General features: G+C 39.0%; 5 protein-coding genes and 1 non-coding gene across 10 annotated transcripts; 5 read left to right on the plus strand and 1 right to left on the minus strand.

Moving 5' to 3' along the window:
• Positions 1–20,196: 20,196 nt before the first annotated feature.
• Positions 20,197–87,759, plus strand: LOC141618758 (uncharacterized). Of its 3 annotated transcripts, XM_074435839.1 has the most exons (8): positions 20,197–20,239; positions 82,553–82,601; positions 82,746–82,844; positions 83,916–84,065; positions 84,797–85,666; positions 85,885–85,969; positions 86,089–86,159; positions 86,841–87,759. In XM_074435839.1, the coding sequence occupies exons 2-8, from the start codon at positions 82,563–82,565 to the stop codon at positions 87,483–87,485; spliced, it is 1,959 nt and encodes a 652-aa protein (XP_074291940.1). In that variant the 5' UTR covers positions 20,197–20,239; positions 82,553–82,562; the 3' UTR covers positions 87,486–87,759. The 3 variants fall into 3 exon arrangements, with proteins under 3 accessions (XP_074291940.1, XP_074291942.1, XP_074291941.1); XM_074435841.1 differs by lacking the exon at positions 20,197–20,239 and having other exon boundaries at positions 82,464–82,601; positions 84,797–85,657; XM_074435840.1 differs by lacking the exon at positions 20,197–20,239 and having other exon boundaries at positions 82,466–82,601; positions 82,746–82,839; positions 83,914–84,065.
• On the plus strand, positions 41,855–41,961 carry LOC141625721 (small nucleolar RNA R71). Its single transcript, XR_012535486.1, has one exon. It is a non-coding gene; the product is annotated as a small nucleolar RNA R71 (small nucleolar RNA).
• An 8,117-nt stretch (positions 87,760–95,876) lies between the features above and the next one.
• Positions 95,877–100,412, plus strand: LOC141620885 (uncharacterized). The gene is made up of 5 exons (XM_074437638.1): positions 95,877–95,996; positions 96,069–96,171; positions 96,390–96,473; positions 99,370–99,564; positions 99,678–100,412. Exons 1-5 carry the CDS (start codon positions 95,877–95,879, stop codon positions 100,322–100,324), a joined length of 1,149 nt encoding a protein of 382 aa, XP_074293739.1. The 3' UTR covers positions 100,325–100,412.
• A 2,855-nt stretch (positions 100,413–103,267) lies between these two features.
• LOC141620886 (serpin-Z2B-like) lies at positions 103,268–103,732 on the minus strand. The gene has a single exon (XM_074437639.1). It carries the CDS (start codon positions 103,730–103,732, stop codon positions 103,268–103,270), a length of 465 nt encoding a protein of 154 aa, XP_074293740.1.
• Positions 103,733–120,516: 16,784 nt separating this feature from the next.
• On the plus strand, positions 120,517–123,269 carry LOC141618760 (uncharacterized). Of its 2 annotated transcripts, none has more exons than XM_074435843.1 (4): positions 120,517–120,621; positions 120,761–120,859; positions 121,756–121,842; positions 122,637–123,269. In XM_074435843.1, exons 1-4 carry the CDS (start codon positions 120,583–120,585, stop codon positions 122,718–122,720), a joined length of 309 nt encoding a protein of 102 aa, XP_074291944.1. In that variant the 5' UTR covers positions 120,517–120,582; the 3' UTR covers positions 122,721–123,269. The 2 variants fall into 2 exon arrangements, with proteins under 2 accessions (XP_074291944.1, XP_074291943.1); XM_074435842.1 differs by having other exon boundaries at positions 121,756–121,905; positions 122,637–123,262.
• A 7,383-nt stretch (positions 123,270–130,652) lies between these two features.
• LOC141622292 (uncharacterized) lies at positions 130,653–132,279 on the plus strand. Of its 2 annotated transcripts, none has more exons than XM_074438340.1 (4): positions 130,653–130,990; positions 131,116–131,199; positions 131,351–131,464; positions 131,816–132,279. In XM_074438340.1, the coding sequence occupies exons 1-4, from the start codon at positions 130,777–130,779 to the stop codon at positions 131,920–131,922; spliced, it is 519 nt and encodes a 172-aa protein (XP_074294441.1). In that variant the 5' UTR covers positions 130,653–130,776; the 3' UTR covers positions 131,923–132,279. The 2 variants fall into 2 exon arrangements, with proteins under 2 accessions (XP_074294441.1, XP_074294442.1); XM_074438341.1 differs by having other exon boundaries at positions 130,658–130,990; positions 131,386–131,464.
• The last annotated feature ends 10,582 nt before the right edge of the window (positions 132,280–142,861 follow it).

The following is a 142,861-nucleotide window of genomic DNA, read 5'->3' on the forward strand; positions in this document are numbered from 1 at the left end:
CCACCTCAAATTGAGAACTGAAGTCTGGTAAGGCAAGAACTGGAGCTGTTATCATGGCTTGCTTCAAGGATTCAAAAGCCATTTCTGCTTCATGGTTCCATATGTATGCATTTTTTCTGACTAAATTAGTTAGGGGTTTGCTGATGATCCCATAATTCCTAATGAACTTTCTGTAACAGCCAGTTAAACCCAAAAATCCCCTGAGTTCTTTAACTGATTTAGGAGGTGGCCATTTCAGCATTGCTTGTATTTTGGTAGGGTCAGTAGCTACCCCTGCAGCAGACACTATATGTCCCAGATATTCCACATGATCAACCCCAAAGCTACACTTACTCATCTTAGCAAACAACTGGTGTTGTCTTAGAATTTCCAATGTGGCCCTCAAATGAATAGTATGGGATGCAATGTCAGGGCTATAAACCAATATGTCATCAAAAAACGCCAATATAAACTTTCTTAAATGCTCACTGAAAATAGAGTTCATCAAACTCTGAAATGTTGAAGGGGCATTAGTAAGGCCAAAAGGCATTACTACAAACTCATAATGCCCTACATGAGTTCTAAAAGCAGTCTTCTGTATATCTTCAGGATGCATTCTAATTTGCCAATAACCAGACCTCAAATCAATTTTTGAAAATATACAAGAACCTTGTAATTCGTCCAGCAGTTCATCAATAACTGGAATAGGGAATTTATCCTTAACAGTACTCTTGTTTAACTCCCTATAATCCACACAAAACCTCCATGTGCCATCTTTTTTCTTAACCATGACAACAGGAGAGGAAAATGGACTTTGACTGGGCTGAACAACACCAGCTTCCAACATTTCTTTAGTGATTGTTTCAATAGCATTCTTTTGCACCACAGGATATCTATATGGTCTAACATTTATGGGTGATACTCCAGGATTAAGATGAATCCTATGGTCATGATTCCTATAGGGTGGTAATACTTTTGGTTCAAGAAATATGTCCTCAAATTCATGTAAAACTTTTTGAATTTCAGCAGGCAGAGGAGATACCTACCTGATCTTGTGCTGATACTGGTGGTGCTGCTGATGACTTTGGTTTCACTTGAATAGCAAAGAACTGACCACTGTCATGTCCTTCCCTTTTACTCATTTCAGCAGTCAACTTCCTCCCAGATATCCATTTCAGACTTCCATTTGTGATGTCCCTAAGGATCACCCTCCTCCCTTGATACATGAATTCCATCCTCAATTGATCAAAATCCCATATCACTGGCCCCAAAGATGAGAGCCATTGGACTCCTAACACCATTTCACACCCACCTAAAGGCACAATTATCACATCAGTTGTAAATTCAACCCCATGTAGCTGCCACCTGAACCCTTTGCATACCTTTGTAGTAACAATCTTTTCTCCATTCGCAACAGAAACTTCTAGTGGATATGAGGATGTGATCTTACATCCAAGCTTCTGTGCAATATTTTCATCACAGAAGTTATGTGTGCTTCCTGAATCAATGAGAATATGGACAGCATTATGCTTGACTTTGCCCTGTACTCTCATAGTTTGGTAGGAAGTATGACCAGAGATCGCATTCAGGGATATCACGGGCCGTTCTTCCCCAAATTCTTCAATCACACCTTCATTTTTTTTCAGTGAATTCAGGGATATCCATATTATCATTTGTACTTCCTTCCTCGTCCTCTAAATCCATAGGAACTAACACCATATTATAGAGCCTACCCTTGCATTTGTGCCCTGGAAGATATGGCTCATCACATTGAAAACACAAATTCTTCTTCCTTTTATCATCCACTTCAGCAGGTGTTAATTTTTTGAAATTAGTGGGTCTTTGATTAGTTAAACCTTGGGTTGATCTTTGAAATGGTTGTGAAAATCTGGTATTAGTGTTATTCTGAAAACTGGTTGCAGGGTTCCTGCTAAAACCTTGGCTGGTAAGCCTATTAGGGTTTATCTCTGATTTGTTGCCCAGGGTTCTAGCTGCAGCCAAACTCTCCTCTTGACACCTTGCTAATTCCACTGCCTCTGCCATGGTTGTTGGTTTCAAAGCTCTCACAAAGGGCTTAACCATGGGTTTCAATCCTCCAATGAAACTATCCAAGAAATGACTTTCAGGCAACAATGCATTTCTTTGTAACATCAACCCTCTCAGATTTTCAAAGGCATCAAGATAATCCTCTAAAGACCCTTTTTGCTGCAATTTATTGAACTCTTCTACCACATTGCTACCCAAATTTTCCTTAAATCGAGCACACAGATCCATTACAAAATCATCCCATTCCACATTTGGTCTTATGGTCATATAACTGTGCACCCAAGATTCGGCCTTACCCACCATATACAAAGAAGCCATGCATACTTTCTGATTCTCCACCACTTTACACAATTCAAAGTATCTCTTGCATTTTTTTACCAAAATCCTAGGGTTACTACCATCAAAAACAGGAAATTCCAATTTAGGTACAAGATTGAAAGTTCTAGGATGATTACCATCATTGTTGTTTTCATGGTTTCTAGCTTCATGATTTCTTGGCGGAGTTGGCAAGATAGGAAGCCTGTTAATCAATTCCCGCAGCTGAATACCCAGTTCCACCATGTTTTGCTGTTGTTGTTGTTGGAGATCATGCTGCTGTTGTAATTGTTGCTCAATTGATCCCAACCTTTCATCCATTTGTGCAGATAATTGGAGAACAGTAAGCTTCGCCAGTGCAATAATGGTGACGCAAGTTTTTCAAAGCTTTGTTAATGGCGGCAATGAACAGAAAGAAAAAAGATATTCAGGACCCTAGATATAAGATATGAGATTGAGGGTTTTGAATGAATGTGTATTTACTGTTAAAGGAATACAAGTATTTATAGGGAGGTGTTAGCTAGGTTACAAAGATTACATACTTGGGGAATAAGCTAACTATATTTACATTGAATAATATCTAATATATTTACTATATCTAAATATTATTGTTAATACGCCCCCGCAAGATGCACGTCGGAGGAAGTAGACCAATCTTGTCTCGTAGAATAAGAAATTGTTGCTTGTGCAGGGGTTTGGTGAGAGCATCAGCTAGTTGATCGGTACTGGCAATGTGCTGAATTCGAATAGAGCCTTGATGAAGCTGCTCTCGAACAAAGTGAAAGGATAAGGCCATGTGCTTCATGCGAGAGTGAAAAACCGGATTCTTTGCGTACATGGTAGCTGACAGGTTGTCGCAGTAGATAGCAGGTGGTCGCGTGACTTGGAAGTGAAGTTCAGTGAGAAGATTTCGTAGCCAGAGTAATTCAGTTGTGACGGAAGCGACAGCTCGAAATTCGGCCTCAGTAGTTGAGAGAGAGAGACCACGTTGCTTTTTGGAGGACCATATTATAGGATTACGTCCGAGGTAGAGAATATAGCCGGTGGTTGAAATGTAGTTGTCTTTGTCTCCAGCAAAGTCAGCATCGCAGAAGGCGTGTAGACAGAGCGGGTTTTTGGAGTATAGTTGTATGCCATGGTGTTGAGTCCCTTGAAGGTAACGAAGGAGACGTTTGAGAGCAGACCAATGAGTATCGGTGGGATGATGAAGAAATTGAGCTAACCGATTGACAGTAAAGGCAATGTCAGGTCTGGTAAGAGAGAGATATTGTAAGCTCCCAACGATGGCGCGATAGTCGGGGTGATTTTGAATTGGTTTGTTGTCTTCCCTAGTGAGGTGCACGTCGGGTGTCATGGGGGTAGTGATTGGTTTCGCATTGTCCATGTGGTATTTTGTTAAGAGGTCATGGACATATTTGGACTGATTTAAGTGAAGACCGTCGGGGTTTGGTGTGACTGCAATGCCAAGGAAGTAGGAGAGTGGTCCAAGATCCTTGAGGGAAAATCGTTTTGAGAGGTCGGTAATAAGAGTTTGTAAATGAGTTTGGTTAGGGCCAGTAATAATAATATCATCTACATAGACTAGCATAAATATGCGAGTAGTTTTGGTTGTATAAATAAATAAAGATGAATCGGAAATTGATTGTTTAAAACCATAAGAAACTAGAAAGGTTTTGAGCTCCGTGTACCAGGCTCGAGGAGCTTGTTTTAGACCGTAAATGGCTTTGTTTAGTTGACATACAAAATCCGGTTTAGAGGTGTCAACAAAACCTTGTGGTTGACTCATAAAAACATTGTCGGTTAAAGTTCCTTGAAGGAATGCATTATTGACATCGAGTTGTCGTAGGGTCCATGAATTGCTAACAGCAAGGGATAAAATAAGACGGACGGTGGTGGGTTTGACTACAGGACTGAATGTTTCTGTGTAGTCAATGCCAGGTCGTTGATGAAATCCTTTTGCGACCAAGCGAGCTTTGTGTTGTTTTAGAGAACCATCGGGATTATACTTAATGCGATAGACCCATTTACAACCTATGACATTTTGAGATGGTTGACGCGGAACTAAAGTCCACGTTTTATTTTTCTCGAGGGCATTAAATTCTTCTTGCATCGCGTTTCGCCATGGAGGTATAATGAGAGCTTGTTTGACGGTTTTGGGAAGAGCGTTGGGTGATGCGGATGTATGAGCGAGATGGGCATATTTGGAGGTGTTTTGGATGTATTTGGGATTGGGTTTTCTAATGTTGTTGTCTAGGCGAGTGACAACAGTGCGTTTGGGAGGAGGTGGTGGTGGAGGTGGAGGAGGGGGCGGTGTGGTGGAGGCAGAGGTATGTTGGGTGACAGGGGTGGGTGTTACGGGTTGTGAGGTAGAGGTAGGGGTTTGTGGGATGGCAGGGGAGGGTGTGGTGGGTTCGGGTGTAGGGTGTGAGGGCTGGACAGGAGGAGGTCGACGGTGATAAACTTGGGTTATGGGAGGGCGTGGCCGAGGGTCAGGTGGAGGGGTGGTGTTTGTTACGGGTGGAGAGTGAGTAGGGATAATGGGTATGATGAGCGGACACCAATCGTTTGGATCGGTGTTGGTGTTATTGGGTGAGGCAGAGGTGAGTAATTGAGTGTAAGAGAAAGTATCTTCAACAAACTTGACATGTCTCGATGTATAGATGCGATTGGTTTTTGGTTCAAAACAATGGAACACACTTTGAGTAGAGGAATAGCCTACGAAAATACATGGAGTCGACCTATATTCGAGTTTGTGTCGTGTATATGGTCGAAGCCAGGGATAGCATAGGCATCCAAAATTATGTAGTTTTGTATAATTAGGAGGTTTATTATGTAGCTTGAAGTATGGAGTCTGACCTTGTAGTGTTCGGGTTGGAAGGCGATTAATGAGATAGGTAGCGGTGTTGAAAGCAAACGGCCATAGGGTGGTTGGCATTTTGGCGTGAGCGAGTAGGGCTAAGCCCGTTTCTACAATGTGACGGTGTCTCCGTTCAGCATAACCATTATGTTCGGGTGTATGCGGAGGAGAAGTAAAATGACTAATTCCATTATCGAGTAAATCATGGGTAAGTTTTTTGAATTCGCCTCCATTGTCGGAAAAGAATTGAATAATTGGTTTTTGAAAGTATTTCTCAACAAGTGCTTTAAATTGAAGGAATACTTTGGTTGTGTCGGATTTTCGTTTTAACGGAAAAAGCCAAGTATATTTGCTAAAGTGGTCAACGAATATCACATAATATTTGTAATGGTCGTATGAGAGAACGGGACTAGTCCAAAGGTCCGAGTAAATGAGTTCGAGTGGAGCGGTTGTTGCGAATGAATTTGTTGCAAATGGTAATTTGGTACTCTTGCTAATATTGCACGCATCACAGGAAGAAAAATTTGATAAACTAAATGGTAAACTTTTATTGATAGTTTTCATTACATCAAAAGTAGGATGGCCTAATTTATGATGCCATGAAATAGGAGATGAGCCTTTCTTAATTAAATTCGCGGTTGGAGACGATGGGCTCAACTCGTAGATTCCATCTCTAGCTTGGCCCTGGAGTATCGTCGATCCCGTCAATTTGTCCTTAACAACAAAAAAATTAGATGAGAAAATAACATCAACATTATTGTCTTTGCACAATTGGGATATTGAGATAATTTTTCTAGAAATCTTTGGAACATGTAAAACATTGTTGAATTGAAGGGTTGATAATTGAAACTTACCTATATTAGCGATGTCGAGACCCGTACCATCACCAATAATAAGGTCATCATTGCCGAAATAGGGAGAGTGGAAGGCCAATGTGTCGAGGTCGTTGGTGACATGGTTGGAGGCTCCACTGTCAAGAAGATACTGGTTGTTGGGTGGCGGTGCAGCAGCGGCAGTGGTGGCAGAATGAGCTTGTGGTTGTTGGTGTTGGCGGGTTGGAGGCTCGGGAAAGGTGATGGTGGGGAAGAGCTTGCGGAAGAGAGGGCAATCAGCGATTACATGGCCGACTTGACGGCACCATTGGCAGCGGCCCTTGAAGGGTCTCGGGTTCGGGTTTGAGGTGTATGGGGCAGCGGGTTGGCGGGTGAAATTGGTGTTGTTGTTGGGTTGATAACGGTTGTTATTGTAGTTGTTTTGACGTTGGTTGTTGTATTGGTTGGGACGATACGCGGCATTGGCCGTGGGATTGAAAATATCGGTGTCGGGTTGTTGTTGTTTGAGTAAAAGTTCATGTTGGAGTAATTTTTCATGGAGTGCTTCAAATGAAATTGGGTTGTCACGTGCTCTAACGGTGTCGATGACGGGTTTAAAGGTTTTATAGTCTAGGCCTTTAAGGACTTTGGAAATAATGTCTTCGGGGTCAATTATTTTACCCATCAATGCTAGTTGGCCGATACACGATTTCATGGTGTTCATGTATTCGGTTATGGATTGGTTAGAGGTTTTGACAATTGAGTCTAGACGGTCTTTTAATTGCATAATATGCGCACGCGAAGGGTTTGCGTAGGTTTGCGCTAAAATATCCCATGCTTCTTTAGAGGTTTTAGCACGGATTATGAGGGCTTGGACGGTTGATGATAGGGTACCCATAAGGGCTCCTAAAATCAACCCATCTTGTTTAAGCCATGAAAGATAGGAGGGGTTTGGTTTTTCGGTTTTGTCAGCACCAACGACGGTTGGCGATGGAGCGGGGTTGGTCCCATCGAGGAACCCGAGCAAACTGAAACCAAAGAAAATATTGGTGAGTTGGAAGAACCATGTGGTGTAGTTTGTGGGTGTCAATTTGACGCAATGAGTGAGGTTGGGCGAGACAAGTGGTTCGTTGGCATCGTGAGGGTTGCGGACGATGGTGTCTTGGTGAGTGTTTGTCATGGTCGAGGATGAGAGTTGGAAGAGGAGTGGTGTTTGGCGTTTAAAGGTGGGGCGGCTGCGGGTTTTGAGAAGATTTTTGGCGGATCGATTTGAGCTCGAAGATACCATATAAGATATGAGATTGAGGGTTTTGAATGAATGTGTATTTACTGTTAAAGGAATACAAGTATTTATAGGGAGGTGTTAGCTAGGTTACAAAGATTACATACTTGGGGAATAAGCTAACTATATTTACATTGAATAATATCTAATATATTTACTATATCTAAATATTATTGTTAATACTAGAGTCTCTTATACCAATTGTAACAGAATTCAGGATTTCATATTGAAATCGGAAATTCTATACACAAATTGGGGCAAATTAAAGGAGAAATTCTTGAACAAATTGTATTGATTAAAGAGGAAAATTGAGAGAGAATTACAGAGAGTTTGTAGAAGAGCAAGGAAATGATTTACAATCAATGAATGAATTTTCACAAAGAATACAGCTTGCTATTTATAGTAAAGAGTAGTAACAACTTTATTATTTCTAATAACCACTTGCAACTAACTTCTCAACAACTTGCTGACGTGTCTTGAATTAGTTAGCTGGTTTGTTGCAGTAATACTCGGTAGTGCATTATAAAATCGAAATTTATAAACATCAAATTGAAAAAAAAATGGTGAGACGGGGTGCAGCGTTTTCGTGTGGGTTGGGAACGACAATTTCGTGGTTGAACATGGTGGTGATGGGTCTAGTTGAGGGGTTGATGGAGCGTTTGAAAATGGTGCGACGATGTTGAATAAATTTTATCTCAAAATTTATTTATCGTAACTTTAAGATATGTCATAGAAAAATATATTAATGATAAATTTATAGGATATGCAACTTTAAGTAATTTTATTTAATGAAATCAAAATTTAATGATAAGTAGAGGTAGCCCGGGCGAAGCCGGGCAACAATACTTTAAGGCTAATAATAAATCTTCCTATATTTACAATGATAATGCAACTCTTAATTGCTTGATTTTAGGGACTAATTGATTGCCTTGTTGGTTGATTGATTTGGTCCATTATTTGCTGATATGGAGAAGATATTGTTAATACTCCCAACCTGGTCAATGAATTGAAGCTTAATTGTGTGATCAGTGATTCACTCGCCTTGCTCATTCTTTGATCGAAAGGCAAATTGTGTCAAACGAGTCTAGTCCTGAACTTATGAAGGTTGTTTGTGTTAGCGTGATCTCTAATAAAAGTTTTCAAGTTCAGAACCTTATAAATAAGCAAGGTAGATCATTTTTTACCAGCCTAGTTTGTAATAATCAATAGTAAAGTTCAGTGTACGACTGTGATAGCTAACCCCGCCTAACTTCGCAGCTGAATGAAGTTGTTTACTGACCAGTAATGAAGTCATATCAACCTACCTTTCGAGGGCCAAGCTAATTTGAAAAGTAGGACAATGGAACGTCTTTGTCAAGGATGACTTGCATCAGTTTGGGTCTTTGGAACTATTAGTAGAGGTCTTTCTCTCTTTAAGCATTGATACTTATCCTACCTTTCGAGGGCCAAGCTACCCAATTTTATTGTATCATGTTTTGATTTTTCAAAAGCCTTTAACCCAAATAAAACGTCAACAACTCTTAAGAGTAATGCTCCTTAGATATTTCGAGGAAATAGATGCTGATATGAAATTATGAAGTAGCAGTATAAGTAGATTAATAAGCGTAATCTTCATTGTGTATTTAAATTTTGATTATTTTGACCATCTTTATCCACAATGATACGCCATTCTCAAACCATCACAACACTCCCTGCTTGTTTCTTAATACTTTGTTGTCTTGTGATATCCTTGTTTGCGAGTTGCAGTGTCGGTAAAACCAATTATGTTTACCATAAAAACATTACCTACATCAATCAAGAACGAGATGCTTTGCTCAAATTCAAACACCACATTCAGTCCGATAATTGTGGGTTGATGTCTTCATGGGGAAATCCAAATAAACCAGACTGCTGCACATGGAAGGGCGTCTCCTGCAGCAATCAGTCGGGTCATGTCGTCGGGCTTCGTCTCAGTGGGGATACAGATGATAAAAAATGGGGTTGCTTGGATAGTCCGACTTTAAGTCCTTCCCTTGGTGAGCTCAAGCATCTTAAATACTTAGATCTTAGCTCAAATTATTTCAATGGCATGATTATACCAAGTTCCATTGGCTCCCTCATCAACCTAGTCTACCTTAACCTCGCTGACTCTGGCTTCAGTGGGAACATACCCCATCAACTTGCCAATCTTACCCGTCTAACATCTCTTGATCTCAGTAATAATAACGGGCTTTCTGCCAACAGTTTAAATTGGCTTTCACGGCTAACTTCATTGAGAGACTTTAACCTACGTGGTACCGATCTTAGCATGGTTAAAGATTGGTTTCGGATCATTGGCAGTCTCCCTTTGTTAGAGGTTCTCAAAATGGACGACTGTCAACTTTCTACACCGCCTCTATCATCATCATCATCATTTCTTCAATCTGCTAATCTTCGCGTCATTAGCCTTTCCGGAAACGGTTTTAATAGTTTCTCAAGTTTTCAGTGGTTGTTCAACACTAGTAATAACTCATTACTCAAACAGTCACTGAAATATCTCGATTTGTCGAACAATTTACTTAAAGGGCCTATTCCTGATGCAATTGAGAACTTGGAATACCTTACATACTATAAGATAATGAAATGTATTTATGAATTGCAAATTGTTAACTATGATTACAAGGTTTATATACTAATTACATAGCTAGAATTAGGATAACAAATAACATGAAAGTAGGAGAGAATAATGCTAACAATATATACAATTCCTAATATAAACAATTGACTAAATCAATTCCTTGATTCACGTTGGATTGATTGGAGGATCATTGACTAATGATTTGTTATGATTGACATTCCCCCTCAAGATGGACGGTCGGAGACGGAGACCAATCTTGGAAGACAAGGTGAGAAAACGAGGCTTATGCATGGGCTTGGTCAAGCAGTCTGCTAGCTGGTCATTACCGTTAATATGCTGTATACGAATGGAGCCCAGACGTATTTGTTCCTTGACAAAGTGAAATATAAGTGCTAGATGTTTCATTCTTGAGTGGAAGACGGGATTGGCAGAATAATGAGTCGCACTCAAGTTGTCGCAATAAATTGTAGGAGCTTTAGTAACCTTAACACCGAGTTCAGAGAGAAGGGAGGTTAGCCATAGAACTTCGGAGGTTGTGTTCGCAATACCACGAAATTCAGCTTCAGTGGAAGATTGAGATAGAGCGCATTGTTTGCGAGATGACCATGAAATAGGATTGCGACCTAAGTAAACAATGTAACCCGTTGTGGACACGTAGTCGGTTGGGTCACCACCCCAGTCAGCATCACAGAAGGCATGAAGGCATAATGGGGACGATTTGGTGAGCTGAATGCCGAGGTGAAGGGTGCCGTTAAGGTAGCGGAGGAGACGCTTAAGGGCAGCCCAATGAGTGGAAGTAGGGTGCGTTAAAAATTGGGCGAGCTTATTAACAGAATATGCAATGTCCGGTCTTGTGAGTGAAAGGTACTGTAAACTGCCAACAATTGAACGATAGTCACTTTCATTCTCGATGGGTGCATTTGGTTCTTTAAGGAGGGGAGGATGAGTTACCATGGGTGTTGTAGCGGGCCTGCATTCATGCATATTATATTTATGAAGAAGGTCCGATAGGTATTTGGTTTGGTTAAGATGGATACCGGTTTTTGTGGGAGTGACCTCTATGCCTAAGAAGTAGGATAGAGGTCCAAGGTCTTTGAGAGAAAATTTGTTGGAAATGTGGGTGATGAACTCAGTGATGTGAGTAGGATTCGGGCCTGTGACAATAATATCGTCTACGTATACGAGCACGTAGAGGGTTCGTTTTGGTGTGATGTGAAGAAACAGGGAGGGGTCCGAAATAGAATTTCGAAATTGGGAGTCTATGAGGTATTTTTTGAGTTCGGTGTGCCATGCCCTAGGAGCTTGTTTTAGCCCGTAGATGTCTTTGTTGAGACGGCATACATGATCGGGTTTGTCAGTGTCTATGAAACCAGGAGGCTGACTCATGAATACGGTGTCCGAGAGGGTACCTTGGAGGAACGCATTATTGACATCAATTTGGTGTAGGTGCCAATTGTTGGTGACTGCGAGAGATAGGATTAGACGGATGGTCGTTGGTTTGATAACTGGACTGAAGGTTTCAGAGTAATCAATACCGGGGCGTTGATGAAAGCCTTTCGCAACAAGACGAGCCTTGTGTTGTTTGAGACTTCCATCGGGATTATATTTAATGCGATAAACCCATTTGCATCCAATAACGTTTTGGGCAAGATGACGGGGAACTAAGGTCCATGTGTTATTACGGGTCAATGCTTGATGTTCATCGATCATTGCGGCACGCCAACGAGGATCAATTAGAGCTTGTTTAGTGGTATTTGGTGTGATATGGGTGTCGGTGGAGATGGCAGTCTTGGCATATTTTGGATTGGGTTTGACGATGTTATGGCTAAGGCGTGTGACAGCTCGAGAAGGAGGGGAGGTGGGGGTGGGGGTGTGGGAATGCTGGTGGTGGTGGATGGGGTAGATGGGGTTGGGTTGGTAGGAGGAGAGGATACAGGAGTAGAGGTGTGGGAGGGCGAGGTAGGAGTAGCGGGTTCGTTTGGAGTTGGAGAGGGTTCGGGTGTGGGTTCAGGGGCTGGTCCAGGAGTTGGTGTGGGGGCTGGCGAGTTGGGCTCGGGTGTGGGTTCAGCCGTGGGTTCAGGGTTCGGTGTGGGGCCAGGTGGGTTGGGTTCGTTTGTGGGTTTGGGTTGGATAATAGGAATAGCAAGTTCACACCATTGATCAGATGACGGGATAGAGGATATGGATTGTTTTGTAAGTGATTCATATGGGAATTCGGTTTCGACGAACCGAACATGTCGTGAAGTATAGGTTTTAAGTGTCAGTGGGTCAAAACAGAGGTAGGCACTTTGAGTTGTGGAGTACCCTATAAAAACACAGGGGGTCGATTTCGAGTTTAGTTTGTGAGCATTATAGGGACGAAGCCACGGGAAACATAAACATCCAAAGGGACGGAGTTTGAGATAATTGGGTGATTTGTGAAATAGTTTTTCATATGGGGATTTATTATGAAGAGTTGGTGTCGGAAGTCTATTGATGAGATAGACAGCCGTGGCAAATGCGTTTGGCCAGAACGAGATAGGCATACGGGCTTGGGTGAGGAGAGCAAGGCCAGTTTCGACAATGTGACGATGGCGACGCTCTGCAAAGCCGTTGTGCTCGGGGGTATGAGGAGGCGAGGTGAGGTGGGTTATGCCATTATCAAGGAGAATCGGGTTTAATTTTATGTACTCACCTCCATTATCCGAGTAAAAACATTTAATGGGTTTATTGAAAAAATTTTCAATAATGGCTTTGAAACGTGTGAAAAGAAGGTGCGTGTCGGATTTATTTTTCATCGGATATAACCATATGTAATGCGTAAAATGATCGACAAATATGACGTAGTATTTTAGGGCATCACAGGATAGAATGGGCGAGGTCCAGACATCCGAGAAAATAAGGTCGAGAGAGGCAGTCGATTGTAAAGACGAAACAGAAAAAGGAAGCTTATGGCTTTTATTCATTAAGCACGAATTACAATGAGAAAAATCGGAAATTCGAAAATTGCAGGTTGAATTTAAAAGCTTGAGGATGGCAGTGGAGGGGTGACCAAGTCGTTGGTGCCATAGGGTGGAGGAGAGCTTGGCCGAGTGTGCTTGGGGAGGTGGAGGTGGATGCCATTCATAAGTTCCATCATGGGAATGGCCTTGAAGAAGAATCTGGCCGGTCGAGATCGCCTTAAAACAAAAAGAATTTTGTGAGAATAAGGCAATAGCGGAATTATCTTTACAAAATTGAGAGACGGAAATTAAACGACGAGAAATATTAGGAACAACTAAAACATTGTGAAAATTAAGAGATTGAAAGGAAAAGGAGCCTGTATGTGTTATGGCTAGGGACGAACCATCTCCAATGACGAGGTCGTCCGGGCCATCATAAGCGGAGTGGAGGGAGAGAGTGTTGAGGTCGTTGGTGATATGGTGGGATGCACCACTGTCAATGAGATAGGATGAGGAAGAGGCAGTGTTCACATAGATATTTCTCGGAATTTACTCTCAAGAACTATTCCTTATGGAATAAGGGAATTGGACTATCTTACACACCTTGATCTTTCTTGGAACTCACTCTCAAGAACTATTCCCCATGCAATAGGGAACTTGGAATTCCTTAGATACCTTGATCTCTCGCAGAACTCACTCTCAGGCATTATTCCTCATGCGATATCAAATCTTGATCTCTTCGCACTTGGATCTCTCAAACAATTCACCATCAGGTATGCTCATCCTGTTAAAAGCTACTCCCTTGTCCATTTTCATTCTTCATATTTTTTTGTAAAACAATGTAAGAAGTTTATTATTAAGTGTATTTTCCTTTTAATGCTCTCAGGTCAAATTGCATCAACGATATACTTCTCTGGTTACTTAGGGACTATGCATTCCCTTTCATATCTCAATCTCTCCTATAACCGTCTTGACGGCTCCATTCCATCTTTGTTAGGAGGAGGAGCGTCTTCACTTTCACATCTCGATCTCTCTAATAATAAGCTCGAGGGTGCCATTCCCAGTTCAATAGCGAACCTCGAGTACCTTGGATACCTTGATTTGTCAAGGAACAACTTGATTTGGAGATATCCCCCGTAAACTTGAGATTACGAAGCCTCCGTATTTTCTTGATTTCTCCTACAATGATTTATCGGCTCAATTCCAAAACATTTGTCGTATCTTGGACCGGACTCTTTCAAAGGGAATACTAATTTTCGTACAGATGAGATCCAGGGCCTTTGTGACAAAGACGATGATAAAATCGATCGTGGATTGTATGTGAGCATTGTTCTTGGGTTTTACACCGGGTTTTGGGCATTTTGCGGCATATTGATTGTGAAAAGCTCTTGGAGACATGCCTATTTCCGGTTCTTTAATCACATTAAAGACAAGATTTATGAAATTGTGGTTGTAAACTTGATAGACCAGATTTATGTAATTGTTGTTGTAAGCTTGGCCAGATATCGGAGGAATTCTCAAGTGTACAGATGAGGTCCAACCGTCCAAGACCTTTGTACTTGGCCGTTTTCTAGTGCTATGTTCATTTTTCCAACACGACACATTATGTTTTTTTTTTTTTTGTTGTGTGTTTGTCTTATGACATTACTTGTCGCCCCTGCTAAACAATTCGTTTAACTGACACTAGCCATTCATATAACTTTTGTATTGGAATTTGGAAGGGTGTCTCCTGCAGCAAACCTCCTGGTCAGGTATAATAAAAATGGGATGAAGGGGTATTTTACCTCGAACCTGCCTATGGATGCAGCTTATATGTGTGGTCAGTGGTTTAGTCACGTTGCTCGTTCTTTGCTTGAACTGGCTTTCGCATCTAAGTTTGTTGAGAGACATTAACTTAAGTGGTACCGATCTTAGCGTAGCTACAGACTGGCCTCAGAGCATTGGCAGTCTCCCCATGTTAGAGGTCCTCAAAATGGACGGTTGTTAACTTTCTACACCACTTACAACCTCATCACTTACAACCTCATCTCTTTTATCTGCTAATCTTCGCATTGTTAGCCTTTTCGGAAATGGTTTTAGTAGTTCCTCAATTTTTCAGTGGCTGTCCAACAATAGTAATTACTCAACGGTCAAACAGTCACTGGAATATCTCGATCTGTCGTATAATTCATTTCAGAGGCCCATTCCGGAAGAAATAGGAAACTTGAAATTCCTTGCATACCTTAATCTTTCTCGGAACTCATTCTCAAGTACAATTCCCGATGAAATTGGAAATCTTCAAAGTCTTATGTACATGGATCTCTCTTACAATTCTCTGTCAGGTATGTATGTGCATCATAACCTTTGATCTCACATATTTCACTTTCAGTTTTAACAATTCCATACAACAGTCCATGTTGTTACGTCTTATGTTTTTACTGTCTCTAATTCTCTCAGGTTCAATTCCATCTACACTAGGATTTTCCGGTGCCTTAGGGACTATGCATTTCCTTTCATATCTCGATCTCTCCCATAATCGTCTTGAAGGTTTCGCTCCAGGTGACGTAGAGGATTCCCATTCAATATCACACATTAATTCGTCAAATCAACTTCAAGGTCCCATTCCAAGTTCCGTAGGAGGGTCATCTCCACTTTTACATCTCGATATCTCCTATAACCTTCTTCAAGGTTCCATTCCAAGTGCGATAGGGGATTTGCATTCCATAGTCCATATTAATTTGTCAAATAATTATCTTCAAGGTCCCATTCCAAGTTCCTTAGGGGAAGCGTCTTCAGTTTCATATCTCGATCTCTCTAATAATCAACTTGAGGGTACCATTCCTGGTTCCTTAGTGAACCTCGAGTACCTTGGATACCTTAATTTGTAAAGCAACTACTTGAGTGGAAATATCCCCTGTAAACTTAATATTAAGAAGCTTCCGTACTTTGCTAATTTCTCTAGCAATAATTTATCAGGCTCAATTCCAAAATATTTGTCAGATCTTTGGCCTGACTCTTTTCAAGGGAATCCTAGTTTTCGTACGAATAAGATCCAAGGCCGTTGTGATAAAATAAATGTTGGATTGTACGTGAGCATTGGGTTCGGATTCTACAACGGATTTTGGGCATTCTGCGGAACACTAATGGCGAAACCCTCTTGGAGAGATGCTTATTTCCGGTTTGTTGATCATATTTTAGACAACATGTATGTAACTGTTGCTATAAACTTGGCCAGATTACGAAGGAACTCTCAGATGTAATATCGAATATGTACTTCTATCATTTTCTAGTGCTATGTTTCAACACGATACATTGCTATCCTACATCAATACTTAGATATTACACCATATAGTTTAATGAGAACTGTCTTACCCAACCTAAAAACAATGAAACGGATTCAATGCAATAACTGTATTATTATTGATTGACATTTCACAAAGTGAGACAACACAAAGGATGAGATAGGTTGGTCCTACCCTAGAGGATTAACCTAGTTTTCTTACCTAATAAAAAAAAAAAAAAAAAAATTAGTTATTAATATTGTATCAATATACTCAACTATTACACCGTAGTTTTTTAATAAAGACTTACATAGCCTAAAAACAACGAAACAAATTTAATACAATCTCCCCTACTACTAAGAGAATAAAATTCTCTTAGTATTTCCCGCCAAGTGCTCCCTACTTTAATGGGCTTGCTTTATGGATTGAAAACACCACAATCACATTCAATGTTGAGCCCACTATTTAAAAATAATCTTTGACTTTTCTAATTAACAATCATATATGGAAACAAATTGATTTTCCATTGATTACCAGATCTATTACTAACATTCTAACGTATAACCAAAAAAATTATGATGTTGATAATTAACAATCATATATCGAAACAAATGGATTTCCCTTTGATTTGGCAGATCTCATTACTAACAATGCTAACGTTAGAAACAAATTGATTTCCCTTTGATTTTTAAATCGTCTCTTTAAACGCGTAGTATATTATTTCTACCATTTTTTTTATAATGATAATAGGTCTTTTTAATTATAATTTACATCTAACTTAATTTCATAAATTAGTTCCCCTTAATGATTTAACATTATAGTATTATTATTAATAGTTTGAACAAGACTAACTTAGTTTCAACTATACTTTTACAGTAATAAAATTTATTTTTTTCCTCCTTGCTAATATTATATCTACTATATTATAACATTAACTTAAAAGTATCATATATTTTATGCCAAAAACAATTTTATTGAATTCTCCTCTTTATAAACCTAATCTTAAAAATGCCGTGCTGTAGCACGGGTCCTATACTAGTAACCATATTATTATCGGTTAGCCTTTCTTAAAGTGAGGCACACTTTCGGCAATACTGTGTAGTTTAATAAAAACCGCCTTACACAATCCAATATACAGTAATAATCAGACTGTTATCGATTGGGTTCCACTAACTAAAGTGTCAAAAAACATAAAAATAAATAATGGGGCATTCCGAAAATCGAACTCGGGACCTCTCGCACCCAAAAAGAGAATCATACCACTAGACCAAATGCCCATTTGCTTGTTAAATTAAAAATAATATTAAAGATTCCCTACGACCATAAATAGTGCCAAAAAACAAGATTATTATCGATTGGGTTCCATAATTATGAATTCCAGTAATTGCGCACACTCAATAGTCGTACAACATATTTTTCCCTACCAACACCCTTGAATGATGCTAAGAATAATAGCTGCATCTTGAACAATTTAATTTGTAATTTTGGAGGGGAAGGCCAATTTGGCAAAGCATGGATTTGATCTTAGATTACCGGGCAAATAACTCGACTGTTTTTGAGGATCATCATCACCGCCCTTACTTGATGACAGGAGCACACAAATGAAAAAGTAAACGTATCTGAGAGAAATTTATACCTAATATGTACACCGATATGAGAAATTGGTGAGAATTTGAAAAATCCGGTGAGATTTTGACCGGAAAAATAAAAAGGGCTTGATTTCACTTTATAAAAAAAAAAAGGTTTATATACTCCAAATAAAACTTAAGGGGCTTAATCTCACGTAGTAGTAAACTTAAAGGGGTTGTTTACCACTTTCTTATTCTATGTATACTATAAAAAAATTGTTGTGCGAAACGTGAATATCACATGTTAGGCCTCTGTTGTATCTGTGTGTACTATTATATTTTGTAGACACTTATAAAGAAAGATGATCTTTCATCTTTAATCTACCGATGTGGGACATGAGTTTACAACTAACAAAAACGAATAACAAATACATTAAAATTGATCAACGTTTCCGGCTATATGCCACTCATTACTTTACCCTTTTAATGGCTATATGCCACTCATTTGTGACATGCAATATCCGTCACTTTGGAGTGACGGATACCATTTTACCTCACAAAGTACCCATTTTACCTCACAAAGTGACCAATTGTAAGCAAAGAGACTTATTGGATGGTAAATTGGTAATCATACTAGACTACTAGTCATTAGTAAGCACTAAGCAGTCCACACGCTAATACATTTGTCTTTCTTTACCACTAATACAAGGTCATATCAAATGGACGACCGAATATTTGTGTTGGAAGTATTGCTTCAAAAGAAGTTCTTATAATCCCACATTGGTGGAATAAACTTGGTCACATTAATTAGATGGATTTCACGTCTTGCAAAAGTTTTTTCTTGTGTTTGACGAATCTTGTTTAAGCCGGTCTTGATTTTAATTTTGTTGTCTTTTCATCAATCAACTCGAATTTTGACTCAAACTAAATAACTAGACTCAATGCTATGCTAGCCCGTCATTTAATCCGGATATTGATATTAGAAACCAACTCAACCAAAAGCTTAAGCTGATGTTGAGTCCCAAGATCGATTTTATACTGACAAATATCATCCAACATGTGTGCTTTTACTCTTCTCTATGCATTCTAACTAGGCTGAGACAAGTAAGTGCCTCGTGACAAGTATATAGATAATATGGTTTAAGCAAGTTCATTTTTAATTTTAATTTACACCACATATATTTGATTGTTTACAATGAATTTGTATTACCTAAAACTAATGTGATCAAAGAGAACGAGACAATTTGAGATGTTACCTCAGATACAATGATTTGTTAAACAAAAGATCGCTAAATTGTCTCGTTCTCTTTTATCACATTAGTTTTAGGTTAAAGCCCTTTTAAAAGCGATATTGAAGATTTGAGAGTTTAGACTACGCTTTCTAGATCTTCAAGCTTGTTATTCCCGTACAAAAAAGACGGTGTAAATGTAATAAAGAAAAGGTAACCCTGCGAGTTCCCTCACATTTAGGCTCATTTCATGACCGAATTTAGAACGGTTCATAGGAGAAATTAGATCCGGTAACTATATAATTTGGGTGATAAATCTTCGGTAAAACCGCTTTTTAATAAGAAAAGTCTAATAAAACACAATATAGTATACTATTTTATCTTTTTTTTTTTTGATAAAAACCTTTATAACTTGAAAATTGTATTTTGACAAATGACAATCAGATATGGAGTACTTTATAATAATAACCGACTTATTTAAATACTCCGTAAGTCAAAGTATCAATCATCATAATAAAAAATACTCTAGTTTAACAAAATAAAATTTAAAGTTCAATAATTTAAAACTTACTTTATTATTATTATTTAAAGAAGGACGATTCTACCGTGTCACCCTATTATACCTAATCTTATATCCTTTTACATACTTTACATAAGGTCCATCAAGTTAACAATCCGACATTTCAATTATAAATGGTTATGTCAAGACTCGGTATCACCTGACGGAAATAACTAGACCTGACAAGTCTAACTCAACCCGAGTGACTCGAATCGAACCCGAACGGACCCGATCAGATGGAACCCGATAATTTAGCAAACCGAAACCGACCCGATTGCGAATTGTAACCCGACATGGCTCGATGATCAGTGACTTGAACCCTACCTGACCCGATATTGATTCGATCTAAGCTTGACCCGATTAAAGTGATGACCTGAGAATTATTAAGCTTAATATTGATCAAATTAAAGTAATTGAGTGTTTAGATTGATACGTTTGACCTAATAATGAGATAATTAACCAAATAATAGTTAAAAATTGAATTAATGCGATAAAGTAATTCGAACCCAATAATGACCAACGCAAACCTAACCTGACCCGATACATCATTTGACCTGAAAAATGACCCTACTCGATAACGACTCAACCCGAACCAAGATCGGCCTGAAGTGTAGGTTGACCGGAACCCAATATGACCCGCCCCAACTACACCCGACCCAAACTCAACCCGACTAACCCGAATAATAACATTGTCCCCTAAAAGAGGCCCAAATGAGAAAGGCGGGAGAGGGAGGTTAAAGGCGTTGCGAATTGGCGCCAACTTGTTTCCCTCCATTAATCCCACCACTACTCTCACACTTCTCCATCTCCACCTACAATGGCGCTCCCCTTCCGTCCTCCTCAATTCTCCGACGTACTATTCTTAATTTCACTTTAATTACTACGCAATCCAATTTCCCCCAATTTTTGATGCTTAATTTCATGATTTTTAAATGCAATTTTGATTATGATTAATGTACAATTGACCTAATTTAAGTGCATGATTATTGATAGGATGTAGCATGGCTTCCTCCTTGGCTTCAACCTAATCATTCTCGATCCTCAACCAAACCGTTTCTATGCAAGGATGAGATAATTTTCCCCTTGCTACCAGGTGTTTCCGCCCCTGATTTTAGTAGAGTTGAGTCATTTTGTAATTTTTATGTCATTTTTCATATGAACTTGATACGTCGCTTTCTACAATTCCTCCGTCCCAATCATTTGTTTATCTTTGATTAAAATACTCTTCACAAAAAATAAAAAAAAGGCAAATAAATGATTGGGACGAACGGAGTATACGTACAACATTTCTTCCCCTAATATCAAATCTTAGGTCTGTGAACGGTCTTTGCAAGTAAAGAGACTTGTAGAGTCATACAACTATATAAGTCAGCAGTCAACACACACTGAAATTTCAACAAAATGACTCAAGTCTACTACCGTAACTACTAGTAAGAATGTTCATTATCTAAGGTTATATCATCATATAGTTTCATAATAAGCATCTTCATTAAATCAAAACATCCCCATTTTACTATTTGATCATCCTTGTCCAGAATGAATTTGCATCATCAAATCATCAAAACAACCCCTGCCCATCTCTTTCTACTTTCTTTGCTTGTCCTATCATTCTGTGCCACTTTTAATGTCGGCACAACCGTTGTTGCTCGTCGTAAAAACATTACTTGTATCGACCAAGAACGAGATGCTTTGCTCAAATTCAAACATGACATTCAATCTGATGTATGTGGGTTGCTGGATTCATGGGGAAATCCAAATACACCAGACTGCTGCAAATGGAAGGGTGTCTCGTGCAGCAGTCAGTCGGGTCATGTAATCGGGCTTAATCTTAGTGGGGCTTCATATGATTATGAAGGGGGTTGCTTGTATAGTCAAATTTTCAGTCCTTCCCTTAGTCAACTCAAGCATCTTAAATACTTAGATCTTAGCTCAAATTATTTCTATTACGTGGATATACCGAGTTGTATTGGCTCCCTCGTCAACCTAATCCACCTTAACCTCTCCTATTCCGGCTTCAGTGGTGATATACCCCGTCTACTGGGAAATCTTACCAGTCTAACGTCTCTTGATCTCAGTCGTGACGAGCTTTATGCCCCGGGGCTTTCTGCCCAGAGCTTGAACTGGCTTTCGCGGTTAACTCTGTTAAGAGACATTAACTTAAGTGGTACCAATCTTAGCGAAGCTACAGACTGGACTCAGAGCATTGGCAGTCTCCCCATGTTAGAGGTCCTTCAAATGGACGACTGCCAACTTTCTACGCCACTTACATCCTCATCATCTCTTTCATCTGCTAATCTTCGCATTCTTAGCCTTTCCGGAAATTATTATATTAGTTCCTCCATTTTTCAGTGGTTGTTCAACACTACTAGTAATTACTCATCAGGAGTACCGTCGCTGGAATATCTCGATCTGTCGTATAATATTATCCAAGGGCCTATTCATGATGCAATCGGAAATTTTCGGAGTCTTATGCACATGGATCTCTCTCACAATTTACTCTCAGGTATGTGTATCATTCATTACTAAAACTTAGATTAGTTTCTTATTGTGTATGTTATGTTATTAGAAACTCGTAACTTTGATATTGCTATGTTCCTTCGTTGTACTGACAAACAAAGTATAAACTTTTATAATGTTTATACATTAATTAACAATTCCATACAAAGATGCATCGCTATGTTTCATGTTTATAATGTCTCTCAGGTTCAATTCCATCCACACTTGGGGTTTCCGGTTCCTTAGGGGGACCATCTCCACTTTCATATCTCGATCTCTCAAATAATCAACTTGAGGGTACCATTCCCGCTTCAATAGCCAACCTCGAGTACCTTGGATACCTTGATTTGTCAAACAACAACTTGAGTGGAGATATCCCCTGTAAACTTGAAATGACGGAGCTTCCATACTATGCTAGTTTCGCTTACAATAATTTATCCGGGTCAATACCAAAACATTTATCATATCTTGGGCCTGGCCCTTTTCAAGGGAATCCTAATTTTCGCACAGATAAGATTCAAGGCTCTTGTGACAAATACGACAAATTCAAACTTGGATTGTATGTAAGCATTGGGCTTGGATTTTACACCGGATTTTGGGCATTTTGCGGCACATTGACTCTGAAAAACTCTTGGAGACATGCCTATTTCCAGTTCATTGATCACATTATAGACAATATTTATGTAATTGTTGTTGTAAACTTGGCCAGATTCCAGAGGAATTCTGAAGTGTAATACGTACTTTAATGGTATCTAGCTAGTGGTGTTGAAGTAATAATATAACTCCAGAGTAATAATCTCAGAATGTACCCGTAAACATATGAAATCTTATATGAAATGGTTGTATGTATATATAAAAGTCGATGAGAAAACTTTAAATCAAGAGACTAGCGGACAATATTATCGAGCTGAGATCAAGAAAAGTGCAGATTGTTTACTATCATGATCGTTTGGTGCGTGTACGTGTGCTGCATGATGTTCGTAAGGCCCTTAAAGCTGAGGTTGAGGTTAGGATGCCGAGTGGTGGGGTGGATAAATTTGCGGTGAAATATGAGAGACTGCCGTTATTCTGTTATGGGTGTGGGGTGTTGGGGCATGGGGTTAAGGATTGTGAGAATGGGCCGTATGAGGAGGATGAGTTGCAGTATGGGGATGGGATGAGAGCACCACCGAGAAAAGGTGGCTCGGTGGGTGTCGTAGAAAGGAGGAAAACGGCGCGAGATTTACATCCTGAGTTTGAGGAGTATAGGCGGGATGAGCAGGCGATGATTGAAAAACTACAAAAGTTTACGCTGTCGGGGGGTGGCAAGAAGAAGGATGGGTCAGGAGTAGCGGTGGTTCGTAGTGTCTTGGAAATTGTGGAGGATGACGGGTTTGGGGCGGGGCGTGCTGGGCAGGTAGATGGTGGGATTTCTGGTGGTGAACAAGAGGAGGGGGAGAGGAGTATGGCGGGTTTGCTGAAGGGGGATGGTAGGGTTGAAGTAGTTGGTGTTATCAGGGAGGAGGGGGTGAAGACTTTAGGGAAAGGCGATGGTGGGTGTGTGCCTAGGGAGAAGGAAGCTGGGGTTCAGTGTAATGTGGAGAGGCTGAAGAGTGGGGGTCGGGGTTGGACAAGAATTGAACGGGAGGTGAATGCAGGAAATAGTGCTCTTTTCTTATCGTGTGAGCAAAGTCTGGTCAATGAATTTAATAAGCGAGGGCGGGAGGAGGATAGTCAGGATGGCGGCATAAAGAGGGTAGCTTTACACAGGGATGTGTTGATATCTGAGGCGGAGGTTGATGGCAATCAACCCCGCCGGGCCCAATGAATTGGTTGAGCCTTAACTGCAGGGGGCTAGGCAACCCCGATGCAGTAGGCGGGCTTCGGAACCTTATCCGACGGGAGGCCCCGGCTATGATGTTTCTGTGTGAGACGAAATTGAGTAGTCGTGAAATGTGTAGGATTATTAGAAGAATTGAGGGGTATGATGGGGTGGCAGTAGATAGTGTGGGTCGTTCTGGCGGGCTTGCTTTTTTATGGAAAGGTGGGGTTTCGTGTGTAATGCGGGCGGCTTCGGTCCATTTCATGGACTTTGACGTCGAGTCTAATGGGGTGTCCTGCCGCGTGACTGGCTTTTATGGGTGGCCGGCTGTGCAAGACAGGCATCTTTCGTGGCAGCTGCTGAGAGTTTTGGCGGGGGAGGGGGATGGCCCTTGGTTGTGTATGGGGGATTTCAATGAAGTTCTGTATTCTACTGAGATGAAAGGGGGGTCGAGGGCGCAGTGGCAGATGAATAATTTTCGTGATGCTGTGGATGAGGCTGGTATTCGTGATATTCCTTTGGAAGGTTATGAGTTTACTTTTGACAATGGACAGGTCGGTGAGGATAATAAACAGTCTCGTATTGATAGAGCTATGGCCAATGAGGCATGGTTTGATCTGTTCCCATATGCTAGACTGTATCATCTTAGTAGAGAATGGTCGGATCATTCACCGATTAAAGTTGTGGGGGATGGCCGTATGGGGCAGGATGGAAGGAGGGAGAAGATTTTTCTTTTTGAGCACATATGGGTAGGAGAAGAGGGGTGTGAGGATGCAATTCGGCGTGGGTGGGGGAATGGGAATGGTGACCTGTTGGAGAATATTGCGAGGTGTACAAGGGAGTTAGTTGCTTGGAAGGGGGTTAGTATTGGCAAAATCCTTAAAACTCTAGTAAAAAAGAGGGAGAGGCTGAAGGTGCTTAATGAAGGTGATAGAAGTGTGGGAAGGGTTCGTGAGAGGAAGCAGGTGGTTGCGGAAATTGCAAATTTGTTGCGGCAAGAGGAGTTGTTTTGGAGGCAGAGGTCTCGAGCGATTTGGTTGCGAGATGGGGATAGGAATTCTAGTTTCTTTCATAAAATAGCTAATGGGCGGAAGCAGAAGAATTTTATTTCTAAGGTGTGTGATGAGCAGGGGAGGGTTTTTGAGGGGACGGAAGCTGTCTCGCGCTGTGTTGTCGCCTATTTTCGAGGTCTTTTTGAGTCGGAGTCTCCAGGGGGATATGATGATATACTAGGTGTAGTTGGAGGGCGGGTTACGGAGGAGATGAATGCGGGTTTGGCCGCGGCTTATACAGGGGAGGAGGTGCTCTTTGCGCTGAATCAGATGCATCCGTTGAAGGCGCCAGGTCCAGATGGAATGAACGGCCTTTTTTATCAGACATACTGGCACATTGTGGGTCATGCGGTGATCAGGTTAGTGTTAAATATTCTTAATGGTGCCTCTTTCCCGCCTGGCTTGAATGATACCACTATTGTCCTTATTCCGAAAAAGAAGGCTCCTGATAAAATGTCGGATTTTAGGCCAATTAGTCTATGTAATGTGCTTTATAAGTTGGTGTCGAAAGTACTAGCCAATAGGGTGAAGCAGTTTCTCGGTGATATTGTGTCGGAAAATCAAAGTGCTTTTACTCCTGGGAGGCTTATTAGTGATAATATCCTGGTCGCTTTTGAACTTTTTCATCATATGAAGAATACGAGGAGTAGTGGGGGACATTTGGCTTTGAAGCTTGATATGGCGAAGGCGTATGATCGGGTGGAGTGGGATTTTTTGGAGGCCGTGTTGCTTCGAATGGGTTTTCATGAAGGTTGGGTGGGCACGGTAATGTGGTGTGTTAGGTCGGTTAGGTACTCGGTGTTGGTTAATGGGCGGAGGACCGATCCTTTTTCGCCATCTAGGGGTCTCCGGCAAGGAGATCCGCTGTCACCATATTTGTTTATATTGTGTGCTGAGGTGTTGTCTGGTATGCTGAGAAGGGCGGCTGAGGTGGGTTTAATTCATGGAATTATGATCGCTTCACAGGCTCCGAGTGTGTCGCATTTATTCTTCGCAGATGATAGTATTATATTTGTCAAAGCTAAGGAGTCTGAAGCAAGAGAGGTTATGAGAATACTTGATAGGTATCAACAGGCTTCGGGGCAATTGGTGAGTCTGCCTAAGACTACCGTCTCTTTCAGTCGTGGGACTAGTGCTGCGAGGAGACAATTGATCAGTGGAGTGTTAGGGGTGCGGCAGGTGGTGTGTCAGGAGCGGTATCTGGGGTTGCCTACGGTTCTAGGGAGGTCCAAGAAAGGTCTTACGGACCTAATTCGCGATAAGCTAAGTAAGAAGTTGCAGGGTTGGAAGGGTTCGTTGCTCAGTAAAGCGGGTAAGGAGGTGCTTATAAAGGCTGTAGCCCAAGCTATACCTACTTATGCGATGAGTGTTTTTCGAATTCCGTCTAATTTCTGTGGTGAGATGAGGTCGCTTGTTTCGCGGTTCTGGTGGGGGACTGAGAACGGTAGGAGGAAGATTCCTTGGGTGGCTTGGAAGAAGCTTTGTTTGCCGAAGTGTAGAGGGGGATTGGGCTTTCGTGATTATGTGAAGTTTAATAGTGCAATGTTAGGGAAGCAGGCTTGGCGGTTACTCACGGATGAGAGTAGCTTGATGGCGCGGTTGCTTAAAGGCAAGTACTTTCCTTCTACTTCATTTTTAGAAGCAACGTTGGGCAATAACCCGAGTTATTCCTGGAGAAGTATTTATGAAGCTCGGTTGGTGTTAGGATTGGGGCTGCGGCGTAGGGTGGGGGATGGGGTGTCTACTATGGTATGGAGGGATCCGTGGGTGGCTGGCACACATTCGGGGAAGGTCATATCGCAGCGGGGAGGGGCTGATCCGGGGCTGCGAGTGGCGGATCTTCTGGTGGAGGGGAGTAGGGGATGGAACGCGGAGTTGATAGGGGAGTTGTTTCTCCCGTTTGAGGCTGAGCGTATTCTGAAAATGAGGGTGTGTGAGCAGTTGACTCCAGATGTGTGGTATTGGGGTGGAGAGCGCGATGGGAGTTACTCAGTCCGTTCGGCGTATAGGCTTATGGTCAAGCAAGAGGGGGAGTTGGAAAGAGCGTCGAGTCACTCTTCTGATGGGTGGCTTTGGAATAAAGTTTGGAAGGTTCCAGTCTTACCTAGGATCAAAGTGTTTTTTTGGCAGCTATGTAATGAGGCGATTGCTACTAGAGGCAATATTTCGTTGAGGATGGGGTCGGTTGCGGGGGAGTGTGTACGGTGTGGGGATTGTGTGGAGTCTTGCTTACATGTTGTTCGAGATTGTGGGTGGGTTGGGGGTGTATGGGATGCCCTGGATCTCGAACTGCCATCAAGTTCGGGTTTTGCAAGGGTTAGGGATTGGGTGGAGGTTGCTATGAGGGAGTTGGAGGTGGAAGAGCAGGTTGAGTTTATGACTGGTTGCTGGGCTATTTGGGAGAGGAGGAATAAGGCGATTTTCGAAGATGGAGAGCTGACTTGGTTGTAAGAAGGGTGAGGGACTTAATTTGTGAGATGGCGGATGGTGGAGAATTGGGGGAGGGGAGGGCTCGTGGTGCGGTGGAGGTCGGGGGAGGGTGGAAGAGGCCGATGGGTTAGGTGATGAAGGTGAATATTGACGCCGCTGTGATAGCTGGTGTGGGTGTCTGATTGGGTGTTGTGTGTCGGGATGGGAGGGGGGAGGTTGTTTGGTGTGCGGTTGAGCAGGGAATGGTTGAGATGGATCCGGCGGAAGCTGAAGCAGCTGTTATTCTGTATGGTCTGAAGGAGACAAGACGAAGTAATAATTCAAGAGTTATCTTGGAGGGCGATTGTTCGACAGTTATCCACGATCTTCAAAAGCAACGGAAGGGGCGTAGTAGTATTTATTTAATTTACACTGACATTTATGCTTTGTGTAATTTTTTCGATAGTATTTCGTTTAATTGGGTGCGTAGGGATTTTAATAAGGTCGCTCATGAGCTGGCTCATTTGAGGCCATGGACATTAGGTTCTCGTAGTTGGTTGGATTCCTTTCCGTTGGAGATTGCTGATGTAGTTGGCATTGATTCTATTAATAGTACTACTTAAATCTTCGGGTTTAATTCAAAAAAAAAAAAAGGTAACCCCCGCGAGTTCCCTCACATTTACGCTCATTTCATGACTTAGAATTTAGAACGGTTCATAGGATAAATTAGATCCAGTAACTATATAATTTGGGTGACAAATCTTCTGTAAAACCGCTTTGTGATAAGAAAAGACTAATAAAATACAATATAAGATACTGACTGTTTTATCTTTTGTAACAGACTTATTTAAATACTCTGTAAGTCAAAGTATCATAATAAAAAATACTCTGGTTTAACAAAATAAAATTAAAAGTCGTTCAATAATTTGAAGGTTTTATGTTTTTTTTTTTTATTAGGAAAGGGGAAAACTAGGTTGATCCTCTAGGGTAGGACCAACATATCTCATCCTTTCGAATGAGGGAGGTAAGTTGAAGTCACCGGCTATCAAACCACCTCGAAAGAGTTGGACATGAATGTCCAATAGAAGCCATGAAGTCAGCAACCTCGTTGGTTTCACGAAAGCAATGTTTAATTATCACTTCATCGAAAAAATGAAGGTATAATTTCACATCCTTGATAATATTAGAAATTTCCCAAGGAATTTGCCAAGTAACTCGAACTGAGTTAATAACACATAAATTATCACCTTCCACAATTAACTTTGGGATTCCTAAGTATTTAGCTGCTAAAATACCTTCTTTTAGAGCGAGAGCTTCTGCAACAAGGATACTATTGGATTCGCACTTTTTTGCTCCTAACATAATGAAGAGTTAAGAACGATAAACACCTAAGAGGGGGAGGGGGTGAATTAGGTGTACCTTTTAAAAATTTTATCCTTAACTTGGTTAATTAATTAACTTAAGTAAAGAATATTGAAGTACAAGACTTGAGAAACTTAATTGAATGTAAATTCACAAGAAGGTACAACAGTTCTATGTCACAGTATAGGTGACTGTGACACAGAACTTGATTAGGTACATGCGAGAAATAGCAAAGTGGAAGAACGTAAAAGTAAATGAACAAACAAACGACATTTTAAAAATTGGTTCAGCCTCTACTCCGATGCCTACGTCCAACCGTTATTTTATTGCTTGTTTAGAAATTTACTCAAACTTACTAAACCCCTTACAATGAAAACTAGTTTGATTGCCCGTGCGTTGCAACGGGGTAATTTTCTTATTTATAATGCAAAAAAAAAATGTTATAAGCGTTTAATGTTTACATTCTATGTCTAATGATTTGTTTACATATTATTAAAATATCTCTTTCAAAAAAAATAAAAGATTAATATATACGTGGATTAACTCTTATTTATAATCATATAATCACACCACCTTATACTAATCTTTCGATGTGGGACAATTCTACTATTTATAAGTAATATATTCACAAAAATTGGATTTTTTTCCTGATGTGGGACAATTCTAATATTTATACGTAATATATATTTATCAAACCTGCATTGTTTTTCAATGTGGGACAAATAACATACTCAGAATTACACCATCTTTTTTGCACTTAGTTCGACATCCAACCAGATCTCGAATACCGAATACGAACAATTGCTACTCATTATATCTAATAGTTATATTTAAATTTAATAATATGATAAAGTACTCTCCATTAATATTTGTACGTTGTTTTTCTTCAAAAAAAATTTAACATAATTGAGATACGGAAATTTCCCGTGGTACCCCTTAATTTTGTTAGATTTTCCATGTTACCCCTCCTTTTAAGAACCTGCCTATGGAACCCTTAAGGTTCCATTTTTTTGCCCATGGTACCCCCTAATGTAAAGGCTGTTAAATGGACGTTAAGTTTGATGGCGTGACAATAAAATAACAATTAAAAAATAATGCCTCCTTTATTGTTTTATTGGTACGGATATCTCTCTTTTAAATGCAAATTTAATTAACTATATTATTATAATATTGGAAATTTCTCATGGTAACCTTGAACTTTGATAGATTACACATGCTACCATGGACGTTTGTTTTCTATTTTTTTTATCATAATTAAAATATGTGCAAATGATAAGAACCTATACTCTAATGATAGAATATTTTTTAACACAATTCTAATTATATTATTTAAACATAGTATATTTACCACACCTACATTATTTTTCAATATGGGACATATAAAATCTATAGGTAGAAAATATAATGATATAAACTTTTAAGAGCTCTCCAAGACAATACTTAAGCGACTTAAAAGATTTTGGGTTGATGCCTAATTAAGTTCCAATGATGCTCATAGAATCACCCACCTTATGCTATATTTCGATGTGGGAAAATTTTATTTTTTATATGTAGTATATTTATCACACCTATATTATTTTTCAATGTGGGACATATAACATACTATGAAATACACCATCTTTAATATATGCAAATTATATGAAATCTATATATACTCTAATGATAGCATTTCTTACCATGAATTTAATAATATTATTTTCATAATTTTTTTTACCGACATTATTTTGTCAAATGAAATTTAAAAGTTTTTATATAAAAATTAGAAACAACACTTGAATATAAAATAAGAAATACATAGTATATATTATAATAACTAAAAGATTTTCCAAACATTAACTTAGGTTAGAAATCATTATTGTAGAGATAGTAATACAAACTCTTTTAAGAGTTATCTCTGACAATACTTAAGGGAATCAAAAGATTTTGGGTTATGACTTCTATTTATAATCATAAGATCACCATGCCTTATGGTAATCTTCCGATGTGGGACAATTCTAATATTTATATATAGTATATTCACCGCACTTACATTACTTTTCAATGTAGGACAAATAACATACTAAGTACACCATTTTTTTTTTGCACCTACTTTGCCATCAACCCGATTTAATAATGAGAAAATACAATACAATACAATCTACACTCTAATGATAGCATTTTTTTGTCACAATCTAATTATATAATTTTCATACGATACTTTTTTTCAAATAAAATATAAAGTTTTTATATCAAAATTATAAATATCACTTTAGTATAATATAGAAAATGTATATATATGGGACATTTCTATTATTTATACATAATATATTCACAACACCTACATTATTTTTCAATGTGGGACATATAACATACTAAAAGTCTATATCTTTTATATCAAAAAATTTTGGGTTAATACCTAAGTTTCAAGGATGCCTCCTATTTATATTTATAGAATCACCCTACCGTATACTATTATTTCAATGTGAGATACATAATTTAATTATTTAGACGTAGTATGTTCATAATGCCTACATTAGTTTTCAATGTGAAAGATATAACATACCAAGAAATACATGTCTCTTCTTAAAAAACCACTATTGTATACATATTATTTTTCTTTGAAGGTAAAACCACTTAGTCTCGATCATTAGATATGGATCTCTACATCGTACATATAACGACTCATTAACGCTCTATTACTGCATTCAGAAGACAACCATTAGTAAAATCTTTAGTTTTGTACTATGTCAGGAGACTACCATTAGTAAAACCTTTAGTTACTACCATTAGTAAAACCACCTTTAGTTACTACCATTAGTAAAACCTTTAGTTATTTTTTGATTTTCGGGTAGTTCCCAACGATTTCCACTTTATTTTTTATATCATATCGTAGATAATGATAGAAAATCTTAAGAGCTCTTTAAAACAATATTTATGAGACTCAGAAAATTTTGGGTGGATACATAAGTTCCAAATATGCATCCTATTTATAATCATAGGATCACATCACCTTATACTAATCTTTCGATGTGGGACAATTCTACTATTTATATGTAGTATATTCACCACACCTACTTATTTTCCAATGTGGGACAAAACTTACTAAAGTACACAATTTTACGTATTAAGAAGTACACCATCTTTAATATGTACAAATAATATGAAATTTATACTCTAATGATAGCATTTTTTAACACAAAGCTAATTATATTATTTTCATAATTTTTTTAACGATATTTTTTTGCGAAATGAAATGTAAAAGTTTGATATAAAAATTGGAAATATCACTTGAATATAATTTAGGAAATATACATATTATAATAATTAAAAGATTTTCCACTTTATTTTTTACATCAAAAATTATACTTTCCTAAATTGTTTTTTGATGATGTGGACGCTCTCAGATCGCTCGAAAAAACTCTCTTTTATATAGATATATAGATAACTCGCCAACCTACTCCGATTGCACTCAAACTTAAAGCTACTCCGCTCCAAGAGTTTATGGGTTCTATCTCAAGGTGTTACAGAATCTTGAATCTCAAGAGTTCACTAAATGAACATGGAGATCACAATTAAGATCTAACACGAGAATCATGGAACAAACTCATTATGTCACAGTACAGCGAACTGATACTTGAAGGTTTTACAGTTTTTTTTTTTCGAAAAAAATTTGAAGACTTTGAAAATCTGAAAGACGTTTTGCAAACACTTGAAAAACAAAGCTTTAATTGCACAAATGATTTGCAAAGTTTTACAATAAATGCTTTGGAAGTCTTAAGAAATAAATGTGACTAAGACATTTTATTTATAGTGGATTTAGTCTTAGGTAAGTACAACTTGAGAAAATTAAATCCAATATAAAAATAGTAGCCTTGAGTGATGGTAAGTGTTAGACTATAGGCTTGGGGCTTAAGAAATCAAAAAACTTAAGCTACTACACTCAACATGTGACCTTTTACCAAAATGGCAAAAAACTTGTCTTACTTTAGAAGTTTGACAAGTCTTCTTTACCATTTTAGTAAAAGGTGTTTGCACAAATCTAGAGACTTAGTCAAATGAATTTGTGACTCCAAAATTTCAGATTGTTTTCAAGCTTTTGAAAATTCAAATGGTTAAGGTTTGAAATCTGCAAAGTTTTAACACTTAAAACATTTTGTCGAAAGACACCCTCCATACGGTACCAGAAACCACAGTACAACGTATTGTTGCATGGTTTTGCCATAACTTGACTTAAATGAGAATGTTACACTTACTCTTACATTTTTCGACTAAGGCTTAGAAAATATCATTGTCTTGACTTTCTTGATTATCTTGATCATCTTGAATCATTGTTGAAAGTCCATTTGATTGCTTCAATCACTAATCATTCAACTAAAAGCAAACAATCAAATAACAAAGGGGACTTGGCATCATCAACTCAATGTGTTCTAACACATAACGACTTTACCATTGTGATCTCTTATAGAATATCTTAAAGCAGCTTTATTACCTTCTATTTTCGATCCGTCAAAGTTATTAAGCTTTAGAAAACCGATTCCAGGTTTTTCCCACCAAACTTCCTCCTTAGTAGAATTGTTTCTAGCTGACTCTTCTATCTCGGAATTGTTGATGTTTTAGCAGGATTTTCCCTGAAAGGATCCGGCTTGATTATAGAGTAATCAGGGTATCTAGTTCAATAGGTTTGGAATAATAATATGAATAAATAACAAGGAAGAACTATCGCTTGTATTATTTAGATAAGCTGAGTACAAACTCGTTTATATAATTGAATATTCAGGAAATAGTGAGAGATAAATTGTAAATAACTAATGAATGATGAATCCCTTTACCAATGCTAGATTATGCTATTTATAGTTCTACAAATATTAACGTTGTATTCAATCTCAACGTCCCTCTCAATTGTCGGAGCTGTTACCTGATTAATAGGGCACACTCTCTATTAATCCGGTTGACTCGTTCTTCTCTAAACAAACTTTAGCTTTTCTCCTTTTACACGTCTTGATTCATGGGAATGATGTAGTCTTGTAGTTAGACTTGGTCTTCCTTGAGAATAGGATGTGAGCATTTATCTTTATATAACCGTCTTGTTGCTCTTCAACTTGATCCAGCCTGCTTAAGTATCCTGCCAGGCTATTCTGCACTTACCATCAGGCTTTTCTTCTAGAATTTAGTAGCTTGCTTATCTTGTGGTACTCTTCATCTGCCAAATAGTAGTTAGATTTGTCCGGTTCCTGGTTGCCTCAATCAGCCTAGTAAGGTCAGGCCAAGTTAGATTCAGACCAGGCTAAATTGGGCCTAACAATTACCCCTTGACATTTTACCCGTGCTGGATCAGGCCAGGGGTGAGATGTCAATTTTACCGGGTTAAACAATAAAAAGAATTATGTTTGCTCAATGACTCTTAGACTCCTAGTTACCGTTAAACACTGCAACGGCTAACTGTATGATGTCATGCTGACAGTTTTGCGTTTTCTACGGTTTTTACACCGTTACTCCTCTTCTATAAATACGGTATTTGTGATGAGTTTATTTTTCACCAAATTTCTTCCACTTTCCTTGCTAAATCTTCTCTAAAATTCTTCCCTATTTCCCAGGAACTCCAGTTTGCTAACTTATAATTTCTCATTAAGTAAAATTTATCACGATAAACAAAACAATAAAGGATATGGGAGCCAAAAAGTGTCCTGCTTCCCAGAAAGCTGCTGCTGAGCCTGAACCCACAAACGTCCATGAGGAGGATGATAGCGGGGTTTGTCGCACTCCCCCGATCAAACAAATAACTCAACTAATGTAGTAGGGTAGTCGAGGTCGAACCACAAGGAGCATGGGTGATTATTAATTGTCTAAATTCTTATGCTTAGCTAAGTCGGCAATAATGAAGTAATGGTAATAATCTAACAACTAAACTAACAAATTAAAACGCAATTAAATAAGAGAAGTAACAACGAGCAAGGAAGGATTAAAGTTGTAAATCAAATGAATAAAAGGCCTAGAACTCGGTTCTCCCACAACAATTCGTAATTCCACATACTAATTCCCTAGGCTAATCGTTTAGGTGAACGGGCAAGGAGGAGATGGCTCTAATTTGCCTAGAACCTCCCTTCCGGGTTCGCAAAAGGACACTAGCTACTCCAACTAACCCCCCTCCCGGGTTCGAAAGTTGGTATTCCTAACTCAAAACCCAACAACCACGAAAACATGCATTTTTCCAAGGAGGTCAAGAATTTGGTCAAGATCATTAAGTACTCATCGTATTCCGGGTCATCCCACTCCTCCTTCCGGAGGTCGATTTCAAACGCTAGTCTAGAGGCACCCTCCCTCGGTTCTCCCTTCCGGTCTCAACCTTAGTTGGTGACAAGGTCAAATTTCGGGTATCCAATTTACAACCTAACCAACTCTCGTTGGTGGACAAGGGTCACAAGTCGACACTACCCAAAAGCCAAACCTTAAACATGCAAATTCCTCTAAACTACCCTCACCAATTTCCCTAAACAATTAGCCCATATGAAAATCAATTAGTGAAACTACTCATGTCGGGTCAAACCGAGTCCTAGTAGAAGACTACTCACTAACCATGTTCCTAATTGCAAGAGAAACAACAAAGATGGAAACTTTATGCATAATCATGATGGAAGTACAAATTCTATTACTAATCATGCAACAATCCAACTTAAATTATAAGGAAAGACAATTTAATTCAAGAGACAATGAAGATTAAACTAAAGGCACAAACTTTAACTCAATAAACTCAAAGACTCAATCTTTAACATGAGAAATTCAAAGATTCAATCTTGTAAACAACAATGGTGAATAGAGAAAACATGAACAAGAGAGAGAATAACAACAATCTAACATAAACAATTAAGATTAAACTTGAAAGAAAAACAAATGTAAACAAATGAAATTAAGAAGAGAAATTATACCAACTCAATAGCAAAGAAAGGAACTTGGATTGAAATATGGAAGGATTCTTCAATTCCCCAAATACAACCCAAAATTACTAATTGTAAACTAATGAAAAGAGAAGAACTTGAATGAACAAAAGAAGAATTAAACTAATAATTAAAGAAAGATAACAACTTTTTTATTGAATGAAAATAGAGAGGAAATATGAGGGTTTTACAATATTGAGAGAGAATAAGATGAACTAGTCTAATTTCTAAGGTAAAGTAATGTGTAAGGTGTTGTTGTCTAATGTAATGTCCCTTTTATAGTACTCTAATAATACCACTAATACAAATAATAATAATAATAATAATAATAATAATAATAATAATAATAATAATAATAATAATAATAATAATAATAATAATAATAATAATAATAATAATAATAATAATAATAATAATAATAATAATAATAATAATAATAATAATAATAATAATAATAATCCACCCAAAATTGTGTCACACGACCCACTTCTAATACCCAAAAACACAATCCCCTCCTACAAAAGCCAAGACACCCTTTGTCTTCTTCTACCCAAGACCACGTGACACAGGAAACAACTCCCTCAAAACTTGTACCCGACCGGGCAACATTGCACCCCCCTTAGGGTATAACTTCACCCGTAGGGCATAATTAACTCCTTCGGCTGCACGATTCACCCGGTAGAGTCAATTAAATTCTATACTTGATTTCTTCTTTCTTCTTCAATTCAACTCGGGTTTCGATTCCGAATCAAGGTGAGCAATTAAATTGAACTGGGTATGTTGCGATGGTGTTCGATTGTTTCTTTGAAGCTGGTGTTGCTCGGCGGAGTTGTTGGAGCCATGTTGGTCAAAAGGAAATTCACTGTAGTCGACAAACTGGGCTGCTACAAATTGAATGGCGGACTGGAGTCGGGTTGTCGTGGCCGATTGTCGGGTCAGGCCGTGGTTGGTCAATTTGATGATCGAAATGGGGACACGGTTTGTTGTGGGAGAATGAGCAGGAGCTTGATTATGATGCGGTCATGAGATGTCGATTCATAGCTAGCCGCAAATCAACCTGGGTTTCAAAAAAATGGTGATTGATTGGGGTTGCTCGTGGTGATGTCGGGTTTGATGGGTCGGGGTGGCACGATTTCTGGGCTCGCGATTGATCTGACGGAGACGGAGGACGAAATTGATGGTGATTCGTTGATGATGATATATGAGGTGGTGAATTTGGTGTGAAATGGTAGGGATGATGATGAAATGGTCATGGTGATGACTGATGAAAGAATGGAGAATGATGGTGATAGTGAGGTTTTGAATTAAATGGAGTTTTTGGTCAATCGTAAGGTAACAGGGGATTTGTGAATTGTGATTATGGTGGTCAAGTTGTTGGTCAACTTTTTGCTTTCTTTGATATGCTCGTCTTCAATTTGAGTCCGTCTTATTTACCCGCTCTCCTTTCCCGTTTCGCCTACACATTAAAATAATATAATAATAAATTAATATAATACTAAAATAATACTAATATTGTGTAAATCCGACTAATTATTAAATATAACTAATACGATTAATAATTATTATAAATTAGTAATTAAATGAGCTAATTAGACCATTAAGCACGCAAAATCGAGTCGTAATAAGATATAAATGCGGGGTAAAAAGTGACTAAAATACTATTTATCAAACCTCCCCACACTTAAATCTTACTCGTCCTCGAGTAAGCTCATTAAATAAACTACGACCCTTAATATAAAATGAGCAAATAGCAAATGCTTTATTATAAAATCCGAATCGGGTTTAGCTACACCCGTAGCCCTTTCAACTCACAATTTGACACTTATGAGGTGAAGTGCCCTATTGCAAGGCAAGTAAGGTCTTGCTACAAAAATTTGGTTCAAATAGGCACTCAACTACCAAATTATGCATAAAAATGAACCGATCAAAATGCACACACTTGCCTCAATCAAGCGGGGTTTTCAAAGCCGGACCAAGAGAATCTATAGTGGAGGATGTCATCTCCGGGTCTTACCAAGGTGTCAAATCCCTAATTCTAGCTCAAGTAACCAAAATAGACAACACGGAGTGCCTAAGAAACAAATTCTAGGCGGGAAAGAGGAAGTACTGCGCTATACTCCCAAGATTGACACGATACACGCAAGATTCGACCTAATATTAAACCCTTGACCAAAAGGAGACCAAAGACCGACTCTCACGGGTTTCACTAGTCACACAAATGAAAGAACGGGGTGATTTTTGTGACAAAAGTAGCCAAAATCACTCTCCTAACTCGACTTGCGAAGCATGCCTGCAATCTAATATGGTACTACATCCAATATCCGCAAGAGAAATGTCAAATGATGCACATACAAGAGAGACAACCGGGTTGTAATGGGGCTTGGGTTCGGTGAAAAGGGGTTGGTGCAAGCACCGTTTTAAGACATGTGAGGCTATCGGTTAAGTAGTCGTCACATCCAACCAATCCACTAAACTCTACCCATACAAATGAATTCTTCAACAAAATATGGCAAGATTGCCACTTCCAAAAATCATTCAATTCTCTTCAAAACAAACTCAATTTGCAAATTATCAACCCTTTATTTGAGACAAAAATATACATTCTTTTCTTTTTGTTTTTTCATTTCATTTTTCTCTTTTTCTATTTCTTTTCTTCTCAATTTTTTTTTCTTTTCTATTTGATTTTCTTTCTTGCATTTTTCACGACTTGTTCACCTCTTATTAGACAAAAGTAGCCAAAGTTGCATTTCACTCATGTGGCATTAAGATCATACACCTCAAGGTGAGTCAAAATTTCAACCCAAATATACTCTACAAAAGAACCACAATGACGAACTACTCAACCAAGGTGAGTTGTTTATGGGATGTAGTTATTTTGTTGGCAATAGAAATGATAAGGCTTAGGCTCAAAATGGGTTAACAAAAGGAAACAATTGACTCAAGGGTAGAACAAAAGCTTATATGGCTATTGTGAGGTTACTTTATTTGAACTAAATTGTCTCAATATGCACACCGACACTTCTACGGTAAGGAATGAGCACCATACTTATGCGTTTTGACATGACATACCACGTAAGGAGAACTACTCTCATAACCTAAACGGGACCGGTTTGAAGGACCGGCCATAAGGAGGCTCTATCCTCACATTTTAGTAGCTATATCGGACCAAGGTCAAGTCTCGGGCCTAATACGGTCTCACAAGGTGGTCGTTACTTGGTTGTTAAGCTAGACTTCCGGGTTTTTGCAAGCAAAAACCCTAACATGTGTCATCAAAAGGCACGAGCTATCAAGAGGGAAATGACACGGGCAAAACAATTATCATCATTGACGACATATACCCTCCACATTTAGACCATCTATGCAACTATTTACATACGAGATGCAACGTGTATGAAATGCAACTAAACATATGGACAAACTACGTGAATGCAAGAGTGAACACATATATTCATGTCTAATCTAAATGCATACAAGTTCTAGTCCTAACAACACATCAACAACACACGCATATCCAAAACGGTTCCCAAAAGGAACACCCACATGACATATCCCGTCCTCATCCATGCTTATATATACAAAAAGAAAAAGAAGGATAAAGGAGAAAGAATTGGAAGAATTTTACCAAGCGTCTTCTCCGATGATTCATGTGTTGCCTATCAAAATGGTTAGGACAAATGCAATATATATAATATAAACAATGCAATATTTTTGAAATTTTTGAATTTTTTCAATTTTTAGGCGTTTTTGTATTTTTCTCAAATTAACAAGCAAATATATATACAAATATATAAACAATATGCACAAAGTGGATATTTCCCTCCCCACACTTGAAACTTACATTGTCCTCAATGGAACAAAGCATAGGGAGATAATGGAAAATTAAATAACATATTTTTGTTGGTTTTTTTTTTCCCAAAATTAAAGAACATGTTTTTGATTTTTTTTTTTTTTTTTTTTTTGAATATTTGAAAATAAATAACATGTTTTTGGTATTTTTAAATTTTTCAAGTTTTTAAGATTTTTATGTAATGAATCCCCTCCCCACACTTAAAACATGAAATTGTCCTCAATGGAACAAATGTAGGGGGGAACAAAAATGCAAGGAAAGTATAAGTAAGGGAAGAGAATACATACAATTTAGTGGTTCTTGAGGGACTCCACCAAACCTCTCATGCAAAATTTTGTTGTTTGAACCTCCAAGTAGTATGGTCCATGTCACTCAAGGCACGTAGTAATCGATCAAAAGCCTTAGCAAAAGCCTCAAACAAGCACAAATAGTACCAAGCTAGAGCATACCACAACCAACATCTTTTCCAACACTTCTTATCATAGTTTCTCTTACCCTCCTTGGCTTCCTTTCTTGGGTCCTTTTGATAGTTAGAACCCTTAAACTTGGAATGGTAGTTAGGTGGTAGGAGGAACGGAATCTCATAAGTTTCACTTGTTGGGCAACTCTCTTCTTGGTCACCAAAGTAAGGAAATTGGTAGGGAATATTAGGTGGAGGAGTCAACTTCTCAACATTGAGGTTCATGATATTGTCATTTTTATCCCCATTTTCTTGACTCTCCTTTTGAACCGAACTATTTCCATTGAGAGCCGCCTCCAAGGCATCAATTTGAGCTTCCCAATCACTTGAAGAGTTCTCCAACCAAGGTGTACCTTCAAGAGAGCCTAGACCAAAAGAATCCGGAGAGCTCAAATATAATTCAATCTCATCATCAATTTGGTCTTCAAATTCATCTTTCCTTGAATCATATTCACCCAAAACTTCTTTCACATCAACTCTCAACATAAGATCACCTTCATTTCCCTTTTCATTTGTTGAGCAAGCTTCCAATGGGTCCAAAAATGAAGACTCTAAATTAGGTTCATCCAAGTTATCTTGCACCATATCCACCCTACAACAAGAGTTGCCCATAGGAGGAGACTTCATGGAATTGTTGAGTTCAAACTCAATCTTCTCATTACCTACTTGGAGTGAGAGTTTTCCACTCTTAACATCTATCATAGCACCTCCCGTGGCCAAGCAAGGCCTACCCAAAATGATTGGCACATGGCTATCTTCGGGCATGTCCATGACAAAGAAGTCGCATGGGATCACAAGTTTTCCAACCTTCAAAGGAACATCTTCAATTACACCCAAGGGATACTTAACCGAACGATCGGCTAGTTGTAGGAAGATCTTTGAAGGCTTCAAATCTTCTAAGTGTAGCTTCTTAAACAAGGAAAGAGGCATTAAGCTAACACTAGCTCCCAAGTCACACAAAGCTCTCTTTATCTTCACCCCTTGGATAGAACAAGGAATAGAAAAGCTTCCCGGGTCTTCAAGTTTGCTAGGAAGTTTGTGAGTGAGGATTGCACTACACTCCCTAGAGAGGTTAACGGATTGTACCCCTTCACTCTTTCTCTTCATAGTCACAAGTTCCTTTAAAAACTTTCCATAGTTAGGGATTTCGGTGATCATGTCAAGAAATGGTATGGTGACATTCATACTCTTCAAAATATCAATGAACTTCTCATATTTCTTCTCAAGCCTTGGCCTTGCAAGCCTTTGTGGAAAGGGAATTGGTTCAACATACTCCCTTAGAGGTGGAGTAGGTTCTTTGACTTTTGATGGAACCGGTTCATCTTCTTTTGGTGGGTCAACCATTTCAACTTCCTTTGATTTTTCCACTTCAACTTCAACTTCAACCGGTGTCTCTTTCATTAATCCACTAGAAACCCTCTTCCTTTTCCACCTTGGAGTCTTCACAACTTCCTCCAATTGCCTTCCACTTCTCAAGAATACCGCATTCATTTGCTTTGGCTTCACCGTGTTACCCGAAAACTTGCCCGAATTTTGAGCCATTTGACTCAATTGTTGTGAAATTTGAGCAACATGAGTTTCCGTGGCCCTTTGAGAAGCTCTAATCGCATCATTAACACGACTTTGAAAAGCAATGTGGTTGTCAAGTTTGGAACCGGATTTTTGGTTGGCAATCACCAATTGCTCAAAGGCTTGCTCCCAAGATGGTTGTTGATTTTGTTGGACTTGAAAATTTTGGATCAAAGGACAATTAATTGGGGTATGTCCTTCTTCACCACAAAGTTCACAAGATAAGACTTGCCTCATGTTGGGGTTGGAGGGCTTGTTAGTGTTCAATAATGCTACTTGTTGAGTGAGGTCCTCAAGCATACTCTTCACTTCCACATTAAACACCGTATTGGAGTCTTTACCCTTTCTTGTTTGTCTTTCATTGTTCCAATCCATTGTCCTTGAGGCCATCTCTTCAATCAACTCTTTTGCCTCTTTGTGACCCAATATATCTAAGGCTCCCTTACCCGAACCCGAATCAAGGAATAGCCTTAGGTCTTGTGTCAAACCTTTGTAGAAATTATTGATCAACTCGGGCTCGGATATGCCATGGTGAGGGCATAACCGTTGGAGTTTCTTGTACCTCTCCCAAGCCTCGTACAAAGTCTCATCTTCCTCTTGAGTGAACCCTTGCAACTCACTCTTTACCTTAGCCGTTCTTGAAGGAGGAAAGTATTTTTTCAAGAAGGCCGAGGAGAGCTCATCCCAAGTCTTGAAAGAGTCGGGATCACAATTCTTTAGCCAATCCTTAGCCGCTCCCCTTAGTGATCTAGGGAACAACCTTAGACGGACCGCATCATCGGATACCCCATTCATCTTATACATGTCACAATTGTCAAGAAAATCATTGAGATGGTCATTAGGGTTCTCCAAGGGACCTCCCCAAAATTGGTTATCTTGCACTAGGTTAAGCAAAGCATTCTTAATTTCAAAATTATTGGCTTGAATCCTAGGCCTTTGAACACTAGAATTCACAATATGCTTTGGGGCCATGTAGTCCCTAATCGGAACCGGTTCACCCATTGTTGTACTTTCCGGATTTTCAAATGAATTCTTAAAAACCTCTACACACTCAAGTGAAAAGGTTAGCAAGACAAACGGCACACCAAGGTGTGCAAAAGTGACAATAACTTAGTCTAAACTAGAACGAAACAATTAATATCAAGCCAATGCTCCCCGGCAACGGCGCCATTTTGATAGCGGGGTTTGTCGCACTCCCCCGATCAAACAAATAACTCAACTAATGTAGTAGGGTAGTCGAGGTCGAACCACAAGGAGCATGGGTGATTATTAATTGTCTAAATTCTTATGCTTAGCTAAGTCGGCAATAATGAAGTAATGGTAATAATCTAACAACTAAACTAACAAATTAAAACGCAATTAAATAAGAGAAGTAACAACGAGCAAGGAAGGATTAAAGTTGTAAATCAAATGAATAAAAGGCCTAGAACTCGGTTCTCCCACAACAATTCGTAAATCCACATACTAATTCCCTAGGCTAATCATTTAGGTGAACGGGCAAGGAGGAGATGGCTCTAATTTGCCTAGAACCTCCCTTCCGGGTTCGCAAAAGGACACTAGCTACTCCAACTAACCCCCCTCCCGGGTTCGAAAGTTGGTATTCCTAACTCAAAACCCAACAACCACGAAAACATGCATTTTTCCAAGGAGGTCAAGAATTTGGTCAAGATCATTAAGTACTCATCGTATTCCGGGTCATCCCACTCCTCCTTCCGGAGGTCGATTTCAAACGCTAGTCTAGAGGCACCCTCCCTCGGTTCTCCCTTCCGGTCTCAACCTTAGTTGGTGACAAGGTCAAATTTCGGGTATCCAATTTACAACCTAACCAACTCCCGTTGGTGGACAAGGGTCACAAGTCGACACTACCCAAAAGCCAAACCTCAAACATGCAAATTCCTCTAAACTACCCTCACCAATTTCCCTAAACAATTAGCCCATATGAAAATCAATTAGTGAAACTACTCATGTCGGGTCAAACCGAGTCCTAGTAGAAGACTACTCACTAACCATGTTCCTAATTGCAAGAGAAACAACAAAGATGGAAACTTTATGCATAATCATGATGGAAGTACAAATTCTATTACTAATCATGCAACAATCCAACTTAAATTATAAGGAAAGACAATTTAATTCAAGAGACAATGAAGATTAAACTAAAGGCACAAACTTTAACTCAATAAACTCAAAGACTCAATCTTTAACATGAGAAATTCAAAGATTCAATCTTGTAAACAACAATGGTGAATAGAGAAAACATGAACAAGAGAGAGAATAACAACAATCTAACATAAACAATTAAGATTAAACTTGAAAGAAAAACAAATGTAAACAAATGAAATTAAGAAGAGAAATTATACCAACTCAATAGCAAAGAAAGGAACTTGGATTGAAATATGGAAGGATTCTTCAATTCCCCAAATACAACCCAAAATTACTAATTGTAAACTAATGAAAAGAGAAGAACTTGAATGAACAAAAGAAGAATTAAACTAATAATTAAAGAAAGATAACAACTTTTTTATTGAATGAAAATAGAGAGGAAATATGAGGGTTTTACAATATTGAGAGAGAATAAGATGAACTAGTCTAATTTCTAAGGTAAAGTAATGTGTAAGGTGTTGTTGTCTAATGTAATGTCCCTTTTATAGTACTCTAATAATACCACTAATACAAATAATAATAATAATAATAATAATAATAATAATAATAATAATAATAATAATAATAATAATAATAATAATAATAATAATAATAATAATAATAATAATAATAATAATAATAATAATAATAATAATAATCCACCCAAAATTGTGTCACACGACCCACTTCTAATACCCAAAAACACAATCCCCTCCTACAAAAGCCAAGACACCCTTTGTCTTCTTCTACCCAAGACCACGTGACACAGGAAACAACTCCCTCAAAACTTGTACCCGACCGGGCAACATTGCACCCGCCCGGGTATAACTTCACCCGGCCGGGCATAATTAACTCCTTCGGCTGCACGATTCACCCGGTAGAGTCAATTAAATTCTATACTTGATTTCTTCTTTCTTCTTCAATTCAACTCGGGTTTCGATTCCGAATCAAGGTGAGCAATTAAATTGAACTGGGTATGTTGCGATGGTGTTCGATTGTTTGCTGAACTGGTGTTGCTCGGCGGAGTTGTTGGAGCCATGTTGGTCAAAAGGAAATTCACCGTAGTCGACACAAACCGGGCTGCTACAAATTGAATGGCGGGACTGGAGTCGGGTTGTCGTGACCGCAAATGGTCGAGGCCGTGGTTGGTCAATTTGATGATCGAAATGGGGACACAGGTATTGTTGTGGGAGAATGAGCGGGGAGCTTGATTATGATGCAGGTCATGAGATGTCGATTCATAGCTAGCTGCAAATCAACCTGGGTTTCAAAAAAATGGTGATTGATTGGGGTTGCTCGTGGTGATGTCGGGTTTGATGGGTCGGGGTGGCTGATTTGGGCCGCTTTGATTGATCTGACGGAGACGGAGGACGAAATTGATGGTGATTCGTTGATGATGATATATGAGGTGGTGAATTTGGTGTGAAATGGTAGGGATGATGATGAAATGGTCATGGTGATGACTGATGAAAGAATGGAGAATGATGGTGATAGTGAGGTTTTGAATTAAATGGAGTTTTTGGTCAATCGTAAGGTAACAGGGGATTTGTGAATTGTGATTATGGTGGTCAAGTTGTTGGTCAACTTTTTGCTTTCTTTGATATGCTCGTCTTCAATTTGAGTCCGTCTTATTTACCCGCTCTCCTTTCCCGTTTCGCCTACACATTAAAATAATATAATAATAAATTAATATAATACTAAAATAATACTAATATTGTGTAAATCCGACTAATTATTAAATATAACTAATACGATTAATAATTATTATAAATTAGTAATTAAATGAGCTAATTAGACCATTAAGCACGCAAAATTGAGTCGTAATAAGATATAAATGCGGGGTAAAAAGTGACTAAAATACTATTTATCAGAGGAGGTGATTGAAATTGATCCTCCTGCTCGTGCTATAGCTTTTAAATATCAAGATTCTATTTTTTCTGCTCTTCAATCTCTGGATCCTTATTTCCCTGAAGAAAACTTATTGAAAACGAACTATGATAGGGTTTTAAGGGAGAAAAAATTAATTCCTGATTCGACTGAGGTTTGGATTCCTGAGTCTTGTCCAGTCAGGGCTAATTGGGTGTCGCCTGGTTGGTTCTGTATTTTTGAATGGGCGTTCAAAGCAAGTTGTAAGTTACCTTTTACTCCTTTAATGATTGATACTATTCGTGCTATGGAAGTATCACTTTTCCAAATCATGCCAATGGTTTGGAAACTTGTCCACTCTATTGAAAATTTATGTGCTAAGCATAAACTTGTAATTACTATTAATGATATCAAGGCAGCATATCATATGAAAAATCCTTCTACTAGTCGTTTCAATTTGAGAATTAAGTCGAAAATGTCTCCATTAATTACTAACCTGGACTCTGGAGATGATAAAAGCTGGGCAAAGACTTTCCTGTTTATCCGGACTGAAAGTCTGGGGTCAGGCTTTGATTATCTGAGATATCCTCCTTTGGAGAGTGGTAGGTTTCCTGTACTCTTAATTTGCAATTTATATTATACAAAATTAGGGTATTTAAGTTTTACCTGTGCATTTTTGGTAATATTTGTAGCTCCTGATTGGAACTTCGACCCTCTTGACGAGGAGGCTGTTTCAAGGATAGAGGCTTTTCTTTCTATTCCTGAGGAAGAGAGGGCTTGGCCTGCTCGTCTGGGCAGGGATTTATTGCCCCGGTATATGAAGACTAAGCTGAGTGTGGTTAAAGTACCCAAAGGCAAGCCTAGCTCCACTGCTCTTTCCTGTATGTCTTCTATATGTCTCTGTGTTGATTGTTGTCTTCTTATCGCTTCTCTTCTGATATTTATGTATATTCTTTATATATTCAGTATTCAGGTCTTCTGCTAGGTTGGCCAGTTTTACTGCAAAAGACTTAAAAGTTGGGGTTGCTAGGATTGCTGAACAGTCCAAGAGCCAGGAGGCTAGTGGGAGTGACAAGACGCTTGATATTTTGGTTTCTAATGTCCAGCCTCCCCAGGAACCGCCCAGGCTAGTATCACCAGAGGTCGTTCAGGCTTCCAAAAGGAGGAGGGAAACTGTTATTCCTGAAGAAGAAGGGAGAGAGAAAGAGCCTATTCAGGCTCAGCCAATCAGAAGTGTGCCTGCTCGGATTGACGATATGGATGCTGCCCGGGCGCAGATAAATGATTTCTCTGCTGGTATGAGTAGCCAGCTTTTATCTGATAATGAGTCTTCTACTACAGTGGTTTTTATCTTGTCTTCTCTTGTGACAAAGGCTGCTGCCCTTGTTTCCCAAGCTAAGGAGGTTAGTTGCAAAAGGACTTTTCAATTATTATGTGTTCTTTGTGTTGCTTTGTGTTTGGCTAATTGACTTTTTGTTTTTCTATAGGGATTGGACGCTGGGTTGGTTACTGCTTGTCAACTCAGGGATGTCCAGGCTAGGATTTCTGGCTTGGAAGAGAAATTAGATAAAGTTAACCGTGAGCTGCATACATCCAGAGGTAATGAGGTAGTACTTCAATCTCAGCTGGGGTCAGCTAGAGAGGCATCCAGGGCTGCTTTGGTTTGTGAAGTGGCTGCAAAAAGCGCTGAGAAAGCTGTCAGGCAAGAGTTGGAGGCTGTGAGGGAAGAGCTGAAGACTGTCAAGGAAGAGCTGGCTGCCGAGAAGCAGGCAATGCAGGATCGGTGAGGAAAAATGAAGAGCTTGGTGTCTTTGAAAAGGAGCTAGTGGAGGCGCGGCTTCCGACGCCGCTCGCACTTCTTTGGGAAAGGCCGGGTTGATGCTATGAGGGATCCGGAATCGACCGGGCTAATTGGGATCCGGATCGGGGACGAGAGACAGACTCTGGACACCCAGTATCCTGATTTGGCCAATATGGGTCAAGAAGAAGAAGTGGATTCTCCTCCTTCCAAAGAGAAATCGGTGATCGGAAATGGTGGATGGTTGTGAGTCGATTCTGTGTTGAAGCCTGTTTAGATTCATGTTTTTCCTTTTCGTTTTGGCCCATCCAGGGGGGGTGTTCCTGGAATGAATATTTATTAGGTATGTTTTGGCCCATCCAGGGGGGATGTCCCTGGAATGGATAATTGTTAGGTATGTGGTAAGGCCGCCTTTTTTGGATGAATAAATATTTGGTCTTTGTTGGTTTCTTTTTGTGTTTTGATAAGGTACATTTGTAGTGTTGGATGTGTACTGGGTCCGCCGATTATTCGACCGATCAGGCCAGTTTTTGCGCTCGACCGCGCCGATTCATTGTGTTATGGGTGGGGTTATTGCCTGTCTGGAGGGCTTATGTCCCCTGCCTGTCTGGAGGGCTTATGACCCAGGTTTTCCATGTTTGTATATTAAATTGAGCTCAATATTTTAAGGCCTGTTTTTGCAACTGAAAGTTGGGTATCAGTTGGATATCAGTGGGGTGGCCCTCAATCTTTAAAATTTGTTTTAAATAAAGTGCAGTATGTAAAACAAATATTGAAGATTTTACTCGGTAAAAGGAAATATGAGAATATTGACAAGTACTTGGGCACATAATAGAAGAAATTATATAAGGCATTTATTCATATAATGGCAAATATCATACATTTAGTTTCATATCGTCGTGCAAGAAATGTTAAGATGAAGATTATACGGGGGAGATATATTTTATATGTGAAATAGTTTTAAGTGTGCTATATTCCAAGCTCTTGGGATCATTTCGCCGTCCAGGGTTTGTAATCTATAAGCTCCCTGGCCGACTATTGAGTCAATCAGGTAGGGACCTTCCCAGGTTGGGGCCAATTTGCCAGCATTCTTCTCTTTTGTGTTTTGAAAAACTTTTTTCCGAGAACAAGGTCTCCTACCCCGAATACTCTAGCTTTTGATCTTGTTGTAGCTTTTTGCAACTCTTTGCTGATATGCTGCCAATCTAATGCTGGCTGCATCTCTTAGCTCTTCCGTCAAGTCCAGGTTGTCCTCCATTAGAGGTATATTGCTCGTTATTGTATTCAGGCTGCATCTGGCTGATGGAATGTCGACCTCAGCTGGGATTACTGCTTCACATCCATAGACCAAGGAGTAGGGGGTTTGGCCTGTAGATGTTTTAGGCGTGGTTCTGTCAGCCCAGAGGACCAAGGGGAGCTCTTCAGCCCATCTGCCTTTCCTTCTTTCTAGCTTCTTCTTTATGCAGCTGATTATTACTTTGTTACTGGATTCTGCCTGGCCGTTAGCTTTTGGATATCCTGGCGTGGAGGTTACCAGGTTGATGTTCCATTGAGCACAGAAGGTTTGTTCTTTTTCCCCCAGTGCGTGCCATTGTCGCATACTATTTCAGAGGGGATGCCATATCTACATATGATGTTGTGTTTGATGAATGTTATGACATCCTTTTCTTTGACTTGCCTGTATGCATCAGCTTCTATCCACTTGGAGAAGTAGTCAGTCATTGCTAGCATAAAAACTTTTTGTCCGGCTGCTTGAGGTAGTTTCCCTACTATATCCATGCCCCACTTCATGAATGGCCAGGGTGCGGATATGGAATGTAGTTCCTCAGATGGCTGGTGGATATATGGTCCATGAATCTGGCAAGCTTCGCATTTAGAGCTGGATTACAGGCAATCGGCCCTCAAAGTGGGCCAATAATAACCTGTTTTGAGTACCTTGCTTGCCAGGCTCCTTCCGCCTTTATGATTTCCACAGTATCCTCCATGGATTTCTGATAGTATCTGTTCAGCTTCTTGTGGTTCCAGGCATCTGAGGTATGGCCCTGCCTGCGATTTCTTAAAAAGCACGACGTTAATAATAGTATATGAAGCAGCTTTGATTTTGAGTGTTCTAGCATCTTGCTTATTCAGGGGGAGGATTCCTTGTTGTAGCCAATCATAGTAGGGTTTCGTCCATGAATTGGCAATATATATTGGGAAACTTTCATCTTGTTTGTTTATTACAGGTTCTAATAAATGTACGATGGGTGTTTTATCAAAGTCAAGGGGACTGAAGTTGGATCCTAGGCCGGCTAAGGCATCGGCCTGGGTATTCAAGTCCCTAGGAATTTGGTCAATATTAAAATTGCGGAATTTTGATTTTAAATTTTGGACAACTTCCAAATAAAGCATCATTTTTGAGTCTTTTGCCGTATATACTCCATTTACTTGGTTTTAAATAAGAAGGGAATCAGTACGTACCTTTAGGTTTTGTACACCAAGGTCAATACATACCTTTAATCCAGCTATTAGGGCTTCATATTCTGCCTCATTGTTGGTAGCTTCGAATGCACAGCTTATAGCTTGTACTATCTTATCCCCCTGTGGCGATTTTAGTATTACCCCAGTGCCTGTGCCCTCATGTTGGCTGCACCATCGACAAATAGAGTCCATTCTAGGTCTGTTTGGTCGTTGGTGGTCGTCTATTTACTTCTTTTATTAGGTCGGGTTCTAGGGTCTGGACTAAAATCAGCCCACAAAGTCTGCTAGTGCTTGTGACTTAATTGTTGTCCTTGGTTCAAATGTTATGTTGTATGTGCTTATTTGGATCGACCATTTGCACATTCGTCCAGGACAATTCTGGTTTCCTAAGTACGGACTTGATAGGAAGATTGGTTCTGACTATTATAGGGTGGGTTTCAAAGTATGGTCTTAATTTTGTGCAACTCATAATTAAAGCTAAAACGTATTTCTCAAGTAGGCCATACCTGATCTCTCGCATCCGTAGACTTTTACTTACGTAATAGACAGGTGTTGTTGTCCGTCCGCTTCTTTGACTAGGACCGCACCGACAAAGAAGATTTCCGTGATCGATGTATACTTTGTCGGGGTTCATCTTTGATTGGTTTTGCCAGCAAGGGAGGAGAGGATAGATATGTTTTCAGATCTTCAAAGGCAGCCTGATGATCAGGGGTCCATTGAAAGTCTTTTTTTTCCTTAGCAGATTATAGAATGATTTGCACCTCTCTGACGATCTTGAAATGAACCTGTTCAGGGCTGCTATTCTTCCGGTCAGCTTTTGTATGTCTTTGACTGTCTTTGGTGGTTCTAGCTCCTGATGTGAATACGGTACGGTGTCCTTAACGAAAATTCTACGAGAAAATTACCGTATCAAGGGACGCGAAAAATAAAACAAAAACAGTCCGAATAAGGCTTGGGGGTCGTGCAAACCGTGAAGAATAGGATGAATAACCTCGGGAAAGACCAAGGCCAAGTGCATGGAACTACCTAGTTTTTATACCACCTAGTTTTCTTAATCGCCTAGTTTTCTTCCTAGTCTTTTCTAGTTTTCTTCTAAAGTCTTTCCTAGTTTTTCTACACTAGTCAAAACTAATAACTAGGCACCTAGAACTCATGCAAACATTGAAAGCTTGCCTTGGAGCCCAAGCATCATTCGGCCTATATAAGGCTTGGCTCTCTTCATTTGTAAGCATGATGTTTTGAGTAAAAAAGTTCACCATGTGTGAGAAACTTGTCTCCTTATTTGTGTTGTTACACGAGTAAAAGGCTCAAGAGGTCGAAACGAGTTTTTCGTACCTTGCTTAGACCGAGGACGCGATCCAAAGTTTAAGTCGGATTGTTTGACGCGTATCAAACAATTCACCCATTGACGTAACTATAGGTCTAGTTACGGCAAATATCCCATTGTTTTCGAGGTCTTCATTGATCTTGAAACAAATATCCCCTTTATTCAAAAACACAAAATCAACCTTGCAAAAATGTCTTCCGCTTCCGCCAAAATTCACATCAAAAGTGGTATCAGAGCTTCGGCTCTTGATCACCCCAAAAAAAATCAAGACGGTCCTGAGTAAGTCCAAATCAATTAGTAGTTGAATATCCAACGCGATTGGTATTCAAAGGTTAAACTCAACGAGGTTGTTGGGGTTTAATCGATTGGATCTTGAAGGCACGGATTGAACAAAAAAACACAAAAAAAAAAAAACCAAAAAAAAAAAATCACTGTTCACGCCGGTACTGTTCACGGTACTGTTCATCCGCGAAAAAAAAAAAAAAAAAAAAAAAAAAAAAAAATTTATTGGAAGGCACAAGAATCGGGACGACGCATTGGAGAAAAAGGGTAAGGCTTGTCAAAGTCAAGACGTTGGTTGAATTTCCAATTGCTATTGGAATTCAAAGGTTAAACTCGAGCGAGGTAGTTCGAGGGTTGATCGGCTTTTGATAATCCATATCTTTGGTCCAAGAATCGGGACGATTCTTTTTAAAGAAGGAGGAATTGATGTGAATACGCACGGTGTCCTTAACGAAAATTCTACGAGAAAATTACCGTATCAAGGGACGCGAAAAATAAAACAAAAACAGTCCGAATAAGGCTTGGGGGCCGTGCAAACCGTGAAGAATAGGATGAATAACCTCGGGAAAGACCAAGGCCAAGTGCATGGAACTACCTAGTTTTTATACCACCTAGTTTTCTTAATCGCCTAGTTTTCTTCCTAGTCTTTTCTAGTTTTCTTCTAAAGTCTTTCCTAGTTTTTCTACACTAGTCAAAACTAATAACTAGGCACCTAGAACTCATGCAAACATTGAAAGCTTGCCTTGGAGCCCAAGCATCATTCGGCCTATATAAGGCTTGGCTCTCTTCATTTGTAAGCATGATGTTTTGAGTAAAAAAGTTCACCATGTGTGAGAAACTTGTCTCCTTATTTGTGTTGTTACACGAGTAAAAGGCTCAAGAGGTCGAAACGAGTTTTTCGTACCTTGCTTAGACCGAGGACGCGATCCAAAGTTTAAGTCGGATTGTTTGACGCGTATCAAACAATTCACCCATTGACGTAACTATAGGTCTAGTTACGGCAAATATCCCATTGTTTTCGAGGTCTTCAATGATCTTGAAACAAATATCCCCTTTATTCAAAAACACAAAATCAACCTTGCAAAAATGTCTTCCGCTTCCGCCAAAATTCACATCAAAAGTGGTATCGAGCTTGGCTCTTGATCACCCCAAAAAAATCAAGACGGTCTGAGTAAGTCCAAATCAATTAGTAGTTGAATATCCAACGCGATTGGTATTCAAAGGTTAAACTCAACGAGGTTGTTGGGGTTTAATCGATTGGATCTTGAAGGCACGGATTGAACAAAAAAACACAAAAAAAAAAAAACCAAAAAAAAAAAATCACTGTTCACGCCGGTACTGTTCACGGTACTGTTCATCCGCGAAAAAAAAAAAAAAAATTTATTGGAAGGCACAAGAATCGGGACGACGCATTGGAGAAAAAGGGTAAGGCTTGTCAAAGTCAAGACGTTGGTTGAATTTCCAATTGCTATTGGAATTCAAAGGTTAAACTCGAGCGAGGTAGTTCGAGGGTTGATCGGCTTTTGATAATCCATATCTTTGGTCCAAGAATCGGGACGATTCTTTTTAAAGAAGGAGGAATTGATGTGAATACGGTACGGTGTCCTTAACGAAAATTCTACGAGAAAATTACCGTATCAAGGGACGCGAAAAATAAAACAAAAACAGTCCGAATAAGGCTTGGGGGCCGTGCAAACCGTGAATAATAGGATGAATAACCTCGGGAAAGACCAAGGCCAAGTGCATGGAACTACCTAGTTTTTATACCACCTAGTTTTCTTAATCGCCTAGTTTTCTTCCTAGTCTTTTCTAGTTTTCTTCTAAAGTCTTTCCTAGTTTTTCTACACTAGTCAAAACTAATAACTAGGCACCTAGAACTCATGCAAACATTGAAAGCTTGCCTTGGAGCCCAAGCATCATTCGGCCTATATAAGGCTTGGCTCTCTTCATTTGTAAGCATGATGTTTTGAGTAAAAAAGTTCACCATGTGTGAGAAACTTGTCTCCTTATTTGTGTTGTTACACGAGTAAAAGGCTCAAGAGGTCGAAACGAGTTTTTCGTACCTTGCTTAGACCGAGGACGCGATCCAAAGTTTAAGTCGGATTGTTTGACGCGTATCAAACAATTCACCCATTGACGTAACTATAGGTCTAGTTACGGCAAATATCCCATTGTTTTCGAGGTCTTCATTGATCTTGAAACAAATATCCCCTTTATTCAAAAACACAAAATCAACCTTACAAAAATGTCTTCCGCTTCCGCCAAAATTCACATCAGCTCCAGGATGGCTTTGATCTGTTCAGGACTGGCTTCTATTCCTCTTTTTGTCATCATATAGCCCAAAAATTTGCCCGCTGAGACTCCAAAATGGCATTTCTGTGGGTTGAGCTTCATATTAAAATTTTCCAGTATTTGGAAGGCTACTTCCAGGTCTTTGACGTGGTCTTCTGCCTTTTTTGACTTGACTACTATATCGTCTATGTAGACTTCCATGGTATCTTCTATTTGATCTTTGAACATCATGTTGACTAACCTTTGATAGATTGCACCTACATTTTTTAATCCAAAGGGCATAGCAAAGATAACAAGATATATTCCTCTTTCGATTGATGAAGGTGTACTTTCCGATCTGCGGAGTGCATCTTTATTTGGTTGAATCCACTGGAGGCATCCATGAATGTTAGCATCTTGTGGCCCGCAGTGGCATCCACCATTGCATCAATATGTGGCAGGGGAAATGGATCTTTGGGGCAGGCCTTGTTTAGGTCGGTGTAGTCTACCACGACTCTCCATTTGTCGTTTTTCTTTTGGACGACTACTACATTTGCAAGCCGATCGGGGTACATTACTTCCCGATCATTCTCATGTCCAATAGCTTGTCAACTTCTTGGTTGATGATTTCATGCCTCTCTGCAGCAAATTTTCTCCTTTTTCACTTGCATACAGGCTTAAAGGATTTGTCAATATTTAACTTATGGGTTATAATATCAGCATCTATACCGGTCATATCAAAATGTGACCAAGCAAAACAAGACATTTTAGTTTTGAGAAAGCCGATGATTGGTCCGACCGAATCAGGTGTATCTCGACCCTACAAGTACCTTCTGTCGGGAATTCTGGGTCCGAATGACCTCTCCTGTTTCCATCTCGTGGATCGTGCAATATATTCTTTCTGACAGGTGACTTTAATTGCTATGCGACGGACTTACCTGACTTTGAGGGTTTCAAAGCCTGGGTGTAGCATTCCTGAGTTGTCCTTTGTTCTCCCCTGATGGTGGTTATCCCCCATTCAGTTGGTATTTTCACGCATTGATGGTATGTTGAAGGGATTGCTTTGACGTTGTGGATCCACGGTCTGCCCAGGATTACGTTATACGAGGATAGGCAATCCATTACCCCGAATCTTTCATAGGAAGCCACACCTTCCACATAGGTTGGCAGGCTAATTTCTCCCAAGGTGTTCTTTGTTTCTCCGCTGAATCCAACCAGGACACTGGATTTTTGATGATTTTCTCTTCATCTATCATCATAGCTTTGAGGACGTCAAGCATCACCAAGTTGATTGAACTGCACCCGTCTATCAGGATTCTTGATACCTTAGCTGTGCCAATTTGCATGGTAATTACCAAGCTGTCATGGTGTAGATCTGATATTCCCTGAAAGTTCGAGTCATCAAAAGTAATAGCAGGTAATGATTTAGATCTAAGAGGGGGTTGAAGTTTAGACTCCCTGGATACTCTTTTGGCAGCCGAGCTGGTTAAGCCATAAATTTCTGATCCTCCATTTCTGAACTTGACTTCATAGATGGGGGGAGGAGGAGGAGGATCTCTGATGTTCCCTGAATCTCTCTTGTTTTGTCCTTCATCTCTGTTCTTTGGCTGCTGGATCAAGTCCTTCAGATAGCCCTTCTTTAGGAGGTATGGCACTTGTTTCTCGAGTTGGATGCATTCTTCTGTGGTGTGCCCAATGTCTTGGTGGAAGTCACACCATCTCGTTGGATCTTTCCTGGGGTTGTCGGATTTTTTGGGCCATCTGACCGTATCTCCCAAGCTTTCCAGGCGTTTGATTAATCCTGCAGTATTTATAGAGAAGTTATATTCAGGAATAGTTGGTAGGCTAGAAAGGTTACCTTTGTCTTCTTGTTCCATGTTGACTTCAGATCGTTCAGGCCTGGAATAGGGTGCTGATCTGGGGCTGCCTCCTTTCTGGTAGGAGCTTTTCCTGTTAGTGTGTCCATAGCCTTGCTTTCCTCCGGACGTGTTTGTTCTGAAGTTGAGATCTTCCTCCAATCTGACATGTTCTAAGGCGATGGATTGAACAGTGGCAAAGGTTGGGCAGGCTTTTTTGGTTAAGTCTGCATAGATGTCACTGTCAAGCAGGACTCCTTGCCTGAAGGCTTCTACCGCTGTCTCTTCGTCACACCTGGGAATGGCTACCTTCTCTTTGACAAATCTTGCCAGGAATTTTTTGAGACATTCTTCAGGAAGTTGTTTTACCCTGAACAGGTTACTGGGTCTCTTGGCCATGTCTCTGCTGCTTGCGAATTGTTGATTGAAGGCATTGATCAATTCTGCAAAATTCTTGATACTTCCATTTGGGAGGTTGATGAACCATTGTAATGCTGCTCCAGTCAGGGTTGTACCAAAGCCTTTACACATGCAGACCTGCCTGAGTTCACTGGGTATTGAGGCGACTAACATCTTCTGTTTTAATATGGCAACGTGATTTTGTGAATCAGAGGTCCCATCATAAGTTCTCATGGATGGGACGGTAAATTTCTTGGGGAGATCAATTTTTGCAATTTCATCTGCAAAGGGTGAATCAGCGAAGCTGTCAACTTCTACTTCAACCACAGGGTCTGGCACTCCAGGTATATATTTTCTATTTTGTTGTGGAGTTTTTGAATTTCTGTGGACAGCGGGGGCCCACGGGGGCGCTTGGGAGGAAGAGAACAAGCGTTTGCATTTTTGTTGGAGTCGCCACCAATTTTTATGGCAAATTGGAACCGTTCGAATACCTCGTGTCATGTCAAGACACAAAGTAAAGACATGAACACTAAGCAATCGTTACCCTTAGCATTCTATGTCTAGAATGACTCTCGTGGATGCCAATGAACACGGATGTTCACAGAGATCTGGAGTAAGGGGTGAGGGTACGTATTAGGAAGCTCTTTTGATCGAACACCTAATCCCGCCCGCCTCGATAGCGGCCTCTACTAATGATTAGGGACATCATTTATACTTGATAGATCGTCAGTTATATGCATGCAATGCAACATCCAAGTTTTAATCCTTACATGTGAAGATTAGGCTAAGTTGGTTAACACGTAATTTAGCATACAATTAATGTCGAAGTAGGATTTAGTGCTCAATTACATGTGAAAACATACAAATAATACAAGAATATGATGATAAATACAATAAAGAAAATTACAATAATTACAATGGAATAGGCGATCTATGTCGAAAATACCTTTAAAACGGATAATTTGGGAAAAAGAATAAACAAATAAATTAACGAACAAATCAGAAGGTGATAATACGAATAATAGTTAATTATACGTAAACTAATTAAACTAGGTCAGGCAACAACGGAGTTCAGAGGCAGAATTCAACCCGGAACAGGCGCAGCAGAGCTGCGTCCTTTGGAATAGGCGCAGCTGTTGCTGCGTCTGTTCCTTACCTGAATTCTGGCTGTGAAGCCAGAATTGCGTGTTGTTAATACTCGTCGGTAAATTTAATGATTGATTAAATTATTTACTCGGATGGAAGTGATTAATACGTTATTTACATGTGATTGATGGTCATAAAACAATAAAACACGGATAAGACGGATGCAAACGAATTAATTAGATGAATGAATGATTAATTAGTGACAAATATAAATTAACTAAACAAATTGATGATGAATGCGATGAACAAACAATGAATTACAGATGCAAATATGTCAACGACGAATTCCAGAGATTCAATATTGATTGATTTGAACCTCTAAAACCCGAGTTGAGTTTAATGACGATCGAAAACCCGCAAATATGAGATTACTTGAGATTTTAGTCGGATTTTAATGATGAATTATATGCTAATGAATGATGAACAATATACATATGAGATTATCATGCTATTATAACAAAGAATTAAAGAAAAGAAATAAAACAAATAAAAAACATACGAATTACAGAGGACGAAGTAAGAAGAAAGGAAGCATGAACTGCGGCAGCCTCACGAAGAGGCGCAGCAGGTACTGCGCTCCTTCGAAGAGGCGCAGCAGTTGCTACGTCCTTTCTCGACGGTTTGTCTTCTGGAAATCCGTAAAAAGAGGTTTTAAAGCATGGTTTTAGAAATCGGTTTTAATAAATATTTTCGACATAAACCATACATTAGATGATACAAAAAGTAAATAACAATAAATAAAAGAGAGATTTACACCCTCAGACTTACATGTTTGACGAAACGAGATGGACTAAGATATCGATTAGTGATGCTCGACTCGAATGTAGACGAAAGTGCCCTTGTAAGAGGAAAACGATTAAGATGAATTAAGTTGATTGATTGTGGAGTTGGTCAAATTGGTCGGTCATGCAAAACGAGGCTGGAACTCAGAAGGATCCGAGCTTACGTGGTCAAATGTTCAAGCACGTAGACGCCAAAAAGTAAGAACAAAAGTCTAGAATGCAAAGGGAGAAGAGAAGGGCGGACACTCGCGTGAGAAATATGAGGAGCGAAGGCTCCTATTTATACTAATCACGTGAAGGAAAAGATTTAGGGTTTCGGAGACTCTTTGGAAGTGAATCTCGGAAAGATATAAAAAAGATACGAAAATTACGCAGAAAAGAACCTGGGAAGAGGCGCAACAGCCACTGCGTCTCTTGGAAGAGGCGCAGCACCTGCTGCGTCTGTTCCCAAGTGGTTTCCTCCTGCGGAAGAAAGATTTCCGTGTTTAAGTTATGATAGGACGGAATAATTTGGTTTTCCTTAATATTTTATGTGAATATTACGGGAAATTGTTTACCAAAGGATAAAGATTATGAAATATTTATAAAATATGGAATGGAAATATCCGGAACATTCCAGAACATTCTGACTCGGGATTTAACGGTTATCAGAAAATGAAGACGGTTTTAGGCCCGGACTCCAAATATACTCTAATTACTGTCAAAACGACCGTGTCGGCACGTAGATGACAACTAAGAGGTAGACATTAATGTTTGAGCAATCACTTGACGATAGACTTATGAACTGTCACAAATCGTTCCGCGTAACAAACATGCGGCCAATCATCACCGGGTGGTTTGCGGGAGGTGCAGAAATGAGGTATCTACAATTTCCTGAAGCATAGCCATCATTATTGCTGCTTCAGTTTTGTTTGTTTCATCATTGGGAATGATTTGGGTGCCGGATAAGGTATCCTTCTCCGGAGTTCCAAAATTGGAAAAGTCAATATTTTTTATAATGGATGAGAATGGGGTTCCTGGTTCGAATCTGGTCTTGAAGCCTGAAGCCTGATTTTCCAATTTCTTTTTCAGGTTAAACTCAGATTCCTTCAGTCTACTGATTTCAGCTTCTGCTTAGGCTGCCTTTTCTTGAATTGTCTCCAACTCTTTGATCTTAGCCAAGGCAGCCGCCAATTGTTGTTCTGGGGTGAGTTCTACCATTTTTGTATGTGAATATTAAATGAATAATGGCAAAAGGAATTTTTTGATTAATGAACTAGATGCCCCACGGTGGGCGCCAATTGTTTTAGCAGGATTTTCCCTGAAAGGATCCGGCTTGATTATAGAGTAATCAGGGTATCTAGTTCAATAGGTTTGGAATAATAATATGAATAAATAACAAGGAAGAACTAAGTATAAAGAATATCGCTTGTATTATTTTGATAAGCTGAGTACAAACTCGTATATAAAATTGAATATTCAGGAAATAGTGAGAGATAAATTGTAAATAACTAATGAATAATGAATCCCTTTACCAATGCTAGATTATGCTATTTATAGTTCTACAAATATTAACGTTGTATTCAATCTCAACGTCCCTCTCAATTGTCGGAGCTGTTACCTGATTAATAGGGCACACTCCCTATTAATCTGGTTGACTCGTTCTTCTCTAACCAATCTTTAGCTTTTCTCCTTTTACACGTCTTGATTCATGGGAATGATGTAGTCTTGTAGTTAGACTTGGTCTTCCTTGAGAATAGGATGTGAGCATTTATCTTTATATAACCGTCTTGTTGCTCTTCAACTTGATCCAGCCTGCTTAAGTATCCTGCCAGGCTATTCAGCACTTACCATCAGGCTTTTCTTCTAGAATTTAGTAGCTTGCTTATCTTGTGGTACTCTTCATCTGCCAAATAGTAGTTAGATTTGTCCGGTTCCTGGTTGCCTCAATCAGCCTAGTAAGGTCAGGCCAAGTTAGATTCAGACCAGGCTAAATTGGACCTAACAGTATCTGTTCAGCTTCTTGTGGTTCCAGGCATCTGAGGTATGGCCCTGCCTGCGATTTCTTAAAAAGCACGTTGTTAATAATAGTGTTAGGCCCAGTTTTAGCCTGGTCTGACTCTAACTTAGCCTGACCCTACTAGGCTGATTAAGACCTCCAGGGGCCGGACAAATCTGACTACTATTTGGCAGATGAAGAGTATTACAGGATAAGCAGGCTATTAGATCCTGGAAGAAGAGCACGATAGTAAGTACGGAATAACTGGCGGGGCATTCAAACAAGCTGGATTAAGAAGATAAACAAAAAGTGCAGTTGTATGAGTCAATAACCGTGTCCTATTCTCAAGGAAGACCAAGTCCAACTATAAAGCTACATCATCTATGAATGTTAAACGGGAAAGACTGAAGATTAGTTAAGAAGTAGAATAGGTCAAGCGAATTAATAAGAAGCATGCCCTATTATTCTGGCAACGACTCCTACAAACGGGGAAGAACGTTGAGAATAATGTAACGTTAATATTGGTAGAACTATAAATAGCATAATCAAGCATTTGTAAAGGCATTCATTATTCATCGATTTTTATTCAGCTACTTTACATTTTATCTTTCATTCCCGTATATTCAATTACTTATACAAATTTATATTCAGCTTATAAAATAATACAAGTGATATTCCTTACACTTCGTTTTCCCTTATTATTCATTCACAATATATTAAACTTATAGAACTAGATACCCAAATCACTCTTTAAATAAAGCCGGATCCATTCAGGGGAAATCCTGCTAAAACAATTGGCGCCCACCGTGGGGCATCTAGTTCTTTAATCAAAAATTTCCTTTTACCATTTTCCATTTAATATTCACATACAAAAATGGTGGAACTCACCTCAGAACAACAATTAGCGGCTGCCCTGGCCAAGATCAAAGAATTGGAGACAATCCAAGAGAAGGCAGCCCAAGCAAGGTAAATCAATAGGTCAAGGAATCGAGTCTAGCCTGAGGAAAAAATTAGAAAATCGGGCTTCGGGCTCCAAGACCAGATTCGAACCAGGAACCCCATTCTCATCCATTATCAAAAACATAGACTTTTCCAATTTTGGAACCCCGGAGAAGGATACATTATCCGGTACCCCAATCATTTCCAAAGATGAAACAAACAAGACTGAAGCAGCAATAATGATGGCTATGCTTCAGGAAATTCAAAAAACTCCACAACAAAATAGAAAATATATCTGGATTGCGGACCACTGTGGGTCGAGGTAGAAGTTGATGACTTTGCGATTCACCCTTTGCGGATGAAATTGCAAAGATTGATCTCCCCAAGAAATTTACCGTTCCATCCATGAGAACTTATGATGGGACCTCTGATTCACAAAATCACGTTGCCATATTCAAACAGAAGATGTTGGCTGCCTCAATACCCAGTGAACTCAGGCAGGTCTGCATGTGTAAAGGCTTTGGTACAACCTTGACCGGAGCAGCATTACAATGGTTCATTAATCTCCCAAATGGAGGTATCAAGAATTTTGCAGAATTGATCAATGCCTTCAATCAACAATTCGCAAGCAGCAGAGACATGGCCAAGAGACCAAAGAACTGTTCAGGGTAAAACAACTCCCTGAAGAATCTCTCAAAGAATTCCTGGCCAGATTTGTCAAAGAGAAGGTGGCCATTCCCAGGTGTGATGAAGAGACAGCGGTAGAAGCCTTCAGGCAAGGAGTCTTGCTTGACAGTGACATCTATGCAGATTTAACCAAGAAAGCATGCCCAACCTTTGTCACTGTTCAATCCATCGCCTTAGAGCATGTCAGATTGGAGGAAAATCTCAACTTCAGGACAAACTCATCCGGAGGAAAGCAAGGCTATGGACACACTAACAAGAAAAGCTCCTACCAGAAAGGAGGCAACCCCAGATCAGCGCCCTATTCCAGGCCTGAACGATCTGAAGTCAACATGGCACAAGAACATAAAGGTAACCTTTCTAGCCTACCAACTATTCCTGAATATAACTTCTCTATAAATACTGCAGGATTAATCAAACACCTGGAAAGCTTGGGAGATACGGTCAGATGGCCCAAAAAATTCGACAACCCCAGGAAAGATCCAACAAGATGGTGTGATTTCAATCAGGACATTAGGCACACCACAGAAGAATGCATCCAACTCAGGAAACAAGTGGCATATCTCCTAAAGAAAGGCTATTTGAAGGACTTAATCCAACAGCCAAAGAACAAAGATGAAGGATAAAACAAGAGAGATTCAGGGACCGACAGAGATCCTCCTCCTCCTCCCCCCATCTATAAAGTCAAGTTCATAAATGGAGGATCAGAAATCTGTGGTCTGACCAGCTCGGCTGCCAAAAGAATATCCAGGGAGTCTAGACTTCAGCCCCCTTCCAGGTCCAAGTCATTGCCTGCTATTACTTTTGATGACTCGGACCTACAGGGAATATCAGATCTACACCATGACAGCTTGGTAATCACCATGCAAATTGGCACAGCTAAGGTATCAAGAATCCTGATAGACGGAGGCAGTTCAATCAACTTGGTGATGCTTGACGTCCTCAAAGCTATGAAGATAGATAAAGGAAAGATCATCAAGAAATCCAGCGTCCTGGTTGGATTCAGCGGAGAAACAAAGAACACCCTGGGAGAAATTAGCCTGCCAACCTATGTGGAAGGCGTGGCTTCATATGAAAGATTCGGAGTAATGGATTGCCTGTCCTCATATAACGTAATCCTGGGCAGACCATGGATCCACAATGTCAAGGCAATCCCATCAACATACCATCAATGTGTGAAAATACCAACCGAATGGGGGATAACCACCATCAGGGGAGAACAAAGGACGGCTCAGAATGCTACACCAGGCTTTGAAACCCTCAAAGTCGGGTAAGTCCCTTGCATAGCAATTAAAGTCACCTGTCAGGGAAGAATATATTGCACAAACACAGATGGAAATAGGAGAGGTCATTTTGGACCCGAGTTCCGACAGGGAAGGTACTTGTAGGGTCGGATGCACCAAACTCGGTCGGACCCGATCGGTCGTCAACTTTCTCAAAACTAAAATGTCCTGTTTTGCTTGGTCACATTTTGATATGACTGGTATAGATGCTGATATTATAACTCATAAGTTGAATATTGACAAATCATTTAAGCCTGTACAGCAAAAGAGAAGAAAATTCGCTGCAGAGAGGCATGAAATCATCAACCAAGAAGTTGACAAGCTACTGGACATGGGAATGATCAGGGAAGTAATGTACCCTGACTGGCTTGCAAACGTAGTAGTTGTCCAAAAGAAAAATAGCAAATGGAGAGTCTGTGTAGACTACACCGACCTAAACAAAGCCTGCCCAAAAGATCCATTTCCCCTGCCACACATCGATGCAATGGTGGATGCCACTGCAGGCTACGAAATGTTAACATTCATGGATGCCTCCAGCGGATTCAATCAAATAAAGATGCACCCTGCAGATTAGGAAAGCACAGCTTTCATTACTGAAAGAGGTATATATTGTTATACTGATATACCCTTTGGATTAAAGAATGCAGGTGCAACCTATCAAAGGTTAGTCAACATGATGTTCAAAGACCAAATAGGAGATACCATGGAAGTCTACATAGATGACATGGTAGTCAAGTCAAAAAAGGCAGAAGACCACGTCAAAGACTTGGAAGTAGCCTTTCAAATATTGGAGAAATTCAATATGAAGCTCAACCCACAAAAATGCCATTTCGGAGTCTCAGCAGGCAAATTCTTGGGCTATATGGTGACAAAAAGAGCAATAGAAGCCAGCCCTGAACAGATCAAAGCTATCCTGGAGCTAGAACCACCAAAGACGGTGAAAGACATACAAAAGCTGACTGGAAGAATAGCGGCCCTGAACAGGTTCATTTCAAGATCGTCAGAGAGGTGCAAATCATTCTATAATCTGCTAAGGAAGAACAAGGACTTTCAATGGACCCCTGATCATCAGTTTGCCTTTGAAGACCGAAAACATATCTATCCTCTCCTCCTTGCTGGCAAAACCGGTCAAAGATGAACCCCCGACAAGATATATTGCTGGGTCACGTAAATCGTTGTCGTGCGGTCTTGGTCAAAGAAGCGGATTTAACAACAACACCGTCTATTACGTAAGTAAAAGTCTATCGGATGCGAGAGATCGTATGGCCTCGCTTGAAAAATATGTTTTAGCTTTAATTATGAGTTGCACAAAATTAAGACCATACTTTGAAAGCCACCCTATAATAGTCGGAACCAATCTTCCTATCAAGTCACGTACTTAGGAAGCCGTAATTGTCCGGCGAATGTGCAAATGGTCATCCACTAAGCACATACAACATAACATTTGAACCAAGGACAAGCAATTAAGTCACAAGCACTAGCAGACTTTGTGGCTGATTTTAGTCCGACCTTAGAACCCGACCTAATAAAAGAAGTAAATAAACCGACCGGCGACCAAACAGGACCTAGAATGGACCCTATTTGTCGATGGTGCAGCCAACATGAGGGGCACAGGCCTGGGGGTAGTACTAAAATCGCCACAGGGGGATAAGATAGTACAAGCTATAAGTTGTGCATTTGAGGCTACCAACAATGAGGCAGAATATGAAGCCCTAATAGCTGGACTAAAGGTATGTATTGACCTTGGTGTGCAAAACCTAAAGGTACGTACTGATTCCCTTCTTATTTCCAACCTAATAAACGGAATATATACTGCAAAAGACTCAAAAATGATACTTTATTTGGAAGTTGTTCAAAACTTGAAATCAAAATTCCGCAATTTTAATATTGACCAAATTCCTAGGGGCTTGAATACCCAGGCCGATGCCTTAGCCGGCCTAGGATCCAACTTCAGTCCCCTTGACTTTGACAAAATACCCATCGTACATTTATTATAACCTACAATAAATAAACAAGATGAAAGTTTCCCAATATATGTTGCCAATTCCTGGACAAAACCGTACTATGACCGGCTACAACAGGGAATCCTTCCCCTAAATAAGCAAGATGCCAGGGCACTAAAAATAAAAGCTGATTCATATACTATTATTAACAACGTGCTTTTTAAGAAATCGCAGGCTGGGCCGTACCTCAGATGCCTGGAGCCACAAGAAGCTGAACAGATATTGTCAGAAATCCATGAAGGATACTGTGGAAATCATAAAGGCGGAAGGAGCCTGGCAAGCAAGGTACTCAGAACAGGTTATTATTGGCCCACCTTGAGAGCCGATTTCCTGGAATTCAGCTCTAAATGCGAAGCTTGCCAGATTCATGGACCATATATCCATCAGCCATCTGAGGAACTACATTCCATATCCGCACCCTGGCCATTTATGAAGTTGTAGACACCTCGTTTCTGCACCCCTCGCAAACCACCCGGTGATGATTGGGCCGCATGTTTGATTCGCGGAACGATTTGTGACAGTTCGTAAGATTATCGTCAAGTGTTTGCTCAAATATTAATGTCAACCTCTTAGTTGCCATCTACGTCCTGATACGGTCGTTTTGGCGATAATTAGAGTACATTGAGTCCGGTCGAAACCGTCTCCATTTTTCGATAACTGTTAAATCCCGAGTCAGAATGTTCTGGAATGTTCCGGATATTTCTATTCCATATTTCGTAAATTTTATCTTTTGGCAAACAATATCCCGTAATATTCATAAGATAATCGAATTATTTCCGTCCTACCATAACTCAAACGCGGAAATCTTTCTTCAGCAGGAGGAAACCTCCTGGGAATAGACGCAGCAGGCGCTGCGCCTCTTCCAAGGGACGCAGTGGCTGCTGCGCCTCTTCCCAGGCCCTTCTTTGCATGATTTACGTATCTTTTTTATATCTTTCCGAGATTCACTTCCAAAGAGTCTCCGAAACCCTATTCCTTCACGTGATTAGTATAAATAGGAGCTTTCGTTCCTCATATTTCTCACGCGAGTGTCCGCCCTTCTCTTCCCCCTTTGCATTCTAGACTTTGTTCTTACTAATTGGCGCCTACGTGCTTGGACTTCCGACCACGTAAACTCGGATCTTTCCGGGTACCAACCTCTCCGTTGCATGACCGACCAATTTGACCAACTAAACTCAATCAACTTTAATTAATCAATCGTTTTCCTCTTACGAGGGCACTCTCTTTGCATTCGCGTCGAGCATTCACTAGTCGATATCTTAGTTCATCTCGTTTCGTCAACATGTAAGTCTGAGGGTGTAATCTCTCCTTTTATTTATTGTATTTTGTTTATCGTATCATCGTTGTAAGATTTATGTCGAATACACCATTAAAACCGATTTCTAAAACCGTGCTTTAAAACTCTGTTTTTGCGGATTTCCAGTAGACAGACGTCGAGAAAAGACGCAGCAACTACTGCGCCTCTTCGAAGGAGCGCAGTTCCTGCTGCGCCTCTTCGTGAAGCTGCCGCAGTTACTGCTTCTTTTCTTCTTCTTCGTCCTCTGTAATTCGTCTTTCTTATTTGTTTCCGTATGTTTCTCTTTAATTCTTTCACATGATAGTTTAATAATCACATGTATATTATTCATTCATCATTAACATGTTTTAATCATCACAAATCCGACTTAAATCCCAAGTAATCAATATTTGCGGGTTTTCGTCATAAAATTCAAACCCGGATTTTAGAGATTCAATTTAATTATATTGAGTTTCTGGAATTCGTCATTGATATAATTTTCATCTGTTTATTCGCCTATTCGCATATTCGTTGTATATCCGTCATATTTAGCCTAATTGACTTATTTCAACAGAGGACTCATTAATGTTTCCATCATAATTTCATGTAAATAATCCGTTTGCATCCGTCTCATCCATGTTTATCGCTTTCATGACCATCATTGACATGTAATAAAAGTATTAATCACTTCCATCCGAGTAAATATTTTAATCCGTCATTAAATTCATCAATTCAAATTAACGATTTGCGATTAAAAAATGCCAGAACTCACCCTTGGAATGACGCAAAGAATCGCCGCGCTCTTCCGCAGGGCGCGTCTCTGCTGCGCTTTGTTCAGATGAGTTCTGCCTCTGAACTCCTTTTCTGCCTTGACGTAGTTTAATTAGTTTACATATTAATTAACTATTATTCGTATTATCACTTCTGTTCTGTTCGTAACTTGTTCGTTTCTTTCTTTTATTTCTTTTTCTAAAATTATCCGTTTTAAAGGTATTTTCGGCATAAATCGCCTAATCCATTGTAATTATTGTAATTTTCGTTATTGTAATTTATAATTATTGTATTTCTTTTTCTTGTATATTTTCACATGTAATCAATATTAAATCCAACTTCGACCAAATTGTATGCCTAACTACTTGTCTCACCGACTTAGTATTAATTCTCACATGCTAGGATTAAAACTTGGATGTTGCATTGCATGCATATAGCCGACGATATATCGAGTATAAATAACTTCCCTAATCATTAGTAGAGGCCGCTATCGAGGCGGGCGGGATTAGGTGTTCGATCAAAAGAGCTTCCTAATACGTACCCTCACCCCTTACTCCAGATCTCCTTGAGCACCCGTGTTCATTGGCATCCACGAGAGTCATTCTAGACATAGAATGCTAAGGGTAACGATTGCTTAGTGTTCATGTCACTACTTTGTGTCTTGACATGACATGAGGTATTCGAACGGTTCCAATTTCCCATAAAAATTGGTGGCGACTCCATACAAAATGCAAACGCTTGTTTTTCGACCTTCACCAAGCGCCCCCGTGGGCGGCCCGCTGTCCACAGAAGTGGGGCATGGATATAGTAGGGAAACTACCTCAAGCACCCAGACAAAAAGTTTTCATGTTAGCAATGACTGACTACTTCTCCAAGTGGATAGAAGCTGATTCATACAGGCAAGTCAAAGAAAAAGATGTCATAGCATTCATCAAACACAACATCATATGTAGATATGGCATCCCCTCTGAAATAGTATGCGACAATGGCACGCAATTCGTGGGAAAAAGAACAGCAGCCTTCTGTGATCAATGGAACATCAACCTGGTAACCTCCACACCAGGATATCCAAAAGCTAACGATCAGGCAGAATCCAAAGAACAAAGTAGTAATCACCGTGCATAAAGAAGAAGCTAGAAAGAAGGAAAGGCAGATGGGTCAAGAGCTCCCCCTGGTCCTCCGGGCCGACAGTAACCACGCCTAAAATATCCACAAAGCCAAACCCCTACTCCTTGGTTTATGGATGTGAAGCGGTAATCCCGCCTGAGGTAGACATTCCATCGCCCGGATGCCTGAACACAATAACAAGCAATACACCTCTAATGGAGGACAACCTGGACTTGACGGAAGAGCTAAGAGATGCAGCCAGCATTAGATTGGCAGCATATCAGCAAAGAGTTGCAAAAAGCTACAACAAGACTGTCAAAGCCAGGGTATTCAGGGTAGGAGACCTTGTCCTCGGGAAAGTCTTCCAAAACACAAAAGAAAATAATGCTGGCAAATTGGCCCCAACCTGGGAAGGTCCCTACCTAATTGACTCAATAGTCGGCCAGGGAGCTTATAGATTACAAACCCTGGACGGAGAAATGATCCCAAGAGCTTGGAATATTGCACGCTTAAAACTATTTCACATATAGAATATATCTCCCAGTCCAGGTATAATTTTCGTGTTCACATTTCTTGCCTGACCTGATGTGAAAATAAATGTATGATACTTGCCATTATATGAATAAATGCCTTATATAATTTCTTCTATTATGTGCCCAAGTAATTGTCAATATTCTCATATTTATTTTTACCAAGTAGAATCTTCAATACTTGTTTTACATACTGCATTTTATTTAAAACAAATCTTAAAGATTGGGGGCCACCCCCACCAATATCCAAATGATACCCAAATTTCAGTTGCAAAACAGGCCTTAAAATATTGAGCTCCATTTAATATACAAATCTGGAAAACCTCTTCCTGACTTGTATAACATAGATGGGTCATAAGCCCTCCAGACGGGCAGGGGATGTAAACCCTCCAGACAGGCAATAACCCCACCCATAATACGATGAACTGGCCAGATCCAGCATAAAAAACTGGCCCGATCCAGTCGAATAACTGGTCAAATCCAGTACACATCCAACACTACAAAAGTACCTTGTCAAAACACAAAAATAAACAAACAAAGACCAAATATTTATTCATCCAAAATAACTGGCCTTACCACACACCTAATAATTATCCATTCCAGGGACATCCCCCCTGGATGGGCCAAAAAATACCTAAATATTCATTCCAGGAACATCCCCTCTGGATAGGCTAAAACGAAGAAGAAAAACATAAATCTAAGTTATTTTTGAGCCAGTAACCGACTCACAACCATCCACCATTTCCTGGTCATCAGATTTCTCCTTGGAAGGAGGAGAGTCCACTTCTTCTTCTTGACCCATATTGGCCAAGTCAGGATACTGAGTGTCCAGAGCTGTCTCATCCCGATCCGGATCCCAATTAGCCCGGTCAGATTCCGGATCCCTTATAGCATCAACCCGGCCTTTCCCAAAGAAATACTGAGCAGCATCAGCAAGCCGCGCCTCCACTAATTCCTTTTCAGCACCAAGCTCTTCATTTTTCCTCAGCTGATCCTGCATTGCCTGCTTCTCAGCAGCCAGCTCTCCCTTAACAGCCTCCAACTCTTGCCTGACAACCTTTTCAGCATTTTTTGCAGCCACCTCACAAACTATAGCAGCCCTGGATGCCTCTCTAGCTGTCCCCAGCTGAGATTGAAGTACTACTTCATTACCCCTGGATGTGTGCAGCTCACGGTTAACCTTATCCAGCTTTTCCTCCAAACTAGAAACCCTGGCCTGGGCATCCCTGAGCTGACAAGCAGTGGCCAACCCAACATCCAATCCCTACAAGAAACCAAATTGATCAACCAAATATAAAACGATACAAAGAACACATAAACAATTAAAAACATCCCTTTACAACTAACCTCCTTAGCATGAGAAGCAAGTTCAGCAGCCTTTGTCACAAGAGAAGTCAGGATAGAAACCACTTTAGTAGAAGACTCAAGGGTATTAGCAGACAAAAGCTGGCCGCCCATTTTAGCAGAAAATTCATTTATCTGTGCCCGGGCAGCATCCATATCGTCAATCCTAGTAGACACTTGCCTGACACTCCTGATTGGTTGAGCTTGAATAGGCTCTTTCTCTCTTCCTTCCTCTTCAGGAATAACATCTTCCCTCCTCCTCTTGGAAGCCTGAACAACCTCCGGTGATACTAGCCTGGGCGGATCCTGAGGAGGCTGGACATCAGAAACCAGAATATCAAGTGTTTTATCACTCCGACTGGCCTCCTGGCTCTTGGACTGTTCAGCAATTCTAGCCACCCCAGCCTTTAAGTCCTTTGCAGTAAAGCTGGCCAACCTAGCAGAACACCTGAGTACTGAATACATAAAGAATATACATAAATATCAGATGAGAAACGATAAGAAGACAACAATTAACATAAAGACAATATAGAAGACATACAGGAAAGAGCAGTAGAGCTAGGCTTGCCTTTGGGTACTTTGACCCCAGTCAGCTTGGTCTTCATATACCGGGGCAATAATTCCCTTGCCCAAACTAGCTGACCAGGCCCTCTCTTCCTCAGGAATAGCGAGGAAAGCCTCTATTCTGGAAATAGCTTCCTCGTCAAGAAGATCAAAGTTCCAATCAGGAGCTGCAAAAACCGCCAAAAATACACAGGTGAAAATCAAAACCTACTAATTTCGTATAATATATATTGGAAACTAAGAGTACAGGAAACCTACCACTCTCCAAGGGAGGATATCTCGAGATAATCAAAGCCTCGATCCCGCAGTCTCGGTCCGGATAAACAGGAAAGTCTTTGCCCAACTTTTATCATCTCCAGAGTCCAGGTTAGTAATTAATGGAGACATCTTCGATTTGATTCTCAAATTAAAACGGCCATTAACAGGATTTTTCATATGATATATTGCCTTGATATCATTAATAGTAATTACAAGGTTGTGTTTAGCACATAAATTTTCAATGGAATGAACAAGTTTCCAAACCATTGGGATAATCTGAAAAGGTGATACTTCCATAGCACGAATGGTATCAATCATTAAAGGAGTAAAAGGTAACTTACAACCTGCTTTGAACGCCCATTCGAAAATACAAAACCAACCAGGTGACACCCAGTTAGCTTTGACTGGACAAGACTCAGGAATCCATACCTCATTCGAATCAGGAATTATCTTCTTCTCCCTTAAAACCCTATCATAGTTTGTTTTCAATAGGTTTTCTTCAGGAAAGTAAGGATCCAGAGATTGAAGAGCAGAAAAAATAGAATCCTGATATTTAAAAGCTATAGCACGAGCAGGAGGATTAATTTCAATCACCTCCTCCTCCTGGACGTCTTTGGGTTCAGGTTCAGCAGTAGCTTTCTGGGGTGCAGGACGCTTTTTGGCTCCCATATCCTTTATTATTTAGTTTATTGTGATGAATTTTACTTATCGAAAGATTATAAATTAGCAGAATAGAACAGCTGGGAAATAGGGGAGAATTTCAGAAGAAAATTTAGCAAAGAAAGTGGAAGAAATTTGGTGAAAAACAATCTCATCCCAAATACCGTATTTATAGAAGGGGTATAACGGTGTAAAAACCCTAGAAAACACAAAACTCTCAGCGTGACATCACACAAATTAGCTGTTGCAAGTGTTTAACGGTAATTAGGAGTCTAAGAGTCATTGAGTAAATATAATTCTTTTTATTGTTTAACCCGGTAAAGTTGACATCTCACCCCTGGCCTGATCCAGCACGGGCAAAATGTCAAGGGGCAATTGTTAGGCCCAGTTTTAGCCTGGTCTGACTCTAACTTAGCCTGACCCTACTAGGCTGATTAAGACCTCCAGGGGCCGGACAAATCTGACTACTATTTGGCAGATGAAGAGTATTACAGGATAAGCAGGCTATTAGATCCTGGAAGAATAGCCTGATAGTAAGTACGGAATAGCTCAAGCGGGGCATTCAAACAAGTGGATTAAGAAGATAAACAAAAATGCAGTTGTATGAGTCAATAACCGTGTCCTATTCTCAAGGAAGACCAAGTCCAACTATAAAGCTACATCATCTATGAATGTTAAACGGGAAAGACTGAAGATTAGTTAAGAAGTAGAATAGGTCAAGCGAATTAATAGGGAGCATGCCCTATTAATCTGGCAACGACTCCTACAAACGGGGAAGAAGGTTGAGAATAATGTAACGTTAATATTGGTAGAACTATAAATAGCATAATCAAGCATTTGTAAAGGCATTCATTATTCATCGATTTTTATTCAGCTACTTTACATTTTATCTTTCATTCCCGTATATTCAATTACTTATACAAATTTATATTCAGCTTATAAAATAATACAAGTGATATTCCTTACACTTCGTTTTCCCTTATTATTCATTCACAATATATTAAACTTATAGAACTAGATACCCAAATCACTCTTTAAATAAAGCCGGATCCATTCAGGGGAAATCCTGCTAAAACAAATAGTATATGAAGCAGCTTTGATTTTGAGTGCTCTAGCATCTTGCTTATTCAGGGGGAGGATTCCTTGTTGTAGCCAATCATAGTAGGGTTTCGTCCATGAATTGGCAATATATATTGGGAAACTTTCATCTTGTTTGTTTATTGCAGGTTCTAATAAATGTACGATGGTATTTTATCAAAGTCAAGGGGACTGAAGTTGGATCCTAGGCCGGCTAAGGCATCGGCCTGGGTATTCAAGTCCCTAGGAATTTGGTCAATATTAAAATTGCAGAATTTTGATTTTAAATTTTGGACAACTTCCAAATAAAGCATCATTTTTGAGTCTTTTGCCGTATATACTCCATTTACTTAGTTTGAAATAAGAAGGGAATCAGTACGTACCTTTAGGTTTTGTACACGAAGGTCAATACATACCTTTAATCCAGCTATTAGGGCTTCATATTTTGCCTCATTGTTGGTAGCTTCGAATGCACAGCTTATAGCTTGTACTATCTTATCCCCCTATGGCGATTTTAGTACTACCCCCAGGCTTGTGCCCCTCATGTTGGCTGCACCATCGACAAATAGAGTCCATTCTAGGTCTGTTTGGTCGTTGGTCAGTCTATTTACTTCTTTTATTAGGTCGGGTTCTAGGGCTGGACTAAAATCAGCCACAAAGTCTGCTAGTGCTTGTGACTTAATTGTTGTCCTTGGTTCAAATGTTATGTTGTATGTTCTTAGTGGATCGACCATTTGCACATTCGCACGGACAATTCCGGGTTTCCTAAGTACGGACTTGATAGGAAGATTGGTTCGACTATTATAGGGTGGGTTTCAAAGTATGGTCTTAATTTTGTGCAACTCATAATTAAAGCTAAAACGTATTTCTCAAGTAGGCTATACCCGATCTCCGCATCGGTAGACTTTTACTTACGTAATAGACGGTGTTGTTGTCCGTCCGCTTCTTTGACCAGGACGCATCGCACCGCCAGCCAAGTTTCGTGACTAATATGTATACTTGTCGGGGTTCATCTTTGATTTGGTTTTGCCAAGCAAGGGAGGAGAGGATATATATGTTTTGAGATCTTCAAAGGCAGCACTGATGATCGGGTTCCATTGAAAGTCTTTGTTTTTCCTTAGCAGATTATAGAATGATTTGCACCCTCTCGACGATCTTGAAATGAACCGTTCGTGGTCGTTATTCTTCGGTCGCCTTTTGTATGTCTTTGACTGTCTTTGGTGGTTCTAGCTCCAGGATGGTTTTGATCTGTTCAGGACTGGCTTCTATTCCTCTTTTTGTCACCATATAGCCCAAGAATTTGTCTGCTGAGACTCCAAAATGGCATTTCTGTGGGTTGAGCTTCATATTAATTTTTTCCAGTATTTGGAAGGCTACTTCCAGGTCTTTGACGTGGTCTTCTGCCTTTTTTGACTTGACTACCATATCGTCTTTGTAGAGTTCTATGGTATCTCCTATTTGATCTTTGAACATCGTGTTGACTAACCTTTGATAAGTTGCACCTGCATTTTTTAATCCAAAGGGCATAGCAAAGATAACAAAGATATTCCTCTTTCAAAGTGATGAAGGTCTGTACTTTCCGATCCGGGGTGCATCTTTATTTGGTTGAATCCACCGGAGGCATCCATGAATGTTAGCATCTCGTGGCCCGCAGTGGCATCCACCATTGCATCAATATGTGGCAGGGGAAATGGATCTTTGGGGCAGGCCTTGTTTAGGTCGGTGTAGTCTACACAGACTCTCCATTTGTTGTTTTTCTTTTGGACGACTATTACATTTGCAAGCCAGTCAGGGTACATTACTTCCCTGATCATTCCCATGTCCAATAGCTTGTCAACTTCTTGGTTGATGATTTCATGCCTCTCAGCAGCAAATTTTCTCCTTTTCTCGCATGTGCTTAAAGGATTTGTCAATATTTAACTTATGGGTTATAATATCAGCATCTATACCAGTCATATCAAAATGTGACCAAGCAAAATAAGACATTTTAGTTTTGAGAAAGCTGACCAGATTGGGTCTGACCGAATCAGGTGTATCTGACCCTACAAGTACCTTCCTGTCAGGGAATTCTGGGTCCAGAATGACCTCTCCTGTTTCCATCTGTGACTGTGCAATATATTCTTTCCTAAAAGGTGACTTTAATTGCTATGCGAGGGACTTACCTGACTTTGAGGGTTTCAAAGCGTGGGTGTAGCATTCCTGAGTTGTCCTTTGTTCTCCCCTGATGGTGGTTATCCCCCATTCGGTTGGTATTTTCACGCATTGATGGTATGTTGAAGGGATTGCTTTGACGTTGTGGATCCACGGTCTGCCCAGGATTACGTTATACGAGGATAGGCAATCCATTACCCCGAATCTTTCATAGGAAGCCACACCTTCCACATAGGTTGGCAGGCTAATTTCTCCCAAGGTGTTCTTTGTTTCTCCGCTGAATCCAACCAGGACACTGGATTTTTTGATGATTTTCTCTTCATCTATCATCATAGCTTTGAGGACGTCAAGCATCACCAAGTTGATTGAACTGCCCCCGTCTATCAGGATTCTTGATACCTTAGCTGTGCCAATTTGCATGGTAATTACCAAGCTGTCATGGTGTAGATCTGATATTCCCTGAAAGTCCGAGTCATCAAAAGTAATAGCAGGTAATGATTTAGATCTAAGAGGGGGTTGAAGTTTAGACTCCTGGATACTCTTTTTGCGGCCCGAGCTGGTTAAGCCACAAATTTCTCGATCCTCCATTTATGAACTTGACTTCATAGATGGGGGGAGGAGGAGGAGGATCTCTCATTGTTCCTCGAATCTCTCTTGTTTTGTCCTTCATCTCTCGTTCTTTTTGGTCTGGATCAAGTCCTTCAGATAGCCCTTCTTTAGGAGGTATGCCACTTGTTTCCTGAGTTGGATGCATTCTTTCGTGGTGTGCCCAATGTCCTGGTGGAAGTCACACCATCTCGTTGGATCTTTCCTGGGGTTGTCGGATTTTTGGGCCATCTGACCGTGTCCCCCAAGCTTTCCAGGCGTTTGATTAATCTGCAGATTTATAGAGAAGTTATATTCGGGAATAGTTGGTAGGCTAGAAAGGTTACCTTTGTGTTCTTGTGCCATGTTGACTTCAGATCGTTCGGGCCTGGAATAGGGTGCGATCCGGGGTTGCCTCCTTTCGGTAGGAGCTTTTCTGTTAGTGTGTCCATAGCCTTGCTTTCCTCCGGACGAGTTTGTTCTGAAGTTGAGATCTTCCTCCAATCTGACATGTTCTAAGGCGATGGATTGAACAGTGGCAAAGGTTGGGCGTGCTTTTTGGTTAAGTCTGCATAGATGTCACTGTCACAGGGACTCCTTGCTCGAAGGCTTCTACTTTGTCTCTTCGTCACACTGGGAATGGCCACCTTCTCTTTGACAAATCTTGCCAGGAATTCTTTGAGAGATTCTTCAGGAAGTTGTTTTACCCCGAACAGTTCTCGGGTCTCTTGGCCATGTCTCTCTTTGCTTGCGAATTGTTGATTGAAGGCATTGATCAATTCTGCAAAATTCTTGATACTTCCATTTGGGAGGTTGATGAACCATTGTAATGCTGCTCCAGTCAGGGTTGTACCAAAGCCTTTACACATGTAGACCTGCCTGAGTTCACTGGGTATTGAGGCGGCTAACATCTTCTGTTTTAATATGGCAACGTGATTTTGTGAATCAGAGGTCCCATCATAAGTTCTCATGGATGAGACGGTAAATTTCTTGGGGAGATCAATTTTTGCAATTTCATCTGCAAAGGGTGAATCAGCGAAGCTGTCAACTTCTACTTCAGCCAGGTGGTCCGGCACTCCGGTATATTTTCTATTTTGTTGTGGAGTTTTTGAATTTCCTGAAGCATAGCCATCATTATTGCTGCTTCAGTTTTGTTTGTTTCATCATTGGGAATGATTTGGGTGCCGGATAAGGTATCCTTCTCCGGAGTTCCAAAATTGGAAAAGTCAATATTTTTGATAATGGATGAGAATGGGGTTCCTGATTCGAATCTGGTCTTAGAGCCTGAAGCCTGATTTTCCAATTTCTTTTTCAGGTTAGACTCAGATTCCTTCGATCTCGATTTGACTTACTTGACTTGCCTTTTCTTGAATTGTCTCCAACTCTTTGATCTTAGCCAAGGCAACCGCCAATTGTTGTTCTGGGGTGAGTTCTACCATTTTTGTATGTGAATATTAAATGAAGAATGGCAAAAGGAATTTTTTGATTAATGAACTAGATGCCCCACGGTGGGCGCCAATTGTTTTAGCAGGATTTTCCCTGAAAGGATCCGGCTTGATTATAGAGTAATCAGGGTATCTAGTTCAATAGGTTTGGAATAATAATATGAATAAATAACAAGGAAGAACTAAGTATAAAGAATATCGCTTGTATTATTTAGATAAGCTGAGTACAAACTCGTATATAAAATTGAATATTCAGGAAATAGTGAGAGATAAATTGTAAATAACTAATGAATGATGAATCCCTTTACCAATGCTAGATTATGCTATTTATAGTTCTACAAATATTAACGTTGTATTCAATCTCAACGTCCCTCTCAATTGTCGGAGCTGTTACCTGATTAATAGGGCACACTTCCTATTAATCCGGTTGACTCGTTCTTCTCTAACCAATCTTTAGCTTTTCTCCTTTTACACGTCTTGATTCATGGGAATGATGTAGTCTTGTAGTTAGACTTGGTCTTCCTTGAGAATAGGATGTGAGCAGTTATCTTTATATAACCGTCTTGTTGCTCTTCAACTTGATCCAGCCTGCTTAAGTATCCTGTCAGGCTATTCTGCACTTACCATCAGGCTTTTCTTCTAGAATTTAGTAGCTTGCTTATCTTGTGGTACTCTTCATCTGCCAAATAGTAGTTAGATTTGTCCGGTTCCTGGTTGCCTCAATCAGCCTAGTAAGGTCAGGCCAAGTTAGATTCAGACCAGGCTAAATTGGGCCTAACAGTTGAGATCCTTAAATCTAGTCACATTCCACGTCTTAGTGCTATTATTACATAAAGTAATAAGTTTGCTGATACTTAAATTAACATTATTGAAGATAATATCATTCCTATGGAACCATGCATTCCACCAAATAAAATAATCTTAATGAAATTATTTAAAATTTTATGTTTAAAACTTACTTTTAAAGAGAGACAATTCTACCGCGTGTCACCGTGTTATACCTAATCTTATATCCTCTCACATACTCTTACAAAAGGTCCATCAAGTTAACCAGCTAATCTTACTATAGACGGATATATCCGTCTATAGCTAAAGACGGGTCAAATAACTTGAAAGTGGTGATATTTTTTGCCCCCACCACCCCACTTGTTGCTTGTCCTATTAGGAATATGGTATTGTATTTGACACGTATTTAGTTATAGACGGATATGTGCCGTCTATAATGAGATTTTGTGCAAGTTAACAACCCGACATTTTAATTGTAAAATTGTTATATCAACACTCGGTATCACCAAACGAAAATAACTAGAGCTGGCAAGTTTAACTCAACCCGAACCGGAACAGACCAGATCAGATAGAACCCGATACTTTTGCAAACCAAAATCGACCTGACCCGAAGGCTAATTGTAACCCAACATGGCCCGATGATCAATGACTCGAACCCAACCTGACCCGATACTGTTCGATCTAAGCTTGACCCGATTAAAGTGATGATCTGAGAATTATTAAACTTAATATTGATATGTCGGGTAATTTTATTCAAGGGCCTATTCCTGATGCAATTGCAAATTTTCAGTCTTATGCACATGGATCTCTCAAATAATGCACTTTCAGGTATGTGCATCATGATAAAAAGCTACTCCCTCGTTCATTAGAAACATCGCAACTTTGATCTCATATCCAAATATCATTTGCATTTTTATAATTACCAAAGAAAGTATAAAGTTTTTATCATTGAACGGCGAAAGTATACATTAACAATTCCATACAAAGATGCATCGTTACTATGTCTCATGTTTATTATAATGTCTCTCAGGTTCAATTTCATCCACACTTGGGCTTTCTGGTTCCTTAGGGGGACCATCTCAACTTTCATATCTCGATCTCTCAAATAATCAACTTGAAGGTACCATTCCCGCTTCAATAGTGAACCTCGAGTACCTTGGATACCTTGATTTGTCAAGCAACTACTTGAGTGGAGATATCCCCTGTAAACTTGAGATCAGGGAGTTTCCGCACTATGCTAGTTTCGCTTTCAATAATTTATCAAGCTCAATACCGAAAAAGTTGTCATATCTTGGGCCTAACGCATTTCTAGAGAATCCTAATTTTCGCAGAGATAAGATTCAAGGCTCTTGTGAGGAAGACCACAAAGATAAAATCAATATTGGATTCTATGTAAGCATTGGGCTTGGATTTTACACCGGATTTTGGGCATTTTGCGGCACATTGACTGTCAAAAACTCTTGGAGACATGCCTACTTCCGGTTCATTGATCACATTATAGACAATATTTATGTAATTGTTGCTGTAAACTTGGCTAGATTCCGGAGGAATTCTCAAGTGTAATGCGTACTTTAATGGTATCTAGCTAGTGTTGTTGAAGTGTGTGATAATATAACTCGAGTAATAATCTCAGAATGTACTCCTAAACATATGAAATATTATATGAAATGGTTGTAGGTATATATAAAAGTCGGTGAGAACACTTTAATAAATCAAGAGTCTAGCTGACAGGACAATATTATCGAGCTGAGATCAATAAAAGTGACACGCCTAAAACGTCGCAATAAAAGACGGTCAAATTAACAATTTATATACCACAATACGTACTAATTAATACTAATTATAAACTAGTAAAGTAGCAAGCAAAGGGATCGAACCCAAGAGAATGGGGGTTTTACAATGGTGAATTTAAAAGAGTAACTAGAACAATTGTGACAAGTTCAACAACAAGTATGTAAAAAGGGAGGGGGGGTGGGTGTGGTTTGGTTGGGGTTTCAATTGTAACAAGAGCAAGGCTAAATTCAAACAAGAGTAAGCAACAAGTAATCAAAAAAGTGAGTTTTAAGATGGAAATTTATCAAATTTGAGACAGACTTAATCCGACTCAATAAAGTGAGACACTTTAGTTAATAAAACCACAAGATCAATCCTTTAATTATATTATCACCCTATTGTGAAGATAAATCTTCTAAATCTCCTTAATAATGGCCAAATGACAAGGAAATCACACTTAATCAAATAACCCAACTTATCAATTCTACCAAGTAGAAATCACATATACATTGGTCAAATTAACAAGAAGATAAGAGCACTAGAGATTCAATAGGGGTAATTAGATATTGTATCACGATTAATGCCTAATTACAAGTTAATCCTTTACTTGCTAGTTAAGCCAAGAAGAAATCACATTCAGTAGCAAAATAACAAGGTGTTGCAAAGATGAGATTACAAGGAAATCACACCTAATAATCCCAACAACAATAAATTAAGGAACTTGATTAATTAAGCAATAAGGAAATCACACTTAATTACTCAATGTAAACAAGGTTTTCAAAATTCAAACAATAAACACAAAAGATTAACAATGATAACGAAAATTAAGGAAAGATTAAGTAGTCTTACAACCAAAGATTATACCTTTGAGCCGGATTAAGAATAGGAGATTAGTTCTCCATAGTAGATCTAAACCCAATCAAAAAGATGAATAATTCCCAAAATTACAACTTGATTAATTAAAATGAGTATAAGATGTCTTAACCTAGAGGAAAACATCCTATATATAGTCTAACGTAACCTAATAATCATGGGCTTAACACAGGAAAAGCCCGTAACACAAAACGGAACAAACCCATAAAACTCGCACCGTGCGAGTTCTGGGGTCTGGAAACTCGCACCGTGCGAGTTCTGGCTTGGAGTGCGTTTTTCTTTCGTGGCTTGCTTGATCCTAGGAAGGCTTTCTCATGGTATTTCTTCAATGCTTGTTCTTCACCCTTCCTTTGACGATTCTCTTGGTCTCTTGACACCTCATTCTTCACTAGAAACCATGCTAAATGATAAAGCATTCGGAATTGGTCAAATAACGTTAAAATTGTCAAAAACCGTTACCAAATGTTACCAAATGAGCTCCAAAAAATACCAAACCAATGTAGAAATAGGAGCTCATCAAAAAGTGATGATTGTTTACTATCATGATCGTTTTTAACATTGCCGGTTCTATAGCAAACCTGGAGTACCTCGGATACAATGATTTGTCAAGCAATTACTTGAGAGGATGGAGATGTTCCCTGTAAATTTGAGATTAAGGAGCTTACTTTCTATAACAAAAGATAGCTAAATTTTCTCCTTCTCTTTGATCCCATTAGTTTGAGGTTAAAGCCCCTTTCAAAAGCGATATTGAAGAAGATTTGAGAGTTTAGACTACGCTTTCTAGATCTTCAAGCTTGTTATTCCCGTACAAAAAAAACGGTATTAGGTTCTGTTTGGTAAAACTAGCTGAAAAGGTAGTTGTAACCTGAAAAGGTTGCTGAAAACTGAAAAGTTAACTGAAACCTGAAAAGGTAACTTATAAGCTAGCTGAAAATTAGGAACTAATAAGGTAGCTGATTATATAAAAAAAAGGTTTGGCAAACTAACAGAAAAGGTAACTGATTTTGATGAAATGACGTAAAAGGATATGATAATTATTTAATAGTATAGATTTAAAGGATAAAAATGAAAAATCAAACCAAATAAGGTACTTTGATTCTCAAATGCTACTCTAGGTAACATTTCATTTCAGGTAGCTTATTTGATTAAATAAGCTACTTGCCAAACGCTTACAAAAAAATAAGGTACCTAAAATTTTGGTCAAATAAACTACTTTGACCGAATCAGGTAGAAATGTCTTGTCAAACGGAGTCTTAATGTATAATAAAAAAAGGCAACCCCCGCGAGTTCCCTCACATTTAGGCTCATTTCATGACTTAGAATTTAGAACGGCTCATAGGATAAATTAGATACGGTAACTATATAATTTGGGTGACAAATCTTCTGTAAAACCGCTTTGTGATAAGAAAAGTCTAATAAAACACAATATAAGATAGTGACTGTTTTATCTTTTGTAACAGACTTATTTAAGTACTACGTAAGTCATAGTATCATAATAAAAAATACTCGGGTTTAACAAAATAAAATTAAAAGTCGTTCAATAATTTGAAGGTTTTATGTTTAAAACTTACTAACAGACAATTCTACCGGGTGTCACCGTGTTATACCTAATCTTATATCCTCTCATATATTCTTACAGGAGGTCCATCAAGTTAACAACCCGACATTTTAATTGTAAATGGTTATATCAACACTCGGTATCACCCAACGAAAATAACTAAAGGTGGCAAGTTTAACTCAACCCGAGCAACTCGACCCGAACCGGAACAGATCAGATCAGATAGAACCCGATACTTTTGCAAACTAAAATCGCCTCGACCCGATGGCGAATTGTACCGACATGCCCCGATGATCAGTGAGTCGAACCCGACCTGACCCGATACTGTTCGATCTAAAGCTTGGCCCGATTAAAGTGATGATCTGAGAATTATTAAAGTTAATATTGATCTTAAAGTGATTGAGGGTTTAGATTGAAACTAAGGTGCTGTTTGGCCTAACTTTAGAAGTGCTTTTCTAAATGAAAAAGTAGAAATTAGGCCAAATACTATTTTTTAGAGAGTTTAAAACTACTTTTAAAAAGTCATAAACTAGCATTTAAGTTACTAGAAGTAGAAGTAGCAAATTGGTGCTTCTACTTCTACTTCTAATTTTCTTTGTATACATAAGATTCTATCCATGCCAAAAATAATATTTGAGTGACTATTCATAATATTTCCAAATTTCGTCAATATAAATTTCATTCAAATTGTAATATTTGGGATACATGTGATATTCTTAAAAGCAAAACAAAAAATTGTTCACTAGTTGGCCAAACGTATCAAATAATGAAAAAACAACTTTTTAAAAATTTGGTCAAACACTTACAATTTCTTTAAGAAGTAGTTTATGAATAAGTCCTTTTAAAAAGGAAAAACTCTTTTATAAAAGTAAGGTCAAACACCCCCTAAATAATAGTTAAAAATTGAATTAATGTGATAAGTAATTTGAACCCAATAATGACCCAACATGACCCGATACATCATTTGACCCGAAATGACCCTACCCGATAACAACTCAACCCGAACCCGACTCGGCCCGAAAGAGTAGGTTAAGCGGAACCCGATATAACTCGCTCCAACTACACCCGACCCAAACTCAACCTGACTAACCCGAATGCCACCCCTAAATAACATTGTCCCCTAAAAGAGGCCCAAATGAGAAAGGCGGGAGCGGGAGGTAAAAGGCGTTGCGAATTGGCGCCAACTTGTTTCCCTCCATTAATCCCACTACTACTACTCTCACACAGTCACACTTCTCCATCTGACCATCTCCACCTACAATGGCGACGCTCCCCTTCCGTCCTCCTCAATTCTCCGACGTAATTTTCTTAATTTCACTTTAATTACTACGCAATTCAATTTTCCCCAATTTTTGATGCTTAATTTCATGATTTTTAAATTAAATGCAATTTTGATTATGATTAATGTACAATTGACCTAATTAAGTGTTTGATTATTGATAGGATGTAGCATGGCTTCCTCCTTGGCTTCAACCTAATCATTCTCAATCCTCAATGACACCGTTTCTACACGACGACGATAATTTCCCCCATTCTCTTCAGGTTTCCCCAATTTCGACGTCTTCAGCATTTTTTTTTCGCTGTAAATTTCGCTATTTGTTTTGTTTTCTTTTTAATTACTTTGATTATGTAATTGGCTGTGATCGTTGTTGTTTAGTTAAAGAACGTTTAGATTATTTATACTGTATAATAGAAGTAGTTCACAAATTACTTATTAAACCCTAGTTCTGCTAATTTGTTGATATGGATCGATTTTTGCTCCGCTTGCGAATTAGACGTGGTTTGCTAGGGCTAATGTCACACTAACATCACTAGCTCTATATTTTGACATTGGATGATCTTAAACTTAAAAGATACTCCATCTGTCCCGGTCATTTGTTGTCCTTTTCTATTTTCGGGTGTCTCAGTCATTTGTTGTCCTTTCTATTTTAAGAATGAACTTGATGAGTAATTTGATCATTCTCATTCAATTTGTTCCACTTGTCATTTGGTTATTGGCCCTCTCCACTTTCCTTGGTCTTTGTGCCAAAACCAAAGGACAACAATTGACCGGGACGGAGGGAGTAGTACTATAGTGTGCAACAAGTTTAGACTTTCGCTCTAGGGTGCCTATCCTTTTATCCAGGAGGGATGGAAATAGGGTTGTTCATTTCACACTAGTGTGGTATCTCTAAACACGATCATTGAGTAAACTCCGATAGAAATGAACCAGGAACAATAGAAATAAACCAGGAACTGGTATATGAGCAGGGTTTAAGTATATAACTCGGAACCTCCTTATTAGTGAAGCTTAACTATGTGGTCAGTGATTCAGTCGCCATGATCATCCTTTGTTCGGAAAGGAAAGGAATGCAACGGCAAAAAGTAAAATAAGTGGTACTCAGTGACAGTTGTGCTCGATAGAATGGCGGTATTTGTTTAGATCGGCACAGGTGATTAAATGGCGGTATTTGTGCTTTATGTAAAGAACTGGGGAAAGAAAAAATGTTATTCAAGATTCAGCATATTATTATTTTAGTTATAGAAACTATAATGATGTGCACCTCACAAATGGCTGATGTTGCTTATATTTCCTGATGCAAGTTCTTGTTTATCTGTATCTGCAATTTGTAGAATGTTGATATACCTAAAGGCGACAACAACCATGCTAAAGATTTAAATCTTCTCTTAAGTGGAGGAAGCGTACAGAAGCCGTATAATGTTTGCCGTTTGTACTTATCTGGTGAAGATAGCTCACCAATTACTCTCACACCTTGTGAAAAGGCATGTGTTTGTGGTTTTCATTGAGACCTTTTTCTTATTCTGGAGATGCTGAGGTAGTAGATAAAGTTCATTGAGAGTTTGAAACGTTGTGAAAAGGTATCTGGTGAAGATATCTCACCAATTACTCTTACTTATTGGTAGGATTATTGTATGATTGTTGTAGTTCCATCTTTCTAATAGCATTGTATTCTTTTTAAACTTGCACTATCAGAGTCGTCTTTTATCGTTTTATTCATTGTATGCATCACTTACTCGTTGCACTACCAGTCTTGTTGTTAGTCATATCTCCTGTTATCAAATTCTTTTGTTTTCTCCTGGCAATATGGAAGCTAAAGTTCATGGATGGGTTTGACTAGTGAATTCACGAGTCAACAAAATCATTTGACTTGAGGAGTCACTGAAAACTCCGTATTTGTTAAAATAGGATTGTGTCTTGCATGCCTTATTGCAGCCCAGACAACTAGAATAGACAATTTTGAATTTCAAGCATACTACCTAGATTTCTAGGGGTTAATGTGTTATTTTCAGACTGATTTTTGTATCTAATTTTTAGCTAGTTTGCTACCATCCACTCTCCAGCTTTCATAAAATCGACATTGAGAGGAAAACACCTGAGACTGTTTGATATGTATATCATAGTGTATCTACAAGACAGAACATAGTGATTTACTCCATACATTTTTCTTGCTATTAACTAGACTGTTTTTCTGTTCTTGCTTTCTGGTTTGCAGGTGTTGCATTTTAACTTGTATCTTTCAACAGATGGGACGTCCTCCATTAATGATACATCTCAAAATGACTTTATCAAATCTGCTGACGACAAAGCTTTACATCCTACTGAAGTGCTACATAGCCCAAGAAAAAATAGCCCGTGCAATATGGACAATGATAATTCTGTCATCAAGCTTTCTCCTCCACCTGAGAAAAATCGTTCTGGCAAAGTTTGCAAGAAAACTTCATGCAAAAGTAGGAACTCTAAACCTGATAATTCAGAGATATACAATGCAAAGGGCGCTGAATGTGATGACGTCATTGATGCTGTTGAACTCTCTGTTGCAGCATCTGAAGCATTGGTCATACATGAAATGATACAAACTGAACCAATTCTAGAAGCTATGTCTTCTGCAGCTACACTTGAAGTCGCTCTTCGAGTAAAACAAGCACGAGTTGATGGAGTGCAAGACTACTTATATTGCTTAAAGGATACTGAGAACATATCTGAAACTCTTTCAGACTTGAGTGATTCTGACTTGGAAGATGCGTATAACGATGTTGGTTTTTTGGTTAGCCGTTTGGACAATATTTCTTCCATGGATCCATCTGTTTCCCGAGTGAAGGATACTCCTATGACACATATTTACCCGGATGGAGAGAGAGAAGTTCAAAGTGAATGGAATCAAGATATGGAGTATTTCAAGGATAGCTTTCTTGCAAGACCTATGGAGAACAACCTAGGTACAGATAAATCAAAGGACTTGCTCAATGTAACTTTCAATATGGAGCAGCATGAGAAGTCGTCCAGGAATGCAAATTTTGACTCAATACCTGAAACTCCCTGTCATCCGGGGCTTGAAACTTTGGATAATATACAGGTGAATCAGGTAACTGAGAACATGAGTTTTTCCTCTACTATTTTATTTGGGGTATCCTCCATTCTAGGTCGTTTCCTACAAGGATTCTTCATTTTGCTAAGAACCATATTTTTGCATATACTAAATGATATGGCTTGTATACATTGAGAATTTGAGATGAATGCAATGTTTAAGGATGTTGCCTTCGGTCTTGCACTAGAGAACTGAAAATCTTGAGTGGCATGCAGGGAGAAAACAACAGGATAGAAGATGACCATTTACCACATCAAAATTTGACGACATCTCTTCAGTTGCTGCATTCTGGGAAAACAGGTGTAGATTACATTATGAGAACCTTGCCTTGTTATGGTATCATAGTCTATTCAGTGTCCATCCTGGCTCTACTGAAAGATTTTTAACGCCTAAGTCTTGTTTCTATTTTCTGTTCACAGATATGAACAAAGAGGATGGTGGATCATCATGTCGATACCAGAGCCGATGGGTAGGGGGGTGGGGAGCAAAGGTATGCACATCTGCTGGGTTCATTTGAGTACATAATCTGCACCTTTTAAATGATCTTTCAGTCCCAAAACATGTTCAGTTTTCAAGTTTATATTTATATAATGCTGGGCAAAATTAATAATTAGAGGTTCTCTGATACCAGCCACGGTACTCTGCAGCACTAAGGCCTTAGACATCACCCTCGTCAGACCCACCTCTCCTTTTTTCTTATGGGACTTTACTATCAATTTTTTTAGTAATTGCTACAATTGTTAATGGTGTATCATGTATAGGTAAAGCTCGCATCATGGTATCGTATTTATATTTATACAATGCTGGGCAAAATTAATAATTAGAGGTTCTCTGATACCAGCCACGGTACTCTGCAGCACTAAGGCCTTAGACATCACCCTCGTCAGACCCACCTCTCCTTTTTTTCTTATGGGACTTTACTATCAAATTTTTTAGTAATTGCTACAATTGTTAATGGTGTATCATGTATAGGTAAAGCTCGCATCATGGTATCGTATTTGTCTTGAGCTGAATCTTTAAAAAAAATTGTGATGATTCTTGCTTCCTGATGATCTTTGTTGTTCAAGGGATTAGCTGAAGCTTCTGTAATGCCTTCTCTTTTGTGCACATACTTGTGTGTCTGCCTTTCTGAAACACAATAATTCTAAGCTGAAGTTTCTTTCTTAATTAGGATGAGGATTGTCGTGGTGCAAAGGAATCAAATTATGCAAAACCCATTAGAAAAATGCTTATCAATGAGGCTAGTTATCTCTCAGAGTCTACATATGTTGCTCCAGATCAGAACTCTGTTGTGAATTACCATCAGAGTTGCTCAAAATCCTCAGAAGCTAGCAAACAGTTGAAAGATTCATGCAAGATAGCAATCAGAGAAGCATTGGTCAGTCAGGATGTTGTCAAAGATTCTAATTCGTCAATTACTGATTCTCTTTGTTCAATGGTTCCCTGTAGCATTTCTTCAGAAATTGGCAAGTCTTCGCTGGGCAACAAGAAAATTGATAACAGTAAAGTGATTACTGCTATTAAAAGCTCGAATATTGGTACAAAAATACTCTCGGAAAACGTCCAAACAAGTTCTGGTCAGAATGACGAAGAGATTGAGAGGAAGGAGAGTACTAAGTTGATTCTTGGTGGTGTTGGTGTCAATCCTATTAACCGAAGACAAAAAAGATCTCTCAAGGACTATAGTAGGGGATCGCCAGGAAATTCTCCAGCTTCAGTTGTAAAAAAAAAATCAAATATGGGCTTGAGGAAGAAAATAATGAGATGTTGCTTTATGGTATGGCCAACAACTCCATTAATCCCAAATATCTATTGAAGCCCTTATGTGGAGAATTAATGCCTGGTTCTGCTTCTGCCAAAATTAATGAGCAACATGTTGAAGATATGAGGCTGCTGACAGTGGATCAACCTACTGGTTGTCAATTATCAATTTATCAACTTGGTCTGAAATTAGGAGTGAGCCATGAATTTTTGAGCTCGATGATTTGATGTCGTTTTTGTATATAGACTCATTTAGGTTCTAAATTAATTTGACGTCATTTTAGTAGACTTGAGCTATTTTCTACAGTAAATTTTAGGTCATTTTTCATATGAATTTGATACATCTGCTTGCTACAATACTCTCTCCGTCCCAATCATTTATTTGTCTTTGATTAAAATACTCATCACAGATAATTAAAAAAAAAAGGCAAACAAATGAATGAGACAAAGAAAACATACATGTACGACATTTCTTCCCCTAATATCAAATCTTAGGTCTGTGAACGTTCTTTGCAAGTAAAGAGACTTGTAGAGTCATACAAGTCAGCAGTCAACACATGCTGAAATTTCAACAAAATGACTTAAGTCTACTACACTAACTACTAGTAAGCATGTTCATTATCTAAGGTTATACTATCATCATATGGTTGCATAATAAGCATCTTCATTAAATCAAAACATCCCCATTTTACTAGTATTTGATATCCTTAATTGTCCACAATGAATTCGCATCATCAAATCATCAAAACATCCCCTGCCTTTCTCTTTCTATTTTGTTTGCTTATCCTACCTTTATGTGCAACTTGTAAGGTCGAAAAAACCGCCGTTCATCATAAAAATATTACTTGTATAGACCAAGAACGAGATGCTTTGCTCAAATTCAAACACCAAATTGAATACGATGAATGTGGGTTGATGTCTTCATGGGGAAATCCAAACAAACCAGACTGCTGCACATGGAAGGGTGTCTCCTGCAGCAATTATTTGGGTCATGTAATCGGGCTTAATCTCAGTGGGGCTACAAATGATCAACAATGGTATTGCTTGGATAGTCAAGTTATGAGTCCTTCCCTTGGTGAGCTCAAGCATCTTAAATACTTAGATCTTAGCTCAAATTATTTCAATGGCATGGATATACCGAGTTCAATTGGCTCCCTCGTCAACCTAATCCACCTTAACCTCTCCGATTCTGACTTCAAGGGGAATATACCCAACCAACTGGGAAATCTTACCAGTCTAACATCTCTTGATCTCAGTAATAATAACTGGCTTTCTGCCAAGAGCTTGAACTGGCTTTCGCGGTTAAGTTTGTTGAGAGACATTAACTTAAGTGATATCGATCTTAGCATGGCTACAGACTGGCCTCAGAGCATTGGCAGCCTCCCCATGTTAGAGGTTCTCAAAATGGACGGTTGTTACCTTTGTACATCACTTACAACCTCATCTCTTTTATCTGCTAATCTTCGCATTGTTAGCCTTTCCGGAAATTATTATATTAGTTCCTCCATTTTTCAGTGGTTGTTCAACACTACTAGTAATTACTCATCAGGAGTACCGTCGCTGGAATATCTCGATCTGTCGTATAATTTTATTCAAGGGTCTATTCCTGATGCAATTGCAAATTTAGGGAGTCTTATGCACATGGATCTCTCTCACAATTTACTCTCAGGTATGTGTATCATTCATTAGTAAAACTTAGATTAGTTTCTTTCTTAGAAACATCGTAACTTTGATATTGCTATGTTCCTTCGTTGTACCGACAAACAAAGTATAAAGTAGTTTTATCATTGAACGGCGAAAGTATACATTAACAATTCCATACAAAGATGCATCGTTACTATGTCTCATGTTTATTATAATGTCTCTCAGGTTCAATTCCATCCACACTTGGGGTTTCTGGTTCCTTAGGGGGACCATCTCCACTTTCATATCTCGATCTCTCTATTAATCAACTTGTGGGTACCATTCCCGCTTCAATAGCCAACCTCAACCTTGGATACCTTGATTTGTCAAACAACTACTTGAGTGGAGATATCCCCTGTAAACTTGAGATCAGGGAGTTTCCGCACTATGCTAGTTTCGCTTTCAATAATTTATCCGGCTCAATACCAAAAACGTTGTCATATCTTGGGCCTGTCGCATTTCAAGAGAATCCTAATTTTCGTACAGATGAGATCCAAGGCCCTTGTGAGAAAGACCACAAACATAAAATCAAACTTGGATTGTATGTAAGCATTGGGCTTGGATTTTACACCGGATTTTGGGCATTTTGCGGCACATTGACTCTGAAAAACTCTTGGAGACATGCCTATTTCCGGTTCATTGATCATATTATAGACAATATTTATGTAATTGTTGTTGTAAACTTGGCCAGATTCCGGAGGAATTTTGAAGTGTAATGCGTACTTTAATGGTATCTAGCTAGTGTTGTTGAAGTGTGTGATAATATAACTCGAGTAATAATCTCAGAATGTACTCCTAAACATATGAAATCTTATATGAAATGGTTGTATGTATATATAAAAGTCGGTGAGAAAACTTTAAATCAAGAGTCTAGCGGACAATATTATCGAGCTGAGATCAAGAAAAGTGACGATTGTTTCCTATCATGATCGTTTTAACATTGCCGGTTGTATAGCAAACCTGCTGGAGTACCTCGGATACAATGATTTGTCAAGCAATTACTTGAGAGGATGGAGATGTTCCCTGTAATTTTGAGATTAAGGAGCTTACTTTCTATAACAAAAGTTCGCTAAATTTTCTCCCTCACTTTGATCCCATTAGTTTGAGGTTAAAGCCCCTTTCAAAAGCGATATTGAAGAAGATTTGGGAGTTTAGACTACGCTTTCTAGATCTTCAAGCTTGTTATTCCCGTACAAAAAAAACGGTATTAGGCTCTGTTTGGTAAAACTAGCTGAAAAGGTAGCTGTAACCTAAAAAGGTTGCTGAAAACTGAAAAGCTAACTGAAACAAGGTAACTTATAAGGTAGCTGAAAATTAGGAACTAATAAGGTAAAATTATATAAAAAAAAAAGATTTGGCAAACTAACTGAAAAGGTAACTGATTTTGATGAAATGACGTAAAAGGATATGATAATTATTTAATCGGGGAAGTGGCAAATAAGCCCCATACGTTTAGTCCTATGTGCAAATCACCCCCACAACTTTTAATACGTGCAAATTAACCCCATAACTTTATGTTTTGGTGCAATTCAATTCTAATATTAAACTTTTGTAATTTAAAACATAAAAATTGAATTAACATGATTAATCAATATTAAACTTTCACATATAATATTACTAATTTATGAAAACCCAAATCTACCCTTCGTTTATCAAACCGTACCATACCACCACCTTTTACATCTCCCAAGTTTATCATCTCCTTTCATTTATCTTTTCATTGATAGAATAATTCTCCCATTGTTGATCAACTCCTTCATCTTAAGTCAATATCACTATAGCTATTAAGTTGCAAGATGGATGATGATTTTCTTGTTCTAATTTTCCCATTTTGGCTCTAATCCAATACTTGAACATCGATAATAAGTTAATCACAACAATGGAGATGATGGTTTCGCGTTTCGGGTGTCCCGCCAAGGCTGTTGTGCGAGTGATGCGACCTGTTTCTGGGCTTGCTTGGGCTTTATTGCAGCGGAAATCCTCTGGTGGCAGTTGTATGAATTGGATCAGCGGGTTTGGTCGGGTTGTTGGTTGCCGCTATTCTATTCTTTCTTAGGTGTTAAGGGCGGAGGTGTGAGTCGAGTTCGAGCCATGGTGTTGATGGGCGTTGCTGTTGTTGTTTGAGATTGAACGGAGAAGCAGTGAAGGTGAAGCATATTAGGGAAGAAGGTAAATTTGGATTGAATAAATGGAGTGTGTAAGGGTAAATTGGTCAATTAATTAAATTTCTAACAAAAATGAAGGAAAACTAGATGAGAAATAAATCTCTTTTCAAAAAGAAAATGAGAAATAAATAAGAGTGTGAAAAAATCAGGTAAATTAATTAAATGGGGTTAAATTGCACCAAATGCTAAACATACGGGGTTAATTTGCACGTATTGAAAGTTGTGGGGGTGATTTGCACATAGGACTAAACGTATGGGGTTTATTTGCCACTTCCCCGATTATTTAATAGTATAGATTTAAAGGATAAAAATGAAAAATCAAACCAAATAAGGTACCTTGATTCTCAAATGCTACTCTAGGTAGCATTTCATTTCAGATAGCTTATTTGATTAAATAAGCTACTTGTCAAACGCTTACAAAAAAATAAGGTACCTAAAATTTGGTCAAATAAGCTACTTTGACCAAATCAGGTAGAAATGTCTTGCCAAACGGAGTCTTAATGTATAATAAAAAAAAGGCAACCCCCGCAAGTTCCCTCACATTTAGGCTCATTTCATGACTTAGAATTTAGAACGGTTCATAGGATAAATTATATCCGGTAACTATATAATTTGGGTGATAAATCTTCTGTAAAACCGCTTTGTGATAAGAAAAGTCTAATAAAACACAATATAAGATAGTGACTGTTTTATCTTTTGTAACAGACTTATTTAAGTACTACGTAAGTCATAGTATCATAATAAAAAATACTCGGGTTTAACAAAATAAAATTAAAAGTCGTTCAATAATTTGAAGGTTTTATGTTTAAAACTCACTGACAGACAATTCTACCGGGTGTCACCATGTTATACCTAATCTTATATCCTCTCATATACTCTTACAGGAGGTCCATCAAGTTAACAACCCGACATTTTAATTGTAAATGGTTATATCAACACTCGGTATCACCCAGCGAAAATAACTAAAGGTGGCAAGTTTAACTCAACCCGAGTAACTCGACCCGAACCGGAACAGATCAGATCAGATCAGATAGAACCCGATACTTTTGCAAACTAAAATTGCCTCGACCCGATGGCGAAGTGTAACCCGACATGCCCCGATGATCAGTGAGTCGAACCCGACCTGACCCGATACTGTTCGATCTAAAGCTTGGCCCGATTAAAGTGATGATCTGAGAATTATTAAACTTAATATTGATCTTAAAGTGATTGAGTGTTTAGATTGAAACTAAATAATAGTTAAAAATTGAATTAATGTGATAAGTAATTTAAACCTAATAATGACTCAACCTGACCCGATACATCATTTGACCCGAAATGACCCTACCCGATAACGACTCAACCTGAACCCGACTCGGCCCAAAAGAGTAGGTTAAGCGGAACCCGATATAACTCGCTTCAACTACACCCGACCCAAATTCAACCAACCCGAATGCCACCTCTAGAAATAACATTGTCCCCTAAAAGAGGCCCAAATGAGAAAGGCGGGAGCGGGAGGTAAAAGGCGTTGTGCATTCGCGCCAACTTGTTCCTTCCATTAATCTCACTACAACTCTCACACTTCTCCATCTCCACCTACAATGGCGACGCTCCCCTTCCGTCCTCCTCAATTCTCCGACGTAATTTTCTTAATTTCCCTTTAATTACTACGCAGTTCAATTTCCCCCAATTTTTGATTTTTAATTCATGATTTTTAAATGCAATTTTGATTATGATTAATGTACAATTGACCTAATTTAACTGCATGATTTTTGATAGGATGTAGCATGGCTTCCTCCTTGGCTTCAACCTAATTATTCTCAATCCTCAATGACACTGTTTCTCCGCGACGATGATAATTTCCCCAATTCTCTTCAGGTTTTCCCCAATTTCGACGTCCTGAGCATATTTTTTTGCTATTTATTTTGTTTTGTTTTGAATTAGTTTGATTATGTAATTGGCTGTGATCTTTGTTGTTTAGTTAAAGAGCCTTTAAATTATTTATACTGTATGATTGAAGCAGTTCACAAATTACTTACTAAACCCTAGTTCTGCTATTTTGTCTATATGGATCGATTTTTGCTTCATTTGCGAATTAGACGTGGTTTGCTAGGGCTAATGTCACACTAACATGACTAACTCTATATTTTGACATTGATTTTCGCTCTAGGGCCGTGTCATTTCGTTCTTTTAATCTTAAACTTGAAAGATAGTACTATTATGTGCAACAAGTTCAGCCTTTCGCGCTAGGGTGCCTATCCTTTATTTGTTCGGAGAAGGGTTGGAAATAGGGGTGATCATTTCACACTAGTGTGATATCTCTAAACACGATCACTAAGGGTCCGTTTGGATACAATTTTAGGAGGGAAGGGGAGGGGAGGGGGAGTGAGGGGAGGTGAAGAGAGGGGAGAGAAGGGGAGGGCAAATGGGATGTGGGTGTTTGGATAACAAAAATTATGAAGGGAAATGGAAGGGGAGGAAGGAGGGAGATGAAAAATGGATGGAGGATTGAAGGATGCTAGTGGTATAATTAGAGTCCAAATAATGTTTTCTTTCCAAATCTTGCCACCCTTGGAAAGATTATAGTTTGTTCTATAGGAAGGAAAATAAGTCCTCTCATTTCTCTCCCCTTCCATTTCCTTTCTCCCATATTTTTTATCCAAACAAAGGAAATTAAATCTCTCCCTTTCCCTCCCCTCCCCTTCTCTCCAATTCCTTCAATCCAAACGGACCCTAAGTAAACCCCGATAGAAATGAACCAGGAACATTAGAAATAACCAGGAACTGGTATATGAGCAGGGTTTAAGTGTATAACTCGGAACCTCCTTATTAATGAAGCTTAACTATGTGGTCAGTGATTCAGTTGCCTTGATCATCCTTTGTTCGAAAGGCAAGGAGTGCATACGGCAAAAAGTAAAAATAAGTGGTATTCAGTGACAGTTGTGCTCGATAGAATGCCTTTAATCGAAAATTCTGTTTAGATCGGCACAGGTGATTAAATGGCGGTTGCGTGCTACCAGTCTTTTGGTGTTGATATGGATGGTATTTGTGCTTTATGTAAAGAACTGGGGAAAGAAAAAATGTTAATTCAAGATTCAGCATATTATTATTTTAGTTATTGAAACTCCAATGATGTGCACCTCTCAAATGACTGATGTTGCTTGTATTTCCTGATGCAAAATCTTGTTTATCTATATCTGCAATTTGTAGAATGTCGATATACCTAAAGGCGACAACAACCATGCTAAAGATTCAAATCTTCTCTTAAATGGAGGAAGCATACACAAGCCGTATAATGTTTGCCGTTTGTACTTATCTGGTGAAGATAGCTCACCAATTACTTTCACACCTTGTGAAAAGGTATGTGTTTGTGGTTTTCATTGAGACCTTTTTTCTTATTCCGGAGATGCTGAGGTAGTAGATAATATGAGTGTTCTTACTTATTGGTAGGATTACTGTATGATCGTTGTAGTTCCATCTTTCTAAGAGCATTCTCTTTTTTTCAAACTTGCACTACCAGTCTTGTTGTTAGCCATATCTCCTGTTATCATATTCTTTTGTTTTCTCCTGGCAATATGGAAGCTAAAGTTCTGGATGGGTTTGAATAGTGTATTCATGAGTCAACCAAATCATTTGACTTTAGTAGTCACAACAAAACTCCGTAATTGTTAAAATTGTCTTGCATGTCTTGTTGCAGCCCAGAGAACTAGAGTGCACAATTTTTGAATTTCTTCTTTGCGTGTCTCCATTTTACGCAAACTGGTTCACGATTTCAAGCATAGTAGCATACTGCCTAGATTTCTAGGGGTTGATGTGTTATTTCAGACTGATTTTTGTATCTAATTTTTAGCTAGTTTGCTACCATCCACTCTCCAGCTTTCCATAAAATTGACGTTGAGAGGAAAACATCTGAGACTGTTTGATATGTAATTATGTATATAGTAGTGCAATCTAGAAGACAGAACGTATCATGATATACTCCGTCGTATTTTTCTTGCTATTAACTAGACTGTTCTTCTGTTCTTGTTTTCTGGTTTGCGGGTGTTGCATTTTAACTTATATCTTTCAACAGATGGACCCTCCTCCATCAATGATACATCTCAAAATGACTTTGTCAAATCTGCTGATGACAAAGCTTTACATCCTATTGAAGAGCTACATAGCCCAATAAAAAACACCCTGTGCAATATGGACAATGATAATTCTGTAATCAGGCTTTGTCCTCCACTTAGAAAAACTGTTCTGGCAAAGTTTGCAAGAAAATTTTAAGCAAAACTAGGAACTCTGAACCTAATAATTCAGAGATATAAGATACAAAGGGTGCTAAATGTGATGACGTCAATGATGCTATTGAACTCTCTGTTGCAGCATCTGAAGCATTGGTCATACATGAAATAATACAAACTGAATCAGTTCTAGAAGCTATGTCCTCTGCAGCTATACTTGAAGTTGATCTTCGAGTAAAACAAGCCCGAGTTGATGGAGTGCAAGATTCCTTATATTGCTTAAAGGATGCCGATAACTTGTCTGAAACTCTTTCAGACCTGAGTGATTCTAACTTGGAAGATGTGTAAAACGAGGTTGGTTTTTCGATTAGCCGTTTGGACAATATTTCTTCCATGGATCCATCTGTTTCCCGAGTGAAGGATACTCCTATGACACATATTCACCCTGATGGAGAGGGAGAAGTTCAAAGTGAATGGAATCAAGATATGGAATATTTGAAGGATAGGTTTCTTGTGAGACCTATGGAGAACCTAGGTACAGAAAAATTGAAGGACTTGCCCAATGTAACTTTCAATATGGAGTAGCATGATAAGTTGCCCAGAAATGCAAATTTTGACTCGATACCTGAAATTCCTTGTCATCCGGAGCTTGAAACTTTGGATACTATACCGGTGAATAGAATTAGAGGTAACTGAGAACATGAGTTTTTCATCTACTTTTTTATATGGGGTATGCTCCATTCTAGGTCGTTTCCTACAAGGATTCTTCATTTCACTAAGAACCATTGTTTTGCATATACTAGATAATTTGGCTTGTATACATTGAGAACCTGAGATGAATGCAATTTTTAAGAATGTCGCCTTCACTCTTACACTAGAGAACTGAAAATTTTGAGTGGCATGCAGGAGAAAATGACGACAGAATAGATGATGACTATTTAGCATATCAAAATTTGACATCTCTTCAGTTGCTGCATTCTGAGAAGACAGGTAAAGATTCTGGCTATTGCATGAGAATCTTGCCTTGTTATGATATCATAGTCTATTCAGTTTCTATGTTGGCTCTAATAGAATTGTCCTACACCGAAAGATTAGCATAAAATAGGGTAATTCTATGATTATAAATATGGGGCATCATTGGAACTTAGTTATCAATCCAAGTATTGTTGTAGAGAGCTCTTATAAGAGTTTGTATTAATGGCACGCGTCAGTTACAACAATAACATACAAATATTAAGCCTTACCAACATTTTTTTCATTAACAAAGTGTTTTATCTTTTATTATTTAAGTTAATCTTTTCATCAAATTATGTAATTTTCACTAAACACTAAACTATAATATTTTAATTAAAGTATAAATAATATATAATTATAAACTATTAAATCTTCTATTAATGCTATTATTTGAGAATGAATTTACTCATACTATTTTATACTATGTATAAACAAAACTATATAATGTTTTGATTACTTTCATACCAAAAAAAAAATTGAGAGAATTTATAAATTGGAATAATTAACTTTGTGTATAAAAAAAATACTTTTTAAAAACTCAATTCTCTTTGATTAATTGATTAATTTTCAGTTTTAATTTTTTTTTTTGCTCGACAAAATACAATAATGAGAAAAATGAAAGATTGACGAGATACCACTGTTTTTTTACAGTTCAATTTTACCTAGTTTTCTTGAATAATTTTACATTTTAATTTTTTTCTCCTCATATAAAAATATAATGACATGAAATATGAAAAATTAATGAGGTGTTAATTTAGCATAATTAAATAATACAAAAATAAAAACTCTATAAAAACGCGCGGGATCTAAACTAGTATGTAAATAAATAATTAGACAGGATGTAACTTATAACTATTAGAACGCACATGGGCCTGGGCCACGCCCCTTGAGAAGGAGAGGGTGTCCATTTTTTTTAGTCCAATAGATCGCACATGGGCATGGGCCGCGCCCTCGAGGAGGAGACAATGTCCACTCTACAAGTCCAAAAGAGGTTCCATCCCAAATTGGAACCAATTGGCAATCGGAGAAGTAACTCTTTGGGTTATAAAGTAGATTACACTTCTCTCTTTCTCTGATGTGGGAGACCTAACATGTGATTTTTCACAATAACTAAGTTAATTACCCCGTTACAATACACGGGTGTCAAACTAGTTAAACATACTATAAAGATTGAAACTTTGACTAACTAATTGCATAAATAAAATAAAAATAACAACTTGCAATAAACTAGAAGAGAGGGAAATAAATAGTTACCCAACTTGTATTAAAGTAAAGAGGAATGAGATGAGAAATTCATACAATTGTTTTTTTGGTACATAATTCTTCATACAATTGTTGAAATTAAAGGACAAATTAATCCAAGTCTAAAACAATTAAAAAAAGAAAAGATTATATTGTGATTTTTTTGAATAACAAAAGATGACCTAGATCTAACTACTACTCTCTGACTTCCGTCTTCTGCCTGACTAACACACAAAATGAAGCTCCCCCTTTTCAAAACAAAAAGTGTCTTCTATATTCTTTCACTGCTTTCATTTGGTTTTCTAACATTTTATTTAATAATCAAATGAGTAATAAATAATATTAACTCGGGTTATTATTTTGATCGAATAAGAGATAGAATGTGGGTTAAAACGGTGTAAACTCTTTGCATAAGGAAGGAGACTTATGTAGTGGGTAGTCACTATCTAGTCAGCAGTCAACACACGCTAATACTCCCTACAAATTTCACCAACCATTAATAGTTTAATACAGTCGTCCTTTTGTACAAGGTCCTATTATACGAACGACCGGAATTTCGGCCGAGGTTCCATAATAATTTATGAACGAGCAGTATATATATAAGTTGCATAACTAGCATTTTCACTATCTAACCCCACATTTAACTATTTAATCATTGTTGTCCACGATGAATTGGCTTTATCAAATCATAAGAACAACTCCTGCCTGTCTCTTTCTGTTTTGTTTGCTTATCCTACCATTATGTGCGAGTTATAATGTCGAAAAAACCGTTGTTGCTCGTTGTATCGAACAAGAACGAGATGCTTTGCTCAAATTCAAACACCACATTCAGTCCGATAATTGTGGGTTGATGTCTTCATGGGGAAATCCAAATAAACCAAACTGCTGCACTTGGAAGGGTGTCTCCTGCAGCAATCAGTCGGGTCATGTCGTCGGGCTTCGTCTCAGTGGGGATACAGATGATAAACAATGGGGTTGCTTGGATAGTCCGACTTTAAGTCCTTCCCTTGGTGAGCTCAAGCATCTTAAATACTTAGATCTTAGCTCAAATTATTTCAATGGCATGATTATACCAAGTTCCATTGGCTCCCTCATCAACCTAGTCTACCTTAACCTCGCTGACTCTGGTTTCAGTGGGAACATACCCCATCAACTTGCCAATCTTACCCGTCTAACATCTCTTGATCTCAGTAATAATAACGGGCTTTCTGCCAACATTTTAAATTGGCTTTCACGGCTAACTTCATTGAGAGACATTAACCTACGTGGTACCGATCTTAGCATGGTTAAAGATTGGTTTCGGATAATTGGCAGTCTCCCTTTGTTAGAGGTTCTCAAAATGGACGACTGTCAACTTTCTACACCGCCTCTATCATCATCATCATCATTTCTTCAATCTGCTAATCTTCGTGTCATTAGCCTTTCCGGAAACGGTTTTAATAGTTTCTCAAGTTTTAAGTGGTTGTTCAACACTAGTAATAACTCATCAGTCCAACGATCACTGAAATATCTCGATTTGTCGAACAATTTACTTAAAGGGCCTATTCCTGATGCAATTGAGAACTTGGAATACCTTACATACATAGATATTTCTTGAATTTACTCTCAAGAACTATTCCTGATGGAATAGGGGAATTGGACTATCTTACACACCTTGATCTTTCTTGGAACTCACTCTCAAGAACTATTCCCCATGCAATAGGGAACTTGGAATTCCTTAGATACCTTGATCTCTCGCAGAACTCACTCTCAGGCATTATTCCTGATGCGATATCAAATCTTCAGTCTCTTCTGCACTTGGATCTCTCAAACAATTCACTGTCAGGTATGCTCATCCTGTTAAAAGCTACTCCCTTGTCCATTTTCATTCTTCATATTTTTGTGTAAAACAATGTAAGAAGTTTATTATTAAGTGTATTTTGCTTTTAATGCTCTCAGGTCAAATTGCATCAACGATATACTTCTCTGGTTACTTAGGGACTATGCATTCCCTTTCATATCTCAATCTCTCCTATAACCGTCTTGACGGCTCCATTCCATCTTTGTTAGGAGGAGGAGCGTCTTCACTTTCACATCTCGATCTCTCTAATAATCAGCTCGAGGGTGCCATTCCCAGTTCAATAGCGAACCTCGAGTACCTTGGATACCTTGATTTGTCAAGGAACAACTTGACTGGAGATATCCCCTGTAAACTTGAGATTACGAAGCCTCCGTATTTTGCTGATTTCTCCTACAATGATTTATCAGGCTCAATTCCAAAACATTTGTCGTATCTTGGACCGGACTCTTTCAAAGGGAATACTAATTTTCATACAGATGAGATCCAGGGCCTTTGTGACAAAGACGATGATAAAATCGATCGTGGATTGTATGTGAGCATTATTCTTGGGTTTTACACCGGGTTTTGGGCATTTTGCGGCATATTGATTGTGAAAAGCTCTTGGAGACATGCCTATTTCCGGTTCTTTAATCACATTAAAGACAAGATTTATGAAATTGTGGTTGTAAACTTGATAGACCAGATTTATGTAATTGTTGTTGTAAGCTTGGCCAGATATCGGAGGAATTCTCAAGTGTACAGATGAGGTCCAACCGTCCAAGACCTTTGTACTTGGTCGTTTTCTAGTGCTATGTTCATTTTTCCAACACGACACATTATGTTTTTTTTTTTTTTTTTTGTTGTTGTTGTTGTTGTGAGTTTGTCTTATGACATTACTTGTCGCCCCTGCTAAACAATTCGTTTAACTGACACTAGCCATTCATATAACTTTTGTATTGGAACTTTGGAAGGGTGTCTCCCGCAGCAAACCTCCTGGTCAGGTATAATAAAAATGGGATAAAGGGGTATTTTACCCCGAACCTCCCTATGGAAGCAGCTTATATGTGTGGTCAGTGATTTAGTCACGTTGCTCGTTCTTTGCTCGATCATCAAAATGAGTTGAACGGTTTGATAGTAAACTTATAGCTTGATTGTATTAACCTGACTTCTAATCAAATACTGTCCATACCTTACGTAAGGAGACTTGTTGCAAGTCACACTAGTCAGCAGTCAACACACGTTAATGAATTTTCACCCGCAAACATTAAATATTGGCTCCGTCACTGTGTGCAGTCCATACCTTACGTAAGGAGACTTGTTGTAAGTCACACTAGTCAACAGCCAACACACTTTAATGTACTTGATCGTTTTCTAGTTCTATGTTTCAACATGATACATGTAAGAATAAAATGCTTGTCATATAAGTAATACTGTACTATGTACCCCTATCTATACGGAACTTTATATGAGATATACTTGTATGCATTTATAAAAGTTTGTACTGAAGATCGATGTCTTAGCCTAGTTGTGAAAACGGAGGTATCAAGACAATAGATTACTGTTTCTAATCCCCTTTTCTAATAGATAAAGGGTTCGAATCTTCTGCTCGAAAAGCATAACGAGTTGAACGAAATCCTAAACTTAGAGTAGATCGCGTGTTCACAGCCCTGATGAAGCAAGCAATATCATTTTTCGACCATCTAGTGTACAGACAGTGACTAGTAGGGACAATCGTCTCTACTGAAGAATGAAACAACAATTAACAAAGCCGGGGCTAGGCTTAACTTTGTGGGTCCAGTGAGTTTCTTCCGGTTTACTTTATTACCATAGTAATTCACCTAACTCCAATTTTTCGCCCGATTCTGCTACGGTGTATTGGGTAGTCACAATCTAGTCAAAAGTCAACACACGTTAATCTTCCCTACAAATTTCAACAAAATGAATACAGTCGTCCTTGTATACAAAGTCCATTCATATGGACGACCGGAATCTCAGTCGCATAATTATGTCAAAGCTCCATTATATTAATACAAAAACGAGCAAAGTATAAGTTGCATAATTAATAAGCATCTTCATCTAACACCAAATTAATAATGAATTGTCATCATCAAACCATCACAACACCTTCTACCAGTCTCTTAATACTCTGTTGTCTAGTGATATTATTTTGCTTGGTGAGTTTTAGTGTCGGGAAAGCCGTTGTTGTTCATCGTAATAATGTTACTTGTATTGGCCAAGAACGAAATGTTTTGCTCAAATTCAAACACCACATTCTATATGATGAGTGTGAGTTAATGTCTTCATGGGGAGATCCAAATACACCAGACTGCTGCACATGGAAGGGTGTCTCCTGCAGCAATAATCAGTCCGGTCATGTAATCGGCCTTAATCTCAGCGGGGATCAATTTAATCCAAAATTACGTTGCTTGTATTGTCAAGTTTTTAGTCCTGATCTTCCTGAGCTCAAGCATCTTAAATACTTAGATCTTAGCTCAAATTATTTCTACGACATGGATATACCCAGTTCTATTGGCTCCCTCGTCAATTTAGTCTACCTTAACCTCTCCAGCTCTGGCTTCGCTGGTAATATCCCCGATGCAATAACAAATCTTCAGTCTCTTATGTACATGGATCTCTCAGACAATGGATTGTCAGGTATGTGCATCATCATAACATATCATAAGTAATCACTAACAATTCCATACAACGATCCATATTATGACGTCTTTTACTTTTAATGTCGATCTCTCAGGTCCAATTCCATCCACACTTGGGTGTTCCGGTGCCTTAGGGGGAGCGTCTTCAATTTCATATCTCGATCTCTCTAATAATCAACTTGAGGGTACCATTCCTGGTTCATTAGCGAACCTCGAGTACCTTGGATACCTTAATTTGTCAAGCAACTTCTTGAGTGGAGAAATCCCCTGTAAATTTGATATTAAGAAGTTTACGTACTTTGCTAATTTCTCAAACAATTATTTACCAGGCTCAATTCCAAAACATTTGTCAAACCTTGGGTCCGACTCTTTTCAAGGGAATCCTAGTTTTCGGACAGATGAGATTCAACGCTTTTGTGACAAAGACGACAAAGATAAATTCAAACTTGGATTGTATATAAGCATTGGGATTGGATTTTACACCGGATTTTGGGCATTTTGCGGCACATTGACTGTCAAAAACTCTTGGAGACATGCCTATTTCCGGTTCATTGATCACATTATAGACAACATTTATGTAATTGTTGCTGTAAGTTTGGCCAGATTTCGTAGGAACTCTCAAATGTAATATGTACTTGATTGTTCTCATGTTACATTGCTAGAGTGATAGTAACTTTATGTGAGATGGTCGTAGAAATTTACAAATATCGCCGAGAAGACTTAAAATCAAGAGTTTAGTGAACGAGATGGAAGTATGCATACAAAAATACTCAACTGACGAAATCTGGGCTCATCTCGTAATATAAGATGACCTACAATTGAAATTAATATCTTGCTAACTATATAATTTAACCAATTAATTTCTGTAGCAAAATGATAGATTGACAGAACATCGCAATATCATCCTCTCACATGGAATTTCTGTCACAAAATGATCAACATATTTGATACTTCGAACTAATTATAATAAAACAATGTCAAAAGATCAATTATTTCTGATATATGTGAACCAAAATAGTGAAGTAGAATAGAAAAAGTAGGACTTATTTAATTTACCGGGGATCAAGCACCGTCCCAATAAAAAGTACAGCACCCGAAACATCTTCCATGATCATAAACACAAACGGGTGGTCGGCCACAAAGTTTATTGGAGGAGGCCGTGGTTTAGAAGTTAGTGCACCTCCTACAATCAATCCACTCCAAGTGACAGCTGCACCCATCGTCCCACGTTCATTAGTTTCAATAAAGTACTTCTGAGATATACCACTTACATAGATCGGCTCAGTGACATCCGTCATTCCTGAAAAATCCTCACAGGTTTTTTCAAATGGCAGTAACAAGCCCAATTCTTTCATAGGCTCTTTGAGCGCAACTTTGCATTTAAATTTGAATTTCGGGAAGGAAAGATGGGTGATTCTGACAAACTCGAGGTTATTGATGAACAAATTTAAATCAGTCTTGATTTCTTCAAAGAGATTTGGTAAGCCATTCTTCTTATGTGGAAGAAAGACATACATCGAAAAGGCCTTCGTCTCATCTTTATCTTCCGAGTATACTCCTGTTTTGTATGGCATTTTTAGAACCTGACAACTATCAAAAGATTGATACTCGAACAACTCGTGCCATTGATTCATCATGGGAACTCGAATTTTGTCGCCATTGAGAAGATTAAAGTCGCCATCTTTTGTATTTTTCAACTCAAAATATTTATGCCAATTTCCTTTGAAATATAATGCATTAGCCAAAACTAAGAGAGTATTATCTTCAATGTTTTCTCTGGAAAGAACATGTTTGATCAACCCTTTGGTTTCTTGTTCAGCCCACGAGTTTATGTCATTCACTACTTGATCAACCTTTTAAGATGAAAAAATAAACATTTTAGTATACGAGCGAGTAAGTCTCTTGTAAAATCGCTCTACAATAAAATTGTGAAACAATCTACAAAATACTTTGATGTTCTTTTCGCTCGCCCAAGCGTGTAAGTAGTGGGAAGTATAAAAAAAAAAAGTTAAACTATAGTTTTACATAACAATTGTGTAAAATCGTTTTATACAAAATTATTGTTGTCATAATTCTCATAAACCCCATTCATCATTGTTTCATCGTAATTAATTTTGTTAATTTATCACTTTCGGTAAAATATAAAAATAAAAATATATAAAAATACTCGTAATATAAATGGGATGGAGAAGTCAAATACAGTCAGTCATACCTGATTGGCGAAATCAACAACCCTAGCTTCGGCCTTATGAACATCCTTCAAACCTTTCTTAAAACCCGCCTTCAACGAGAACCGTTGATCCAACCACAACCCATTAACAAATGATATCTTCGGCCCATCTTCATCATCATCACGGGAACCCTTGAGAACGGCACCTAATTTACGTGCCGCGGTGTTCAATTCACTCACGTCGCCATGTCCAAGCAGCATAAGCAACTGATCTAGCGTCGAATTCTAATAGGAGCCCGAAAATCAAGCAATCAAGGCTGGCAATCAGAAGGCTCCAACGGACTAAATCATGCTATTTATGTCTATATTGTTAATAGTGTATATTTGCCATAGTTAGATTATTTTGTAGCTGTTATCATGTAGTCTATATATATAGCCTTGTACCTCTGACAGTAATAACACAATCATATTAATAATAATATCTTTCTTCTCTATGCAATACATACATATCTCTCAGTTATAACATGGTATCAGACGTGATATTTCTCTTCTGATCTCTTCATCCTCTTCTCTTCTCCAATTTTTTTTTTTAATTTAATATCATCATGACAAACTCCTCATCAAATTCATCCCATAATTCCTCTGTGGTCTCGGTTATTCATTCTGAAAATCCGGGTACCAAGATCTCATATGTTTCGTTCAATGGTAATAATTATGACGAGTGGTCTCGTGCATTCCGTCTCGCTCTCCTCGCTAAAGATAAATTGGGCTATATAGACGGCACTATTGTCAAACCCTCGGAGACGGCATCTGATTTTAAACTTTGGCGTTCCACCAACGCTCTTGTTACGGCTTGGATATATGCTACAATCGAACCTGCCATTGCTAAATCTATTTCATGTCGTCCCGAAGCCAAATTGGTTTGGGATACAATCCGTCTTCGCTTCAAGCAAGCCAATGAGGCACGCATCTATAGGCTGAAATCAGAGATTAGCACATGTCGACAGGGTCCAACGGAATCCTTGATGGCGTACTACGGTCGTCTTACCAGCCTTTGGGACGAATTGATGGAGCACGACCCAATTCCTCCGTGTTCCTGCAAATCGTGTCCCTGTGACTGGGTGTCTATTTTCGAAACTCGTCGAGACAAAGATCGGGTACGTGATTTTTTGATGGGATTAGACGATCGTTTTGATAATGCTCGCTCTCAAATCATTGGTATTACTCCTCTTCCTCATCTTGATATTGTTTACAATCGTTTATTGCAAGAAGAGGGAGTTAGATTATTGTCTAAAAGCCTCACTGACACCAATGAAAATCGCCCTGACCCTATGGCTTTCGCGGCCAGAGTGCGTAATAATAATAATAATTCTAGCCAGGGAGGGGGTCGGGAGTCTACTGCTCATCATGCTAATACTCATTATAATTCTCAGTATAATAATTCCACTAATAATTCTAATAATCGTCCATATTGTATCGTGTGCAAAAAGCACGGTCATTTTTTGCGAACTTGTTTTCGTGTTACGGGTAATTGGCCCGAATATTGGGGTGATCGTTTTCGTGATCGTGTTTATATCGATTTGAATGCCACGGATCTTAGTCAAGCAGTGTTCGTCCCAGACCCTCGTCGCAATAAGCAAGAGCACAATAAGCCAAATACTGGTTCTGGTCCGCGCGCTCATATGGCCGCAGCAGCCGGCTCCTCTAATGGTAATAGTGCTTCTACTTCTCGTTCTTCTCTTAACAATTTGGACAGGATTGATTTTAATACTCTTGATGCCCGGGAGCTTGATGAGATAACTCAAATGTGGAAGAATCGTAAGGTGAAAATACCGATCGTCTCGGCGGTAATTTTTCTACTTTTTCTTGGATAATCGACACTGGTGCTTCGCACCATATGTCGGGATGTCTTTCTCATTTTACTAATTTACACTACATTTCGCCTTTGTCCGTGGGATTGCCCAACGGTGACAAGGCCGTTGCCAATCAAAGCGGTGACATACATTTATCCCCTCGTCTTATTTTACGGGATGTTATTTATGCCGAAAATTTGCAATGTAATTTAATTTCTGTTTCCAAGTTACTCTTAGACACTTCGCTTACTATACAATTTTCCCAACAACTTTGTTTAATACAGGACCGTACCTCGAAGATGGTGATTGGTGCGGGTGAGCAAAGTGAGGGGCTTTATTTCCTGAAAGGTGTCCGGAATGACAAGGTACACGCATATACCATTGGCAATCTTGACACCGTCGAACTTTGGCATCGTCGTTTGGGGCATCCGTCCTCCAATCTTTCCCGTTTTTTACCATTTATTGATAAAACAAAATTTTCTCATTCTACTTTTCACAGTAAACACTGTGACATTTGTATTCGTGCGAAACAAACTCGTGCCCCTTTCCCTTTAAGTTCTAATAATGCGGATGATATTTTTGATGTCATACACTGTGATTTATGGGGCCCGTATTCAGAAAATGGGTCATGTGGGTCGAAATATTTTCTTACTATCGTTGACGATTTCTCTCGCTCTACGTGGGTTTATCTATTACGTCGTAAAAGTGATACTCGTCAAACTCTTTTAAATTTCTTTGCCATGATTGATCGACAATTTCAAAAACGTATTAAAATCCTTCGTAGTGATAATGGGGGCGAATTTCATAGTCTTGAAATATTTTTTCGAGAAAATGGTATCATTTTTCAAACTTCAAATATCGACACCCCACAACAAAACGGGCGCGTAGAACGTAAACATCGTCATATTTTAAACGTCGCTCGCGCCCTTCTTTTTCAAGCTAGTCTACCTATTCGTTTTTGGGGGGAGTCCATTTTAGGGGCCGTCTATCTCCTTAACCGAACCCCATCTATGATTCATAATGGTAAGACTCCTTACGAAATGCTTTTTAATAAACCACCACCTATGAGTCACATTCGTACTTTTGGTTGTTTATGTTATGCGAAAAACATCAATCGGTCTCATGATAAATTTGCCCCCAGAGGCCGAAAATGCGTTTTCTTGGGATACCCGTTTGGTAAAAAGGGATGGCTTGTCTACGACCTTGACACGGGTACATATTTTTCCTCTCGCGATGTCATTTTTCTTGAACACGAGTTTCCTTATTATTCTCTAAACCTTCACGACACAACCCCATCTTCGACCTCATCCCTTGATGATAATCTGACCCCCATCGACCACATCATTGTTTCCACTCCATCATCTTCTCACGAGCCAACACCATCCACGTCCACTACCCCCGACAATCCCACTACCACCCCCTCCACCACAACCACACCCGCCACGGGTCCCTCTTCCTCGACAACAGACGCCACCCCTATCTCCACTTCATCGACCACCACTGAGACTATGGGCAAAGGCCATCGTGCTAAGATACCCAATACCCGGCTCGCTGGTTATGTTCGCCCACCTATCGGCCCCTCCACTCATCTCGCTTCCGCCACATCATCATCTTCATCAGGTACTCGATACCCTCTCTCCAAATTTCTTCAAAATGATAAATTTTCTACTAACCATAAAGTTTTCTTAGCGGCCGTGGATCGACAATCACGAGCCATGTTCTTTCAAAGAAGCAATGCAGGATCCAAAATGGCGCGATGCTATGCAAAATGAAATCGATGCTCTCGAGCGCAATCATACTTGGACTCTTGAAACTCTTCCGTCTCACAAAAAGGCCATCGGTTCTAAATGGGTTTACAAAATTAAATATAATGCGGATGGTTCAATTGAGCGACATAAAGCTCGACTTGTCATTATGGGCAATCGTCAAATTGAAGGTGTTGATTTTCAAGAGACTTTTGCTCCTACTATTAAGATGGTTACCGTTCGTACTCTCTTAACTATTGCCGCACCAAGAACGGGATGTCCATCAAATGGACGTTCACAATGCTTTCTTACATGGTGATCTGCAAGAGGAAGTTTATATGAAACCCCCACCGGGATTTCTTTCTAATTCAAACGGAAAGGTATGTCGCCTCCGTAAATCTCTTTATGGGCTCCGTCAAGCTCCACGATGTTGGTACGCTAAACTCGCTTCCGCACTCAAACATTATGGCTTCACTCAATGTCCCTATGATCATTCCCTTTTTTCCATCCTCCAACCCGATAATGAAATCCATGTTTTGGTATATGTCGATGATATTGTCATATGCGGGAACAACACTCACATGATCAACAAATTCAAAACCTACCTAAGTAATTGCTTTCACATGAAAGACCTCGGTCCTCTAAAATATTTTTTGGGCTTGGAGATAGCGCGTAATTCAAGTGGTATTTACATCTCTCAACGCAAATACACCTTAGACATCCTTCAAGAAACCGGACTGTTGGGCTCCAAACCCGCATCCATTCCTATGGAACCAAACCACAACCTACCCGAGTCCGCCTCTCCCACCATTCACGACCCTCAACCTTATCGCCACCTTGTTGGTAAACTTGTTTACCTAACTATCACCCGACCCGAGATAACATACTCGGTTCATATCCTTGCTCAGTTTATGCACTCGCCAAAACAGGACCATTGGCACGCGGCTCTCCAAGTCGTGCGTTACCTAAAATCCAATCCTGGTCAAGGTTTACTCCTTCGATCAAACACCCACCTTCTCCTCCATGCCTACTGTGACTCCGACTACGCCACTTGCCCCCTTAGTCGCAGGTCCCTCTCGGCATATATCGTCTTTCTCGGCGGCTCCCCCATCTCGTGGAAGACCAAGAAGCAAACAACGGTCTCTAAATCCTCGGCCGAGTCCGAGTATCGAGCCATGGCATATACCGTTTGCGAGCTCAAATGGCTCAAAGGCCTCCTTACATCTCTCGGTATTGCTCATCGCCCACCCATTGCGTTATCATGTGATAACCAATCAGCCCTTCATATCGCTCGCAATCCCGTTTTTCACGAACGCACCAAACATATTGAGGTGGATTGCCATTTTATCCGAGATGAAATCTTAAACGGTCTCATCAAACCAAACTATGTTCCTACCAAGGTACAACTAGCTGATATTTTGACGAAAGCCCTTGGACGTTCAATGTTCGAAGATTTACTATCCAAGTTGGGCGTCGTAAATTTACACGCACCAACTTGAGGGGGGGTAATAGGAGCCCGAAAATCAAGCAATCAAGGCTGGCAATCAGAAGGCTCCAACGGACTAAATCATGCTATTTATGTCTATATTGTTAATAGTGTATATTTGCCATAGTTAGATTATTTTGTAGCTGTTATCATGTAGTCTATATATATAGCCTTGTACCTCTGACAGTAATAACACAATCATATTAATAATAATATCTTTCTTCTCTATGCAATACATACATATCTCTCAGTTATAACAAATTCTCCACTCCAAGGGCTAGGATACTAAGAAGGGCATCGATCGACACCGGCGAGCAGACCACGCTCTCGTTCTTTGATAAGTGTTGTTGAATTACATGTGCAGCGACTTGTAATGAAAACTTTGTTGTCACAAGTTCTTCGGAATTTTGTTTTACGATTTGATTGGCAATAACTTTGGTTTTTTGTTTACTACCCATTATCAACTTCTTCAACTTCCTCAATAATATTCCAACCCTTATCATCATCAATAATTCAGATTTTTTTGTTAGCTAGGTTTTTATGTTCGCAGTATGTGAACTAATTAATATTTTTGATTCGTAGGCTTTTATGAACAATTAATAATGTTTTTGATACGTAGAATATTTTTGAAGATCGCACACGCTAGTTAATCTTTGGATTAAAAGTTGTAACACCTTTAAAATTCCTATTTTTAAGGTTTACTATCAAAGTTGGTTCACAAATAACATTATACCTCCAGTGGTACAATAGCATCATACAACCAAGTTATATCTTATCGAGCTTATGTGTAATTTTTTTGAGCTTTCTTAAAGTTAATTTTTTTATGTTTGAGTGAGTGAGTTCAACAATTTTATAGTATAGCTCGACTTCTTTAAAACAAAACTCAAAAACTTTATTATATAGCTCGGATTCTAGAGCATACAACTGGGTACAACTGGTTGTAGGATCTATTAATTGCAAGTTTTATGGACGTCAACTACCAAAACCACGTCAACATCAAAATCACATTTGTGGTTCAACTTACAATATGCAAAAGAATAGGAGGAAGAATAGGAATCATGTATGACTTGATTTAGCAACCACTTGAGTGTTGGACGCGGATTTATCATTGACGGAATTAATATCCTTAAAATGTTATACATTGTTGAAGTAAGAATAAAATTCTCATCATAAAGTCATAATGTACGCTATGTAGATTTGGAAAAGTTAGCAAGAAACTCAAGTCTGCTATTTGGACACTCTCATTCTTATTTCTTATTATACGAAGTAGGTTTTATTTGCATTGTTATTAATGGAAAGCGTTGACAATTCCAATTCTTTCATGGGTTTGGTACTTGGGACTTTGGGAGTATAATGACGTGATATATATTTTTACGCCCCCCTAATAAACGAACAACGAATACATTAATATTGGTCCCACACGTAAATGTTTCTGGCTATGCAACTCATTATTTTAACCTTTTTTTAAAAAAAAAAATCATAAATAAAACATACGCCGTAATGAAAATGGGATGAAAGAGTATGCCGAACCTCGTTATGGATGCAACCAGCTTATATGTGTGGCCACATATAAGCTTGATCACATGGTAGATAAGATTTATGTAACTGTATGTTGCTGTAAACTTGGGCAGATTACGGAGGAATTCTCAAGTGTAATATCAAATATGTACTGGATCATTTTCTAGGGCTATGTTATACATTGTTGAAGTAAGAATAAAATTATAGTCATAAAGTAATCTATGTGATTAAGTGACCTTGCTCGAAAATAAAAGTGAGTTGAACACTCACTGCTTTAAGTAAAGAGACTGATAACAGATTGCATACTACACCACAAAATGGTAGTGACTAGTAAGTAGTCAAGTCAACACACGCTAATGCTCCCTTGAAATTTCAACAAAAAAGAAATCATGTCTACTACTACTAGTACCACCAAGCCAGCAAAGGTTGCAAACTACACCACCATTTGCCTATTATTATCTAATCATCTTTTTCGACAATGAATTGGCATCATCAAATCATCAAAACAACCCCTGCCCATCTCTTTCTACTTTCTTTGCTTGTCCTATCATTCTGTGCCACTTGTAATGTCGGCAACCGTTGTTGCTCGTCCTAAAAACATTACTTGTATTGACCAAGAACGAGATGCTTTGCTCAAATTCAAACACCACATTTCCGATTATTGTGGGTTGATGTCTTCATGGGGAAATCCAAATTCACCAGACTGCTGTACATGGAAGGGTGTCTCCTGCAGCAATCAGTCGGGTCATATAATCGGGCTTAATCTCAGTGGGGCTCTATATGAATGGTGTTACTTCGAAGGTCAAATATTAAGTCTTTCCCTTTGTGAGCTCAAGCTTCTGAAGTACTTAGATCTTAGCTCAAATTATTTCTATAACATGGTGATGAGTTGTATTTTAGTCGCTTTTTACCCAGCGTTTATACCTTATTTCGACTCGATTTTGCGTGCTTAAATGATCAAAAAGCTCATTTTATTTACTGATTTATAATAATTAGTCGTCGTAGTTATATTTATTGATTAGTCGGATTTTTATTTAATATTACTACTAATATCATTTTATTGTAATAATGTGTAGTGAGGAGGAATAATGACACGAAGGCCGAGTAAAACGAGACGGAAATAAAACGGGTTGATTGGTCAAAGAAATGGATTGAATTACACTAAGTCAACCAAGTTGACAAAGTGATTTTTCCAAGATATCAAACTTCATAGCAAAGTTCAATCGTCATTGTTAAATATGGCGACCTTAATTGCCATGATTCTTCATCATCACAAACGTACCATATTCATTCACCATTCCAGCAGCACCAACAGTCACACCTCCGTCTCATCACCTCTAATCAAGCACAATCAGATGAGCCGAGTACCCCTCCGTCCTTTTCGAACTTACCATGTTCATCATCATCGTCATTCATTAAACCCGTGTCCCTTCTCCTCCATCATCAACGATCAGTCATCACCATCAACGTGCTTCAGCAATCATCAATTGAAGACAAATGCATCCCCAGCCGGGGACCCGTCTGCCGGCCAACCGGCTCCCAATATCAAATTGTTCTCCCAGACGGTTACCCGTCTGCCGCCCTCACCAACCGGCTGGGAATACAATTGAAAATACTCCAATTTCCAGAAACTTCCCAGCCGGTGTCAAGCCCGGCCGCCGGTTGACCGGCGCAGTCCCTTGTTCTGCGATTTGTTCACCCGCACCCTTCTCTTTTCCCCTTTTTGTTATTTTGTTTTGTTTGTCTAATGTATTACAATTGGTCTCCCTTGTGACGGGTTACCATTTGTGGCGGATATTTTGTGAGTTAAAATGGTAACAAAATGGGTTAGTGGAGAAAGGGGACCACATGAATAGTGTTACAGAGAGAGAAAAAGTGGGTACTTTGTGAGGTAAAATGGTATCCGTCGTCACAAACAAGAATTTGTGAATGTATTATGTCGGTTGATTAGCTAGGGGTTTTTATTAATATTAGGTTTATTATTATTATTATTATTATTATTATTAGCTAATTAAAATTGTAATTAGAAGATGTTATATAAGTCTTCTCTCTCACATTAGAAATCTCCCCTTTAGACCACATTAGTTTTAGTCTACCTTAGAAATTAGACTAGTTAGTTCATCTTTCTCTCAATATTTTTAGAACCCTAGTTAGAATATTTCTCCTCCCTCAATTTTCCTTTTATCAAGGTTGTAATCTTTACTCAAAAATTAATACAATTGTTCTCTTGTTTATCCAAGTTCTTCCATCAATTCAAAGTTTCCATGTTGTTGGTATAATTCTCTCCCTTAATTTCATTTGTTTACATTTACTTTCATTCAAGTTTTGTTAATTGTTTATGCTTGAATTCTTCTCTTTTGTTGTTAGATTGTTATTGTCTCTATCTTGTTCATCTTATTCATGTTCACCATTGTTGTTTCTCATCTAAAGGTTGAACCTTTGGGTGATTGTGTTAAAGTTTGAGTCTTTTTGTCTTAATCCTTGCTCTTCTTAGTTAAATTAGCATTACCTTTTAGATTTGTTGGATTATTACATGATTAATTGTAGAATCCATTTTCACACCATGTTCATGATTAAAGAATCCATCTTTACTAATTATCTTGTCTTAGTAGAAATGATTAGCGAGTAGTCTTTTACTAGGACTCGGTTTGACCCAACATGAGTAATTTTACAAATTGATTCACATAAAGGCTAATTGTTGGAGGAGATTAGTGAGGGTAGTCTAGAGGATTGAATTGGTTTATGGGTCAATTGTGGGTAGTGTCGATTCGTAACCCTTGTCCACCAACGAAAGTTGGTTAGGTTGTGAATTGGATACCCGGAAATTGGTCTTATCACTAACCTAGGTTGAGACCGAAAGGGAGAACCAAGGGAGGGTACCTCTAGACTAGCGTTTGAAATCGACCTCCGAGAGGAGGAGTGAGATGACCCGGAATACGATGGGTGCTTAGTGACCTTAGCCAACTACTAGGCTACCTCGGGAAAATGCATGTTTTCGGGGTAGTTAGGTGTTAAGTTAGGGATTCCGACCTTCGAACCCGAGAGGGGGGTTGGTGGGTAGAGCTAGTGTCCTATTATGAGCCCGAGAGGGAGTTAGTAGGCGAATTAGAGCCATCTCCCCCTTGCTTGTCTACCCGAATGATTAACCTAGGGAATCGTGATGTGGAATTACGAATTGTTGGTGAAAATCGGGTCCTGGGCTTTTAATTCCTTGAATTACATAATTTTCCATAATTAGTTCAATTGCATTTTAGTTTATTTAGTTTAGTTGATTAGCAAAATATCAATCTATTTCATGATCCGCGTAGCTAGCTTATAATCTAAGACAAAACTAATACTCAAACTTGATCTTCTTGTGGTTCGACCTCTTGTTTGATTGGGTACGACGACCTCTACCCGTTATCACATGGATATACCGAGTTCAATTGCCTCCCTCGTCAACCTAATCCACCTCAACCTCTCTTGGTCTGCCTTCGGTGGGAATATACCAAACCAACTAGGAAATCTTACCAGTCTAACCTCTTTTGATCTCAGTAATAATGAGGGACTTTCTGCCAAGAGCTTGAATTGGGTTTCGCGGCTAAGTTTGTTGAGAGACATTAACTTAAGGTCTTAAGTGGTACCAATCTTAGCGAGGCTACGGACTGAACTCAGAGCATTGGCAGTCTGCCTTTGTTAGAGGTCCTTCAAATGGACGACTGTCAACTTTCTACGCCGATTCCATTCTCATCTATTGTATCCGCTAATCTTCGCATTGTTAGCCTTTACAGAAGTGATTTGAATAGTTCCTCAATTCTTCAGTGGTTGTTCAAAACTAGTAATTACTCATCACACAAACAGTCATTGGAATATCTCAATCTGTCGTATAATTTTATCCAAGGGCCTATTCCTGATGCAATAGAGGGAACTCGGAATTCCTTAAATACCTTGATCTCTCTCAGAAAGTAAAATTCCTGATGCAATTGGAAATTTAAAATTTCTTGAATACCTCGATCTCTCTGGGAACTCACTCTCAAGTAAAATTCCTTATGCAATTGAAAATTGAAAATTCCTTGAATACCTCGATCTCTCTGGGAACTCACTCTCAAGTAAAATTACTTATGCAATTGGAAATCTTGAGTCTCTTATACACATGGATCTCTCAAACAATTCACTGTCAGCTATGTGTTACGGTTATAATCTTCGATCTCACATAGAGAGTATTTACCTTTCATTTCCATGTTATTTTTCCTTTCCCTTTTCATTTTTGTGCAAAACAAAGTAAAAAGTTTATTGAACGAAGTAATACTTGAACAGTTCCATACGGCGATCCATCTTAATTTTCCTTTGCCTTTTCATTTACTGTCTCTCAGGTCCAGTCCCGCCCACACTAGGGATTTTCAGTGCAATAGGGACTACGTATTCCCTTTTATATCTCGATCTGTCCAATAATCATCTTGAAGGTGCCATTCCAAGTGTTGTAGGGTATTCTCATTCGATATCACATATTGATTTCTCAAATAACCAACTTCAAGGTTCCATTCCCTTTTATACGTATTTTGTTTTCTTCCCGTAATATCAAATTGAACGTCCTTTGCAAGTAAGAAGACTTATAGAGTCATACTAGTCAACAGTCAACATACGCTGAAATTTCAACAAAATGACTCAAGTCTACTGCACTAACTACTAGTAAAGCATGTTCATTATCTAAGGTTATATCATCATATGGTTTCATAATAAGCATCTTCATTAAATCAAAACATCCCAATTTTACTATTTGATCATCCTTGCTGTCCACAATGAATTCGCATCATCAAATCATCAAAACATCCCCTGCCTCTCTCTTTCTATTTTGTTTGCTTATCCTACCATTATGTGCAACTTGTAATAATGTCGAAAAAACCGTTGTTGCTCATTGTATCGACCAAGAACGAGATGCTTTGCTCAAATTCAAACACCACATTGAGTCCGATAATTTTGGGTTGCTGTCCTCTTGGGGTAATTCAAATACACCAGACTGCTGCAAATGGAAGGGTGTCTCCTGCAGCAATCATTCGGGTCATGTAATCGGGCTTAATCTCAGGGGGGCTCCATATGAAGGGGGTTGCTTGGTTAGTCAAGTTTTAAGTCCTTCCCTTGGTGAGCTTAAGTTTCTTAAATACTTGGATCTTAGCTCAAACGATTTCTATGGTATGGATATACCGACTTCTATTGGTTCCCTCGTCAACCTAATCCACCTCAACCTCTCTAGGTCTCACTTCAGTGGGAATATAACCAACCAATTGGGAAATCTTACCAGTCTAACCTCTCTTGATCTCAGTAATAATTACTGGCTTTATGTGAAGAGCTTGAACTGGCTTTCGCAGCTAAGTTTGTTGAGAGACATTAACTTAAGTGATGTCGATCTTAGCATGGCTAAAGACTGGCCTCAGAGCATTGCCAGTCTCCCCATGTTAGAGGTCCTTCAAATGGACAACTGTCAACTTTCTACATCACTTACATCCTCATCATTTCTTTCATCTGCTAATCTTCGCATTCTTAGCCTTTCCGGAAATTATTATATTAGTTCCTCAATTTTTCAGTGGTTGTTCAACACTACTAGTAATTACTCATCAAGAGAACCGTCGCTGGAATATCTTGATCTGTCGTATAATATTATCCAAGGGCCTATTCCTGATGCAACTGGAAATTTTCGGAGTCTTATGCACATGGATCTCTCTTACAATTTACTCTCAGGTATGTGTATCATTCATTAGTAAAACTTAGATTAGTTTCTTTCTTATTGTGTATGTTATGTTATTAGAAACTCGTAACTTTGATATTGCTATGCTCCTTCGTTGTACTGACAAACAAAGTATAAAGTAGTTTTATCACTGAACGGCGAATTTATACATTAACAATTCCATACAAAGATGCATCGCTATTTTTCATGTTTATAATGTCTATCAGGTTCAATTCCATCCACACTTGGGGTTTCTGGTTCCTTAGGGGGACCATCTCGACTTTCATATCTCGATCTCTCAAATAATCAACTTGAGGGTACCATTCCCGCTTCAATAATGAATCTCGAGTACCTTGGATACCTTGATTTGTCAAGCAACTACTTGAGTGGTGAGATCCCCTGTAAACTTGAGATGAGGGAGTATCCGTACTTTGCTAAATTCTCTAACAATTATTTATTAGGCTCAATACCAAAAACGTTGTCATATCTTGGGCCTTACGCATTTCAAGAGAATCCTAATTTTACACCGGATTTTGGGCATTTTGCGGCACATTGACTGTCAAAAACTCTTGGAGACATGCCTACTTCCGGTTCATTGATCACATTATAGACAATATTTATGTAATTGTTGCTGTAAACTTGGCCAGATTCCGGAGGAATTCTCAAGTGTAATGCGTACTTTAATGGTATCTAGCTAGTGTTGTTGAAGTGTGTGATAATATAACTCGAGTAATAATCTCAGAATGTACCCGTAAACATACGAAATCTTATATGAAATGGTTGTATGTATATATAAAAGTCGGTGAGAAAACTTAAAATCAAGAGTCTAGCGGACAATATTATCGAGCTGAGATCAAGAAAAGTGACGATTGTTTACTATCATGATCGTTTTAACATTGCCGGTTGTATAGCAAACCTGCTGGAGTACCTCGAATACAATACAATGATTTGTCAAGCAATTACTTGAGAGGTGATGTTCCCTGTAAATTTGAGATTAAAGAGCTTACTTTCTATAACAAAAGTTCGCTAAATTGTCTCCTTCTCTTTGATCCCATTAGTTTGAGGTTAAAGCTCCTTTCAAAAGCGATATAGAATATTTGAGAGTTTAGACTAGGCTTTCTAAATCTTCAAGCTTGTTATTCCGGTACAAAAAAGACGGGTGTAAATGTAATATAAAAAAAAGGTAACCCTTGCGAGTTCCCTCACAGTTAAGCTCATTTCATGACTTAGAATTTAGAACGGTTCATAGGATAAATTAAATCCGGTAACTATATAATTTGGGTGACAAATCTTTTGTAAAAACTGCTTTGTGATAAGAAAAGTCTAATAAAACACAATATAGGATACCGTTTTATCTTTTGTAACTTGAAAATTGTATTTTAACAAATGACAATCAGATACAGAGTAATTTATAATAATAACCAACTTATTTAAATACTCCGTAAGTCAAAGTATCAATCATCACAATAAAAAGTACTTTGATTTAACAAAATAAAATTAAAAGTTCAATAATTTAAAGTTTTTATGTTTAAAACTTACTTTATTATTTAAAGGACAATTCTACCGTGTCACCGTGTTATACACTTATACCTAATCTTATATCCTCTCACATACTTTACATAAGGTCCATCAAGTTAACAACCCGACATTTCAATTGTAAATGGTTATATCAAGACTCGGTATCACCTGACGAAAATAACTAGAGCTGGCAAGTCTAACTCAACTCGAGTGACTCGACCCGAATAGACCCGATCAGCTAGAACCCAATAATGTTGCAAACCGAAACGGACTCGACCCAATGCGAATTGTAACCTGACATGGCCCGGTGATCAGTGACTCGAACCCTACCTGGCCCAATATTGATTCGATCTAAGCTTGACCCAATTAGAGTGATGACCTTAGAATTATAAAGCTTAATATTGACCAAATTAAAGTGATTGAGTGTTTAGATTGATACGTTTGACCAAATAATGAGGTAATTAAACCAAATAATAGTGAAAATTTGAATTAATGCGATAAAGTATAGTAATTCGAACCCAATAATAACCCAACGCAACTCGACCTTACCATGTACATGAGTACATCATTTGACCCGAAATGACCTTACCCGATAACGACTTGACCCGAACAGGTAGAATCCGATAATTTTGCAAACCGAAACTGACCCGACCCGATGGCGAATTGTAACCCGACATGGCCCGATGACCAGTGACTTGAACCCTACCTGACCCGATATTGATTCCATCTAAGCTTGACCCGATTAAAGTGATGACATGAAAATTATTAAGCTTAATATTGATCAAATTAAAGTGACTGAGTGTTTAGATTGATACATTTGACCTAGAGCTGTTCAAAGACGGGCTTGGGCCGGACATGGACCGGGCCGAAGTGAGATATTTGCCCTTTAAGACTATGGTGGGCGGGTTGGGCCAGAATAATGGGCCACTTATCTTTGCCCTAACCCGCCCTACTATTAAAAGTCGGGCAGCCCACGGGTTACCGGGCTCGTACATATATATGATAATTTGTGAAACTATATATTAATTGAAGCGAAAAATTGCAAATGCGATATTAAAATAAGTTCATTGCCATATCCAAAAGCTACATTCTCATCCGAAATTAAAACTAAGTACAACCTCAAGGAAATTACTAATTTGGAATCTGAAATAAAAGTAAAAAAACGACATTTGAGCAACTTGTTCGATCTTAGTAAAAAAACCTAATAATCCCCCTACTACTAAGAGAATAAAAATTCTCTTAGTTTTCCCGCTTAAAAGACTTCTTCTTAGTTGGGCCTATTTTTCTGGATACTGCTAACATTACAAGATTTGATGGATTGTAAATTGTGGATCTTATACGTAACCCACTTTTTTCTATCTCATATATCAAAATAAAAGCTATTAATAGCCCACAATTTTGGACTCTACATGTCATATTACAAGCTAGATGAGTGAACTTGATTTCTTATAAATTTAAATTTATATTATATTTATATGTTACCTCTTTTGTAAGAAATCATCATTTATTTATTATGTAAATTTTTGTTTTAGCAATATGGACTATTTTTTTAAGGATGTAAAACCAATTATGTATTTTTGTATTAGAAATAAAAAAAGTGAAAACATCATTTTAATAATTCGTAAATCGTCTTTTTAGATGCGCGGAATATTATTTTTACCGCTTTTTATTATAAGGTTAATACGCGTTTTAAAAAGATTATACAACTAACTTAATAATTGTACTATTAATGTCATAAATTAGTTGTATGCAACGGTATAAAATTATTGCGTTATTTTTAATAGTAATAAAATAACTTAACTTAAAATGTCTTCTTATGGTAGTAAAATTTTTTTTCTACCTCTTATTAATATTATATTTAATAAATTATAACCCTAACATTAAATTAAAAGTACACTTCATTTATGCAAATAATTTAATTGACAATGTCTCTTTATAAAAGAAATCTAAAAAGTACCGTGCTATAATACGGGAACTACACTAGTGAGGTAATTAAACCAAATAATAGTTAAAAATTGAATTGATGCAATAAAGTAATTCGAACCTAATAATGACTCAACGCAAATCCGACCTTACCCTGTACTTCATTTGACCCGAAATGACCTTACCCGATAACGACTCAACCCGAACCAAAATCGGCCTGAAAGAGTAGGTTGACCGGAACCCAATATGACCCGCTCCAACTTCACCCAACCCAAACTCAACCCGACTAACCCCGAATGCCACCTCTAGAAATAACATTGTCCCCTAAAAGAGGCCCAAATGAGAAAGGCGGGAGCGGGAGGTAAAAGGCGTTGCGAATTGGCGCCAACTTGTTTCCCTCCATTAATCCCACTACTACTCTCACACAGTCACACTTCTCCATCTCCACCTACAATGGCGACTCTCCCCTTCCGTCCTCCTCAATTCTCCGACGTAATTTTCTTAATTTCACTTTAATTACTACGCAATCCAATTTCCCCCAATTTTTGATGCTTAATTTCATGATTTTAAATGCAATTTTGATTATGATTAATGTACAATTGACCTAATTTAACTGCATGATTATTGATAGGATGCAGCATGGCTTCCTCCTTGGCTTCAACCTAATCATTCTCAATCCTCAATGACACCGTTTCTCCGCGACGACGATAATTTCCCCAATTCTCTTCAGGTTTTCCCCAATTTCGACGTCCTGAGCATATTTTTTTGCTATTTATTTTGTTTTCGTTTGATTATGTAATTGGCTGTGATCTTTGTTGTTTAGTTAAAGAGCCTTTAAATTATTTATACTGTATGATTGAAGCAGTTCACAAATTACTTACTAAACCCTAGTTCTGCTAATTTGTCTCTATGGATCGATTTTTGCTTCATTTGCGAATTAGACGTGGTTTCCTAGGGCTAATGTCACACTAACATGACTAACTCTATATTTTGACATTGATTTTCGCTCTAGGGCCGTCTCATTTCGTTCTTTTAATCTTAAACTTGAAAGATAGTACTATTATGTGCAACAAGTTCAGCCTTTCGCGCTAGGGTGCCTATCCTTTATTTGATCGGAGAAGGGTTGGAAATAGGGGTGATCATTAATCATTTCACACTAGTGTGATATCTCTAAACACGATCACTAAGTAAACCCCCATAGAAATGAACCAGGAACATTAGAAATAAACTAGGAACTGGTATATGATGAGCAGGGTTTAAATATATAACTCGGAAACTCCTTATTGATGAAACTTAACTAAGTGGTCAGTGATTCAGTCGCTGTGATCATCCTTTGTTCAAAAAGGAAACGAATATATACGGCAAAAAGTAAAATAAGTGGTATTCAGTGACAGTTTTACTCGATAGAATGCCTTCAATCGAAAATTATGTTTAGATCGGCACAGGTGATTAAATGGCGGTATTTGTGCTTTATGTAAAGAACTGGGGAAAGAAAAAATGTTACTCAAGATTCAGCATATTATTATTTTAGTTATTGAAACAATAATGATGTGCACCTCAAAAATGGCTGATGTTGCTTGTATTTCCTGATCCAAATTCTTGTTTATCTGTATCTGCAATTTGTAGAATGTCGATATACCTAAAGGCGACAACAACCTTGCTAAAGATTCAAATCTTCTCTTAAGTGGAGGAAGCATACACAAGCCGTACAATGTTTGCCGTTTGTACTTATCTGGTGAAGATAGCTCACCAATTACCCTCACACCTTGTGAAAAGGTATGTGTTTGTGGTTTTCATTGAGACCTTTTTTCTTATTCAGGAGATGCTGAGGTAGTAGATAAAGTTCATTGAGAGTTTGAGACCTTGTGAAAAGGTATCTGGTGAAGATATCTCACCAATTACTCTTACTTATTGGTAGGATTACTGTATGATTGTTGTAATTCCATCTTTCTAATAGCATTGTATTCTTTTTAAACTTGCACTATCAGAGTCGTTTTTTATCGTTTTATTCATTGTATGCATCACTTACTCGTTGCACTACCAGTCTTGTTGTTAGTCATATCTCCTGTTATCAAATTCTTTTGTTTTCTCCTGGCAATATGGAAGCTAAAGTTCATGGATGAGTTTGACTAGTGAATTCACGAGTCAACAAAATCATTTGACTTGAGAAGTCACCGAAAACTCCCTATTTGTTAAAATAGGATTGTGTCTTGCATGTCTTATTGCATCCCAGACAACTAGAATAGACAATTTTGAATTTCAAGCATACTACCTAGATTTCTAGGGGTTAATGTGTTATTTTCAGACTGATTTTTGTATCTAATTTTTAGCTGGTTTGCTACCATCCACTCTCCAGCTTTCCATAAAATCGACATTGAGAGGAAAACATCTGAGACTGTTTGATATGTATCGTAGTGTATCTAGAAGACAGAACATAGTGATTTACTCCATAAATTTTTCTTGCTATTAACTAGACTGTTCTTCTGTTCTTGCTTTCTGGTTTGCAGGTGTTGCATTTTAACTTGTATCTTTCAACAGATGGGACGTCCTCCATTAATGATACATCTCAAAATGACTATCAAATCTGCTGACGACAAAGCTTTACATCCTACTGAAGTGCTACATAGCCCAAGAAAAAATAACCCGTGCAATATGGACAATGATAATTCTGTCATCAAGCTTTCTCCTCTACCTGAGAAAAATTGTTCTGGCAAAGTTTGCAAGAAAACTTCATGCAAAAGTAGGAACTCTAAACCTGATAATTCAGAGATATACAATGCAAAGGGCGCTGAATGTGATGACGTCATTGATGCTGTTGAACTCTCTGTTGCAGCATCTGAAGCATTGGTCATACATGAAATAATACAAACTGAGTCAGTTCTAGAAGCTATGCCCTCTGCAGCTATACTTGAAGTTGCTCTTCGAGTAAAACAAGCACGAGTTGATGGATTGCAAGATTCCTCATATTGCTTAAAGGATGCCGATAACTTTTCTGAAACTCTTTCAGACTTGAGTGATTCTTACTTGGAAGATGTGTATAACGATGTTGGTTTTTCGATTAGCCGTTTGGGACAATATTTCTTCCATGGATCCATCTGTTTCCTGAGTGAAGGATACTCCTATGACACATATTCACTATGGAGAACTTGTGGAGAACTTAGGTACAGATAAATCGAAGGACTTGCCCAATGTAACTTTCAATATGGAGAGGGAGAAGTTCAAAGTGAATGGAATCAAGATATGGAATATTTGAAGGATAGGTTTCTTGCGAGACCTATGGAGAACTTAGGTACAGATAAATCGAAGGACTTGCCCAATGTAACTTTCAATATGGAGAAGCATGAGAAGTTATCCAGAAATTCAACTTTTGACTCGATACCTGAAATTCCCTGTCATCCGGAGCTTGAAACTTTGGATACTATACAGGTGAATCAGGTAACTGAGAACATGAGTTTTTCATCTACATTTTTATATGGGCTATGCTCCATTCTAGGTCGTTTCCTACAAGGATTCTTCATTTCACTAAGAACCATTGTTTTGCATAAACTAGATAATTTGGCTTGTATACATCGAGAACTTGAGATAATGCAATTTTTAAGAATGCCGTCTTCACACTTACACTAGAGAACTGAAAATCGTGAGTGGCATGCAGGGAGAAAATGACGACAGGATAGATGATGACTATTTAGCATATCAAAATTTGACATCTCTCTTCAGTTGCTGCATTCTGGGAAGACAGGTAAAGATTCTGGTCATTGCATGAGAACCTTGCCTTGTTATGATTTCATAGTCTATTCAGTTTCTATGCTGGCTCTAATGAAAGATGTTTAATGCCTAATTCTCTTTTCGATTTTCTGTTCACAGATATGAAGAAAGAGGATGGTGGATCATCATGTCGATACCAGAGCCGATGGTTAGGGGGGTGGGGAGCATAGGTATGCACACCTGCTGCGTTCATTTGAGTAAAATATTCTGCACCTTTTAAATGGTCTTTCGGTCCCAAAACATGATCATTTTCAAGTTTATATTTTGATAATGTCGCGAAATATTAATAATTAGAGGTTCTCTAGAACCAGCCATGGAGTTTCTGCAGCACTGAGGCCTTAGCACCCCCACTCTCATCAGACCTACTTCTCCTTTTTTGTGGGATCTTTACTATCAATTGCCACAATTGTTAATGATATATCATGTAATGCCTTTACTTTCTTGTGCAAATACTTGTGTCTGCCTTTCTGAAAGAACAATAATTATAAGCTGAAGTTTCTCGTTTTAACTAGGATGGAGATTACCATCAGAGTTGTCTTTCAAAATATGCAAAACCCATTAGTAAAATGCTTATCAATGAGGCTAGTTATCTTTCAGAGTCTACATATGTTGCTCCAGATCAGAACTCTGTTGTGAATTACCATCAGAGTTGCTCAAAATCCTCAGAAGCTAACAAACAGTTGAAAGATTCATGCAAGATAGCAATCAGAGAAGCATTGGTCAGTCAGGATGTTGTCAAAGATTCTAATTCATCATTTACCGATTCTCTTTGTTCAATGGTTCCCTGTAGCATTGATTCAGAAATTGGCAAGTCTTCGCTGGGCAACAAGAAAATTGATAACAGTAAAGTGATTACTGCTATTAAAAGCTCGAATATTGGTACAAAAATACCCTCGGAAAACGTCCAAACAAGTTCTGGTCAGAATGATGAAGAGATTGAGAGGAAGGAGAGTACTAAGTTGATTCTTTATGGTATTGCCAACAACTCCATTAATCCCAAATATCTATTGAAGCCCTTATGTGGAGAATTAATGCCTGGTTGTGCTTCTGCCAAAATTAATGAGCAACATTGTATCGACCAAGAACGAGATGAGGCTGCTGACAGTGGATCAACCTACTGGCTGTCAATTATCATTTATCATTTATCAACTTGGTCTGAAATTAGGAGTGAGCCATGAATTTTTGAGCTCGATGCTTTGATGTCGTTTTTGTATATAGACTATTAGACTCATCTAGGTTCTAAACTTCTAAATTAATTTGACGTCATTTTAGTAGACTTGAGCTATTTTCTACAGTAATTTTTATGTCATTTTTTATATGAATTTGATACATCTGCTTGCTACAATACTCTCTCCGTCCCAATCATTTATTCATTTATTTGTTTTTGATTAAAATACTCATCACAGAGAATAAAAAAGGCAAACAAATGAATAGGACAAAGAAAATATACATGTACGACATTTCTTCCCCTAATATCAAATCTTAGGTCTGTGAACGTTCTTTGCAAGTAAGGAGACTTGTAGAGTCATACAAGTCAGCAGTCAACACACTCTGAAATTTCAACAAAATAATTCATTGTCTACTACTAACTACTAGTAAGCATGTTCATTATCTAAGGACTAAGATTATATAATATGGTTGCATAATCAGCATCTTTATTATCTAACACCCAATTTTACTATTTGATCATCCTTGCTGTTCACAATGAATTGGCATCATCAAATCATCAAAACATCCCCTGCCTCTCTCTTTCTATTTTGTTTGCTTATCCTACCATTATCTGCAACTTGTAATAATGTCGAGAAAACCGTTGTTGCTCGTTGTATCGACCAAGAACGAGATGCTTTGCTCAAATTCAAACACCACATTCAATCTGATGATTAAGGGGGGTGGGGACAGTGGCGGATCTAGGATTTTAATCTAAACTAACTACTCTCACATATTGTTGGTTCACAATCGACATTTAGCCATTCATAATTCGTAACATTCCCACCACACGTCCACACGATGGTTCCGTGGATTTAACGTTATACAAAAGGCGTTGTGTTTGATCGAGTCATTGATTATGAGTCTTGTTGAAGTTCAGAAATTTTGTTTTCTTTCTCTTTGTACTTCAATTAACATTATTATTATTATTATTATTATTATCAAACCATAACCACAAATGACACAATTATTATTGCTCTATTTAGGCCTTGTAGTACAACTCTGCAAGGTTACATGAATGATACGCATCCTACCTTTTGAGGGTAGTCAAGCTGCCCAATTATTGTCTCATGCTTTGATTTTCCAAAACCATTTAACCCAAACAAAACGTCAAGCACTCTTAGAGATGGTACACGCGGTATGAGTCTATGGCGTAATGGTCCTTAGAAATTTCGAGGAAATTGATGCGGATATGAAGGAGCAGTATAAGTAGATTAATAAGCATTTTCGTTTTTTAACACAACATACGTACATTTATTATTTGATCATCTTTTTCCACAATGAATTGGCATTATCAAACAATCAGAACACCCCCTGCTAGTTTCTTATTACTTTGTTGTCTTGTGATATCTTTGTTAGCGAGTGGCAGTGTCGGTAAAACCAATGATGTTTATCATAAAAACATTACTTGTATCGACCAAGAACGAGATGCTTTGCTCAAATTCAAAAACCACATTCAATATGATGAGTGTGAGTTGATGGATTTGTGGGGGAATCCAGGTACACCAGACTGCTGTACATGGAAGGGTGTCTCATGCAGCAATCAGTCGGGTCATGTAATCGGCCTTAATCTCAGCGCGGCCCCATATCGAAAGATTTGCTTGTATAGTCAAGTATTCAGTCCTTCCCTTAGTGAGCTCAAGCATCTTAAATACTTAGATCTTAGCTCAAACTATTTCTATTGGATTGATATACCGAGTTCTATTGGCTCCCTCGTCAACCTAATCCACCTTAACCTCTCCTATTCTAGCTTCAGTGGTAGTATACCCCATCAACTGGGAAATCTTACCCGTCTAATGTCTCTTGATCTCAGCTATAATAATTTCCAATACATGGTTATACCGAGTTGTATTGGCTCCCTCGTCAACCTAATCCACCTTAACCTCTCTGGGTCTTACTTTAGTGGTAATATACCCCATCAACTGGGAAATCTTACCCGTCTAACGTCTCTTGATCTATCGTATAATTCATTTCAGGGGCCTATTCCGGAAGAAATAGGAAACTTGAAATTCCTTGCATACCTTAATCTTTCTCGGAACTCATTCTCAAGAACTGTTCCTGATGCAATGGGGAACATGGAATTCCTTAAATACCTTGATCTCTCTTATAACTCACTCTCAAGTACGATTCCCGATGAAATTGGAAATCTGCAGAGTCTTATCTACATGGATCTCTCTTACAATTCTCTGTCAGGTATGTATGTGCATCATAACCTTTGATCTCACATATTTCACTTTCAGTTTTAACAATTCCATACAACGGTCCATGTTGTTAAGTCTTATGTTTTCAATGTATCTCAGGTTCAATTCCATCTACACTAAGATTTTCCGGTGCCTTAGAGACTATGCATTCCCTTTCATATCTTGATCTCTCCCATAATCGTCTTGAAGGTTTCGCTCCAGGTGACGTAGAGGATTCCCATTCAACATCACACATTAATTCCTCAAATCAACTTGAAGGTCCCATTCCAAGTTCCGTAGGAGGGTCATCTCCACTTTTACATCTCGATATCTCCTATAACCTTCTTCAAGGTTCCATTCCAAGTGCGATAAGGGATTTGCATTCCATAGTCCATATTGATTTGTCATATAATCATCTTCAAGGTCCCATTCCAAGTTCCTTAGGGGAAGCGTCTTCAATTTCATATCTCGATTTCTCTAATAATCATCTTGAGGGCGCCATTCCCATTTCAATAGCGAACCTCAAGTACCTTGGATACCTTGATTTGTCAAACAACTACTTGAGAGGAGATATACCTTGTAAACTTGAGATTACGAAGACTCCGTACTTTGCTAAATTCTCTAACAATGATTTATCAGGTTCAATACCAATAAAATTGTCATTTTTTGGGTATAACGCTTTTCAAGGGAATCCTAATTTTCATATGGATGAGTTCCAAGGCCCTTGTGACGACGACAAACATGACGGTAACATCTATCCTGGATTGTACGTGAGCATTGGACTTGGATTCTACACCGGATTTTGGGTATTTTGCGGCACATTGACTCTGAAAAATTCTTGGAGACATGCCTATTTTAGGTTCCTTGATCGCATTATAGACAAGATTTATGTAGTTGTTCTTTGTATACTTAGCCGATTCGAAGGAAATCTCAAGTGTAATATGTACTTGATAGTTTTCTAGTGAGATGTTTCCACATTATATTACATTGTTGAAGTGATAATCACTGTTGTATTCCCAGGGCTTGAGCCGTGAAAGATTTGGGTGACAAATCTTCTGTAAAACCGCTTGGTGGTAAGAAGAGTCTAATAAACCACAATATATACCACTATAGCTTTTGTAACTTGAAAATTGTATTTAGAGTTTAGACAATCAAATACTGACTACTTTATAATAATAACCGATCTACTTAAATACTCCGTAAGTCGAAGTATCAATCTATTAGTGGAAATTTAAAAGTTCAATAATTTTGAGTGTTTATGTTTAAAACTTACTTTATTTTTTAAAGGACAGTTCTACCGCGTCATCGTGTTTCTCATATCCTCTCACATACTCAACATAAGGTCCATCAATTTAAGAACCCAGCATTTCAATTGTAAATGGTTATATCAAGACTCGGTATCACCCAACGGAGATAACTAGAGCTGATAAGTCTAACTCGACTCGAAAGACTCGACTAGATAGAACCCGAGAATTTTGCAAACCGAAACCGTCCCAACCCGATGGCGAACTGTAACCCGACATGACCCGATGATCAGTGACCCGAACCCTACCTAACCCGATATTGACCAACCCAAGAATGACCCGATTAAAGTGATGACCCGGCAATTATTAAGTTTAATCTTGATTAAAATGAAAGTGAATAAGTGTTTAGATTGATTCGTTTGACCTAATAATGAAGTATTTAAATCAAATAATAGTTAAAAATTGAATTAATGCGATAAGTAATTGAACCCAATACTGACCCAACCCAAACCCAACCCGCCTCGGTACATCATTTGACCCGAAATGACCTTACTCGATAACAACCCAACCCAAACCCGACTCGGTCCGAAAGAGTAGGTTGACTGAACATGACCGAAACCCGACATAACCCGCTCCGATTTCCCCCGACCCAAGCTCAACCCGATTGCCACCTCTAGAAATAACATTATTATCCCCTAAAAGAGGAAAGGCGGGAGCGGGAGGTAAAAGGCGTTGCGCATTGGCGCCAACTTGTTTCCCTCTATTAATCCCACTACTATTCTCACACTTCTCCATCTCCACCTATCCACCTACAATGGCGACTCTCCCCTTCCGTCCTCCTCAATTCTCCGATGTAATTGTAACAGCAAATTTTGTATCGCAAAATAAATGTAATACAAAATAGGAAACAAATGAATTTTTATTAATATCAGAAAGTTTACGTGTACAATCTCTAATGTATCCTCTGATTCTAAATGCCGTAGTAGATCACGTAAACGCTGTCTGTAGTAGAGGCGCGAACGTTGTATTTGAATGACACCTGTAGAGGTTGTATGCACTCTGTAGGAGGTGTCGATTTGTATTCTTGAGAGGGTCACTGCGACTTGTTCTCTCTTGAATGCTGTAACTTGAACTTGAATTTCTTGGGCAGGCGGCACAGTTTTGGTGTGCTTGTTGACTGCTTTCAGAAGTGTCTTGCAGAGGGAATTTATAGAGCTTTTGTGTCTTCTTCTCTCTGAATTTTATGATTATGATTTCTCTAACTTTGGAATGAATGGGAATAGCTCTATTTATAGAGTTTAAATTCCCCTTGGTGGACTTTGGCATTCACAAGCCCATTTACGGGTTTATTAGTGAATTTGGCCCAAATTTGATTCTTTCTGGGTTTAGTGATCCGAACAACTCCTTTTGTAATCCGAATCGGCCCATATTTCATTTAACCGGGACAAATTAATTAAATTAAGTTAAAATTTGGTATTAACTCAAAATAATTAATTTATTTTATTTATTCGGCACATTAATAAATTTTCCGTGCCTACAAATTGCCCCCTCGGGACCTTGTCACGTGCACCTCCCGGTGTCTTGACGTGGCGGGGTCTCGATTTTGCTTTGACTTGGAAGTCGATGATGAGCACCCTAACTTGTCGCGAAGGCAACTCCACTTGGCTTGACTTGGAAGTCAATGCACCCAAACTTGTCGTAAAGGTAGCTTTGTTATTTTTTAACATCACCCTGTCATTTTTTTTTTAGACTTGGAGGATGGCATTTTTTTTTTTTTTTTTTTTTTTTGCTCGATTTGAAAGTAGATACCCAAACTTGTCGTAAAGATGACCCATTTTTTTAACGTCACTCTATCGTTATTTGATTTGGCGAGCGACTTTTTTCTTTGACTTGAGGTTGTGGTACCTTAACTTGTCGTTGAGGTAGTCCAGTTTCTTTCAACGCAACCCTGTCATTATCCGACTTGGCGGTTGACATAATTTTTTTTTTTGGTGGCATCTCAACTTGTCGTCGAGACAGTCCATTTTTCTAACAATGTCACCCTGTCATTATCTAACTTCGCGGGTGAATTTTTGTTTGACTTGGAAGTCGAGGGCACCTTAACTTGACGTAAAGGTAGCTCCATATTTTTTCTCGTCACCCTGTCATTAGACTTGGCGGATGACCAATTTATTCAGTTATTTAACGTCGTCGTCTCCTTGCAATTTGGCAATTTCGGCCTAAATAATAATTATAGGCCCAAAACTTATCTGATGAACCAACTCCATATTGATATCCATGTGAACTACTCCATACTTAGAACACATGAATCAAGTGCGGGTTTCCTTTTTAATACGGAGTACATATTTTATGGAAAGGGATACTTGTACGGCTGCACCGAGGTAGGGTTTATGAAAACCCATTACCTATATATACATACCCCGCCACAAACACGAGCTATCGATGCAAATCAACACCTTTCATCAGGTATTTTTCTTTTTTTTTTTTGCTCTGTAATTCTTGCTGCTGCCCTTCTTTCTTTTCTTCTATATTCCTACTTCCCTGATGTTAATCTTCTTGTCCTTCTTTTCTTTTATTTTACATGAAAGCAGAACTTAAACCATTCGATATCAAGCATCGACCCGCTCCGATTTCTCGCATTTATCTTCATTGTGCGACGGATCCGACTGATTCGGGTAAGTTTATATTGCTTTTCTTCTTCCTTGTCAAATTACTCGCTCAAAGTTTGAATTGAACTGCTGCTTGAGCTTTGACTAGCATAAACAATTTTCAGTCTTTTGATTTTGCAATATATTGACGACATTCTCGACCGAATTCTTAACGCAGACAATGATTCCTTGTATCCACTTTGGATGTTTCAGGCGTTTAAACAGGCTGAGATTAAGAACATCATTTATTGGGCTTTTGATTTTGCGGCGGTCCGAATTAAGAACCGTAGAGGTATGCTCATCTCGTTCTTTTCGCCATTACTTAGACCGCGGTTCTTTTCTCTAGCAATATGGTCTATTTTGTCTGTCTGTAATTTGATCTTTGATGATATGGAAACAAGTGAAATCTTGTCAAGTTCCCATCGCTACATAAACACGAATTAAAATAGACGATTGCTCGACTGTTTGACGCTTAATTTGAATTTATTTGACCTCTTTTTGGTCTCCCCTTTTCTGCCAAGCGTGATCCTATTTAATTTTGCTGCTTCCATCCTTTTATCTTCTCACATTGCGACGACGTCTTTCTTTATCTGTTTTATTAGTGTCGTTGCTTGAATGCTCGTCCTCTTTTTCTTTGTCGCAGTTAAGTGTCAGGCGGAGTCACGGAGTTCTTCCTCTTCGGAGAGGATCCTTGATTTAAGCCCCTTTACTGGAGCGGCGGTGGCACTGGTGACGGCGGCGTCGGAATGAGAAACGATGTGGCTGATTGCATCAAGGAGGGTGAAAACTATGACCACAATGGTGATTATCGGCCTTGATGGCTGTAATGAAGTCATACTTTTCATTTAATTTTTTTTTAACAAAGCTTGAGTTTTGAAAGCACTCGACAGTTACATGGATTTATTCATGTAGGATGTATTATGTCCACTAGCCAAATTATAACACTAATCTTCTAAGCCTTTTTTTGTCTTTTCTTAATTTGCTTTGTCAATAGTAATGCTAGGTGGAATTCAACGTCAACCATCAACTTGCATTTGTTTCGTTTGCCTTCACTTCGTTTCGGTATGATACCAACTTTTGTTGTTGACTCATGCAGCTTTGTGTCGATCTACTACCTTTGTTTAGTAGATTCGGGCATTCCATTTACATCACTTAGAAAGTCTTTGAAAGGTAGTATTCACGTATTCTTTATTCGCCCGGGTCCTTTCTTTGAGCTTTATATACATTCTAACATTATGGATATATCTAGTCCCGTTTCGTTCCTTGTGTGCTTCTTTGTTGGTAGTATTGCGTGCAGGTTCATGTTCCGTCTTTTTGATCAAGCAATTTCAATCTATCAATATTTCCTGCAAGACCATCGTATTTGTTCACGCACGACAATCTTATTTATCCACTAAGGAAGATTTATTACTTCAGACAATATTCCAGCCTCCAGTCGAGTTGTCAAGGTGAACCCATTTTTGGGTCATCGCGACAGGTTGTGAAGACTTATTACCTGTCAGGGTGAACCCATTTTGGGTCATCGCGACAGGTTGTGTCAGGGTGAACCCATTCGGGTCATCGCGACACAGTTTTGAAGACTTATTGCCTGTTAGGGTGAACCCATTTTTGGGTCATCGCGACAGGTTGTGTCAGGGTGAACCCATTCGGGTCATCGCGACACAGTTTTGAAGACTTATTGCCTGTAAGGGTGAACCCATTTTTGGGTCATCGCGACAGGTTGTGTCAGGGTGAACCCATTCGGGTCATCGCGACACAGTTTTGAAGACTCATGCAATGAACCTCTTTATGAAGACTATATTTCATTACGCTCTCCCCTTGAGGCATGCCGGATGAATACGCTTCTTGATTTGATGTCTCTCCAACTTGTAAAAGACTTCCTCATATTCTCTATACTTACTTGTATTTTTTCCCTTTTTTTTTTTTTTTTTTTTTTTTTTTTTTTTTTTTGCAGGGATGCAACTCGCAATGGACCTGACTCGTCGACTCCAAGAGAGAGTACGAGTCACTCCTGGATGGGTCATCTTGGGTTCCCTTTGGAGTTACCATGCAATGAACTCGCTCGTCGATTGTAAGGAAGTTCCAAGCCTTTATGTGCCAGATTGCTACATCATTTCATCACCTGTATGCGATGTGACCCTCCTTTTATAAAGATCTATCCAAGGCTAACCGTGAAGCAAATAGTGTAAAGACCCAGCTCAAGCGGAACTCATCATCGATTAACATGGCCTTGCTTTTACAACCTTGTTTGATGATTGACTGTAATTTTAGCCGTACACTGTTTAAACTCTTGCGGGCCAGGAGTAATTATTTTGATGTAAAAATTTTTTTTTTGGTGTGGCTGCACTTGAACAAAGTGTTTGCTCAAACTGCCTACGTACATGCAAAACTAACAAGATGACAACTTGCAAGATCAAGCCAACGTAGTTCAGGAGAGGGATTTTTTTGTTTGGAGGTGTGGCTGCACTTGAGCTACATGTTCACCCAAGTTGCCTACGTACTTGTGAAGCACAAAGTGTATTTCACAAGATCAAGCCGACGTAGTTCGTAAAGGAAGAAAGGAGTATTTTTTTTTTTTTAGATTTTTTTTTTTTTTTTTTTTTTTGTATGTAGTTTAGCCTCTTGCTTAGGAGCTTTGACTTGCAGTTTACGCTCTTGCTTAGGAGCCTTCACTGTTGGGATTTAAGAATAGTAACGCTTCAAAAACTTCCCATTGATTGGGCCTACCCGAACGCCGTCTTCATCCACGATTTTGTAAGCACCATTTGTATAGACCTCTTGTACCACGTATGGACCATCCCACTTAGAGGTGAACTTGCCAACTGGCTTGTGAGAGGTGATGATTGGTCTTCGTACTGCAAGGACGAGGTCTCCTACTTGGAAAGAACGAGGGCGCACCTTTTTGTTGAATGCGCGTGACAACCTTGCTTGATAGCACTGGAGCTTTTGTTGAGCCTCTAATCTCTTTTCATCGAGAGCTTCCAACTCTGCTAATCGCAATTTGTCATTCTCATCATCTGTGAGTCCCTCCTGAATAGCAATGCGTAAGGAAGGGATTTGCAACTCCAAAGGCAACACGGCCTCCACTCCATACACCAACGCATACGGGGTTGCCTGAGTAGGTGTTTTGTATGTGGTACGATATGCCCACAACGCCTCACCAATTCTTTCATGCCAATCTCGCTTTGACTTTGCTACTACTTTTCTCAACAAGTTGCAAAGAGTTTTATTAAAGGCTTCAGCCAAACCATTTGCAGAGGCATTGTACATGGATGACTTGTACTGTTTGAACTTGAATTTTTCTCCCAGACTTGTCATCAGATGGTTGAAAAATTGTTTCCCATTATCAGTTGTGATACGTTGAGGTACACCATATCTGTGGATGATTTGGGTTCTAATAAAGTCCACAACATTTTATTTCTTCACTTCCCGTAGTGTGATGGCTTCTGCCCATTTTGAGAAGTAGTCAGTGGCAGCGAGGATATACTCGTGTCCATTTGAGGCCTTTGGAGTAAGAGGTCCCACAACATCAAGTCCCCAAGCTTCAAAGGGCCATGAAGAAACAGTAGGATGCAACGGCTCCGGCGGTTGGTGTATGAAGTTTGCGTAGAACTGACAGGGTTCACATTTTTTCGCAAAGTCCATACAATCTTGCACCATGGTTGGCCAGTAATACCCCATTCTCTTTACACGGTCATGAAGTTTAGGCCCAGATTGATGAGCACCACAAATGCCAGAATGAGCTTCATGCATTGCTTCAGTAGCTTCGTCCTTGCTTAGACACCTCAACCATTGGCACGAGAAAGAACGTCGTAGAGTGTCCCTTTATAGTGAATGAACTTTGGAGCACGTCGACGTATTTCTACCTTGTGTCTGGGATCATCGGGTAGTTTTTGGTGGTCCAAAAAATCAATGATAGGTTGACTTGATCATCTTCATCAACTGTGTAGGCGCATATCATGTTGGTTGTATCTACATTTTCCTCTCCTTCAAGCAATGATACTACCCAACGATTGCAGACTGGGACTTGCATAGACTCTTCTACCCCCAGTGCCAAAGTGGCCGCAAGATTAGCAAGCGCGTCAGCCAACTTATTGGCACTCCTTGGCACATGACCAACATGGATGTCCTCAAGCTGATTCAACAGTTGTAATGCCCGTTGATGGTAGGGAATCAAGTCTTCCTTTTTTACTTCATATTCACCAAGGACTTGGTTGACCACAAGCTTTGAGTCTCCATATATGTCCATATCCCTGACACCTATTTCGATCGCCATTTGAAGACCGAGTATGAGAGCTTGGTATTCTGCCATATTATTTGTACACAACTGAGTGAGTGTAAAGGCATATGGCATAAGATGATTTTGTGGAGTTACGAATACAACTCCAGCTCCAGCTCCATCTTGCCTTGCAGCACCGTCAAAGTACATTTGCCATGGAGGTAGGACGTCCACATAGAAAATTTCTTCTCCTGGGAGGTCATCTGAAATTTCCCACTCTGCTGGCACTGGATGATCAGCAAAGAAGTCGGCGATAGCTTGACCTTTCACAGCCTTTTGAGGCACGAACACTAAGTCATACTGCTTAAGCAACATTGCCCATTTCGCAAGTCTTCCAGACAAGACTGGTCTTGAGAGTATGTACTTGATTGGATCAGCTTTTGAGACCACGTGTATGGTATGCGCCTGCATGTAGTGCCTCAACTTCTGGATGGCGAACACCAAAGCAAGACATATCTTCTCTATGGGCGCGTAATTCAACTCAGCTCCAACCAAGGTACGGCTCAAGTAGTATAGTGCTCTCTCCTTGCGGTCTTCAATTTCTTGAGTACACATTGCCCCCAGTGAGCGTTCTTGTGCTGCAATGTAGAGGACAAGTGGCCTTCCTGGAATTGGTGCCCAAAGATCGGCGTTGGTTGGCTAAGTACTTCTTGATGCTATCAAAAGCATTTTTGCATTTTTCATCCCATTGGAATGGAGCATCCTTTTTCATGAGATGGCTGAATGGTTGGCAACGTCCTGCTAGGTTAGATATGAACCTTCGAATGTATGCCAAACGTCCTTGCAATCCGCGCAACTCTTTTAACGTCTTTGGTTCCGGCATTTCGTTGATGGCTTTAATTTTTGTTTGGTCAATTTCAATGCCTCTATGCCTAACCACAAACCCCAAGAACTTCCCAGATGTGACACCGAACGCACACTTGAGTGGATTCATCTTGAGTTGACATTTTCTAAGTCTTTCAAAGACGGTTCGAAGGTCTTTGATATGGTCTTCTCTTTTCTTTGATTTGACAACCACGTCATCAACATAACACTCTATTATTTTATGCAGCATGTCATCAAAGATCTTTTGCATTGCGCGTTGGTACGTAGCGCCAGCATTCTTCAATCCAAACGGCATGACCGCGTGCAGCGAAGATCCCTTTTGGGGTTCGAAAACCCGTTGCTTCTTGATCTTCGGGTGCCATATGTATTTGATTGTAACCAGCAGTACAATCCATGAATGAGAGGGCTTCATGACCAGTGGTTGCGTCAATCATCAACTCTGTAACTGGCAAAGGGAAGTCATCCTTCGGGCATGCATCATTAAGGTCTCTGAAGTCGACACATATGCGCAGTTGTCCATTCTTCTTTCTGACTGGGACAATGTTTGCTATCCAAGTAGAATATTTGACTTCTCGAATGAAACCTGCTTCGATGAGTTTATTGACTTCCTTTTCAATTTCAGGTACAAGCTCCGGCCTGAAACGACGTTGAGGTTGCTTTTTGGGATTGGTGCCTTTCTTGATTGCTAGACGATGAACTGCAATTTTTGGGCTGAGTCCAGGCATCTCTTTATAGCTCCAAGCGAAGACATCTTTGTACTCGACCAATAACTTGTAGTACTCCTCTTCTTCTTGCTTAGTCAGCAAAGCACTGACATAAATGGGGCGAGGATCTTCAGTAGTTCCCAAATTGAGTTCCTTGAGTTCATCCACAGTCGATTGCCCCCCGTCTTCAAGTGTTTCAGGGGCCTCATCGGCCTCAACTTCTTCATTCTCGTCGGTATCTCTTCTCTTTGTGATATGATATGACGACGTTGTAACTTCTAAATCTCCTGGCTTCTTTACATCAGAGGGACGTGAAGAGGAAGGAATAGGCTCAACATTTTTGGCGGCCTGTGAGAACTAGTATGCGCCTCCTTGCTTTGAGTGGCTCATCTTTGGATGATATCCACTACTTGCATACGCTTCATGCGAGATGGTATTGCGCTTCTCAAATCATCGCTTACTCTTACTTCTTCTTCATTTTGTGTTGCAAAAGTTGAGAGAGGACGACCCTCACCACTATTCCTCTTGAGAGCCCCTAGTCGACTGAAGACTGTTTTTGATGGAACACCCAAGCGTTCATGTATTGCGCCCTTTTTGTTTATGCGCAACGAAGGTGTTGACACTTTGACCTTACTTTCTCCTTGATTGCCAAGCCTAGCAAAGACAGAAATGTGTTTGGTTGAAGAATTTGGTCTCCCTAACCTTGTAAATATAGAAGGACGACACTTCTCTGCGGGTGGACTTATTCGATCGAAGACTGAAGATGGATGCATCTTTTCCTCTCCTTCTTCATTTTCTTCGACCTCTTCTCTTGTGATGTCTTTGAGAAGATGCGGTAGCTCCTTTTCTACGAGCACCAATCTTCACAGCGCAGGAGACTCATATCCGAGGCGGCCCTGGTCACCATGAAGTTCCCATCTTGCTTGAACACTTCATGTTGCGCTTTGTTAAGACCGTACGGCTCAACTTCTATAACTTTGCCGAGAGGAGTCGGATTTGTAAAGTCATATCCAGCCTTGGCAAGTAGCTTGTAAGCATTGGAATCAAATATCCCCTTATTTTCCTCACTTGATGATTGACTGGATGAACAGACGAAACCATTCGGAGGAGGTCTCACAATCTTCATTTGAGATGAACTTGGTAGAGGTGTAACGACTTTGGCCACCCATTCTGCTTGAACACCGGACTTGATTTTTTATCCTTAGGCTCTATCTTTGGTGTTAGACACTCTGCAAAAGGACTCTCTCCATCTTTGCGGCGAGATTTTGGGATGTATCGTAATCTTTGGTGGTGTAGTTTTCTGCGGCGTCTCTTGCTTCTTAGGTGACGCAACAGAGTAGCATTGTTTTGTTGACCTTGTCTACATCTTTCTTAACATAATTTTCTTTAGCGGGACTTTGACTTCATCTTCTTTGATGATGTTCTTTTCCGCTTCCCTCCTTTTCTGTTGAAGAGATGGTGGTTGGCATGAACTCACCGGAAGTACCATTCTCTTCAAAGAATTTTGCATCAAGAAGAAAGAGTCGACCTTAGAGAAAGGTTTGGCGTCTCCGTCTATTTTCCTTTCGCCACCACGATAATATTTCAAGCATTGATGGAGGGTTGAGGCGACAACTCCATTCTCGTGCTTCCAAGGTCGTCCCAGCAATAGTTTGAACGATGTCTTGCCATCCATGACATGGAACAACGTGTCGGAAGAAAGATCACCCATAGTAAGGTTCACACGGATCATGCCCACCGCGCGCTCCCCATTCAAGTTGAAACCATGAATCATTGTTCGACTACTGGAGAGTTCGTCCATCGTGATCCCTAATTCGTTCATGGTTGCTTTTGGCATGAGATTGACTCCTGAGCCTCCATCTATTAAGATGCGCTTGACCTTTTGCCCCCGGATGTACCCCGACACATAAAGTGGCCTGTTGTGAGGCTTGGATCCAAGAAGTAAATCCTCATCTGAGAAACTCAAAGTCGCATTGCAGAGACACATCCAGTTGATTGCTCGGGAGGCTCGCATTTTCCTTCATCTTGCTGCGTACAATTCGGCTTCTCAAGTCCTTGAATTATCACTTACGCTTCTCTTTAGGTAGATGAAAGATTTGTTTCCACCCCATGTTTGTAGGAAGGGCATCGAGAGCAACCACTATTTCGTTCTCTTTTTGAGAATGAGACCTGTTGTGGTGATACCGCATCATCTAGGCCCCTTTCCTCATTCTTCTTTTCATCGTCGCCACCTTGATGGCGAGATGGTGCACGCTTGATAACCCTGTTCATGAAATCTCGCGGGAAGAATTCTTCTAAGGTGACGGGACTTGGTGGTTCTTGTTCCAGCAAATCAATTGGCAAGACATGTGGTTTGACAACTATTTTGGACTTTTTCTTTCCCTTCGTCTTGCGAGGTTTCGTCTTCTTTGATTGTTTTCTTGACGGTGAAGAACAGGTTTGCTGTCTTGCCTTGTTTGTTTCTTTGACTTCTTGCGCGTAACCAAAGTCCAACCCTCATCGTCATCTTCATGCTTCTTTTCCTCGTTCTTATCCTGAGGAGGTAGTATTTCTTCTAATGACGTTGGAGGTAGTGACGACAATGACCCTTGGATCCGTAATGCCACAGGCTCAAAACTCCCGAACTGCAACATATACACACATTGTCCTTGTTGTATAATTGGCTCGTCGAGTTGCTCCAAGACTACACTAGTTTGATTTGTAGTTCTTGTGTCATCCAAGTCAAGAATGATCTTCCCCTCCTTGGAGAGCTGCATGATCTTCTCCTTGAGTGTTATACACTTTTCAATAGGGTGACTCACCAGCCTGTGATAAACGATGTAATTGGGATCGTTTGTCTTGTTTGCTTGCTCGGGCGCTTCGACTCGGGCAATTGTATAACCTTCTTCTCTAAGAGGTCATCGAGCATTCCGGACAAGTCGAATCGGGAATGGGTATTTCTTAGCCTGCAACTCTTTCAATGTAGGCTTGTCTCGTTGGTAGTTGTAAGAGAATGACTCTTTCTTCTTTTCATACTTAGGCTTTGACGAGATTTTGTGGTGCACTTTCTTTGGTTTCGACGACCATTGTTTCCTTTGTCGACGATTTGGAGTTCTTATCAGTTTTCTTGAACTCCTTCTTTTCACTTGGCACCTTAGAAGAACTTGGTCGAGCACTACCATGTTCTTTGATTGTGATCTCCATGTCATGGGCGCGGGTAGCTAGGTCTTGGAAGCTCTTTGGCATGATCCCTTTCAGGATGTAAAGAATGTCCCATTTCATCCCGTTGACGCACATTTCAATCGCGACGCTTCACTTAAGCGATCCTTGCATTCCAAACTCAGCGCACGCCACCTGTTGATGTAATCGACGACAGGCTCATCTTGCCATTGAGATGTCTTTGTCAATTCGCTCATCCGACGACACGTCGGTGTCTTTGTAGAATCTGTTGAGGAATTCATCTTCCATGTGACCCAGTGTCAATTGACTCGAGTCCAGATCGTGTACCGGTCGAACGCGATCCCTTTGAGCGAACGAACGAATCGCTTCACCAAACGATCACCTTCTCGTTCCAAAGCATTGTTGCATGTCTCGACGAAGTGGGCGATGTGTTGCTTTGGGTTCCCCTTCCTGTCGAACTGTTGAAATTTTGGAGGCTGATAGCCAGATGGCATGCGCAGATCGTCAATCCTCTTAGTGTAAGGCTTGATGTAGCGTCCACTACTTGTCGAGCTATCATCCAGCTGACACTTGATCGTCTTGGCTATTAACTCCCCGCAGCTTCTCTTCGGTGAAGTTCTTGATCTCATTCTTTGGCTTTTCCCTATCTTCGCCAACTTCTCTATCGCTATCAACATCCCTATCGGTGTCACCATGCTCGCTCTCGGCCTTCCTGTCACGGAGTGCCACCACCTCTTTTTGGAGCTCATCAATTTTTTTGTTCTTTTCTTCATTCTCCTTCATCATCTTCTCAAGGAGTTCATTCATTTTCTGCATTCGATCCTCAAGAGTATCACCACTTATCACCATGACCAAGCGACACTAGGAGTTGATGTTTCTTTCTTCTTTGGCGACGCCTTGGATTTGCAGGGGGAAGCCTTTTGTCACCTTAACACTTCTACCCTCCTCGCGTGAAGGAGATGAGGCGACCAAGAGTCTTTGTAGCGGCAGCAGCCTATGGAGGCGACAGAGAATTTGCGCGGCCTAGTTGGGACGTGTGCGGAGCGTAGAGTGGCAGCGCGGCGGCATTGACAAGCCTTCTTCGCCATTCTTCTTGTGGAGATGCTAAAACCGATGCGTAGCGAGGGGAGGTAGCAAAGAATGGGGGTACCTGCGGGATATCTGCGTAGGTCTTCTTGGATGGGTGGAGAAGATGCTTTGCTTAGTAGACATCTTCTTGTTTTGGTAGACTTGAATAAAACAAAGAGAGATGAGAGGTAGAGATCTTCACGTCGGGTTCACCAAAATTTTAATGTTACAAATTTTGTATCGCAAAATAAATGTAATACAAAATAGGAAACAAATGAATTTTTATTAATATCGAAAGTTTACGTGTACAATCTCTAATGTATCCTCCGATTCTAAATGCCGTAGTAGATCACGTAAACGCCGTCTCGTAGTAGAGGCGCGAACGTTGTATTTGAATGACACCGTAGAGGTTGTATGCACTCTGTAGGAGGTGTCGATTTGTATTCTTGAGAGGGTCACTGCGACTTGTTCTCTCTTGAATCTTTGTAACTTGAACTTGAATTTCTTGGGCAAAGGCGGCACGTTTTTGGTGTGCTTGTTGACCGCTTTAAGTGTCTTGCGAGAGGGAATTTATAGAGCTTTTGTGTCTTCTTCTCTCTGAATTTTATGATTATGATTTCTCTAACTTTGGAATGAATGGGAATAGCTCTATTTATAGAGTTTAAATTCCCCTTGGTGGACTTTGGCATTCACAAGCCCATTTACGGGTTTATTAGTGAATTTGGCCCAAATTTGATTCTTTCTGGGTTTAGTGATCCGAACAACTCCTTTTGTAATCCGAATCGGCCCATATTTCATTTAACCGGGACAAATTAATTAAATTAAGTTAAAATTTGGTATTAACTCAAAATAATTAATTTATTTTATTTATTCGGCACATTAATAAATTTTCCGTGCCTACAGTAATTCTCTTAATTTCAGTTGAATTACTACGCAATTCAGTTTCCCCCAATTTTTGATGCTTAATTTCATGATTTTTAAATGCAATTTTTTGTTATGATTAATGTACAATTAACCTAATTTAAGTGCATGATTATTGATAGGATGTAGCATGGCTTCCTCCTTGGCTTCAACCTAATCATTCTCAATCCTCAACCAAACCGTTTCTATGCAAGGATGAGATAATTGTCCCATTGCTACCAGGTGTGTCCGCCCCTGATTTTAGTAGACTTCAGCCATTTTCTAATTTTTATGTCATTTTTCATATGAATTTGATACATCCGCTTTCTACAATACTCCCTCCGTCCCAATTATTTGTTTGTCTTTGATTAAAATACTCCTCACAAAAAATAAAAAAGACAAACAAATGATTAGGATAAACGGAATATACACACGACATTTCTTCCCCTAATATCAAATCTTAGGTCTGTGAACGGTCTTTGCAAGTAAAGAGAATTGTAGAGTCATACAAGTCAGCAGTCAACACACTCTGAAATTTCAACAAAATGACTCAAGTCTACTACAGTAACTACTTAGTAAGCATGTTCATTATCTAAGGTTATATCATCGACACATTTCTTCCCCTAATATCAAATCTTAGGTCTTGGAGAAGTGCCTATTTCGGGTTCCTTGATCACATTATAGACAAGATTTATGTAATTGTCGCTGTATACTTGCCAGATTCCGGAGGAATTCTCAAGTGTAATACTCCATC

The sequence above is a fragment of the Silene latifolia genome, chromosome X, assembly GCF_048544455.1.
Source record: "Silene latifolia isolate original U9 population chromosome X, ASM4854445v1, whole genome shotgun sequence".
NCBI classification, from domain to species: domain Eukaryota; kingdom Viridiplantae; phylum Streptophyta; class Magnoliopsida; order Caryophyllales; family Caryophyllaceae; genus Silene; species Silene latifolia.

Coding starts and splice junctions, on each gene's coding strand:
- LOC141618758 (XM_074435839.1), top strand. CDS start 82,563: ATGGCGACGCTCCCCTTCCGTCCTCCTCAATTCTCCGAC. Junction 84,066..84,796: donor CTCTCACACCTTGTGAAAAG/GCATGTGTTTGT, acceptor TCTGGTTTGCAG/GTGTTGCATTTTAACTTGTA. Junction 86,160..86,840: donor TAGGGGGGTGGGGAGCAAAG/GTATGCACATCT, acceptor TTTCTTAATTAG/GATGAGGATTGTCGTGGTGC.
- LOC141620885 (XM_074437638.1), top strand. CDS start 95,877: ATGGATCCATCTGTTTCCCGAGTGAAGGATACTCCTATGACACATATT. Junction 96,474..99,369: donor GCTGCATTCTGAGAAGACAG/GTAAAGATTCTG, acceptor CTGATGGAATAG/GGGAATTGGACTATCTTACA. Junction 99,565..99,677: donor CTCAAACAATTCACTGTCAG/GTATGCTCATCC, acceptor TAATGCTCTCAG/GTCAAATTGCATCAACGATA.
- LOC141620886 (XM_074437639.1), bottom strand. CDS start 103,732: ATGTATGTCTTTCTTCCACATAAGAAGAATGGCTTACCAAATCTCTTT.
- LOC141618760 (XM_074435842.1), top strand. CDS start 120,583: ATGGCGACTCTCCCCTTCCGTCCTCCTCAATTCTCCGAC. Junction 120,622..120,760: donor GTCCTCCTCAATTCTCCGAC/GTAATTTTCTTA, acceptor GATTATTGATAG/GATGCAGCATGGCTTCCTCC. Junction 120,860..121,755: donor ATTTCCCCAATTCTCTTCAG/GTTTTCCCCAAT, acceptor TGCAATTTGTAG/AATGTCGATATACCTAAAGG.
- LOC141622292 (XM_074438340.1), top strand. CDS start 130,777: ATGAACCAACTCCATATTGATATCCATGTGAACTACTCCATACTTAGA. Junction 130,991..131,115: donor AAATCAACACCTTTCATCAG/GTATTTTTCTTT, acceptor ACATGAAAGCAG/AACTTAAACCATTCGATATC. Junction 131,200..131,350: donor GACGGATCCGACTGATTCGG/GTAAGTTTATAT, acceptor TTCTTAACGCAG/ACAATGATTCCTTGTATCCA.